The 144,179-nt window shown below is 39.1% G+C and overlaps 1 protein-coding gene across 4 annotated transcripts; it reads right to left on the bottom strand.

The window, feature by feature from the left end:
* Positions 1-34,944: 34,944 nt before the first annotated feature.
* On the bottom strand, positions 34,945-135,754 carry SMAD2 (SMAD family member 2). 4 transcript variants are annotated; one of them, XM_065890031.1, is made up of 11 exons: positions 135,279-135,383; positions 108,049-108,337; positions 72,893-72,982; positions 71,646-71,839; positions 70,724-70,858; positions 68,285-68,359; positions 43,586-43,639; positions 42,200-42,412; positions 39,287-39,424; positions 38,959-39,103; positions 34,945-35,670 (listed from the first exon to the last, which is right to left on the bottom strand). In XM_065890031.1, exons 2-11 carry the CDS (start codon positions 108,282-108,284, stop codon positions 35,547-35,549), a joined length of 1,404 nt encoding a protein of 467 aa, XP_065746103.1. In that variant the 5' UTR covers positions 108,285-108,337; positions 135,279-135,383; the 3' UTR covers positions 34,945-35,546. The 4 variants fall into 4 exon arrangements, with proteins under 4 accessions (XP_065746103.1, XP_065746104.1, XP_065746106.1 ...); XM_065890032.1 differs by lacking the exons at positions 72,893-72,982; positions 135,279-135,383 and adding an exon at positions 135,689-135,754; XM_065890034.1 differs by lacking the exons at positions 39,287-39,424; positions 72,893-72,982; positions 135,279-135,383 and having other exon boundaries at positions 35,547-35,670; positions 108,049-108,284.
* Positions 135,755-144,179: the final 8,425 nt, after the last annotated feature.

Raw genomic sequence — 144,179 nt, 5'->3', positions numbered from 1 at the left:
GAGTACATAGGGGTTCATTAGACTATTCTTTCTACTTTTAATGTATGTTTGAAATGTTCTATACTAAAAGGATTTAAATGAAAACAAGGACGCAACACAGAGCCCAGAAGACCTCTAGCCTTTAGTGGTCAGATGGAGGAGGTAGGAAAACCTGCAAAGGAAACAGAAGTGGCCGGAGGGGCAACGAAGGAGGATGACCAGCAGATCAGGGTCTCTAAACAAGAGAGAGTGGCTGACGAAGGAGTGAGATGGTAACTGGCCTGTTAGGGACTCGGAGGGCAAGGCCGATGAATGTTTAATTGCACCCAATGGATCTGGCAACGTGGAGGTCCTTGGAGATCTCCACAAGGCAGTGCTGAGGGAGCAGGTTCAGTGTCAGAAATCTGCCCGGAGTGAACTGAATGAGCGCGGAAGGGTGTGTAGACTCTTCTTTTGACAAGCTTGACTGTGAATGAGAGCAGAAGGGCAAAGAGCTGAGGGAGGGTTTTCTTCCACAAAGGGAGAGACAATGCATTTAGATCCGAGAGAGAGAAGTGCAAGGGCAGGGCCGTGAACCCCTGGAATTAGGCTCCGAGCAACCCACCATCCACTGTCACAGGAGGGAGGGGGGAAGCTGGTGCAGATGAGGCTGGAAGGCTTGGAGGCCAGTGCCCCTGTGATGGCTGTTCTTCCCTCTTCTTGGGGCAGGACACTTGGTCATCAGATGCCCAGTAGGGGAGGTCATGTAGGAAAGCTGAGGAGACTGAAGCTGGCTTGAAAGAGTCGTGGGGAATGGGAGGGTGAGCTTGTTGAAGACTGTCACCTCCCCGTCACCACTTCGTGAACACATGTTCTGATACTATTTTCAACTCTGCAGCCCTGACTGTTCTTTGATGTTGCAGGAGAGCTCCAGAGGAGGAAGCCGTGAAGTAAGGCATCCCTGCGCTCAAGTTGGAAGTCCCTGAAACACTGAAGAGAGGGGACCCATCTCCCTCAGAGCTGGAGGCCATCTCTGAATAAGAGTCAGGGTCAGAAGGACCCGAGACAAGGACCCAGGAGTGTGTGAAAATGCCTTCATTCTGCAGAGAAGACATTGAACGGTAAAGTACCAATGATGTTAGGCTTGATTCAATAGTTCAGCGATTTGCTTTCTGTTAATTTCACAAATAACCATTTTTACTATATTCTCTTTTTCCGTCAAGTGAGTATTCATATAATATTGGCAGAAGACAAAAAGGTGGCTGATATTTTTTGGTTAACTACTAGTACTTATCTCCCGATTTTTCTTTATTGCTTAAGAAAATTAACCTTAACTTCAATATTTTTCATTACCTCTCCTTTTAAAGGTTTCTCAACCCCTCACCGGCTGTCTGTCCCCAGGCTAACATTGCCCAGAGAAGCACAGGGCTACGATGTTAACAATAAAAATAGCCAGCAGCTTGATCTGCAGAGTATCTGCCGTGTATCTGCCCTGCCCTTTCTAAGCCATGTCTCCAGTCTGCCTAACTGGAGCTTCATACAGGCTCCTGCTCTGTGAGGTTGGCAAGACAGAGTGGTGGTTTTCATTTTTTTTTCCTTTTAATCCCCATTTAACAGACAGAGAAGCTGGGGTTCCTGGAGGAGATGTGATTTGCAAAGACCACCCCGCTTGTTAAAAGTCAGAGTTTCAACTAGAGCCCATCATCTCTGGCTCCCAGGGTTGGGGTCCGAGGGATGAGAGGCTGGGGACTTGCGGTGACAGACAGGACACCAGGATGACAGCTGTCTCCAGGGCACACAGGCGACTCCTTGGGCGCCCTCTCCTGGTGTCCGGTGTATGAACAGGATGTCTTCCCCAAAGACAGCAGCCCTCTCAGGGCAGAAAACTGCAGAAAGCACCTCTGATGCCAGAGAAAACTAGATGCCTGCCAAGCTCGGGCCTCTGCTTAGACAGCTCCAGGCCAGAACAGAACTTGGCTTTTACTGAGCCATGAGCGAAGGGCCAAAGAAAACAATTAAGAAACCCCCACCCCTAGAAGCCAGCCCCCTGCCCCCAGCCCCTCTGCATGGCTCTAGTGACTCACTCCTCCCCAGGGTGCGGCCTTGGAGGAAATGGCCCAGGAGCGCACGGGAGGAGCTCTGTATCGATGGACTTCAGGCAGGTCCTGGTCTCCAGGAAGGAAGAACACCATTGAAATCATCACGGTTGGCAACGGTGCTGCTGCCCAGGGTCTGGGGGCATCTGGTGAATGGTGTGCGGGAAGGATGGTGAGGGAAGGGGTGCAGGCTCGGCTGCAATGGGGAGCGAGCTTCCCAGCCATGTCTGGACAAGGACAGAGCTGGACCCAAAGGGGCCTGTCTGCTGCTACGGGCACAAGCTCGTGGACCATCGACCACCACAGGCCAGGAGTATTTAACCTATCACATCCACAGGTGTGGTACTGTGGAGACAATCGTTAGATTTTGCCCGCCCCAGGCTAACATTTTTAAGGACTGTCATTTTGGACTTCTTACCAAGAGAAAAGTCTGAGGCCTGATTCTCCTCTGTATGAAACACCATCTTTGCTGCAAATAACACACAACGTAATGATGCAAACGAGTAAACAATGAGGACATGCAAACCCATGCTCTCTTATTGCCAGAGCCCACCAAACCTGTCCCAGACCGTCAAAATGTTACCTAAACACACGTTTTGCCTCTCGTTGTTGGCACAGCCAGGAAAGAAGAACAACGGTGCCAGCAGGGCGGGCTCCCTAGAGGCTTCCAGGTGGTCAGTTTCCGGCTTGAGGGATGGGAGTCCAGGGATGGAGCTCTTGGGACGCAGAGCACTGTGGCTGGAACTTAAGGCTCTGTCCACATTTACTGGGGAAGCTGGGGACAGGCTCTCTACAGTGCCCAGCACAGGTCCAGGAATTCGCTCATTTCTCCCTTGGTTCACGCATTCATTCATCTGCCATCCTGCAGGCACGTGCCAATGGCCCTCCTGTGCCCAATACAGAGCCGGGCTCCTGGGCAGATTCAGAGAGTAATGAGACAGTCCTTGCCTTGAGTAACTACACTTGTGGCAACACAATGCAAAACAGGCCACAGAGCTGTGCTGTGGGAACACACGGAGCATCTCCTGCCCCTGGCCTCCAGGCCACTCTGCCAGAATATCTGCTCCCTCACTTCATTCAGGCCTCTGATCAAATTCCTCTGTCCTGGAGGCCTTCCCTGGCCGCACCCCAATCCCTCCCTGTCCCCTGACCCAGCCTTATGTTTCTTCAAGGCGCTTACCTCCTCCTGATCTCACATGTATCGATTGTCTTGCCCAGAATGTCAATTTCATGGAGGCAGAGACCTTGCCCTGCTCTCTTCGGAGTTCTCAGCTCCTATACAGGGCTTGGCACAGACGCTGCGAAGTAAATATTTGCCGAGAGAAGGAAAGGAAGGAGGGAGGGAAACTGCTGTGACTCACCAAACGTGACAGATCTGAGAGGGCTTCCAGGTGGAGGTGGCCAGGACTTACAGTAGGATTTTCCCCAAGTCGAAAAGAGAGGCCCAGGCAACCAGGCAAAGGGAGTGGCACCTACAGAGTTAAGGAGGCTGGAAGGAGGGAAGGCCAGAGAGGTAGTTGGATATAACTCCTGAAGGGCCTTGAGGCCGCAAAGGGGTCAGGGCCTTGACCTTGGGCTGTAGGGAATGGTCCAGAGTAGTTAAACAGAGGACAAGGAAGGGCAGGGTATGCTGTGCTGGAGCCAGGAGAAATGGAGGACAGCTTGACGGCCAGGGACGACTTGACTCGGCAGCTTTCAGACTGTGCCAGCAGAGCAGGGAGGCAAGTTCCGGGGGGCCAGAGGGTCCCTAAGTGCAGCCCGGGTGGGGCCTGGGAGGCTTCATGGAGGACGTGAGCCCTGCGCAGGGCTCTGGAGGCCACACCAGGGCGGCAGGAAGGGGGAAGAGAGGGCAGGGTGCCAGGGCCAGCTCTCAGGGGCTGACAGTGCCCACTCCGCCCACCTCTGCCTCCCCCCACCCCCCCACCCCGTGAATACCAACATGCTCGTCCAAACATTCTGGGTGGACTTAGGCTAATTATCCAGCCAGGAAATGCTTACGTGGACAAGGCCGAGTCTCCCAACAGCCCCCATCCCCGCCTGGGGCAGCCTTGAGTCTCCTCTGTCCACCCTCGTCGCCTGGTGCCAGCCCAAGGCCGGGGACTCGCCCCAGACACCTCTCAGCCCCTCACCCTGCTCTGGACCTCCTTGGCTCCCCCTCTGCACCCCTGCAAACCCCTCCCCCTCCCCCCTGCATCCCTGTCCCACCCTTGGAGGAGGCTTGGGCTTTGGGCCTCTCTGGGATAAGGGGGCCTGGGGGTAAGGGGTGCCGGGGCTGGGTCTCCTCCCGGCTTCTGTCTTTCGTGGGCCCCCTGGGCTCCACTGCCCTCTCCACCCCTCCTTCCCACCCACACACAGGGGAGGAGGGCAAGATGCACCCCACATAGGGGCCCCCTCAGGACCCACCAGCAAGCCCACGCCAGGCCTTGAGGAGGGAGACAAACTGAAAATCAGCACGTCCAGAGATGCCCCCCACCCTGCCTGGGGGTAGGGGAGACACATCATACTTACACAGCACTGCTCGTTATAGCTCTAAAGTCACTTTCTGGTGCAAAAACATAAAAAATGTATTATGTATGACTTGGTATCACGTTTGATATATTTAGGTAATTTTTCAGAAAAGAAAACTAGCAAAACCTCTCTGGGAAAAGAAATCCCCATTTCCCCCAAACTTTCAAGTTATTTTCGTGCCTTCCTGGCTCTGCTCTGGGGAGGGAGAGGTGACGACTCCACACCCACCGGGATCCCACCACCGGGAGAGGCGAGCGTGCAGCTAGCTCTTCCCCGGGTGCCCAGCCCGCCAGGGGTGCCAAATTGATTAACTTCCTCATGGTAGTGAGCTCCCTCATGTTTTCCTTTGCAGTGTCTCGGCTCTAAACGATCGTGACCCAAGGCAATTTACAGTTACTTCCATTTTTTTTTAATGAAGTCTGATTTAATCGTTGGAATGGTTAATGGCCTCGTCTGTCACACATAATAAAACAGAGCCTAATTGCATTTTAAAAAGGCCCTTTTGGTATGAACAGAAGCAACAACTTGATGCCTTGTGAGAGAGGGCTTTGCTGGGTGCTCAGATGGCTTCCCAAGGCCACCAATTTCTCCCTGGGTCGCCATTTCACCCTCCCCAACTGTTCTTTCTCCTCAAGGGATTTCCTAATTCCTCAGCCAGTTAAAACCCTTGGCTGTCCTGCCAGCATCCTCAGGCCGCCCCACCCTCAGGCTCCCAGGGTTTTACACACCCCTGCGTGGTTACAGCCCTCCAGGTCCTCACATGGAAGCAAATTGCCCAACACCCATTTTATACCTGGGAAAACTGAGGCTGGCTTGCCCTACTTGTCCAGTGCCCCAGGGCGGTGAGTCAGTGCCTCTCTGATAGGCACTGTCGCCACCGCCAACCACTGACCCTCCCCACCCAGCCAGACAGCCCACAATGTGCTCCACCCCTGTGGCAGGATAGGGCCCTTGTTAACAGCCCTGTGTCCTGTCCTCTCAGAGTCACTGTGCTTGAGCACTGAATCCAAAACCCAGGGCGAAACTAAGGCAAGGACCAGTGATTCACCCAAGAGCCTAGAGCTTGTTCAAAGGGACCTGAGGTTAAATTTTGGTCATTGAGCAAATAACACACTTGCCTCCTATAAAATACGAAAGTCGGGCCCTTCCTATAGGAGAACCTGGGAAAGCCTACAGAAGCCTGGCCGGGGCCGGCCCCCTTCCCGTGCCCTGACTCTTCTGCTCTCCTCTCCTCCCCAGCCTCTGTCCAGGGCACCGCCTACCCCTGCCCCAGCGCTCCTTGGGCGAGCCCACCCCAGAGCCTTCAGCAAGGTTTACCAGTTGGCCTAGTAGGTGTCACAGGGGAGGCTCAGGTGGCCTAGGTAACACCAGACTGAAGGCCTAGTAGTCCTCGCCCTGGGAGGGAGGGAGATCTAAAACAGAACCATGGCCATGGTGACCATGAGCCATGTGACCTTGAGAGCGGGCTCTCTCTGTGGAACACATCCTAGCATCTCTCCACTTGTCACGTGGGGGCATCTCCATGCCCCTTCCTTCAGGGGGCGCTTTGCTGAGGGCGGATGGGGGTGCCAGGAAGGCCCACAGAGCCCACCTGGAGGGAGGCCAGAGTCCTGTGAAGAAATGCCCGGCCAGGGGGGTGGCTCGGCCCAGCCAAGCTGTGCACCCTGCAAGCTTGGGAAACGGGGCCTGTCTGCACATTCCTGCCCTTCGTCACGCAGCCTCTTTTAAGTGCCAGTGCCTGAGCGGAGGCTGAGAAGCAAAGAGCGTGCGGGCTCTTGGCCAGTGTCTTGGGCTGGAGGGGGGCAGCTGGGAGAGGCATCCAGTCGTAACTGCTGCTTCCTTCCTGAGCTCGGCCGGGAAGGGGGCCCGCAGGACGGGGCCAGAACTCACAGATCGTCTCTGGGGGCAAAGCCCATGGCTGTGCAGGCCCACTTGGCTTCTCTAACAAGGAAAAGGAGGTTGTGGGAATGGGGAGCCTTCTAGCCCCTTGCAGTACGGTACAGGGAGAGGTGGGCTTAGAGTCGAAGGACCAGGTTCCAGCCTGCCCAGCTTCCAAAATGTGTGATTTGATCCCTGTCCTTGTCTGGAATAGACAGCCAGTGATCAGGACCTAGAGGGTGGGGGCAGACCACGTAGGACCATACTCACCCAAACGCGTGGAGAATCTGTAAGAAGCAGAAAGCCTACCCTCCCAAAGGGCAAAATGGGGAGGGAACTTGTGTTCTTATTCTCTCTCTCTCTCCCTCCAGTCAGCTTCAATCTGAAAAGGACAAAACAAAAGCAGGTACCTAGAATAGCTGTGGCAGAGGCTCTGCTGGAAAGAAAAATTCAAATGAGCCCTTGTAGAAAGAAAACTCAGTGGCTCTCGTTGTCAGAAGCTCCACCTGGACACGGGGGCACGTTCTCCCCAGGGATCTGAGAGGAAGCATTTTGTCCTGACTGCCTCTGGCCACCCTCTTGTAACGATCAGGGGAGGACCCTCAGGATGAATCCAGCATCTCCCTCACCTCCCTCCTTGTCCAGCTCAGGCTTCATTCAACACACACTCAATGTCCTGTCCCTTGCTGCCTCTGTCATGCCTCTCTAGCAAAACCCCAATGCTTGTTAAACCAAGAGTCCATCCTCTCTGGACCTGAACTCAGGAAAGGGAATATAGTTGGAGAAAAGCATGCTCTATCAGTCAGCATAGGTTATGCTGCAGTAACAAACAACCCCAGGTCTCAGGGGCACCACTTCAAGGCCAGCAGAGAGGAGGTTCACTGCAAGTCGGTGTGGCTCTGATCGCCAGCAGTATGTGACTCAGACAATCATTCTGTCCTCCCTGAAATTTGCTCTCAGGGACAATGCTTTTCCTTTGTTCTCCTACTTCATTGGTCATTCCTGTCAATCTCCTTACTACTTTCAACTCATCTTTCCAACCCTTAAACTTTGGAGAATCTGGGGATTAATCCTGATACCTCCTTCCTGCCCCCACCCGCTTCCTCAGTGGGCTCATCAGGCACACAGCATTGAGCACCACCTGTGTTCCAATGTCTCCACTTACATCTTTGCCCAATCATTGCCCCTAAATTTCAGATTTGTATATTCAGCTGCCAAATCAACAGCTCCACTTGCACAAGTAAAAGGTGTCCAAAACTAAACTCTTGATTTTAACCCCCAAACCTACTACCACTGACCCCCAGTCTCCCGTCCCAGTTATTGGCAACTCCATTCTTCGAGTCGTTCAAGTCAAAAACCTTGAATATGCCTTGACTCCACAGCCAATTCATCAGCAAACCCTGTTCGCCCCACCTTCAACATACACACAGAATCTGAAAATCTCTCATCATTTCTGCTACCACCCCGATCCAAGACAACCATCCTCTCTCACCTGGACGATTATTGCCAGAGCCCTCTAACTGGGCTCTCTGCTTCTGCCCCTACCCTCTTCCAGGATGGAGTGATTCTTTAAGACTAACTTAAATCAAGGCACTCCTCTTCTCAAAATCCTCCAAGAGCTTCCATTGCAGAGTAAAGTCCAGTGTGCTCACCATGGCCTACGAAGGCCTATGTGACCCGGCCCACAGCTGCTACCCCTATGTCCTCATGTCCCTCCATGCCTGTGTCCCCAAACTCACCAAGCAACTTTCACATCAGGCCTTTGTACTCGCTCTTCCCTCCACCTGGAATGTTCTTCTCCCAGAGACCCACATGGTTTGCTTCCACGGGTCTCTGCTCGAATGTCATTTATCAGAGAGGTCTTCCCTGACCTTCTATATAAAATAGGATCCAATTTCTGACACTTTACATTCCCTTGTCCAGCTTGATTTAGTTTCGTATTGTTTATCGTCATGTGCCCTTTTTGTCTCTCTCCAAAGTAGAATGTAAATACCAAGAGAAGCGATTTTATTTGTTTTGTTCATTGATGTAGCTCCAGCCCCTAGAGCAGTGCCTGGCATGAGGCAGGCATACAATACATATTTGCTGAATGAATGAATGTGTGGCTGAACTAAAGGGGGAGATAGCAGAGCACAGAGGCAGGAAATAACTCACTCCCTTGCAACACAGGGAAAACACTATGTTAGACATGTATTTTGTGAGACATTAAGCTTCTTCACTATTTAGGCTATTTTCAATTGAGTTTCTGTTCTTTTCAGCCAAGAGTATCCTAAATGAATCATTGCCATTTAGGCTGATTGGCTAGGAGCAAAAGTGCACAGGCCCCAGTAGGAGACTCCTGCCAGCTGTCCTTCCACAGCAGCGTGGGGTCAGGGAGCTGCCCCTTGTGATCCAGCTTCCTAGGCCTCTCCCCCAGGTTTATATCTAATGTGGTGGGACAGTGCCTCAGAACATACCACCAAGCTGGCAGTGCACCACAAAACCTATGGCCACACATGCCTCTGGGTCCCTGGGTAAGGAGCTCAGAGAGAGGGAAAAGGTCACTATAGAACTCTGGTACTTCCCCCTGAACACCTAAGAGCAGACCCCTCAGCCCTGCCTATTCTATTGTAGGGACCAGGTTAGTGCCAGCCTCCCCTGGGGAGAGATGGAGGAAGAACCCGGTAGTAACGTGCCATTGTTATGAGCCAAGCATGCTACGTGCAATTTACCTAGAAGGGGGGCTGCCATAGAGTGCTGTTTATCTCCTAACATCTATCCGTCTTTTTTTCCATTGTTAAGCTTCTCTTAAACTCACTCTGATTAGCCTTTCACCCCCATTGCTTCACTAAATCAGCTCCTGTCGCCATTGTCAATGACCTCCAGGATGCCAAACCCAGCAATGACTTCTCAGTCCTCCTCCAACTTGGCCTGTCAGCATCAGCAGTATGTGACAGTCTGACCCTTCCCCAAAACACCACACTCACCTGGTTTTCCTTCTTCCTCTCTGGCTGTTCCCCCTCAGTCTCCTTTGTTGGCTCCTCCTCACTTTCCTATCCTCTTGATATAGGAGTACCCAGAAGCAATTCTGTCTCTGTCCATAACCACTTCCTTGGAGATCTCATCCCATGACTTTATATTTACTCACTGCTATGGATTGATGTCCCCCGCTCCCCACAAATCCACATGTTGAAGCCCTAATCCCCAATGTGATGGTATCTGGAGGTGGGACCTTTGGGAGGTGATTAGGTCATGAGGGTGGAGCCCTCAAGATGGGATTAGTGCTCTTATAAGAAGAGGAGGAGACCAGAGCCCTCTCTCACTCTACCTTTTGAGGATAGAACAAGAAGGTGGCCATCTGCAAGCCAGGGAGAGAGCTCTCACTAGAACCTAATCCTTCTGGCATCTTGGTCTTGGACTTTCCAGCCTCCAGATCTGTGCAAAATAAATTTCTGTTGTTTAAGCCACCAAGATTATGGCATTTAGTTACAGCAGCCCAAGCTGGCTAAGACACCCTCATACTTACCAGTTCCAATGTTCTTTATCCCTTTCTACCTGGTATCATTTCCTTTCAGCCTGAAGAACTTCATTGAGCATCTTTTCTTGTGTGTCTGCTGGAAACAAATTCACTAGGCTTTTGTTTATCTGAAAATGTCTTTATTTCACATTTGGCTTTGATATATATTTTTGCAGGATATAGAATTCTATGTTGACATTTTTTTTTCTTTCAGCACTTCAAAGATTTACTTATTGTCCATTAACTTTTATTCTTCTGAGGAGTCGGCCACCATTCTCACTGTTTTGCCCCTATATGTAAGTTTTTTTCCTCTTGCTGCTTTTAATATTTTTAAATATTTTTTCTTTATCTTTGGTATGCTGCTTTAGCAGTTTAACTATGTGTAATTAGTACTGAATTTCTTTGTATTTATCCTGCTTAGGATTCACTGATATCCCTGGACCTGTGGGTTGCTGTTTTGAGGAGACTTGGAAATTTTTGGCTAATATTTCTTCAGATATTTTTCTCTCCTATTCTCCCTCTTTTCCTTCTGGAATTCCAGTTACATGCAGGCCACAATTTCTGATACAAGTCATTGAGGTTCTATCCATTTTTTCCCAATATCTTTTCCTCTGGGTGCTTCATTTGGATGATGACTTGTCTTCAGGCTCACTGATGCAGTCTTTGGTTGTAACCAATCCTCTGAGTTTTTTAATATAATGTATCCTCCAGTTCTAGGGTTCCCATTTAGTTCTCTTTTAGAGTTTCTATATTCCTCCTGAACTGTCCTATCTTTTTACCAATTAATCCATCATTCCTATTGATTCTTTAAAAGACCTTATCAAATTTATTTTAGAGTTCTTTTCTGCTGATTGCAACATCTGTGTTATCTGTGTCTGCTTCTGTTGACTGATTTTTCTTTGACTATGATCCGCATCTTCCTGTTTCTTTGAATTTTTTTTGTAAGTTTGGACTGTATATAGGATATTATAGATGATTTCTTATAGAAACTCTAGATTCTGTTATCTTCCTCTGAAGGGTACTGTGTGTTGCTCTGACAAACTGTTAAGTATCTGACAGATCATCTTAATCCTGAGGTGGCTTAATTTTAGGTTCTGTTATGGTGAGTCTCTTTCAGTTTTGTCCTTAGTTGTAGGGTGAGTCCCTGAGTCCTGGGATGTGTCTTTACTTATGGAGTGTGGGCTTTCTGGAGTTTCAGTGGGAAGCCTGACACCAAGCCCCTGTACGTTGGAAGCACTGGAGATGCAGTGGGAAGCTGCAACCTCTGCTCAGTTCTATCAGTCTTCCAGTTGCTTTTTTCCTCTGGGCACCTTGGAGTTTTGATCCCCACATGCCTAGTTAAGGAGTTAAGCAAGGATTCAAGAAGAGTTTATACACAGATTATGGGGATGGGCCAAGCCTGGTGCATTTGAGAAGGAACCAGAGGGCCTGGAAGACTAGAGCAGAGTGAATCGGAGGAGAGAAGTGGGAGATAAAGTCGAAGAGGTAGCAGGGCCAGATCTGGAGTACCTACTGGGCCATGCTCCAAGAGTTGGGATTCAAAGAATGATGAGAAAACAGTGGTGGTCTTGAGCACAGGAGTGACATAATCTGATTTACCTTTTTAAAAGATCAAATCCTCTTACTATTTTTCACCTTCCAGATGGAAAAGGTTGAACAAGTTTGATTAATATATTGGGTTGATGAGGGTATGTGGCAAAAGGTACGTTCTCATTCATACCTAGTGGTAGTGTACACTGATAAAAATGCTATAGAAGGTAACTGCAATAAATCAAAATTGCAAATGGAATTAGATTCAGCAAGTCTACCACTGATAATTTATCCTACAGATATACTGTATTTGTGTAAAATGACATAAGTACAATGTTACTCATTGCAACATAGTGTAAAACACTGGCAACAATCTAAATGCCTACCAGCAGTCATCAAATATATTACGGTGTATCCATACAGTGGAGTATTATGCAGTTGTTAAAAAGAAATGAGACTGTTCTTTGCTAATATGGAATAATTTCCAAGAAATAATAAGTGACAAGATTAATTTACAGAGCAGTGGATCTAGTATATTTACATTTAAAATGGGAACTATAGGTGATGATGAACTATACCTTAGGAGGATATAAAAGAAGCTGGTAATACTGACTACCTCTTAGGAAGAAGAAAGAAACTTCAACGTCCACCCTGTTAGACTTTTTCAATTTTATACTATATCAATCTATTTCCTATTCAAAAAGAAAATGAAAATAAGAACACCATTCTGGCTTCTACTGGAAAAGAGCAGAAACTGAGAGACCAGTTGGGAGGTGGGGGGCTGTGTGGTCCTTCACAGAGAACTGGTGGTGCCTGAGCTCAGGTGGCAGTGGGGGAGCTAGCACATCTTCCAGGCCATTGAAGCCCCTTCTTTTCCAGAACCTCTGTGTGTTACTTTGTCTCAGAGGATTTTTCTGAAGAAGAAATCTTCCCGGTAAAATCCCCTCGTCAGGCCCAGAGAAGACAAGGGCCTTGCCCAGACCACATAACTAGGTGGGTGAGTAGATATGAGATCTTAGGTCTTTTGAGTCCCAACCCAGTGCTGACTCAGTTCTAATTACTAGAGTCTTGAAACCAAACCCCACCTGCCTCCTGCCCCGCTCTCAAGCCACCACCTTTTCCGTGCCCCACCTGTGAACCCACAGGTGGCAGCAGCACAGGTTCTGTGGCTTCTGGGGTCTTTTCTCTCTTTAGCCTTCCTTCTTGCCTGATGCCACCTCTGCCTTGGAACTCAGTTATTCTCACCCTCCTACTCTCCCTGAGACCCTCACTACACACACACACATGCACACTCGTGGGGCTAAGCTGTTTCAAGGACCACCACTGCAGTTCCCACCCCAGCACAACCCTTCAGACCTCCGGCTTCTCTCGCATACACCCTCCAGCATCCTCTCCCACCCATCAGGCTCAAAACTTGCCCGTCCTAGGTTCCCGCCCCTTTGAATCCTTTTTCTAACTGACCTAATTAATAACAATTCTACCTGCCATTGGTAACAGTGTGTTTCTTTCATCACTGCCCTGGGTGAGAGGTCTAAGGGGCAGGCATTTCAGGCTGCTTCCATTCAGATCCACTGAGCACAGGGCTAGGGTGTTCCCTACCACACCACCACGACCCCTCCGTGTGCCCAGGATGGGACCCAGGCCCCTAAATCCTGTGCTGGCTTTATGCTCCCCATTCTACTTCTTATTCTAACATTCAAACTGAGGAGTCAATGGATTAATCCTGCACCGGTTCATAAACATTTGCACGTGAGCCAGAGACTCTGGGAGCCACTAATGAGAACAACTAAATATGGAATGACAGCCACTTGGCAGGCAGACTGGGGTATTTTTCTGGGATAGGTCTTCACCTAATTCCAAAGAGACCGGACACAACATCTCTCCATTCTTTTCCTGGAACATTGCTGGGCTTTAGGGGGTCTCTGGCTTTGTCCTCTGGAAGCCTTCCTGTACAGACCCTATGTTGTTCATGTACGGTCAACCCTTTGGCTCCATGACACCACAGAGCAACTATGAAGAAAATAGAGTGGACAGACTTCAGTGTAGGCAAGTAGGAAGCCGCAGACCTCAAAGCGGAAATAACTCCTGTGTGCTCCCAGGGACCTGGCTCTGGGTACTAATGCCAGCTTCCCCTGTTCAGAGCTTTACACAGTGTGCCCACAAAGTGACACAGGCAACTGTACATCAAAAATGCTTTACTGATAATTCAACACACACCGTGCTCAGTGCCATTCCCTGATATGTTTAATGTGCCTACCATTATCAATGCATGGTTCAACGTGCTGTGCAAAATCACAGCCAAACCGGCGCACTAATGCGACGTTCCCATCCAGCCCTCATGATGAGTCTGGGATACATCATCTCACACACCTTTCTCTGGTTTTCACTGAATAAATCTGTGCCTATAGCACACTCAGAAGAGGTAATCTCAAGAGGGCTCAATCGGAAAAAATAAATGAATGAATGAACAAATGAATGAATGAATAACATTACCTACATTTTAAAACTTTATGGCCCCTCTCTAGTTTGTGAAGCACTTTTGCAATCATTGTTTGTTATCCACAGCTTTCCTCTCCTATCAGTTACAGCCCGGGAAGAGAACCTAAGAGTCACAGAGACAGTGCCCTGAAGACATCAAAGAGCATCAAAGACACCAAAGGGCCCTTCGGTCCAAAAAGACTAGAAACCATTGCTTCTTCTACCTCTGTACAAAATCATGTGCTCTCCACCCTGAACCTGGAGGCTGCTCTGATCACTACCTACCCCACCTCCTCAAGGGAGATGGAACCACAGAGCAGGAGAAGGCTCAGCAGAGCAGTGGACATAACTAAGGAGACAGGGTAAGGGGCTGCTACAGGAGGATGGCTCGGAAAACTCAGATTCTGACCCTCCTTCTTTCCCATGGCAAACAGGAATCAAACTACCACAGATGGTGTTGAAGAGGGTAAGCAGAGCCAGGCAGCTTCTGGTTCAAATCCCAAGTCTAAAAGTAAGTGACCTCGGGTGAGTTAGCTGCTTCCTCACTGGGAAAACAAGGACAACCTTGTGTGCTACAATCACCCTTTACATTTGAGTGCACAGCTCTGTAGAGACGCAAATTAGAAGACAGAGTCCCTGCCCTCATGGAGCGCTGGAAATGTGACTATAAAATACAGTAGTCCCCCCTTATCAGCAGGGGATACATTCCAAGAACCCCAGTGGATGCTTGGAACAGCATATAGTACCGAACCCCATGTACACTAAATTTTTTCCTATACAAACACATACCCATGATAAAGTTTAATTTATGAATTAGGTACAGTAAGAGAATTGCTAGCATCACTACTCCTGTGCTTTGGGGCCATTAAGTAAAATAAGTGCTACTTAAACACAAGCCCTGCCATACTGCACCAGTTGATCTGATAATCTAACCCGCTACTAAGTGACTAAACAATGGGATACACTGAATATATAGGATGGAGCTGGACAGTGCCAGATTTCATCAAGCTACTCAGAACAGGTGCAATATAAACTTATGAATTGCTTATTTCCGGAATTTTCCATTTAATATTTTCGGACCACGGCTGACATGGTTAATTGAAACCATAGTAAGCAAAACTGCAGAAAAGGGAGGATCACTGTAACGTAAATATTCTTACATCAGTGGATCTGTCATGTCCCGATGAGAGATGCCCTTTAAAGTAGAGAGAGGCAACTCGGCATCACAGCTAAGAGCTCAGGCTCTGCCTCCAGAGGCCTGGACTCAAATCCCACCCAACCACTCACCGGCTGAGTGGCCTGGGCAAGACACTTACCTGTGTGGGCTTCAGTTTTGCCATCTGTGAAATGGGGATGTTACTAGGAGGGTTGTAAGGATTTCCGTGAGCCTTGCTTTGCTGGAAGTATTTCTGGACTTTAAGAATTGATATCAGAGTTAATTTACGAACAGCAGAGAAAAGCACTGCCATTGCTTCTGTTCCACCTTTATTGCTCAGCAGCCCCCTTACCTGGCAATCAACTGAATAATCTGGGTTGCTTCCACCAATTTGCCCACTGACCTCACCAGAGTAAAGAACTACTAAAGGTGTCGCAGGCAGAGCTCAAGGAAGAATTCTCAGTAAAGTTCGCAACAATGGCATTACAGGAACAAGTCTGTCCTCCAGCATCTTTGTGGGAGTTGGCGGTCTGTGGGAGGGAGAAGCTCTGTGCTGTCATGGAAACAGGCAGTCTCTACACTGCAGGTCAGGCCTGAAGCTTCTCTAGTCACCCCCACCCCCACCCGCCCCTTCCTTTTATTCAGTTCCCTAAAGCATACGGCAGATGTCAGTTGGTGTAAAGGGATGTCAGTTTTCCAGGCCAGAAGCAGGCAGTGTCGGGCGGTGGGGGATGGGAGGGACACACTTCAATCTGGAAACTGAACCAGGAAGAGGTTAAGAAACCCACAGGGGATTTTAAAGTAGACTAGCCAGTCTAGATATGTACTCTTATGAAGAATGGCCCATACCTGGCCCCCCTTCCCAGGGGGCTAAAGAGGACCCAGAACCAGAAAGATAATTAAGCACTCTTGAGTCTGTGCCAGGTCTCCCAGACCTCCAGGTCTAGGTCAGAGCTCAAAAATGGGGCAGTGACTCCAATCTTCTAAGAGCTTTGTTGGATGACATCCAACGTTCAGCCTTGTCTGTCTGTAACTCTCTTTAAATCTTCTGAGGTTCCCCCATACCAAGCACTCCTCTGCCCCTCTCCTTACCTGATGATTTAGTAGTGAGGGAGATGTCATTTTTTCCCACCACATACCTGTTATTTGGGTGGAGTTTTCTTCTTAATTCTCAACCCAAAAGAACAAACTCCCTACTTCCTTTTGCTTCCTGGTCTGAGACGTACTTGGATATGGAGTGGAGTGGAGTTGATACAGAAAACCTTTTAAAGAGGAGACTGGGTATAATTATTTTTACTGAAGTACAGTTGATTTATAATGTTGTGTTAATTTCTGCTGTACAGCAAAGTGACTCAGTTATACACATATACACATTCTTTTCCACTATGGTTTATCACAGGATATTGGATATTGTTCCCTGTGCTGTACAGTAAGACCTTGTTGTCTATCCATCCTATATGTAATAGTTTGCATCTGCTAACCCCAAACTCCCAGTCCATCCCTCCCCCACGGCGCCTCCCCCTTGACAACCACAGTCCGTTCTCTATGTCTGTGAGTCTGATAATTTAAATGCGTGATAGATTTCTACCCCATTTGCCAAAAGCCATCCTAAAGAGGGCTGAGAAAAGTCTGTTACATGCTGGTAATTATATAGTGGAAACAGGTACCCTTGCAGACATGAAGTCAGAGGGCTCCTACCGTCCTGGCTGCCTAGACAGCTCATCTGAGTGCGGTCACTGAGGAGCCACAGCCAGGTACGTGGGGCCCGTGGAATGGCTTCTCATCCTAGGAAGGAGTAACCTGACCCAGGAATTCTAGGAACCAAGCAAATTCAAAATTCTACACATATGAAAATAAACTAAATGGCCACCAATCAAGTCATTTCCCTGTCCTAGACCCTCCTGAACTTTCCCTTTGCCCACTCCTGTACCGCTCGTCCCCTGCACGCTCACCATCCCCACTGTGCCTCTGCTCAGGCTATGTTCTCAAAGGCGAATGCTACCCACCCTCGCCTCGCCATCTTGGCCCACCCTCATTGCTCCCTCTGGGACCCTGCAGCACTTTGCGCCACAGACTGTGCTTTGGATCTGATTCCATACTGCTCTACAGTCAGAATTGGTTACATCCATGACAGCACATCAAGATTCTCCCAGATAGGTGGCGTTTCTCCTACAGCACCCACAGTGCGAGGCACAAAAAAAGACCGGCTGATCAACCAACATATTTGATTTAGAAATGTAAATAAAATAGCCCCATGCCTCCTCAGGCGCAGCCATGGCTGAACGCTCACACTCTTGCACTGTCTTCCAGATTCAGCATCTTCCTCATTCCCTTGATTTGGGGGGTGCCAATCCTGGTTTTCTCATGTCAAAACAACTTCTGTGCCTGTCTAGCTCTCTAAAGACATAGTTACTGACTTAGAGGTTTTTCCGTTGGAATGAGCACCATCGTCCCCCAAGGACTGGAGTGCCATGGGGTGTTCATTAGGACCACACTGCAGCATCTACAGCTTCAACTGAGACCAGTCTAACTCACAGCCCCCAGCCCCGAATGGAGGGTAAGGACTAAGCCAAGTCCACTTGGCTTCCAGGGACAGGATGAGAATCACAAGGCTCATGGCCTCCAGTGTTTTGAAAAAAGCTACCCCTGAAACTCAGAGAAGTGCTTTAGCACCTCCAGTTACCATTTACTTCTATGAGCTGGATTGGGTTGGTCCACAATCCCAAGTCTCCCCCTGCTCCCACCCCAAGCTCACACTCATTTCAGGGCTTGCCAAAACCTGTGATCACAAAAGAGAAAATGAGAGCAGCTGATCAAGATGGGACCCCGAGGAAGGCCAAAAAAAAAAAAAAAGGTGGAGGGAGGAAAGAAGCATACCAAGTATTTCAAGGAAAACAACTTAAAAATTAATGAGTTGTCAGAAAGGGAAGACATCACAAGAGGATCAATCAGGGAAGTTTTTCTGAGCACCTGTCAGTTGATCAAGGAACATTTACTGCAGGCCCGCTGTGCATAAGGCACTGCTGGAAATGTTGAAGTGGATACAAAGATGTAGCATATATAAAAAAGAAATGTTTGGGTAAAACTGATTTTAGCCTCTGACGTCAAGGAGCTTATAATCTAAGTGGCGTTCATTAAATCTAAACCACTCTTCCTGAAAGGCCCCGATACTTATAAACTGGCTGTCGAGGTTTCTTTCATGAGTGCCCGTGTCACTCTCTCCCAGGGCTTCCATATGAGATTTTGTGTATATACCTCTCACGAGCTTCCAAGTGCTGCGGCCAGTTATTGCTATGGGGGGAGGGAATTTTCAATAGCGGTGGTTAGGGAAGACTTTGCAGAGGAGATCAAATTTAAACTGGGTCAAGAAGAATGGATAAATTTGGAAGTGCAGAGTGAAAGCTGGAGAGCTTTCCAAGGCAGAAAGGAGCTCATGGTTTAGCAAGGAAGTTAAGTGTACATAGGCCTAATTATAACATGATAAATGCCCTCCCACCAGTATAGACAAATGACAAAGGAAATGCTCAGAAGGGACAAAGAAGTTTGGAGAGAATAAAGCGAGGTCCTTGGTGGGGGTGATATCTGAACGGGGCTTTGAGGGATGACTAACATTATATCAGGCTGAAGAGAGAAGGACATTCAAGGTACTAGGACCAAAACAGGCAAACACTGAAGCCAGAAAGAGCAAGTCTGGGGTAAGAATGTCTATGTAGAGCCAATATTTAGATAATATTAAAGATTCCATCTTCCTCATCAGTTTTCTTCCAGCAGTCTTTCCAATAAAGCAAGGCCATGATGCTTAATAATGGCAGGACAGAAAAGGCTCTGTACTAGAGTAATAGCATTGTAACTACTCAGCTGTGATGTTTAGAGTCTTTATTTATTATTTTATTATTCTTTGATATCTCTAGGATGAAGATAAGGAGTCTTGAAAGTCGGGTTTTATTGAGAATGAAAAGGGAGTTCTAAATTCTAAGAACTCCATTCACATACCAAAAGCAAACTTGGACAACTGAACGTGGAGATTTACTCTAAGCCATAGATACAGGGAACTTGGGATATGAGGTAAGGAGAGTCGTTTCATTAGGGAGAAAGTAGAAAGACTCCTAGTGTAGGGAGAGAAGGATTCAGAAAGGAAGAGTAGGTTTTAAAGAAGTAAGAACATCTGTGACTTCACTTTCCTTCCTCTCAGGGTCAATACTCGTGTCTGTGTGTGTGTGTGTGTGTGTGTGTGTGTGTGTGTGTGTGTGTGTGTGTGTGTGTGTGTAGGGGGCAGGATGGGGATGGAGGGTGAGACAGAAATTGCATGATGGGTAAATGGACCACTTTCCTAGGCATAGCCTGGGGAAGATTGCGAGCCACTCAGAGAAGTCCTTCTTGTGACTCAGAGGCATATGCAATACGGCTTAGGGGCACTAGCTCATGATTGGTAGAGGGAGCTGACCAGCTAGTCTGAGAAGACTCTGTTGGCTTCCCAAAGCTTGAGCAAGATGCTCAGGACATCCCAACGTTCCCACCTCCCCCTTTTCCAAGAGTCAGCAGATAAAGAGTCCTAAAGTTGGAAAATGAAGGCTGTTGAAAGGGGAGACCTTGAAACCACGGGCAATGGCAGAGTTGTGGTCAGCAGCGGGACATGCCAACATGTGAACAAAAGCCAAGGAGTCACTCACATGCACCAGCAGATTCAGTAAGGACAGTAGCCACTGAACAGAGACAGCAGGATGGAACAGCAGAAGCAAGACTGGCCAAGGACCTGAGCAGTCACTGGAGAACCGCTTCCCCCGTCACACAGAGGTGACTTCTACTCCCCCATCCACTAGAGCCATCTCGGGAAGGAAGACTGGAAGACACTTTGAAAAGCTGAGCATTTATTCCAAAGAGGCAATCTGAAGCCCAACATAAGCTGTTGGAATAAGAGAATGAGTTATCTTTGACTGGCAAGTTTAAGGTCATCTACCTCTTCCCACACCCTCCTGAATAAAGCCAGATGGGGCTGATGAGGAATTTTCAATTAATTATATGAAATAAAGAAAGTGCAACTTACTTTTGCACAGTCTAAGTTGCAATGTGTGGGAGGTGGGAAAATGGAATAGCATTGACGGGGCAAGGTCTGAAAGCTCACAGGGAAATGCGGTCTAAAGCAGGGGTTTGCTGACTGACACTCACTTTGGGCTTTCTAAAAATGCAGCTCTCACTGTTCCTTTCCAGACCTGCTAAATCAGAATCCCTCAGGGGAGGCCAGAGAAGCTGCATTTTAAAAGCTCTCCCTGTGACTACATTTCAGAAAACAGTTATCTAAGCACTGGTACAAGAATTAGCCTTGGACAGGACGTCACTTCCTCCCAGTCTGAGGGAAAAGACAAGTGCAGCACCCAATGGCAAGTGCAGTACCCAATGGCAAGTGCAGTAATTGGAGAAGTGACTTCAGCCAGTAAGGTGGTAGGATAGAAAATCGAGATGGCTGGTACAAACTGGTCTCAACATGCTTGGCTGTGAACAGCAGGACAGAAAGTCGTTATGGGGTTGCAAGGAAGTTTGTTTTCATTTTCCTGTTGTCTTTTAAAGTGGGAGTTACTGAAGACATATAGGCTGCAGGAAGGGGCAAGTGGCCACTGAGAACTGAAAACCTGAGAAGGAATAACTGATTGGACACCTTCTAGAGGAGCCACACAGAACTAGCTGGGCTCAGAGTCCATGGCTTAGTCCTGACACAAGACAACTTTTTCTCTGCCACTGGGCTGAGGAGGGGAGAAAGAGGCACTGGTGGTGAGGAGAATGAAAGTTCTGGAGAGTCACCTAAGGGCTGATAAAGATACATCTCACCGTTGGGCCTCGTAGAACCTGGAGATAAGATCAACTTTCCTTGCAAATTTTAGCTCCCAGTCCACATTTAGCAAAGACAAAAATACCCAAAGGCTTTCTTCAGGGAGGGCTGTGGAAGTGGATTGGAATGGAAGGAAATTCTTTTTTTTTTTTTTTTAACTATATCTATGTATTGTTCAGAAGTTTTGGTTTTCATGAAAAAAATGTTCTTATATATCCATGTAACTTTTTAAAAAAATACCAAAGCACACTATGACATTTTTGGATTGTATGTAAAATGCATAATACTTTTGGATAATATAAGTTGGAAAATAAGAAAAGATAGAACTTCATCTAATAACTGCCTAAACAATTTACCAAAACATGAACAAGGAAATAATCACGAATGGTTTAACGTAACATTACTAACTGATTAACGTGGCATGTTTAATACTATGTATGTCCAATACATTTTCTATGCTCATTATATCCGAACATAATGCTAGCTGATCAATAGAATTCTTTGGTTCCACTGCACACTTTTATTTTAGGACACTTGCAACAGACAGGACAAAGAAATGTTTAGTTTCAAATACACTGATGAAAGTATATAGTCAATTTAAGGCACATTAAAAAAATCATGCATAAAAAATGTCTAAAATGTTTATATTTAATTTCAAACACCAAATTTGTGTGTTGCTCAAAGCAAGTTAAAAAAAAATTGTCCATTATGGCTTGCTGAATGGCTTAATTTTAGAGATTTTTCTTATGATTTGTAATAGCTTTCTCTAACTCAACGTGCTGCTGGAGATACTTCAAACATTTCCTGTTAAAAATACATATACATCCAAAGCAAGGAGGAGAAGAAAAAATTACACCACCTAACACAGTGGTTTTCTCTGGTTGTTGTAATCTGGATAATTTTTTTGCTGGTGCTTTTGTATTTCACAAAAATAATGGGTATATTATAAAGTTAAATATAAAGAGTTTCATCCACTGTGCCGCCCGTAAAAGACCACAGAATATTTTTGTGTATTTACATGAATGTGATAAACAAAAGGAGTTGTGTGACCATTAAAGAGGAATATGGGGAAGGGGAGCTCATTTAAACATATATTCGAGGAGATATATACTCAGTTCTCTGAAAAATGTGGTAAGGAAACATTGGGCACCTAAAAGTTGAAGGCTGAAGTCAATTCCACTTTCCAGGGCTACCAAGCCTAGCCATGTCTCCAAAGAAACGCTCGCTCCCCAACTTCAACAGCAGAGACTCGGACCCTCCAGACAATTTTGATACTTGTAATAAACAGGACACAGATAATTGTGGTGTTTCCTTTTTTAAAATGTGTGTCAGTTACAACATACCGTGATCCATCATTATTATTGGCGAATCTTTCCTAAAGCACTTCAGGCCTCCAGAAAGGTCCAGCATTAGGTACAGCAGGCATACAGCTTCTTTGTACGTAAAAAGTCCCAGAAAGATTCTGGAAGTGGCATTAATGAATGTAAAGTTCATCATTAAGAGAAAATGTTTCTCTGAATCAAAGGCTTCTTTTTACCTCATTTGTGAGGTGGACTCTCCTAGTTCTGTACAAGCCAGGCTCCAAGTTTAGAGGGTGCTAATTCCGGTCATATGATAATGACCAGGGGCAACCGCAAGGAAGAACCTAGAGTAGACAGAAAATACACTGCTTTGGTTTTAACTCACCTTCATGGTGTATGTTAGAAGAGGCTTCTACTTAATGCTCCATGGATTGAAAACACTTGAACCAAATATATCCCAGCTTGGGATGTCCTCAAGCTTCCCCACATTTCCCACTCTTCACTGGCAAACAAGTACAACAGTGAGACAGCACAAAGCGTGGGCACGGCGGATTGACTGCTGTTAGGGCCCCAATTCTTCACCCTCCTGGTACCCTCCTCCTTTGCCATTTCACTGTGTGGTGCCTTTCCACGCTGAGCTTTGCTTGGGGCTTGCTTCTGGGGAATGCAGATCAGTCAGTAGGGAGCGTGCAGACTTGAAAGGGGCTCCTGGGACTGGGCTCGGTTGCTGTTCCCTCCTGCCACCTCATGGAAACATGCCTGGGGCAGCTGCAGGAGGATGAGACACAGAAAAGGGCTGAGTCAAGGCCACCTCCCCAGCGAGCCAGGCAAAACTAGAACTACCCAGAGACGCCCCATCTAAATCACTGACCTAACTCGTAAACTAAATGAATGTTTACAATTGCACACCACTGGGCTTTTATGGTTGTTATGCATTACTTCTGTGGCAACGGTTAACTGCTCCCACAGGTTTTCATTTACTTGACATCTCTCAGTGTGGTATCTCTTGCCGCTTTTCTGAGGCAGGTTTGGTAGCAAAGACCTTCTTTGCTGCCACCACCTCCTGACACTCCCTCAACTGTGGATTCAGTCCTCCAGCGCTGAGCTTCTACTCTGTGTAAAGTGTTCTCATTCAATCCTCATGACCACCCTGAAAAGCAACTTCCTCATTTTGGGGAATTGGAGGAAATGAGGAACTTGAAGCAGCAGACTGTTGAAATTATCTATCTGATGTCACCATAAATTGGCAGAATCAGGGCCCAAACGGAAGACCTCTGATTCTGAGTTCAGCTGTATTTTCCATTACATCAGAAATGATAACCAAGGCTTAAAACTAGCAGAATATGATTCTGTCCAAAGTCATTAAAGACAGAAAAAGTTTGTTTTAAAAAGGCAACTGAGTTTTATTCCATTATCCAAGATAACTGAAGTAGTTGACCATTACAGGGCTCTTTTCTTCAAGCATCCCACCCTTAGCATTTTTGTTGCTTAAATGTCCTTTAAGACATTGCTATTCCCAGTTGAGAAACAGCCAACCAGGAGACTAAATTATATAAATCTTCCATTTCTCAGTTTTATCTAAGATTTTATGTTCAATACCCCTTTTCAGCCAATCACTAATTATGTAAATTGTAAATGTGAAGATTAGTTGTTCCTTGGTGGCAATACTCAATAGAATAAAAGTACACCCACAAAACTAGAAATTAAGAGAGGATACACAAAATATGCACCCATTTTAAAGGTGATTTTCTGAAGGATGTAATAACAAGCCAGATTCTTAGCCATCTCTCCCTTTTGTGATTTTGGCTCTTACAAAACAGAAACAAATCAATTAAATATTCTAAGATAAGGCAGTTTTCTAAGGGTTAATTGCAGGAGGTTATAGGGGTAGGATGGAAATGGGGGAAGCAGAACATAGAGAATTAAGTAACATTTTGCTGAATGAAAATCACACCACATGAGATGTCATATAGACACTGCTAGAAACTTTACTCCAAATTTAGTTTCCCAAGTCTAGCTTGATTTTATTAACATATTTGATTTTATACTTATGTTAATTTAAGCACCTAGATACTGGAATGATAAAAGACAGGAAAACAACTGTTTAGTTAAAAAGTAGTTAAACTTTTAGAGGATAACATTTTGTCAGTGGTCGTTGCTTTAGAATTTAAAAACTGAATTTTACTTTGCATCTTACTTCCTTTATGCATGTAACTTGGAGCAGAAAATTCCCCCTTTAACAACTTCAGAGCAAAGCAAGAAACCACAGTGGTTTGCAGGCCACTAATTCTGTTACAGATGAAAGCATTCAATTATCTCTATAAAATTCAATTCCTTAGAAAATGTGTTTATGATTGACTAAGTACGTTTTTAAAATGTGGTGATACCACATGCTATTATTCAAGATTTTGATTTAAAAGTTGGAACAAAGTAACTTGTGGTTCTTGGGTAAATCACAGACACTAATCTGTTTTTTCAATATAAAAATATTTTCATTATAAAAAGGCAACCTAGAATACTTTTATTCCAGATGTTAGGCTAGGCTTGTGTAAATCTTCATTTTTTCCCACTACAGCCCAAACATACTTAAAAACTGCAATCATTTAAAAGTGGGTCATCAGTTATATTAATATCTTATTTACATGGCATTTATGTTTAAAATAGTGTGATCAAATACTGCCAATAACAAGTTAAAATAGCTTAGAGATAAGATCTCTCATGGAAAAAACCTTAACAAGATCTAAAAACAGAGTTAATTCTAGCTTAAGTTCAAGATGGGTGGTCTCAATGGAATCACTGTTGGGCAGTGGTTAAGGCCTCTCTGATGATTGCTACTTCTCACCATAAGTGTCTACAAATACACAAAATTCTGCATAAAATTTCAGAGGGTTCTCTAGATTAATTATCTCCAGCTGTGAGCAGAAAGTTAAGTTTCACTTAATACACACACACATATATGTACATGTTTCAACTCCCCCCGCCCCAAACCAGCAGTCCATCCTCGGCTGGGGTTATGGCTGGTGTTCTCATGTCCTCTGCCCCAGCCAGCCAGCTCAGTAGCACAATCTCTGTGTAGATTACAAGACCCAAGGTGTAGAGTTATGCATGGTTTTTACCTCCTGGCTATCTAGGTGCTATTATTAGACGTGGACTTCACGGTAGCACCTACCTAGCTTGTGGTTGTCAGTTTTCTGCTCACCATTCATAGCAGCTCAGTAAAGTTGTCCAGCTTTCATGCACGTTCAGATCCACAAGTTCTGTTCCAAGACCTCATTTTGACTGGTCCCCAAAGTCCTCTCCATCTATCCAAATTCAATGCATCCTTGAACACTGTGCTTAAATCGTATCTTGTCCTTCCTCGTCCTGCACCGCACTGTTCAGAAGCGACTTCGCCTTCCTCTGTGATCTTATCCTTCCTGAACTACTTCCTAAACTTTTTCAACAAACTTATTGCTGCACAGCATTAAAGTAGGTACAAAAAGATTGAAGATTATATAAAAACGATGGCAAATCCCTATCTCAAATAAGGTCACGTAGCTTGGACAGTAACACACTCTGTTCTCATGGCTTCCTAAAGATCGTGTTGGCTTATCACAGAACTTGCTACCCATAAGTCTGATTCAATGTTCTTGCCCTCAGTTAGTGTGGTCCGCTTTAAGAATGCAATTACGTCTATGTGCAAACTAGCATCCGATCAATTCTACAAGTATTTTCATATCTATTCATTGCAGCAGAAAACAGCTTTTATGTATGCCTTTGACTTTTGGATCCCTACATTTGCAAACTTAATTTTTAGGTTGGGCTCATCTTGTATTATTTTGATGAAAAGGATGAGTCTGTTAAAAAGAAGCTGGATAACTGCATGGTGCAAATATATTCTTGGGCAGCGGATGAACATGACCTTCGCCCTAGTCCTTGGGCACACCTCACGCTGAGAACGAGGGCACTGGAGTACATCTGTGTGATATTAATAGGCATGCTTCCCACACTAGGACTTTCAATTTCTTTTGAAGCAAGTGGGAAAAAAGGATTTGCCAACTGGAGAGAAAGGCCAAACATACAAATAATACTTCTCTCCTACCCTTCAGCCCCTTGAATATGCACAATTATGGACACTGGGGTTGCTATAAAAAATCTTCCGATGCAGATAACCAGTGTCACTAACACCAGGGTAACAAGCAGGAAAGTTCCCAGGGTGAAGTGACGATGGAAAAGGATCTCTTCTAGTCGTCTGTCAACTGAAGTGATGTTGCAGTTCAATGCTGGAAGGCTCCTTTTAGATTGTTTATAGAGTTGTATGGTGTAGCAATTTAAGTAGGATTTGTTCAAGTAGGTTTCCTACCAACACAAAATTGTTAACGAAATCAAGCTAGGCCCTGGGCTGTTCAATGCCAAGTAGCATAGTGTATTTTAGATTTTGAGGTCCCTTTTGTTGCATCCTAACGTAGGTGTCTTAAATGGTCTAATGAAAGCAGTCTGCTAATGAGAGAAGTATTGATTCATCCTAGGAACTGAGTTCCGGCGAGGCACAAAGAAAGTCTGGTTGATCTAAAAAGTTTGTTTTTCAATTATTTCATGATGATATTAATTATGAGTACACCTTACGTATTATTTTTCAATGAAATCTTTAAAAGAATACCATTTGCTGTTTCTGCTAAGAGTACATTTTGAGGGTAAATGTGAATTTCACTTTCTAGTCCATTTACAGCACAGATCATTATTAGATGTATTACTAGTGTATTAGATCATTACTAGTGTATTAGATCATTATTTGGTACAGGCAAGCTCTGAAGTAAGCTAAAATGCCTAACCTGCTAGCACTACGAGGTGCGTTTTGTGTGTGTATACTAAGCAGTGCGTTATCTGTCTGCCAGGGGAGTGGGATAAGCTTTTTATATAACACCAAACTTAAAAAATAAAAAGATGCACTCAATAGCATAATTCCATTATGTGAAAATACACACAACAAATTTTTTTTGTTTCTGTACAATTTAGAGTGTGGTCAGCAAAATATAATCCCCTCTAAAAAAAATCAGTTTAAGTCAAAATCAACGAAAACGATTAAAAATTAGTCCCATAATAACATGGTAAACAACTCAAATCGCTTTTTTTTTAATGCTAGGAAAAATGTTCACCTTTCAATGGTGACAGTACTATTAACACAGGTAGAGAGCCAACAAGGTAAAAAGTGAAAGCACATACACAGACACACACAAATATATATAAAATTTGACCAGAAATCACAGGACATTTAAGCAACGTTTTCTTAACTTTTTTTTTTTTTTGTACTTTAAATAGACTAAAATATTTGGTGTGGGTGGTGGGAAGGAAATCAGTATTTCACAATTTTAACTTGAAAACCAGCTGAAATAAAGCCTCAGCTCACTGTTTAATTAAAAAAAAAAAGGAAACACATCATATTTTGACAATCATAGGATTAAAGCTTACAAAGAACACATCTACCATCTACATCACAGTGCACAGAGGATGCAGTCTGAGGACTACCACAGGGAAACAATAACAGACTCTGCATCCATCATATTGCATTACAAAATTAATGCCGTCTTAGAAAAATCTCACCTCCCGTGGTCGGTGTTGTAGCTGGTAAGCACCTGAGGGGTAGGAGGCTATCAGAACTTAGGGTGCTGCTCTGTCTGGATCAGGACACCCAATTCCTTCACCTGCCATTGGCTGATGCATTTAATAATCTCAATACAACATTCACTGAGAATAAATATAATAATGCCACATTCTGGCTTCTTGAGCAGGATAGTCTGGGGAATGTAGTAGAGGATAGAGCATCAAAGGCCATATTTTCCCTCAAGAGAGAAGGAATCCACAGCATTACTCAGTTTTCCTTTACTGTGAAAATTTAAATTTAACCCCATAAAGACATGATCTGTACTTACAAATACACACAGGTTCTGAAGAACTTTGCTATCTAGTTGCCTCTTCTGTTTCATTAAACCACCAGTTATCTTCCCTGGATTACTGTTAGTCTCACTACCACGTTGGTGCCATGAGCTATTATTGGTATAAATCTCACATTCCATACACAATAGTAAGTGATTGGAGGACACATATGCTATAGGGCAGCTGAATTTAACCGCAACTATTACAATGTTTAAGGTGAGGGTAAGTCACAAGAACACTTAAGGCTATCAGCTCCTCCTTGGTGTGCCTGGGGACTCCTGGGTTTAGCACTCAAAGTCCTGCATCCAGGGGACTGCCTCAGTCCCAGGCACACCAGGGCAGTTGGTCACCCTAAGAACACTACTCACTCCTCCTTTAGTCTCGCTAGAGAAAGGGTAAGAATTTTCAAGAGTAAATAGGGCTACTTACGAGGGAATTGGCTTAAAAATATTTTTAGGACATTTGCTAATCATTAGTTCCTAGAAATATCTTATTTAACAGTGTCAATTTTAAGAATAGTTGGTAGAACGTAAGCAAATTGTTGAGCAGTGTATAAAAGTTCATCCTTGAAACCTGTTTTCCCACAAATCCTCTATATGTTCTTCTGGTTTTGTCCAGTTATAGAGCATTTTACCGTATCTTTTTGAGATTTTGAGAGCTAAATGAATAATAGTTTTATATTTTTTGATATTATTTTCTTTTTAGGTGAAAACACGCTTCGCCAACTATTTCCTACATTCTTGTTTCATATATTAACATGAAGACTGCCAACTGGGGCTATTTCCCTCAGATTACAAAGGCCTAGAATTATGTTACTTTTAACTGTGCTCTACCAGAAGGTCTGGCCTTGGGAAAAGATGGCCAAAAAAAAAAAAAAAAAATTCTCAGATATGAATGTTTTTATTTTGCCTACAAAATGCTGTGATCTAGCTCAACAACTACACAACTGCTTTCATCTTAATCTTTATAGTTTTTCTTGTTTTGTTGTCTTGTATAGAAATGGTATCACAGTCTCACTATCACTAATAAAAAGATATAAATATTTATGCCTTAAAGGCCAGGGTCAAAACAGCAAAAATGAAGCCTGAGGTAAAGTTGGTCTAAGAAATGACCATTTTGGGTTCTACATTTTGCCAAAAAATAGGGTGTTTTTTAAAAATGTAAAAGCCATGCATGTTACCTACTTGCTATGTATGTGATAATTCTTTCTCTTGATTAAAATTAATGTGTGTATATTAGTTACATAAAACCAACAAATGACTACATTCTTAATGCAGGTACATACATTCATCAGAAAAGGACCCTAATCGTTTTCACCAACTTTTTTTTTTTTGCTGTTTGAACAATGCAAGAACATGAATAAAGAGAGTGACAAACAAGTATTTTCTTAGGAACTTACTGAGAAAGGAAAATCTCTTTGGAAGAAAAAGACTTCAGTAAGACTTCTATTCCTACAGACAAATGCTGAGAACTAACTTTATGTCACAGCACTGTAATCGGTAGGACTGACAGAACCAGAAATATGGCAAAAGTTACCTAGTGACTAACGCTGTAAAACCGCCAAAAGCTTTAAAGCCACAGGGAGAAAGAAGAGTCAAGTGTGAAATGAAAACCGTAATAGTGAAGCACTTTTACAATTCTAAACCCTCACTTTTGTCCTTAAATCAATATATTACGGATTTCACGGTTCAATAAATTAGCATCTTTAATTAGAAAGAGAAAGTAAATCCCTACCCCGCCCCCCCACCCAAAAGAGCAAACTGGAAATTCTATAGAAAGTAAGAGCTTGTTTTTTTTTTTTTAAAAGAGGGTAGAAGAATATAATTTGGGGGGAAATTTGGTTGGAGAAACATCTAAAAGTCCTTTGTGTGGAGTTAATGAATCCTCACTTCAGTCCTAACATCAGTGGTACTATTCTTTCAAAGGGCCCTTACATCTCAATCAATGGTGAAATTTTGGGTCTATTATGGATCTCATGGCAGCAAACCAATTGACACTGAAGTTAACTCAGACTAATACACTCTGGTCAGATCCTCTGTGAATCAGAAATGGCCCAGAGAACTTTGGAAAATCCATTTCTGTTGAGCACAGCTAAGAAAGTCATCTTGAGGCTACCCTTCAATACAGGAAAACTTGACTTGGTAGTGGTGCTTCCCAGGGTATCTTAAGCAGCAGTCTTAAGCCGGGCGAAAGAGCAGGTGTGGCGGACACACAACCTAACATTATTAAAAAAAAAAAAAAGGTAACCTTAAGCAAGTACCTTCCAGAGACCACTCAGAGCTTTTTTTTTTTTTGATGTTCCAGTTATGATTCTTAATTGTCAAGCTGCCTAAAAATGGCATATTAACTGAACTGCCAAATGAGGACCCTGGCAGAATAAAAAATTTACCCTGATGGTCTGTCCATGAAAGGAAAATGTCTGCAAGAAGCTTAAGAATTTTTTTACTGATATGAGATTTAAACAATAGAATCATTGAACACTGTTAAAATGTATGCAAATAACCCCTACTGTTAAGATTTTTCTGTGAGTGTATATATAAATCCATACATACACATTATATAATTTATTTCCTACTAAAAAGATTTAAGGCAGTTATGCTATATATAAAGTCAGCTATAATATCCAAGATAAAACAGTTCCTACTCAAGAAATTATATGAACACATTAGACAAGTTCTCATCATAAAAGCTATCATGAGGCTATCTATATCTAGTATAGCTCACATTTCCTGGTTGAGGTTTCAAACATAGGAATTCCACTCCAAGAGATAATTTGTCCCTCAATCCCCACACACAAAAGGTAGTCTTGAACAGACAAAATATTTATGAAAACTTGAAAAGGAAGATATAAAAGGAATTCAATAGGACTCTGACAACCTCTAGACACCACACACTAACATTATTACTCTTGATTGTACTAAATACAACAACCCAATATGCCCCAAGGTGGAAACAGGGCTAGTATTATGAGGAAATCATTGACTGCAACTACCGGAAAAGTTCATAATCCTGAACATAATTTACAACAGAATCTGACGATGTACGCTATCATCACAAAAACATTTAACTGGATAGAATTTCTGAGCCATTTGTAAGATTTAAGTGACTGACCAATCTCCACAATGTCAACCTTCGTGGTGAAGAAATTAGGACCCTGGGATTGAACAGCACCATCCTTTTTGGTCTTTAGTAAAGTTCAAAGGAGAGAAACATTCCGATGTATGCAGATACAACACGGTTGGCAAGGAAGAGGACAACTAGCAAAACCACTAGGGATACATGTTGTCAAGAGAAGGGAAGGAAGAATAAAATTCAGTTGATGAATATAAAGGACTTAGCAAAATAAAGTTCACGAAGGAAAGAAAATGGGCAATAATGTGTTATGTCTAAACCTCAATGTGTTGCACCAGAGTAAGAGACAAGATCACGGGTTGCTTATGTCCACAGTCTACTTAGTTATCTAAAGAGATACTGGGGAATGGTGGAGGGGTGGCAAACTGTGAAGCTGGAATGTTCAGCTATGAAAGTAAAGACTGTACATAAAGACAGATGCTAAGTACAGTGAGGATTGTCTTGCGTTATATTACTTCCCACCATCAACCAGACCAGGAGGGCACTGATTATTGAGTAAATGCTCAAAGTATTTAGTTATTTAGAAAAAAGAAAGATGTTAAAGGTATATTTGGACAATTTTTGGAAGAGGTAGAGAAACCAACTGGGTATATATACTCTTTTATTTGATTTCAACTAGCAAGAGACTAGACTGATTGTTTTTCAAGTTCAAAATCTTAGTCTTGATGAAACTGACAATAAAGGCACAAATAAAGTGAAATTATCAATAAAATAATTTTAACAAAGGAGGATATCTGGCAATGTTTAAAGGACAGATGAACCAAGCAAAACTAGATATGATGTGAGGTTTAAAAAAAACCCCAGATATTAACAATTTGCAAATATATACTTAGAATACAGAATAAGAGTAAGAATACAGAATAAGAATATATAGCTTTCAAGAAAAATTAGGCAGATTTTCTTCTGGCAAAGTGACAGGTCCTGAGAGAGAAAGTAACCCCACACGACTAAGATGGCTTGAGAGTCAGTACCAAGTCCCAGTTATCTTTTTATTACTTAACATCTATCACACTGGGTAGGTAAAGAACAGGCATCAATAAATGTTTATTGAACGAATGTATATCATAATGTACAATTAGTACACTAACTGGTATAGTTCAAATCTAGTCAGGAAAGTCAAACTTTTTTTTAAGCAGTAAAACTTTTTTAATAAAGAAATCATTCTATTGGAGTTCCTACGTGGAACTCCAACACAGAATAAAAATGAAGCTGCCACTGGCCAGGCCAAAGTCAGTGGGAATGTCACCAGCCTCCAATTCCCTAAACCAGCCCTAAGGTGTATGTAATCCACTGTGAAAACCACCATTCATCTTAGAAATGTGACAGAAAGCATGATCCTTCAGTTCTCATGTTGTTAAACTGAGGAAATTACCAGCACTGTGTAGAAGAAATTCTAAATGATGTTGCTAATCTAAATAAAGACAAAATTCTACAGAGAGGAGATCTTATCACTTAGAAGAATGAAAACAAACCCTATAAAGGGAAAAAACAATCGGCAAAAATTAGGCCACAGTGGCCAAAACAGAATGCAAAACCAGCATCGCATTAAAAAGCAAGGAAGACCACTGAACACACTCATACAAATGTAACCACCACCACCACAAAGTCAACGGCTTGACAGGTCTAACCGCTGAATACATGGGTGCTTCCAAAGAGGTGAGTCCCAGTTTCATACTGTACAGAAGAATGCCACCAGAACTGTAGAGATGTGATCCACTACTGAAATGCTACAGATGGCACTGCTTTGCTTAACATATCAATGCAAGAGCAACTGCCAGGATGTTCTATCACTTTCAACCAGACAAAGAACAGTGTTCCCTAACATCAGTACAAGTCCTCTAGTAAGCAAACACTTCCAAAGGGCAGAGCCTCCACATTTCCAACAGGTCTGACTGTGGTTAATACCTGGGACATTTACTCTATCCACAGGATGGACTGCAGAAGTAATCATTTCGGGCAGCAGGACATCTGGAAGCAAGCAGCCAGTCACTACAATAGTGAAAATCTGCCCAAGGCAGAACTGAAGAAAGGGTTGTTCAATTAAATGGTATTGACCTGGTGTAAACTTTTTACAGGAAGGATTTGAGGAAGAGGAAATATTAGTGAGAATGACACATGAAGCAATCTATCACAAAGTAAGGCCACCTTCAACTATTATAAACTGTAGAACCAATCTGATCCTCAAGTTTGGACCTGTGTAGAGGTTTTTGCATAAAGCATAAACACCTAATAAATTATGAGTTTCCTTTAAAATAAGCCTTTGCATTTGATGCCATTTTCTTTGCCAAGAATGCCTATTTTTCTCTCCACAAGGCTTGCTCCTTTCTCACCGAAATGTTAGCTCAAGCATCACTACCTTTCAGAAGCATTCCCCCTGCTATGCTTTATCACAGTACCCTGTTTTATCTCCTTCATAGACAAATAAGCTAATTAAGCATTATAGAAACTGCTATCTCAGCAAAGGCAAGGGCCTTATCTGTCTTGTTCACCTTTACCCAAAGGCTAAGAAAGTTCCTGGCACACATAACAGGTGAACAATAAATATTTGTTGAATGAATATAAAATTACTATACCAAGTTTACATAAACAAATACATGCATACACAAATATAGAAAAATGGGGACTATCTAATAGAAAACAACCAATGCTGAAAGTATTGAAAATAACACCTGTAGATAAAGGTGAATATGGCTTCAAAAAACAAGTACCAAAGATAATCTGTCTTTAAAAATATGAAAACTTACTAGAAGGGGACCAGGAGTGGTTACTTTCCATTGCTACTGAGATGCAAACAAGAAATGTTTAAACTGCAATGAGTTAACAATAAACATAAGGATTATCTGCTGCAGGGTGGACTTCCAACAGAGTTTCCGACATCTCCTGTCACTGTAGAGCAAAATGCATGGTTGGTTGTAATAGTCACCACATATTCAGGATTAGTTAAGAACAGCTCAGAGTGTAGGTAATTATAAGCTAAAAAACTTGCTAAACTGTTTCTCCCCCAAATTTTAAAATTCAGAATTCATAATTATGTAAAATAACATAGATTGTATAAATTTAATACAACATACCTTAAAAACAGATGGCCTTTACCTGCTGATCATACCTCAGCATTACTTTTCTAGGTATTCTGCTGAAGCAATTACATTTACAAAAGGTCCATTCCATAATACAATCTGGTAACTAAATCAAATGAAACTCAACTCAAAGAGCACTAGGTTTGCTATTGAAATATTTTAAAATACCTTTTTAAAGAGTGTTTATCTCTATAGATTGAATTTTTAAAAAGGATAAATATATTGAAATAATTGTAGCATATCCCTGAAAATAATTATACTGCCACCTGTGCATTTTTTAATGAGGTGTAAAGATAAATCAAAAGACTGCTAGGTTACACAAGTCTATTATCATCTGCTGAAACTGAAATCTGGTGTAAGACAAAGGGACTTACTCCATATGATTTGTTACCGTACCCCAGAATTAACTGGTGCTGGCGGTTATCAGTGCAACCATTATTGGTGATGGATGTCACGCTACACTGTTTTGGTATCAGGACAAAAGTGGAAATGGAGGAGAGGTCTGGAAAAATTTCCATAAGGTTTTAGCAGTAAGTAAACAAACACAAAAAGAATGAATATTTAAGACCCACTGAACACATTAAGGTCAAGGATTTCAAAAGTTAATCCACTTTTCTTCCCCCAAGAGTTTATTTTTGGTAAAAGGCAGAAAAATTAGTTTTTCTACAAGGGAAATCTGCTTCTAAATGATAATTTGAAAATCTTGATATATATTATATATTAAAAAAGACACACAAAAATAACAAAGAAGTGGGAATAACAGATTAGGTACTGTAACTTTATAAAGGCTTGCCTAAATCAAGAAGCAGCACACACACACCTAATTTATGCAAACTAAAAATGTATATGAACAGCACAATACTGTGATACTGGATCACGATACATTACCTGTACACATAACTACTACTGTTATTAATAAACCTTTGGGACACTCAGTTTTATGCCCAGCAAGACATCAGTAAGTCTTTAAAATCTTCTCTTCCTCCTTTATGGGAGGGTATTTCTAGACACTAATTTTCCCATCTAATATTCAAACATAGGAAACCGATTCCACAAGGTGCTTTAATTGATGAGACCTCAAGTGCTGTTTTCTCTTGAATTTTTGGATAGTAAACAGTCCACGGGGACCACACACAAATACTATGACAGAAGAGTTGGTACATTAAGTCTTTTGATGGGACTTGACTGGTGACAAAGCTTTATGACATGCTTGAGCAACGCACTGAAGGGGATCCCATCTGAGTTAATACTTTGTCCAACCACTGTAGAGGTCCATTCAGATGAAGTTCAATCCAGCAAGGAGTGCTTGTTACTGTCTGCCTTCTGTTAAAAGAATGCAAGAAAATAATTATGAAATTAAAAGAATAACATGGCTATGGAAGAATTTAGATAAATCAAAAGGTTGTATCAATATATACTAAAACCTAGATTCTTTTCTGACCGAGTATCAAGTTTGCATATCTATTATTTTGAAAACTGTTTAATCCTCAAAGTACTTATGTGACTTTTTTTCTTTTAAAGAGAAAAAAAAACACTGTTTTCCCCTCAAATTAAAATTAGTAGAGTAAGCTTATATTTACCGTCCAAAATGGGACACCTTTGAGAGAGAATGTAGTCACTATAAATAATCACTGGCAGGGCAAGAGACGTAAACCAGCACTGTCCCAGGCAAACCAGAATATATGAAGTCACCCTACTTATTAATCATCCACAGAATAGAAGATACTCAAATAGCAAATGAAGTCCAAATGGAATAGGATTCATATTTAAATTATAGCAAAACAAAAGAGAATTCTGACCCAAGCTTATCACAGAATGTTAAGAGTTGGGGTTCAACTTTCCCTGACAAAGCCAACAACCAACATCCTTTTTGGCAAAATCATGCAGGCTTTTACTAAGAAACACCTTTAGTACTTTAAACAAAATGAGCTCCCCTCTGGGAATCGCAAATTGTTCAATGACATCCTGTCACTTCCACATACTGATTTTAGTTCTTATTTATTATATACAGTAAGTCAGTAAGTCTGCTTGCTTCTTCGACATGACAGCCCTTCAAACGTGAGAAAAGGCCATTATCAACTCTTCTCCTCCATGTGACACATGCTCAATATAATTTAAAACTGTATTTCAAAGGATGTGGTTTTCTGTAGCAGATGGTGTCAGTGCCCCACTATACCCTTCAGATTTTCAGTGTTCTAGTCTAGCCAATTTCCAATTGTAGGCATCTGCATTTCTGTGCCTGAGAACTTCTCTGCTCCGTCCACATATATAGCAGATCAGAAGTGCCAGGAAATTAACATCCCCAGGAACAGACCTCAAGCAATGACACAGGAATTGGCATTTAAAGGTCCAGTTTCCCTTCCCTCTGGGTGGGATAATTCTGTGTGTTCTTTACTGTTTTCCAAAGTTTTCCTAAGGGAGCAGCTCTAGTGACCCACCCATTAGAGTAGATGGGTTAAGAATGGTACTGGCTGCCTTTCCTCCCTACCTCTTCCCTACTTCCTCCTTCCTGACCAGTGTTCCCTCCATTTCCTGAATAAACTTCTTGCATGCAAACCCTTGTCTCAGGGTCTGAGACACACATTATGTGTTCCCCAACTGTTTATTCGTTTCAGTACTAATTCACTTAACTGAGACATATTTCTCAGTTAACTATGAATTCTTTACACATCTATATTTCCTGCTTACTACATGTCCTGATTTTTACACTAAGCAATCAAGCTGGCAGTAAAGAAACTAAAAGGTAGTTTTAGAAATCCAACCATTAGATCTATCTCCTCCGCACCAGTGTCGTTAAGGATAAAAGGTTCCACAGTTCACAGATATATGGGTATTTGGTTTATTTTGATCTGTAAATGTTAAAGGAAACTACTTCATTATCCAAAGTAGATGTACCTGACTCCATTATCCATGAAAACATACTGTATATTACTGCTTCTCATATAGATTTTAAATTAGCTCTGGGTTAAAGAACAGCAGAGTCCACAGTGAACGAAGGGCAGTATCTCTCTCTACCAATCAAAACTGGTCTTAACAGGAGACCCACAGATATACATGGAATTCTCCCTGACCTATGCAATTCATATCTAATTCCACTGAATTTCTACCATGTTCTTCAACATTATGATCTTTTGAAGAGAAAAAAAAAAATGTCTGACCTAATAAACTGGTTTCAGATGGTACTATCTGAATCTAATTTTAATATCAACTATCAATCTAATTTAATATCAATAAAATCTAATTTTATTAACAATTTGATAATTTTTTTATCAAAGGGAAAAAAAACTCTTCATTTTTTAAAGTTATCACATCTCAAAGGGGAAATGATTAAAACAAAAGACAGCTACAGCAAAGTCAAAAAGTGAATTCTTCTACTAACATAACTTGGACAAAATAGTGACAAGTCTTCATTCTAGGATATACATATATAACACATATATTTATAAAAGTATTCAAACCAGTAGATCTCAAATCTCACCATCACAAAAGTCATACACCTCACAAAACTTAAGACAGGGAATCAAGTTCAAATGAAATGAAATAAATTCTGAAGAAGGGCCCAACCTGCTGAATGAAACAGGAGTACTATCACTACTCTATACGAGTATCTTCTTAAGCAGACATTCAGACAGTGAGCAATGGGAACTGAAGAAAGACTAAGTATTTTACTTATACTTTCACTTTTTAATATGTTGATGAAGTATTCCCTATCTTTGCTGTGGAATCCAATCAACTGTTTAATTTATCAATAGCGTAATCTATCTTACCCCTTGATGACAGATTAGCTTTGGTAAAACTCAATTACATAACTGCTACTTACTATCCTTAGAGAAGAGGTTGAGAGTCAAGCAGAGCTTTCCTCAAGTCCCGTCTCTACCACTTAGAATGTGTCCTTGGGCAAACTATCAAGTCTTTTCTAAGCCTATTTCCAAATAAATATTAGTCTGGACCATTTTTTACCTTAGAAAGATTGCAACCTTACAAAGAAAGGATAAAAACAGCAACAGTAATTCTTAGCCATGTTGAAAGGCGTGAGATACTGCACCTAAAACACAGCACAGTGCCTGGCACCTAACAAGTACTCCCTTCTATTACTGAATGAAGTTCCACATTTTAACCTTATACTGAAGTTGTCTCAACTTATTTGTCCAGCCTTATTCTTCTTTACTTTCTATACTCCAGTCAAACTGAACTGTACTCTACTGCCAGGATCATCACTTTCCACCCCACAAACCTGTGACTACTGAAATCCTAGGCATCTTTCAGAACCCAGACCCTGTGTCATCACTACCTCCCCCAGCCCCAGCGAAACATCTCTCCAAGAACTGACATAACCCTTCCAATATGCCATTTATGGTATTTAACACTCTGCATTCTTTTACAGTACCCGTCCATACATGTTTTAATTCTTTGTTCCATAATGCCAGCACAGGAATTTGCAATAGTTTTGAATCCAGAGGCCTCCAACTTTCTTTTGTTATTTTACATAAAGATCTGCTGACTCTATAAACCTCAAGGAAAATAAATACACATGAATTTCAGAAGATACAAAGAGTGAAAGAAAAAAGAATTACGTTGTGGAAATTTAAGAACCGAATATGTATTTCATACCGGTATTCTGCTCCCCACCCTTTCACAAAGCTCATTCTTATGGTGCACATTCTAGTTAGCTGATACACGGCTTCAAAACCCTGATTAACGGACTGAGCCAGAAGAGCAGCAAATTCCTGGTTGTTGAAGATCTTCAGGTTACAGCCTACGATTGAGAAAAAGATTTAAAAATTATGTAAAAAGAATATTACTATTAGAAAATCATTTTAAAAGGGCTACAGATTTTAGAATATGAGCATGCAAATCATCTCCTGATTCCTAAAAGTAATAGCAAAGAAAAACTCAGCAAGTTGATACAACAGGTTTATTTACATTGTTGTATCCATACCTGGTGGAATTTTACACACTGTTGCAGGGTGCCAGCCGTATCTCTGATTACAATTGGGGCTCTGCACAAAGATTGCACTATCACTTAGGCACTCAGCAAAAACTTCTCCACCTATGTAGTATAAGCGCACTCCTCTTCCTAAAACAAAATATATATGGAATTAGTTTTACAACATTTACTATTTCAGCATGACTTTCAAAGAGTCTTCTCAGAGGACAGTAAAATGACATAAAGTATTTTGATGACTTTTTCCATAGCTATGCTTTTTTGAAATCTAACTTTGAAACATACCACCGTACATTTTTCCAAGTATTTTTTTAAAATGATTTTATTGATTTGTAAAGATAATACGTGCTTATCAAAAATACTTAAACAACGAAGAAAAGTGAATGGATAGCAAAATAAAAGAATTTCATACAAATTACAGTTATTTCTAAATAAATAAAAGAATTCATTTGAAGGAATTAACTAATGTCTGGATTAATATGCCTTCATTATAATAAACAGTATTTCTTTAAAGAGCCCACTATGGTTAAGAAAAAAGGTAATAAAAATTATCAAGAGGTTAGAGTCATCTGCCCCTTTTATAACTTTTATAACTATATATTATGGGGGCAACTAGGTCCCTATTTATATAAGCAGAATTAGATAAGAAAAAATTATACTGGGAGATTTTAATATACCTTTCAGAATTTGACAGATCAAATATATACATAAAATATGAGCGGATCAAATATACATAAAATATTAGCAATACAAGGATTAAAGAAAAAATTGTGAAAAGCAGAATTCTAAGATAGCACTTAAGATTCTCACCCCGGTTTATTTACCTTCTCAATTATTCAATCAAACACTAATCTACATACTGCTTAAAGGGATTTTTCAGATGTAATTAAGTTCTCAAATCAACTGACCATAAGAAACTAAGACTACCTTTCGTGGGCCTGACTTAATCAGGTGACAGCCCTTAAAAGGGACTGGGCTGGCCCTGGTGAAAGTGATTCAAAGTGTGAGCAACAGCAATTCAACACAACAGAGTCTTCGCTGCTGACTGTGAAGATGGAGGGGGCCACGCAGGTGGCCTCTAGTTGCTGATAGCAGCCTCTAGCTTACGGTCTGCAGGAAATGAGGATCTCAGCGCCACAACTTCAAGGAAGTGAACTCTGCAATAATCACCTGTGAGCTTGGAAAAGGACCTCAAGCTTCAGATGAGAACACAGCCCAGCTGACCCTTTGATTTCCCTTTGTGGGACCCTGAGGAGACTCCTAACCCACAAAAACTGTAACACAGTAAATTTGTGTGGTTTTAGGCTGGTAAATGTGTGGTAATATGTTATGCAGCAAAAGAAAATTAATAAAAACCAACAAGCCAGATTTACTACATAAATATGGAACCTGGTGCCCTGTTCTCTTAATGACTACAGAATACTTATATAAAAAATAAAGTTGTTCACTTGACCATTAGGAAAACATTAAGTCCAAAAAGTAGAGATTTTTCAGGCTATAGTTTCTGATCAAAAGCACCCAATAAACTAGAAATCAAAAGTAAAAAAAGATGATCCAATAATTACAGCACTCTAAAATTTTGTACAGAAGTAAATAAGGTAGGATAAACCTTTTGTTAACTTTTTATGCAGAGCCCTAATTAGAACATGGAAAAATCAGAACTGTTTTAGTTAAAAGAGGGCAGATATTCAGAGGCCTTCCTCACCTATAAGATACCTGAGTACCTTAGGAAGATTATATAAAATTTATACATCAAGCAAGATTTGAGAAATTCCACATGGAGCCAACTAACAGACCTCTGAAGTCACTAGCACTTTGCAATATCACATTGACTCTTTAGTGATCAGAATTATTTCTCATAGGAGGTGATGATTAATTAAATGAACAGAAGCAAATTATTATTAAAAGAAGTTACTTTAAGGTGATGAGAACTGTGTTCAGTTATTTTTGTGGCGCTCAAACTATTTTTTACCTCATTGTCAAAAAACTGACGACCCAAAGAGTTGTTGTTTATGTGGATTACATCTATGCAAACTTCCCATATTATGTGTGAAAACTGAGATTCAAAAAAATTAATTCATTTGAAAATCAAAATAATAAACCCACTACATATTAACATAAACAAGTTTGTGAAAAATAACTATTTTGCAAACCAAAGAAAAAATTAGTGAGAAGAGTAGCAATGTTTTATATTTTTGCAAATATCCTTAATGTCTGGCTTAAGAGAAGACAGTAGAATTCTCATCAGAGTCTACGTTTAATTCCTTGCAAAATCGTAAGCCTTGTAAGCCTCTGGAATACTTCACTGTACAGTCAGGAGAGAACAAGAGTGAAAATGGCAAACAGCATCTTTGAAACAGCATCTGTGAAAATTGTTTTTACCTCACCAACTTGCTGAAAGGGTGCCTGGGATTACCACATTTTGAGAGTCTATGAATTATTTTTGAACAAACTCAATGGTCGTGCTTGTTTTAGATATCCTGCATCAGATTACAGTGTGCAGGTCTGACACACGAATTCACTGAAAGGGGGAAAAAACTAGGAGATGTAAACAAACTGAAAAAAAACTTCATGATTTGTTAAAATTACATCCCTAAAATCTGAACATGACGATTTTATGACTGGTAGAGGCTCAACAGAGTAAAGTTATTTTAACACGTATTTATTGAAGGACTTCCCACTATCGAGGGTGCCAAATTAACAGAAGCTCAAGATAGAAGTTTGCAGATAGAAGGATCACCAGGATCTACTAGAAGCTGTGAAGCTGTGCACTTCCACATGACTGCCCTTAAGGTGGGAGAGAGAAGGCAGGCTTCTCTGCACACAATCTCTTGATGTGGTAAACCACATAATGCTCACATTATGAGTATATGGCATTGGTTTTTCACATAAGGAAAACAAACATACCTATATGTCTTCTTGTCATTTCTACTGTAGCATTTCTGTTGACGTTAGAGAGTAAACCTAGGCAGAACCTCTCTGAATTTGATGGATCTGTGAAGCCGTCTACGGTGAGTGAGGGCTGTGATGCATGGAAGGTCTCTCCAACCCTCTGGTTTAATTCGTAATACGCTATTGAACACCAAAATGCAGGTTCTGAGTAAGTAACAGGCTGCAAATCTGGGGCAGAAAAAACAAACACATAAAAGAAACGTGTGTGAATAATTCAAGCCACCTCAAGCCAAGAATAGACTGAATATCATCACCTTTACATGTTCTATGCCAGCCTACACTGGCAACAGCCCAGGAAACAGACTTAACATCTACATCACGAACTCCAGATTTTCAATTTCTCAAATTTCCCCTATCTCATTAAGTCATTCTAATCTTCAAACAGCTTTCTTAGACTTTATGGTGGATCATTTATTCTAACAGTAGTTTTACCCTGCTTGTGTCACAGTCAATTTGCATTATAAAGTTAACTTTGGGTAGGACAGAGTAGAACAAAGCTGAAGCAAAGATTAATGAGTCAAAAGCCACAGGGAAAAAAAAGATGTCATGATAGGATACAAAATACGACATATTTTTGACATTTGTCTATTTTAACATGAGATTCTCACTGAGTTATCCTAGTTACAAAAATAGAAAACCCAAATATACATAAGAAACAGAAAGTAATAAAACATACATACAAAAACAACAGAAAGCATACAGTATGCGAGTGGAAACAGAATATAAATCAAAAGAATCTACATATTTCATGGGAAAATGAGGATCACAAGTATTTAAGTGCTGTAATTTTGATTAAAATGCATCATAAGCAATATCATGGGAAAAAAATGACAATTTTGTAGAACAAATTCCAATGTGTAGAAACTGAAAAGAAATTGTGAAATAGTGAGGTAAAATGAAGACCAAGAATAAACTACAGACCGCATACACACATATATACATATGTATTAGCTATCACATATATATAATCTCCCACACTACATGTACATGTGAGTGATATATGTCTATATATATTTATACACACATCTCATATGAATAATTGCTATTATAAAATACATCAGAAACTAAATATATACATAAAAATCTAGCCATATAAGAACATTTTTCATGAATATGATTTCCATGAATAAAAAGATGATTGACTTCTTATATGTGCCAGGAGAAAGGAGTTTTAGTAATACTGAGGCACATTATCAGCATCATTTTTAGAAAGCACTAAGTTGAACAATCATTTGATTATTCGCTGGGATCTCTTTCTCATATATATGGAAAATAATTACCAGAAAGGACATTTAATTAGAAAGGTATAAAAACAGTAGGGGAAAAGTATTTGCAACTTACCCAAACTATGATTAACAGGGGAAAGAGTAGTAGGAGATAGTTCTGCTGGAGATCCTGAAACAAAAGATTCAATTTTAAAACAGCTGTAAAAGTATTTCCATAAGTTCTAACCAAATAAATAATAAAACTGATTGTATCTGGTTGTAATGGTCACAGATAATACACAGATAATTTACATACCAAGGATTCAAAATATACAACTGCTTAATGGAAGTTTAATTTTGGAAGCTTCAATAGATAAAAGGTACAAAAAAGTCCTGGCTTCAAGCTACCCTCTTCCAAAGGCATCCAATGTTGCCAGTTGTGTACCTTTCCAGAAATATTCTTCAAACCATATAAGCAAATATACTGTGTTCTGTGCCTCCTGCTTTTTATGTACAAATGGTAACACAGTTCTGAACTTTGCTTTTATATTACTTATTCTATCAGAGATGTTGATATGTTTCCCTTTTACTTATGTATCTATTTATCCATCTATCCATCCATTCATCTATTAGCTGCATAACATTACATTATGGAATATTATGATCCCATATTGACGGATATTCAGGTTATCTTCAATCTTTTGCTTTAAGAACCAAGATTCCAATAACTAGTCTTGCACATTATGCATATTCTCAATTGTATCTGAAGGGTAGGCTCTAAAAGAGAAACTGCCAAATCAAAGGGTTGTCCATCTGTAATTTGATAAATTTTGCCAAAATTGTCATCTATAGAGGCTGCACCAGTTTACATTCCCAGCAACAACATAAATAGGGGAGGCTCATGTGCTATTGTTGATAAGTAAGAACAAGGTCTTAACAAGTATAGTTTTAATTTGTATCTCTCTTATAAATGACATTGAGCAGTTGAATACTTGTTTATATTTTATTTCCTTCCTGTGAATAGTCTGTTCTTTTCTTTTGCTCAATTTTCTATTGTGGTGTTGATCACTTTTCTCACTGATTTACAGAAGGCTCTTTATGTTTTAGTGATATTAGTCCTTTCATGGTATGGGATGTAAATATTTGGTCATCTGGCTTATGATTCTTCATCCCAATTTTGACTAAGCAGTATTAAAAAAAACTTTTATGTGATATAATTTACCCATCATTTTGGGGTATGTCACATTTTGATAAACAGTGGTGATACCAGAAATTCTTGGCTTACTCTTAACTTTAAGGAACTACTTCTAGTATTTGCCCATTAAGTATGATGCTGGCTGTGAGGACGAGAGAGAGAAAATTCTTTATTTAGGAATTCTGCATCAATAATCGTACGCAATACTGGTCTGCAGATTTATGTTGCAAGCACAAATGTTACGCTGTCTCATAAAGACAAGCTAGAAGATTTAAGTCTTTTCTATGCTCTGTAACAGTTTATTTAAACTACTTAGCATTGGAATAACACATTCTTTAATATTTCAGTAGAATTCCCATGTGAAATTCTTTGCAGTTAAAAATTTTCTAGGGTTTATTCTAAGACACTTCTCTATTTCTTCTATGAAGGTTGACTGTTCAGACAGCTCTATTTCCTGGAGTCAGTTTCAGTAAATTATATTTATTAGAAAAGTATTCATTTCTTCCAGTTTTAGGTAAACTTGCTAAAATCTACTCAAGAAAATAAGGGAGGAGGGGGCACAAACACATAAAATAAGAAAAAGAAGGAAGAACCACAGACACAAGAAAAACAGTGACTGAGATTACTTCACTCAATTTCATGCAACTAAATTTTAAAACATATTTGTTGTAAACTGTTGTTAAATAATCATATTATAATTGTAGGAAAAATTTTGTTTTCTTATCAGTATTCTCTACATATTTTGAAAATGTTACCCAAAAAAGCATGACTTACAGCCCCCAAGCTTTAAAAATATAGCAATGGCATAGATGTAGAATACGGTCAGATGCCCCCTGTGGACCTCTCCCCTCTCCACACTATAACCATGACCTAAAATACCAGGCAACACAGGTGAAACAGCAATTTCCACATAAACAAATGAATCAAAAATAAAGCACAGGTGATAATGATTTTTGAGAAGACAGAACAGCCTTCCATAACAAAGTTCTTATGTTCTTTTTTTATTCTTCAGTTTGAAAAATCTGTTGGCAAGTCACAACAGGTACAGCTATGAAAGGTCAAAATATATTTAGAACAATGAGCTAAAACTCACTGCTGTTTCCTGAAGCTGAGATAAAATAAACAAAGCCACTATTAGAAATGGAGGAAACTGCCCAATTTTTCATCTTTTAACTGTTTACTCCCTCTATTAAATACTTATAAGAAGTGACTAGTAGAGTCACAGTTCATTAATTTAGACTAAGAGGAGTCCAGTCAGATGTGATACAAGTTAGAACTATATATTATGAAAAGGAAAGTCGATTAAAATCATATATAAAATTTTTAGAAGTTAAATTAAGCTAAAAATTTATTAGCTAACAGAAGTTTTTAGAAACTTTTTTCTTAAACAGAGCCACGTTAAATGATGATTAACCTATTAGTTATTCGTATATACATGCTTCTACTGAAGTCTGGAACTTCCAGTTATGAGAAGTAATGATCTCACTATTTAAAGCTAGTTTCTATTACTTGCGGCTAAAACATCTAGAGAAATCCTTGTGCACATAACCTTGCATACAAGTTCGCAGATATTTGTAGGATACGTTTTTTCAACAAGGAAATGTTAGATCAAAAGGAATGTGAGGTTAAACTTTTATAAGTACCAAAGTACCCTCCCAAAATGTTTAGACCCACCAACTGTTTATGAGCGTTTCTTCATGCCATGTCACTACCTTCTGACATATAACAATTTGAAAGGTTTAAATGGGGCAACTCTGATATTTAAAATTTTTACTTATTTTTATTTTGTTATAAATAGTGCACTCATGTTCTTTATGTCCCTTTTCTATTAACTACTGTCTTTTTCCTCTTTATTTGTAAGTTTTAAGTTTAGAAATCAGTTATTAGGCTTGTCATACATTTATAAACATTTCCCCAAGATTTCTGGTTTGTTTTGGTAGGCCTTTCAAGGTTAAAAAAAAATTGTTATAACATTATTTTTTAGAGTTTTAGGTTCACAGCAAAATTGAGCATAATTTACAAGAGTTCCCATATACCCATGTACACATACATGTATAACCTCACCTGCCATCAGAGTCGCGTGCCACAACGTACATTTATTGTAACTGAGGAACCTACACAGACATCATTATCACTCGAAGCCCTTAATTTACATTAGGGTTTATCCTTGGTTCTGTACTTTCTACAAATTTTGACAAATGTATAATGACATGTATTTACTATTGTAGTTTCATACCAAATAGTTACACTTCCCTAAAAATCTTCTGTGCTTACCTGTTCATCCCTCCCTGCCCTCTAGCCCCTAGCAATCACTGATCTTTTTACTGTCTCTATAGTTGTTTGTGCCTTTTCCGGAACATCACATAGCTGGAATCATACAGTATGTAGCCTTCTCAGATTGGCTTCTTTGACTTGTAATATGCATTTAATGTTCCATGTATTTTCATGCCTTTATTTAGCAGTTTTCATTTTAGCACTGAATAACATTCCATTGTCTGGATATGCCACAGTTTATTTATTCATTCACTTACTGAAGGACATCTTGGTTGCTTCCAAATTTTGGCAATTATGAATAAAGCCACTAAAAACATCCATGTGCAAGTTTCTGTGTGTACATAAATTTTCAACTATTTTAGGTGAATACTAAGGAGCATGACTGCTGATCACATGGTAAGAGTATGTTTAGTTTTGTAAGAGTCTCCCAATCTGTCTTCCAAAGTGGCTGTACCATTCATTTTGCATTCCCATCAGCAATGATCTTGTTGCTCCACATCCTTGCCAGAATTCAGATTTTGATCATTCTAACAGGTGTGTAGTGGTAACATTTTAAATTTTATACATTCAAATTTATCAACCTTTTCTTCTATGGTTTTATATGTTGCACGGTTCTTGCTCAGATTATTTAAAAAATTCTTCAATGCCATGTCCTAGAAATTAGAGTCTCATTTTTTAATTTAAGCATTTTCTCTAAATGGAATTCATTTTGGTATGAGATAAGTTACATGCTTAGTATCTATTTTATAACTTTTTGAGAAATATTAAAATTACTTTGAATTTCTTGAGCAAAATTAACGGCAAAGAAATGTATATTTTACTTTTATAAGTTTCAGTGTGTTAACTAACCATAAGTTACTATCATTCAAATAAGAAAATAAAAATAAGACATTCTTTCAAAAGGCATATATGGAAGGACAGGAAAGTTAAAGGCCTTAAAATCATTTAGTTTTATCTTCTTTGCATTCATATTACAGAGATAATCCCGAAGAACTAAAATTATCTACGATTTTGTTTTTATACCAAAAAAGGCTTAAACATATGCTTTAAAAGAATCTCATTTACTGAATACACAGACCAATCGCATTCACAAACCCTTCAAAAAACTGAGAATCACGATGGATTATTCCTTCAACCATATCCCTACCTAATCACCAAACAAGTCTCACCTCAGCAATATATTGCAAAAGCAGGCATTTCTCCCCATGTCATCTGAAACGAGCCAGAGGAAATCTAGTGCAGTAGTTAAGAACAGAATTTCTAGAATCTGAGATCCCAGGTGCAAATTCCTCTGTCACTTTCTACCTATCTTTCTATGATGTTCATTGCAGTACTGTTTTTTATGAATTACATATAATGTTTAAAGTTTCTTGTTTTACCTGTTTATTTTTTATAATGAACATCCACTTGTTGCATAATTCAAGATGTTGCATTATAATTTTAACCTGTAAAATACTGTTTAACTTTTATTTGACATAGAATGGTAAAAATGTGAGATTAAGCAAAAATAAAAGAAATAGGTAATATGTCAATTCCACTTTAAAAAGACATACTTCCTTCATGTTTCTTTATGTTCTATATATTTCCAAATTTTCTACAAGCATGAATTATGTTCATAATGAGAATACAGTTGCTCTTCTTGTGTTTTTATTAGTACCTTCTATAGGGGTCCCCTTATGGCTAGAATGTAGAAGACTGTTGGAAAAAACCTTGCTCCTACAATAAGAAAATATCAGAAACACTGAAAAAAATTATATTTTTTACCAAAAAGTGACCCCAAAACTGTAGATCCATTTAAGTCTAAGTGAAGTAGTTTAGAGAAGGATGAGCTCTTCCTATTTAAGTAGAGAGTGGTAACCATTTTCATGGCTGGGAGTATCTGCCAAGTTAGGACACAGACACATGTAGGATTGTACTTGCCAAAGGAGAAACCAGCTGAAATTTTAATGGCCACACGCTGGCAACTGGAATCTGAGAAGCCCAACCATAGATACAGTCTTCTTCATTAGCCAATTCTAACCCTCATGTCTTTAGCTGAGTAGTACATGGTAGCACAGGAAGTTTCAGGCAAAGGCTGCAAAGCAGTGAGAGATCCTACAGTCCCACCATACTCATACCTGAAAGACCTGCTGAGGTAGGGGACTGCCCCTCCTTCAAACCTGACGTGATTTGATGTTAAGAATTAAATTATCACCTATTCAACTCAACTCCTAAAATATGGAAGAGATTAGATCCCTAATTTAGCAACCAGAGAAAGAAAAGGGTGAGTCTTTCATAAGAAAAATATTATCTATATTACACTCTAGTATTATTTTATATAAAATATCCAGTATCCAACTGAAAAAACATGAGACATGCAAAGAAGTAGGAAAAACTGACCCATAATCAAGACTTTAAAGTTAACACAAGCAAAACTACATATAAACCAGATATTGGACTTATAAGATAAAGAGTTTAAAATCGAAGTTATGAAAGTGAAAAACAGATTATCTGAAATGAAGTCACTGAACTGGCTTAGAGAAGACCAAAAGTTAGACACACATATACCTTATCACTTGATTTTCAACAAAGAAACCAAGGTAAATCAATGAAGAAAGAAAAGTATCTTCAACTTATGGTGCTAAAACAACTGGACAAATGTCTAAAGGAAAAGAAGAGCAGAAATGGAAAAAAAGGTAGGTAAATACAAAACATTACTTTTCAATTCTTTAAAATAATTTTTTTAAAAACCTCAAAGTCTAAAGCTAAAAATAACATTTGGGGGTTTATACATATTTATAAATAAAATATATGAGAACAGTGGCACAAACGACAGAGGTAGGTGAATGGAATTATAGTGTTGTAAAGTTCCTATATTTCACATGAAGTTGTAAAATATTACAATTTAAGTAACATTCTAAGTAGAAGGGGATATACACTGTAATCACGAGAACACTCACTGAGAAAATAATACTAAGTGATCCTGCTACAAATTCAAGAGAGTAAACAGAGTGGATTCAAATATAAATATATTTGATTAATCTAAAGAAGTCAGAAAATCAGGAACAGAGGAACAAAAACCAGATAGCACAGACAAAAAAGAAATAGAAAAATGGTAACCCAAACCCAATGATTATTAAGAACTACATTAATTATAAAGGAACTAAATACTCCAATTAAAAGACAATGATTGTTGGGCTTCCCTGGTGGTGCAGTGGTTGAGAATCTGCCTGCCAATGCAGGGGATATGGGTTCGAGCCCTAGTCTGGGAAGATCCTACATGCCGCAGACCAACTGGGCCCATGAGCCACAACTACTGAGCATGCGCGTCTGGAGCCTGTGCTCCGCAACAAGAGAGGCCACGACAGTGACAGGCCCGCGCACCGTGATGAAGAGTGGCCCCTGCTTACCACAACTAGAGAAAGCCCTCACACAGAAACGAAGACCCAACACAGCCAAAAATAAATAAATATATTAAAAAAAAAAGAAAAGACAATGATTGTTAGATTAAGTAAGACATAGAAAGGTATCCGCAAGAGACACATTTTAAATTTAAAGATGCAGGTAGACCAAAAGTAAAAGGATGGTAAAAGTAAATATACCATGCCACCTGTGAAATAAGAATATACGGTGATGTTTATATGAGACACATTTTATAACAAGGGTCACTTCATCAGAAGGACAATTTAAATGTGCACCACTTAATAACAGATATTCAAAATACATGAAGCAGGGGCTTCCCTGGTGGCACAGTGGTTGAGAGTCCGCCTGCCAATGCAGGGGACATGGGTTCATGCCCCGGTCCAGGAAGATCCCACATGCCGCGGAGCAGCTAGGCCCGTGAGCTGTGGCCACTGAGCCTACGCGTCCAAAGCCTGTGCTCCGCAACAGGAGAGGCCACAGCAGTGAGAGGCCTGCGTACCGTTAAAAAAAAAAAAAAAAAAAAAAAAATACATGAAGCAAAAACTGACAGGACTAAAAGGAAAAACAGACAAAGTCACAGTTAAGAGATTTTAACACTCCTCTCTGTGACTGGTATAACAAATAGAAAGAAATCAGACAGAGTCAAGATTTAAACAATACCATCAATGATCCTAAGTGACACTTAGAGTAACACTACAATTTAACAACATTTTTAAAAGTATAAATGGAACTCTCATCAAGATAAATAAGCCATGTTGTGGCATAAAATAATTTTTAGTAAATTTCAAAGGACTGAAATCATACATAGTGTATTTGAATCATAATGGAATTAAGTGAGAAATCAATGAACTATATAGAGAACCCCCATACTTCTAAAAGACCAAACTTCTAAATAATCATGGATCAAAGAAGAAATCACAAGAATTCGAAAAAACTCTAATGATAATAATAATTAAATAACAATGAAGGGGGGGGCGCCTTCAAGATGGGGGAGGAGTAAAACATGGGAGATCACCTTCCTCCCCACAAATACATCAAAACTACATATACATGTGGAACAGCTCCCACAGAACACCTACTGAACGCTGGCAGAAGACCTCAGACTTCCCAAAAGGCAAGAAACTCCCCACATACCTGGGTAGGGCAAAAGATAAAAGAAAAAGCAGAGACAAAAGAATAGGGATGGGACCTGCACCTCTGGAAGGGAGGAAAAGTTTCCACACACTAGGAAGCCCCTTCAATGGCGGAGATGGAGGGTAGCGGGGGGGGAAGCTTCGGAGCCACGGAGGAGAGCACAACAACAGGGGTGCAGAGGGCAAAGCAGAGAGATTCCCCCACAAAGAATGGGTGCCGACTGACACTCACCAGCCTGACAGGCTTCCCTGTTCAGCTGCCAGGGCAGGTGAGCGCTGGGAGCTGAGGCTCAGGCTTCGGAGGTCAGATCCCAGGGAGATGACTGGGGCTGGCTGCGTGAACACAGCCTGAAGGGGGCTAGTGCACCACAGCTAGCTGGGAGGGAGTCTGGGAAAAAGTCTGGACCTGCCTAAAAGGCAAGAGAACATTATTGTTTCAGGGTGCGCGAGGAAAGGGGATTCAGAGAAACACCTAAATGAGCTCCAGAGATGGGCCCAAGCCGCAGCTATCAGCACGGACCCCAGAGACGAGGATGAGACACTAACGCTGCTGCTGCAGCCACCAAGAAGCCTGTGTGCGAGCACAGGTCACTGTCCACACCTCCCCACCCGGGAGCCTGTGCAGCCCACCACACCCAGGATCCCGTGATCCAGGGACAACGTCCCTGGGAGAACACATGGTGCACCTCAGGCTGGTGCAACGTCACGCCGGCCTCTGCCACCGCAGGCTCGCCCTTCATTTTGTACCCCTCGCTCCCCCGAGCCTGAGTGAGAAAGAGCCCCCTAATCATCTGCTCCTTTAACCCTGTCCTGTCTGGGCGGGGAACAGATGCCCTCAGGCAACCTACATGCAGAGATGGAGCCAAATCCAAAGCTGAGCCCCTGGGAGCTGTGCGAACAAAGAAAAGAAAGGGAAATCTCTCCCAGCAGCCTCGGGAGCAGCGGATTAAATCTCCACAATCAACTTGATGAACCCTGCATCTCTGGATTACCTGAATAGACAACAAATAATCCCAAAATTGAGGTGATGGACTTTGGGAGCAACTACAGACTTGGGGTTTGCTTCCTGCAACTAATTTGTTTCTGGTTTTATGTTATTCTTAGTTTAGTATTTAGAGTTTATTATCATTGGTAGATTTGTTCATTGATTTGGTTGCTCTCTTCCTTTTTAATTTTTTTTTATATATATATATATATTTTCCTTTTTCTCATTTTGTGAGTATGTGTAAGCTTTGTGTGGTTTTGTCTATATAGCTTTGCTTTTGCCATTTGTCCTAGGGTTCTGGCTGTCCTTTTGTTTTTCTTTTTTAATATAGTTTTTAATGCTTGTTATCATTGGAGAATTTGTTTTTTGGTTTAGTTGCTCTCTGCTTTCTTTTTTTTTTACTTCCTAGTTTTTTTATTTTTAGTAATTTTTTTCTATTTTAATAACTTTATTTTATTTATTTATTTTCCTACTTTCTAATTTTTTCTTCTCTCCCTTTTCTTCTGAGCCGTGTGGCTGACAGGGTCTTGGTACGATGGTTGGGTGTCAAGCCCGAGCCTGTGAGGTGGGAGAGCCAAGTTCAGGACATTGGTCCACCAGAGACCTCCTGGCCCCATGCAGTATCAAACAGGGAAAGCTTTCCCAGAGATCTCCACCTCATCGCTAAGACCGAGCTGCACTCAACAACCAGCAAGCTACAGTGCTGGACACCCTATGCCAAACAACTAGCAAGACAGAAACACAAAACCACCAATTAGCAGAGAAGCTGCCTAAAATGGTAAGTTCACAAACACCCCAAAACACACCACTGGACGTGGCCCTGCCCACCAGAAAGACAAGATCCAGCCTCATCCACCAGAACATGGGCACCAGTCCCCTCTACCAGGAAGAGGTACACAACCCACTGAAACAACCTTACCCACTGGGAGCAGACACCAAAAACAACGGGAACTACGAACCTGCAGCCTGTGAAACGTAGACCCCAAACACAGTAAGTTAAGCAAAATGAGAAGACAGAGAAATACACAGCAGATGAACGAGCAAGGGGAAAACCCACCAGACCAAACAAATGAAGAGGAAACAGGCAGTCTACCTGAAAAAGACTTCAGAGTAATGATAGTAAAGATGATCCAAAATCTTGGAAACAGAATGGAGAAAATACAAGAAATATTTAACAAGGACCTAGAAGACCTAAAGAACACACAAACAATGATGAACAACACAATAAATGAAATTAAAAATTCTCTAGAAGGAATCAATAGCAGAATAACTGAGGCAGAAGAACGGGTAAGTGACCTGGAAGATAAAATAGTGGAAATAACTACCGCAGAGCAGAATAAAGGAAAAAAAATGACAAGAATTGAGGACAATCTGAGAGACCTCTGGGACAACATTAAACACACCAACATTCGAATTACTGGGGTCCCAGAAGAAGATATTAAAAAAGGGACTGAGAAAATATTTGAAGAGATTATAGTTGAAAACTTCCCTAATATGGGAAAGAAAATAGTCCATCAAGTTCAGGAAGCACAAAGGGTCCCAAACAGGATAAATCCAAGGAGGAACATGCCAAGACACATATTAATCAAACTATCAAAAATTAAATACGAAGAAAAAATATTAAAAGCAGCAAGGGAAAAGCAACAATTAACATACAAGGGAATCCCCATAAGGTTACCAGTTGAACTTCCAGCAGAAACTCTGCAAACCAGAAGGGAGTGGCAGGACATATTTAAAGTGATGAAAGAGAAAAACCTACAACCAAGATTACTCTACCCAGCAAGGATCTCATGAAGATCTGATGGAGAAATTAAAACCCTTACAGACAAGCAAAAGCTAAAAGAATTCAGCACCAGCAAACCAGCTATACAACAAATGCTAAAGGAACTTCTCTAGGCAGGAAACACAAGAGAAGGAAAAGACCTACAATAACAAACCTAAAACAATTAAGAAAATGGTAACAGGAACATACATATCAATAGCTACCTTAAACATAAATGGATTAAATGCTGCATCCAAAAGATACAGACTGGCTGAACGGATAATAAAAGAAGACCCATATATATGCTGTCTACAAGAGACCCACTTCAGACCTAGGGACACATACACACTGAAAGTGACAGGATTGAAAAAGATATTCCATGCAAATGGGAATCAAAAGAAAACTGGAGTAGCAAATCTCATATCAGACAAAACAGACTTTGAAATAAAGACTATTACAAGAGACAAGGAAGGACACTACATAATGATCAAGGGATCAATCCAAGAAGAAGATATAACAATTGTAAATATATATGCACCCAACATAGGAGCACCTCAATACATAAGGCAAATGCTAAGAGCCATAAAAGGGGAAACTGAAGGTAACACAATCACAGTAGGGGATTTCAACACCCCACTTTCACCAATGGACTGATCATGCAAAACGAAAATAAATAAGGAAACATGAGCTTTAAATGATACATTAAACAAGATGGACTTAATTGATATTTATAGGACATTCCATCCAAAAACAGCAGATTACACTTTGTTCTCAAGTGCTCATGGAACATTCTCCAGGAGAGACCATATCGAGGGTCACAAATAAATCCTTTGTAAATTTAAGAAAACTGAAATCATATCAAGTGCCTTATCCGACCACAACACTATGAGACTAGATATCAATTACAGGAAAAAATGTGTAATAAATACAAACGCATGGAGGCTAAACAATACACTACTAAATAACCAAGAGATTACTGAAGAAATCAAAAAGGAAACCAAAAAATACCTAGAGACAAATGACAAGGAAAACACAATGATCCAAAACTTATGGGATGCAGTAAAAGCATTTCTAAGAGGGAAGTTTATAGCGATACAAGCCTACCTCAAGAAACAAGAAAAATCTCAAATAAACAATCTAAACTTACACCTAAAGGCACTAGAGAAAGAAGAACTAACAAAATACAAAGTCAGCAAAAGGAAAGAAATCATACAGATCAGATCAGAAATAAATGAAAAAGAAATGAAAGAAACAATAGCAAAGATCAGTAAAACTAAAAGCTGGTTCTTTGAGAAGATAAACAGAATTGATAAACCATTAGCCAGACTCATCAAGAAAAAAAGGGAGAAGACTCAAATCAATAGAATTAGAAATGAAAAAGGAGAAGTAACAACTGACACTGCAGAAATACAAAGGATCATGAGAGATTACTACAAGCAACTATATGCCAATAAAATGGACAACCTGGAAGAAATGGACAAATTCTTAGAAATGCACAACCTTCTGAGACTGAACCAGGAAGAAATAGAAAATATAAACAGACTAATCACAAGCACTGAAACTGGGACTGCGATTAAAAATTTTCAAACGAACAAAAGCCCAGGACCAGACGGCTTCACAGGCAAATTCTATCAAACATTTAGAGAAGAGCTAACACCTATCCTTCTGAAACTCTTCAAAACACAGCAGAGGGAGGAACACTCCCAAACTCATTCTATGAGGCCACCACCATCCTGATACCAAAACCAGACAAACATGCCACAAAAAAAGAAAACTACAGGTCAACATCACTGATGAACACAGATGCAAAAATCCCCAATAAAATACTAGCAAACAGAATCCAACAGCACATTAAAAGGATCACACACCATGATGAAGTGGGGTTTATCCAAGAATGCAAGGATTCTTCAATATACACAAATCAATCAATGTGATAAGCCAAATTAACAACCTGATGGAGAAAAACCTTATGATCATCTCAATAGACGCAGAAAAAGCTTCTGACAATATTCAACACCCATTTATCGTAAAAATCCTCCAGAAAGTAGGCACAGAGGGAACTTACCTCAACATAATAAAGGGCATATATGACAAACCCACAGCCAACATCATTCTCAATGGTGAAAAACTGAAACCATTTCCTCTAAGATCAGAAACAAGACAAGGACGTCCACTCTCGCCACTATTATTCAACATAGTTTTGGAGGTTTTAGCCACAGCAACCAGAGAAGAAAGAGAAATAAAAGGAATCCAAATCGGAAAAGAAGAATTAAAGCTGTCACTGTTTGCCGATGGCATGATACTATACATAGAGAATCCTAAAGCCACCAGAAAGATACTAGAGCTAATCAATGAATTTGGTAAAGTAGCAGGATACAAAATTAATGCACAGAAATCTCTTGCATTCCTATACAGTAATGATGAGAAACCTGAAAGAGAAATTAAGGAAACACTCCCATTTATCATTGCAACAAAATGATTAAAATACCTAGGAATAAACCTACCTAAGGAGACAAAAGACCTGTATGCAGAAAACTATAAGACACTGATGAAAGAAACGAAAGATGATACAAACAGAGAGATATACCATGTTCTTCGATTGGACGAATCAATATTGTGAAAATGACTATACTACCCAAAGCAATCTAGAGATTCAATGCAATCCCTATCAAACTACCAATAGCATTTTTCACAGAACTACAACAAAAAAAATTTCACAATTTGTATGGAAACACCAAAGACCCAGATTAGCCAAAGCAATCTTGAGAAAGAAAAACAGAGCTGGAAGAATCAGGATCCCTATTCAGACTATACTAAAAACGTACAGTAATCAAGACAGTATGATATTGGCACAAAAATAGAAATACAGATCAATAGAAAAGGATAGAAAGCCCAGAGATAAACCCATGCACACATGGTCACCTTATCTTTGATAAAGGAGGTAAGAATATAAGATAAACCCATGCACATATGGTCACTTTATCTTTGATAAAGGAGGTTAAGAATATACAATGGAGAAAAGCCATCCTCTTCAGTAAGTGGTGCTGGGAAAACTGGACAGCTACATGGAAAAGAATGAAATTAGAACACTCCCTAACACCATACACAAAATAAACTCAAAATGGATTAAAGACCTAATAAAGGGCAGACACTATAAAACTCTTAGACGACAACATAGGCAGAACACTCTATGACGTAAATCAAAGCAAGATCCTTTTTGACCCACCTCCTAGAGAAATGGAAATAAAAACAAAAATAAACAAATGGGACCTAATGAAATTTAAAAGCTTTTGCACAGCAAAGGAAACCATAAACAAGATGAAAAGAAAACCCTCAGGATGGGAGAAAATATTTGCAAATGAAGCAACTGACAAAGGATTAATCTCCAAAATACATAGGCAGCACATGCAGCTCAATATCAAAAAAAACTAACAACCCAATCCAAAAATGGGCAGAAGACCTAAAGAGAAATTTCTCCAAAGAAGATATACAGATTGCCAACAAACACATGAAAGGAATCTCAACATCACTTATTATTAGAGAAATGCAAATCAAAACTACAATGAGTTACCACCTCAAACTGATCAGAATAGCTATCATCAAAGAAATCTACAAACAATAAATGCTGGAGAGGGTGTGGAGAAAAGGGAACCCTCTTGCACTGTTGGTGGGAACGTAAAGTGATACAGCCACTACGGAGAACAGTATGGAGGTTCCTCAAAAAACTCAAAATAGGACTACCATACGACAGAGCAATCCCCTTACTGGGCATATACCCTGAGAAAACCATAACTCAAAAAGAGTCATATACCACAATGTTCACTGCAGCTTTATTTACAATAGCCAAGACATGCAACCAACCAAAGTGTCCATCTTAGTGTCAACCTAAGATGAATGGATAAAGAATATGTGGCACATATATACAATGGAATATTACTCAGCCATAAAAAGAAACGAAATTGAGTTATTTGTACCAAGGTGGATGGATCATACAGAGTGGAGTAAGTCAGAAAGAGAAAAACAAATACCGTATGCTAACACATATATATTAAATCTTAAAAAAAAAAAAACGGTTCTGAAGAACCTTGGGGCTAGACAGGAATAAAGATGCAGACACACAGAATGGACTTCAGGACATGGGGAGGGGGAAGGGTAGGCTGGGAGGAAATGAGAGAGTGGCATGGACATATATACACTACCAAATAAAATAGATAGCTATTGGAAAGCAGCCGCATAGCACAGGGAGATCAGCTCATTGCTCTTTGCCCACCAAGAGGGGTGGCATAGGGAGGGTGAGAGGGAGACGCAAGAGAGAGGCCATATGCGGATAGATGTATATGTATAGCTCATTCACTTTGTTATACAGCAGAAACTAACACACCATTATGAAGCAATTATACTCCAATAAAGATGTTGAATAATAATAATGAAAAATAACTTATTAAAACTTTTGGTATGAAGCTAAAGTACGGCTTAGAGGGAAATTTAATTTTAAATGCTTACATTAGAAAAGAATTAATGACCAGTCACTCCCATCAGGAAACTTGCACAATCCTCTTAGATAGCCTCATCCACCAGAGGGCAGACAGCAGAAGCAAGAAGAACTACAGTCCTGCAGCCTGTGGAACAAAAACCACATTCACAGAAAGACAGACAAGATGAAAAGGCAGAGGGCTATGTACCAGATGTAGGAACAAGATAAAACCCCAGAAAAACAACTAAATGAAGTGGAGATAAGCCAGCTTCAAGAAAAAGAATTTAGAATAATGATAGTGAAGATGATGCAGGGCCTCGGAAAAAGAATGGAGGCAAAGATCGAGAAGGTGCAAGAAATGTTTAATAAAGACCTAGAAGAATTAAAGAACAAACAAACAGAGATGAACAATACAATAACTGAAATAACAAACACACTACGAGGAATCAACAGCAGAATAACTGAGGCAGAAGAACAGATAAGTGACCTAGAAGACAGAATGGTGGAATTCACTGCTGCAGAACAGAATAAAGAAAAAAGAATGAAAAGAAATGAAGACAGCCTAAGAGATCTCTGGAACAACATTAAACACAACAACATTCACATTATAGGGGTCCCAGAAGGAGAAGAGAGAGAGAAAGGACCCGAGCAAATATCTGAAGAGATTATAGTCTAAAACTTCCCTAACACGGGAGAGGAAATAGCCACCCAAGTCCAGGAAGCGCAGACAGTCCCATACAGGATAAACCCAAGGAGAAACACACCGAGACACACAGTAATCAAACTGGCAAAAATTAAATACAAAGAAAAATTACTGAAAGCAGCAAGGGAAAAACGACAAATAACATATAAAGGAGCTCCCATAAGGTTAACAGCTGATTGCTCAGCAGAATCTCTACAAGCCAGAAGGGAGTGGCATAACATATTTAAAGTGGTGAAAGGGAAGAACCCACAACCAAGATTACTCTACCTGGCAAGGATCTCATTCAGATTTCATGGAGAAATCAAAAGCTTTACAGACAAGCAAAAGCTAAAAGAATTCAGCACCAAAAAACCAGCTCTACAACAAATGTTTAGGAACTTCTTCTCTAAGTGGGAAACACAAGAGAAGAAAAGGACCTACAAAAACAAACCCAAAACAATTAAGAAAATGGTCATAGGAACATACATATAATTACCTTAAACGTGCATGGATTAAATGCTCCAATCAAAAGGCACAGGCTCGCTGAATGAATACAAAAACAAGACCCACACATATGCTCTCTCTACAAGAGACACTTGTAGAGTGTCTCTACTTCAGACCTAGGGACACATACAGACTGAAAGTGAGGGAATGGAAAAAGATATTCCATGCAAATTGAAATCAAAAGAAAGCTGAAGTAGCAATACTCACATCAGATAAAACAGACCTTAAAATAAAGAATGTTATAGGAGACAAGGAAGGACACGACATAATGATCAAGGGATCAAACCAAGAAGAAGATATAACAATTATAAATATATATGCACCCAACATAGGAGCATATCAATACATAAGGCAAGTGCTAAAAACTATAAAAGATGAAATCGACAGTAACACAATAATTGTGGGGGACTTTAACACCTCACTTACACCAATGGACAGATCATCCAGACAATTAATAAGGAAACACAAGCTTTAAATGACACAATAGACCAGAGAGATTTAATTGATATTTATAGGACATTCCATCTGAAAACAGCAGATTACACTTTCTTCTCAAGTGCAAATGGAACATTCTCCATGATGGATCACATTTTAGGTCACAAATGAAGCCTCAGTAAATTTAAGAAATTGAAATCATATCAAGCATCTTTTCTGACCACAACACTATGAGATTAGAAATCAATTACAGGGAAAAAAAGTTTAAAAAACCACAAGCACATAGAGGCTAAACAATACATTACTAAATAACCAAGAGATCACTGAAGAAATCAAAGAGGAAATCAAAAAATACCTAGAGACAAATGACAATGAAAACATGACGATCCAAAACCTACGGGATGCAGCAAAAGCAGTTCTAAGAGGGAAGTTTACAGGAATACAATCCTACCTAAAGAAACAACAGACATCTCAAATAAACAATCTAACCTAACACCTAAAGGGACTAGAGAAAGAACCACCAAAACCCGAAGTTAGTAGAAGGAAAGAAATCATAAAGATCAGAGGAGAAATAAATGAAATAGAGACAAAGAAAACAATGGCAAAGATCAATAAAACTAAAAGCTGGTTCTTTGAGAAGATAAACATAAACCATTAGCCAGACTCATCAAGAAAAAGAGGGAGAGGACTCAAATCAATAAAATTCGAAATGAAAAAGTTACAACAGACACCGCAGAAATACAAAGCAGCCTAAGAGAATACTACAAGCAACTCTATGCCAATAAAATGGACAACCTGGAAGAAATGGACAAATTCTTAGAAAGGTACAACCTTCCAAGACTGAACAAGGAAGAAACAGAAAATATGAGCAGACCAATCACAAGTAATGAAATTAAAACTGTGATTAAAAATCTTCCAACAAACAAAATGTCAGGACCAGATGGCTTCACAGGTGAATTCTATCAAACATTTAGAGAAGAGCTAACACCAATCCTTCTCAAACTCTTCCAAAAAATTGTAGAGGAAGGAACACTCCCAAACTCATTCTATGTGCCCACCATCACCCTGATATCAAAACCAAACATACTACAAAAAAAAAAAAACTACAGACCAATATCACTGATGAATACAGATGTAGAAATCCACAACCAAAGACTAGCAAACAGAATCCAACAACACATTAAAAGGATCATACACCATGATCAAGTGGGGTTTATCCCAGGAATGCAAGGATTCTTCAATATACACAAATCAATCAATGTGATACACCACATTAACAAATTGAAGGGGAAAAACCATATGATCATCTCAATAGATGCAGGAAAAGCTTTTGACAAAATTCAACACCCATTTATGATAAAAACTCTCCAGAAAGTGGGCATAGAGGGAACCTACCTCAACATAATAAAGGGCATATACGACAAACCCACAGCAAATACCATTCTCAACGGTGAAAAACTGAAAGCATTTCCTCTAAGATCAGGACCACAACACGGATGTGCACTCTCGCCACTACTATTCAACATAGTTTTGGAAGTCCTAGTCATGGCGATCAGAGAAGAAAAAGAAATAAAAGGAATACAAATTGGAAAAGAAGTAATACTGTCACTGTTTGCAGATGACATGATACTACACATAGAGAATCCTAAAGATGCCACCAGAAAGATACTAGAGCTAATCAATGAATTTGGTAAAGTTGCAGGATACAAAATTAATGCACAGAAATTTCTTGCATTCCTATACACTAATGATGAAAAATCTGAAAGAGAAATTAAGGAAACACTCCCATTTACCACTGCAACAAAAAGAATAAAATACCTAGGAATAAACCTACCTAGGGAGACAAAAGACCTGTATGCAGAAAACTATAAGACACTGATGAAAGAAATTAAAGATGATACAAACAGATGGAGAGACATAGCATGTTCTTGGACTGGAAGAATCAATATTGTGAAAATGACTATACTACCCAAAGTAATCTGCAGATTCAACGCAATCCCTATCAAATTACCAATGGAATTTTTCTAGAACTAGAACAAAAAATCTTAAAATTTGTATGGAGACACAAAAGACCCCGAATAACCACAGCAGTCTTGAGGGAAAAAACGGAGCTGGAGGAATCAGACTCCCTGACTTCAGATTATACTACAAAACTACAGTAATCAAGACAATATGGTACTGGCACGAAAACAGAAATATAGATCAATGGAACAGGATAGAAAGCCCAGAGATAAACCCAAACACCTATGGTCAACTAATCTATGACAAAGGAGGCAAGGATATACAACGGAGAAAAGACAGTGTCTTCAATAAGTGGTGCTGGGGACACTGGACAGCTAGTTTCACGTACGTGTAAAAGAACGAAATTTGAACACTCCCTAACACCATACACAAAAATAAACTCAAAATGGATTCGAGACCTAAATATAATACCTGACACTATAAAACTCTTAGAGGAAAACATAGGAAGAACACTCTTTGACATAAATCACAGCAAGATCTTTTTAGATCCATCTCCTAGAGTAATGGAAATAAAAACAAAAGTAAACAAATGGGACCTAATGAAACTTAAATGCTTTTGCACAGCAAAGGAAACTACAAACAAGTCAAAAAGAAAACCCTCAGAATGGGAGAAAATATTTGCAAACGAATCAACAAACAAAGATAAATCTCCAAAATATGTAAACAGCTCATGCAGTTCAATATTAAAGAAACAAACAACTCAACCAGAAATGGGCAGAAGACCTAAATAGACATTTCTCCAAAGAAGACATACTGATGGCGAAGAAGCACATGAAAAGCTGCTCAACATCACTAATTATTAGAGAAATGCAAATCAAAACTACAATGAGGTTTCACCTCACACCAGTCAGAATGGGCATCACCAGAAAATCTCCAAACAATAAAAGCTGGAGAGGGTGTGGAGAAAAGGGAACACTCTTGCACTGTTGGTGGGACTGTAAATGGATACAGGCACTATGGAGAACAGTATGGAGGTTCTTTAAAAAACTAAAAAATTACCATATGACCCAGCAATCCCACTACTGGGCATATACCCAGAGAAAACCATAATTCAAAAAGACACATGCACCCCAATGTTCACTGCATTATTTACAATAGCCAGGACATGGAAGCAACAACCTAAATGCCCATCGACAGACGAATGGATAAAGAAGATGTGGTATATATATACAATGGAATATTACTCAGCCATAAAAGGGAACGAAATTGGGTCATTTGTAGAGACGTGGATGGATCTAGAGACTGTCATATACAGTGAAGTCAGTCAGAAAGAGAAAAACAAATATCGTATATTAACGCATATATGTGGAACCTAGAAAAATGGTACAGATGAACCGGTTTGCAGGGCAGAAATTGAGATACAGATGTAGAGAAGAAACGTATGGACACCAAGGGGTGAAAGTGGCCGGGGGGTGGGAGGGGGTGATGAACTGGGAGATTGGGATTGACATACATACACTAATATGTATAAAATGGATAACTCATAAGACACTGCTGTGTAAAAAAATAAACAAAATTAAATAAATAATGTATAGAGGCTCAGACAAGAAAAAAAAGAATCAATCGAAAAAAATACAAAAGAATCAATGACCTAAATTTAAGCTACAAGGGTCTAAAACGACCAAATTAAATGGGAAGTAAGTAGAAGAAAATTATGCAGAATAGAAATAAAATCAAGCAGTAAAAAGGCAAACACAAGAGAAAAGTTTAAGAAGCCAAAAACTGGTTCTTTAAAAATATTAACTGATAAAGCCCCTGCAAGACTTATCAAGAATAAAAGAGAAAAGTCAAGCTATCAACATTTTAAGTAAAAAATGGGTCATCAAGATTTACTTGATATTGCAGACAAGAGGATAACAGATTAGAAATAACTTTATAGCAATAAAATCTACCATTCAGATGAAATGAACAAAATATCTTATAAGACATAAGTTAGCACACCAACACAAAAAATTGAAAATCTAAATAACTCTCAATTTAAAAAACCCTTCGCTATAAATGATTAGCTTCTCTGGTAGAAGCTATCAAGTGTTTAAGGAAGAATTAATTCCAATCCTATGCAAAGTCTTTCAGAAAATATTAGAAAACCTCATCCAATATATTTTGATCCCAGCATAATTACGATATTGAAACTACAGAAAAACATTACAAGAAAACTAAAGACCAAAAATCTCTCATAAACATAGATGTGAAAATCCTTTTAAGAACATTAGCAAATCAAATCCATAAATATTTTAAAAGTATAATTTATCATAACCAAATAAGGTCAAAATTCGTTTGTTATTAGAAAAATCATTTAGTGGAATTCACTCAAGAAGAGTAAAACTGTATTATCTTCTCAATAGATGCAGTAAAAGTATGGGCAAAATTCCACAGCCACTCATTACAAACACTCAGAACACTAGGAACAGAATGGAAAATCCTCAATCTGATAAAGATAATCTATTAAAAATCTATAATTAACATCTTACTTATTGGGGGAATTATTAAATGTATTCCCATGATCAAGAACAATGCAAAAATATCCGTTCTTAGTATTTCTATTCAATAGTTTACTGTAGGTCTTAGCCAGAACAGAAAAAGAAGAAAGCAGAAAGATTAGAAAGCAAGAAGTAAAACTGTCTTTATTTAAGAGATGGCAAGGTAGTATGTATAGAAAATCTTAGGAATCTACAGAATACTAGATACAAAAAGTGATTTTAGCAAAGTTCAGGAAAAAAGATCAACATACAAAAATCAAATTTTATTCTATATCCTAGGAAAAAACAATTAAAAATAAAATTGAAAGATAAACATTTACAATAGCATGAAAAGGTTAAAACAGTGAAGAATGCATCTAATGACAGAAATACTATATATCTATGCTAAAAACTGTAAAACACTGCACAGATGGCATAGCCAATAAGACCACTACCTTTAAGTTCTCAAACCTGACCCTCCGTTCTTGACAAATAACCTTATTTTCCTATTTTATTTAGAAGATCGTAGTCATGAAGATGAAACTGCTTCTGCTTCTGGATCTCAGTCCCTCAATTTACTTCTAATTTTCATGCAATCAAGTTTCTTCCTTTTTCTTAATGGTTAATTCATCCTTTTATATTTTCTTTAAATATACTCACATAGTATTTACTGTAAGTTAGGAACATTTAACTTCTTTACAAAAATTAACTATTAACAACCCTATGGGTTTGGTACTATAATTATTCCTAATTTACAGATAAGGAAACTGTGCCTCGGTCATCTAGCTAGTATATAGCAGAGGGACAACTCAAACTCAGGTAGTCTAGTTCAGAGTCCAACCATACTATCCTGCCGCTATGCATTTGGTTAGAGAAGCTGTCTCCTAAGTGGGGTATGTGAACCTTGTCTAGGGGTATACAAAATGACTGGCTTGCAAGAAAAAAAAATTAGAACTAAATCAAACTTACATTTCTTGTGATGTTCAGCCTGATACTTAATGTCCACAAACTTTAAAGAATGAAGGCTTGACAGGAAAAATTTTTTAAAAAAAGAAAAAGCAAAGCGAAAAATAACAGGTACTTGTTCATACAGTTCTGTATTCTGCATTATTTGTCCTATGGTTACTTTTTTGTTTGTTTATATTTATTCTTATTTATTTATTTGGGGGGGGGGTGACACAGCTAGATCTTAGTTCCCCGACCAGGGATTGAACCCATGCCTCCTGCAGTAGAAGCGGAGTCCTAACTACTGGACCGCCAGAGAATTCTCCTCTGGTTACCCTTTTAAAAAATATTAACTCCTTCTATTCCAGCAGAGCTTGAAAGATCAATTTAATTATGTCCTTCCCTCAGGGAAGGTATGGACCAGAGTTTAAAAACAGGTTAATTTTGTTCTAAATTGGGACCCTGCATCAGTCAGAAAATTCTTCCCATGGCACTGAGAGAACAATAGATAGCAGGTAGAAGACTGGTATTTAAACCAACTTTTAGCATCTCATGAATCAAATATTCACACTGTTACTGTCATTACACTAAATAATTTTAAATGTGTCATTTTGAAAAAGACAGTAACATTCCCCCCACTGAAACAGAATTAGAAATATTAGGTTACGTTCAAAGCTAGCCCCAAAACATTGAATTCATTTTAGTTGATTCAGCTTATTATCCACATTTAGATTTTGACCATTATCATAACCAATGATTATATTCATCTTATTGTTCTTCCCATGTTTCAGCTATATTATAGAATAGGCATTTGTGCACTAACTGGAATCCTTATGGCCTTTTGTGCCTGGCTTATTTCACCTAATATAATGCTTTCAAGGTTCATCAATGTTGTAGCATGCATCAGTACTTCATTCCTTTATATGGTTGAATAATATTCTAACGTATGGATATAAATCATTTAATTTATCCATTAATCATTTGATAGACAGTTTGGGTTGTTTCCAATTTTGGGCTACTATAAATAATGCTTACATGAACATTTGTTTACAAGTTTAATGTGGACATGTGTTCAATTTTCTTGGGTGAAATTGCTGGGTCTATTGTTATACTATATTTAACTTTGAGGAATAGCAAATCTTTCCAAGGTAACTGAACCATTTTACATTCCCATTAGCAACATATGAAGACTCCAACTTCTCCGATCTTCATTGAGGCTTCCCCCTTTTTTGATTATAGCCGTTCTAGAGGGTGTGAAGTGATATGTCATTATGGTTTTGATTTGCATTTCCCTGATGATTAATGATGTCATTAGGGCATATTTTTATTGGCATTCACTTCTAAGTGTCACAGTAGCAACTGTCCATCAACATGACTGATTTAGGAATACAGTTCTCTGACACACATGCATTTCTTAGGAAGATATATTCGGAAATCCAAATGTCATTTGCCGTAAGATATTTGCATTAAGATGTATAATATGGGGAATTCCCTGGAGGTCCAGTGGTTAGGACTCTGCACTTTCACTGCTGAGGGCAGGGAACTAAGATCCCACAAGCTGCACGGCCAAAAAAAAATTTTTTTTTAAAAACATACGTTATTTCCAATGATCATCATCTACTTTTCTTGGTTATCTACTATTTTGAAAAACTATAAGTATGATTAGCTATAGCAGAAACTTCTTCACTTGGGAGTCTAAATAATGGAAGAATTTAAACGACAGAATTATTGTAAAAGCCAACCACCCCAGCCCCCACCATGTAAAAAATAACTTAGATTATCATAACTGCAGAATGCTTTAGTATAAACTGTGCAGAAAAGCGGATGCTATAATTTGGGAGGTTGTGATATTAAGGTGTCCAATCCTTAAGATATAACCAGGGTGAAATAGATCAAAACATACAATTACAATGACATCACAGCTATTTCACTGGTAACCTGTTAGTTCTGATGGGTTATATACATTTTATTACATAACAACTGTTTTAAAGCTTTGATGTGTGTAATATCTATTACATGTCAATTTTTCTTCACTGTGTTTGAAGCTGATAGCTAAATATTAGAAATTAATTGCATTAGGTCAGGTACAATATACAAGGTATTTTGTGTAAACAATCTACTATAATTCAGAACTCACTAGTAAGTTAAAAGAGCACTGAAAAGCTGACCCCCATCTCTTACTTCCAAGTTCCTCTGAAAGCCTGTTATTGGGCTAATTAATTAGAATCTTTCATCACAAGGACATTTATTCATAGAGTACCTAAAACTTTAAACAGAAGCACAGAATATCAATATTTTAAAAAGAAAAATGAGTGTTCTCCCATTTTTATTTGTTTACTCTAATAAGAGAAAATTCTAACAATTATTCTGCAGAGTAGCATACATTAATCTTTCACTGACTCCTCTCTCCGATGATTCAAATGTGATTATTAAATCAAGATGATTCTTTTTTTTGATATGTCCCAACTTCTCTAAATGTAAGGGTTATGAATAACTCTAGTGAGTTTCCAACAAGGCAAAAATGTGTATCTAATTACTGAGGAATTTTGAAAAATAGTTTTACCTGTATCCATACTTTGGTTCAACTGTTGATCACTTGTTTCTCCATCTTCACTGATATATCCAGGAGGTGGCGTTTCTAAAAAAGTTTAGAACAAATCACGTACAGGTTCAATTTAATTTCATCGCCTTTTCTCCCAGCTACCAAAGATAACCAACGAATCACTCCAAATAATATAGGAATGTTATATAACATCTCTATAAAAAGCAATATTGGATACTGAGGGCTTAAGATTCAGGTTCTGATCCAAACCTTATAGGTGAATCTTAAAACTTACTTGTAATATAATTGAGCCCTCTGTACATATTTTCTTAGCTATTACTTACATATCTGGCTCATTGTCATATGTGTATTTTCTGGGGCAAGAGCCAAAAATATAACTTCAAAGATGCCTCAGTTCTGATCGGTATGTTTCAAAGAGTCTAGTACCCATAATTATGATTATTTTTTAACCTAATGGCCATCATGGATGGGTACTTAAGAGATGATTAAAGGACACACAATACAGGCACACAAGATTTTGGATTACAAAATAATACAGGCTTACATCTTACATTAGGTTCTATAGGGCAAAATATGGTAATATAGTTCAGGAATGGTCTAGCCTGAATTCTACCTAAAAAGTGTATTGCTCCATGATTGCTAACCAGTAAATCTTGAATGCTTGAGGCAGAAAATTAAATTCAAATACAGACTACTACACAGAACTGAGGCAAACTACTTCCTGAAAATACTTAAGATTCTAATGTGTCATTTCCAATATGGTTTATGAACAAACTGTTTATATTCAGGAAGCATCTGAATATCTGAATAAACTTCATGTAAAATAAAAACATTTATACAATTTTACCAATTATAATTTCAAGGAGGAAAAAATAAGTTTAAATGATGTGGGTTAAAGGCTTCCTTCATAAACTTTTTATAATCTCTCTTCAATAAGCTAACTATAAATTTTAACTTAAGTATCAAACTTTTCTTTTTAAGTGTCAGTGCCCCAAAATTTTTAATGTGAGAATAAAATAAATTCCTTCATACACTCGAACAACAAAGAATACAAAAATAAGAATAAATACCATTACGTGCTATTTTAAAAGTTAAAGCAAATTAAAAAAAAGAGCTAAGCTTTGCCAGTTTAACCACTCATGTCTCAAAGGTCTAAAGAGGAAGAAATACTGAACTGATAAATATGTTATCTTTTTTCATTTTTCTGCATTATTAGTTATCTATAAAATAATAAACAACAAAGGTACTAGTGTTTTCGAGGAAATGTTAAAATTTCTTTCGCAATGGAATAAAAAGCAAAGCCCAAGGTTTTGCTGTCAGTTGGAGCTGCGTAAAGCCCCACTGTCCAGAAAAGCAGATAGGCGTAATCCACTTGTGATTTTCTACTTTGTAAAATGCCCAAATCTAAACAAGTAAAGACAACAGGGAAAATAAGCCCAAACATCTCCACAAGTGAAAGCCACTAAACATTCTAACACCCTCCATATAATTAGTGGGTAGGTGTCTTACAAGAGTGTATGCTTACACCTCAGTTTTCTAAGTATTGTTGAATTATACTAATTCCCACATCAGAGACTTAAGTACTCCCTCACCCAAAACACTACCCACACGTAACCACTTCCAGTCAAATTCTTCTCCCTACAAAATGCCCTTTGTTCATCCTCCTTCCCCTCACCCTGGCCTCCACTCTCCACAACAACATCTTTGCCCTGTCCTCCTAACTTTTCAAAATGTTGGTTTCCCAGCTACCCAAAAAACAGCTTTCAATCCCCTTTTGGAATAGAACAGTAATAAAAGAAAAAAGCATTAAAATAATCAGAAAACACTTTCTAACCTTAAAATTAGCTATTTTTAAAAATCCTTCCTTTTCCTTATGTTTTCAAAATTATCTCCAATGAACAAGCATTTGATGACAAAGCAATTTTTTAAATGTAGTTGAAACTCCAAGTTCCTTACATATTTTCAGTTGTATAAAATAAACATAAGAGCGCAATAGATAAATATTACACAAGGAGAAAAAAGACACTAAAAAAATCCTATGTATAGTTAAATGCTCAATCTTTTACCTTTAGTTTGTGCTAGGAAAACAAAAAACAACAAAAAAAGGAAACAGACAAAAAAGGAAGACATTATTAGCTGTTGTCCTAACGAACAGTGAAAACTAAAAGAATAGTTTCCATATCATGGGATATTACTGGACATATAATATAATAGAGCAGAATGTGAGAACCATGCAGTTCATTTATTTATCAGCATTACTGAGTCCCAGATGAAAAACAACTAAAACAGAGGTTTTCTGATTTTCAGCACAACATACGTGTTGCTATGTCTGTAGAACTAAAAATTTAAAAAGCCAAACCATAATTTATTAATACTTGAACATTTATGAACAAAATTTGTATCTATCCCAAATTTTAGGAGATTCTGAGGCAAAAATACCTGGGATATAATTACTCTGTGGCTCAATTCCCGCTGGGAAATTAGTGTTTTCTGGAATGGAGTGGGTATAATCATCCAGAGGTGGTAGTTCTGTTAAGATCTCAGTATGCCGTGGCACTAACACCGGAGGCAAAACTAAAAGAGTAAAAGAAATACAAGTCAATGGCAGAGCAAAGGGGAGGGTGACACCTGTATTAAAAGTTTTCATTAATTTTTGAAGTTTAGGATCCACCTACTTGGCAATATTTGGCTATTGAGAAATTGACCAACCTGATTATGATTTTAACTTGTCATGTAGTCCACAATCTAAATCTCCAAGTCCCAATTTATCTTGTACTTTTGGGGACAAAGTGATCCTGGTAATATTATATTACCACAGAAGTTCATAAATCCTCATCGGAAAGGTTACAGAAAGATTTGTAAAATCAGATTTGGGGTATTTTTTGAAAATATAGCTGTATTCTTTTAGAAAGTTTCAAGTATACAGCTAAGTAAATTGGAAGTGCTGCTATGAGTTTTACCGAACTGCTTAGATGCAAATGATGTCATTAAAGTACATCAAAAAAACAAAGAGCAAAATTACTGAAAACGGGTAGTACAGCAGACAAGTAATAAGACATATCATTCAGTTCTAAGCAGACTGTGTATCTGTGGGATTAGAATTTCCTAGACATGTACTTTGATGTGAAATGCTTGCTATTCCAAGAAACTAAGATATCTTTCTCTCTAAGATATATTTTCCCATAACATGTGTTAAAAAACTTTAAAGTATTTTTAACTACTGCCAAAAAATATACTGAATTTAAGGTAATTTATTAGTTTTATACCAAAATTTCCCTGGGTCAATTAGGTATAAGAGTACCTAATACACTTAAGTTCAACCATTTAATTAAAACAAGGGGAAAAAATCTACTTTTCCTACCTGGTGTCTCAACTCTCTGGTAGTGGTAAGGGTTTACACATACTTCATCCTTTTTAAGATTAAAAGCATATTCGCAGTTTTCAATTGCCTTGAGTTCATGATGACTGTGAAGATCAGGCCAGCGCCATAATCGGCAATATATTACATGCGGCAGTCCTTTCCGATGAGATACCTGAAGACGACCATCAAGAGACCTATTGGGAAGCAAGGGAAAAGAAAGGTGGGAACTTCAAAAAAAAAAATGTTCTCAATTGAGATAAATTAGTACAATAAGAGCATAAAGAAAGGAATGACAGACGTTTAGTTAGTTTTAGTGAGTACAAGGAAGAAAAATGTGTTATCTAATGGATCTCATATAAAAGTAAGCAGCAACACTAGGGTATGTTTCTTATAAATATGCTACATAAATGACTCAAATGTCAATGAACGGGTAACCGCTTGGGGAAAAAGTGATTTTTTTAAAAAAAGTATTATATAGAGCTATACTTGAAAAACTTTTGTCAACAACTTCCATCTTTAGTGAATCAAACTCTTATTTAGGGAGGCTTTTAAGGGCATTATTTCTGTAGGTGACAGAATTGTCAAAAAAAGGAACTAGTGTGAAGAATGATAAATACCAACAATGATGTAAAAGTAACTTACTAAAACTAATGTAACTCATTACCCAGTTGTGGTTGTTTTGAGTACTGAGGTATATTTCTATACAGCTCACACATAAATGCAGATGGTGATGGATATGATGAGATGAAATGGACCAATACCAATATGCTCAAAAAAGAGAATAAGGTGATTTAAAAAAAGATAACATAAAAACGAGTTAGCCTGGCATTAATTGTGATATAAGGGGTTCAGTAAATAAGTATGTACTTATTAGTATACAGATGAGATTTAGATGATAGCAAGAAATTTAGCAAAAAACTGGTTATGTATCTACTTAAAAATTAGGCCAACAACAGATTATAATCTAACCTCACACTAAAATGAGAATATAGTTATCAAAGTTTCTATTCTTTAGGGGATGCAATAATTTTAAAAAGATTCAAAACTAGAATTTCATTGATAAAACATCAGCTGAAACATTTAATATATTTTTAATACTGGCAAGCAGTTATTTTAAATGCCATGCCTTATTTTACATTAAGGAAACATCCAAGGCAAAATTATACTAAGCAACCCACTATAGGTCTTTACAAAACACCCTCCCTCCCACAAGATCTCTAGGATTCGATAGAGGGCAGAATATTCACCTGGTTTGTTCAGAGAAGCTGTAAAGGCCTGTTGTATCCCACTGATCTATCGTATTTGGTGTACTCAGTCCCCAAATTTCAGAGCAAGTGCTGTGCATAAATTGAAAAACAAAAAATTGATGTGAACATGGAAGCATGGTTATTCAAATTACCATGATGTAAAACATGGAAAATGTACAGAATACTTCCTTCACCCAGAAAATATACATTGCTTCACTTTTTCACAGGCATTTAGTGCTGGTTTCTATATTTTCTATATGAAGGAAGCCAATAAAATGGAACATGTGACTCCAGATAAGTTATGATTATGTTTTTAAAATGTGAACACCAATGCTCTCTAGCTTAATGAAATCAATACCTATGCCTTTTCCAATTTCTTCTACTCACAACAAAGGATCCTATGCCATTAGCCTTACTAACAGTGCTTCATTTTATAACCCAGTTTTTTAAAAAAACTTATCTAAAAATGGATGTCAACTAGTATTTTTAATATAGGTAAAATTCCAATTGAAATAGACATATACCCACAGTTAAGATTTCCAGGTTATTTGTTTGAGATACATATATATTCAGTTTTACTGAAAATTATTATTGCTCTCTTATTACTGTAAAGGACACGGAAATGGATTTTGAAGTCATTCTAGTACAGCATACTACCTTAAAAGTTTTAAGAAATTGCTATGAGGACTAAAGATACGTGAAAGGACAAAATTCATAAAAGATAGTATGAATATGACAAAGTTGCTCTATCTAGTTTTTCTCATTAATACACCTGAAAGGCATACACCAGAAAGACCTCAAAATTTTTCTTCCTCATTTCTTTCCAGAACAAGGGCAGCCCAGAGATAAGTCTGCCTATTTTCCCTGCCACCACTTCATCTGTGGGAGAAGAGAAGAAAAGGAGAAAAGAACAGGTGCTTAAAAACAGTCTGGAATGGAACTAATGACAGCCAAAGGGGTCTCAGTTATAACTAAGTCATACTTTTAAAATTAGAGTCAAAAGATAATTTCTGAAACTCTATTCCATTTCTTACATATTACAAAATCATCAAAATTTAAAGGAAGAGAAAGAAATATTTCAAAACAACTTTTGAAAATCAAATTAAACAACTGGTTAAATTCCAGATGTATACTTTGCTAATGAACTAACTCAATCAGCATTTCAAAGGGCACTGGTGAAAAGTGCTGTCTTCCTGTGGCTGGACAACACATCAAGTGGGCTTCAGGGCTTCAGGGCTACAGGGCCTTTTGCACAGTCACTGGGCTGCAGAAACATTTCACGCCATGCTTTGGAGGCTACAGTAAGTATAATACTGGGTGGTTTTTAAAAATACATTTTCAGACACTTTCCAGCAGCTTTCTGAGACATTTTACAGATTCTCTTGGTTTTTAGGCTTCTAACTTCCACTTCTCAGATGACAAAAGTCAGAAAAAAACAAACTGGAGGATAATTCAGACCTTTCCTTTTTTCCCAAAGGTGTACTGACTAAACAACCATCACATAAATGGTCCTTTAATTCAGGTATTTATCAAATATCTACTGGAAACATACAGCACCATGTAGTTTAAAACAATAAAATCAACTAAATTCTAGAGTCTCATGAATCCAAATTTAAACCTCAGAAGGAACAGTATGCATCTTACTCTTCTCTCTTTGAAAATAATTTGAGGAAAATGATTGATAAAAGAGTAGATAATGAGGCTATTCTGCTCTTATGAGACTAAAATGAACATTTCACTCAAGTTAACTCTGGAACTGACATGAGAACCAAAATGTAATAGGTCATGAAGAGCTTAAGTTGTGCTTAATTCAAGCCTTGAAATATATCAGAGAACAATAAGCAGTAGTTGTTAAAAACAGGCAATCGATTTAGAGGCAGAAAGACCTAAATCCCAACTGTAACTCGGCCACTTTCCCACTGCCATCACAAGGTATATTTAAGCCTCAGTTCTACTGATCATTATAATCTCTCTCACACAAATTGGAAAGTTTATTTAAAAATAATAAATTTGCTTCTATCAAGTAAAATATTTCCTTATTTATATATGAAAAATTTTTTTAAAGAATCAATTTATAACAAAATATACAAAGCACCTAGAATAAATGTAATTATAAATGTGTCAAAACTACACCAAGAAACATTTTAATTATTACTAAAGAACACAAAAATCAACTGAGCAAAGAGAAAAACATACATCTTCCTAGACAGGAAGATAACATCATAGCGATATCAGTTCTGTCAAATTTATATATTTGATGCACTCAATAAAAATTTTAAAAAATTGTTTAAGACTCTGATAAAATTACCTGAGATATAATGTATCAAAGTAAACAAGAATGACCAGGAAAACTCTGACAAAGAAGAAACTGGCCATTACCAGATCCTGAAACACATTATAAATCCTCAGTAATGGAAATAGTATGCAATTAACAAAAGAATACACAAACAAAACAGAATAGAGGTTCTGCCAGTAGAGTAGCCTCAATTAGGCAAATCTTCCTTTGGATAAAAATGAGAGCCTCTGAACAAAATATAATAAAATTAACTATTTGAAAATATAATAAAATTAACTATTTGATAACAGTGGAGAGAGACCAAAAACAGATACACACTGAAGGGAAGTCAGACTTTGTAAGGGGGGAACTGCACTGGATGAGAGCTGCATTTGTGTGGCTCTATATCCAAAGGCACCCCACAGTGTAAGCTACCCAGGGCAACTAGACCTTAAGCAGAAAACAGCAGTTTTAAGGACCTGCAGAATCAGAGGGTGGATTTGGGGCTGCTGGAAAGGCTGGAAAGAGAAGAGGGAAATCCCATAATGACAGAAGCCACGAAGGGAAAAAAAAAATCTGAAAAGGGGTATGAACTCTGCCCAGACCCTTAAACTATGCATGTGGGAGAGACTGCAGAGGCCTGCTGAAAACCATTGCTTAAAAGTCTGAAAGAACTAAGCTGAGATTTCAGCTGTTTCTTTTCTCAGAGGCAGTTTGGACTCTGAGGTCACCCAAAACTATCTGTTAGAACAAAAATCAACATTCTTCAGAGAAAGATAAGAGAACTTAGTCTCTAAAATATTTTGTCCTAAATATCCAGTATAAAAATCACAAAATACTAAACATGTGAAGAAATAAGAAAATGTTACCCCCAGTAAAAACAGACCCCCAAGATGAATTAACAGACAAGAATTTTAAAGTAACTATTATGAATATGTTCGTGGACTTAATGAACAGATGGGAATCTCAGCTGAGTAATGGAAAATATAGAAACAAATTAAATGAAAACTCTAGAACTGAAAATTACAAAATCAGAAATTAAAAATTAACCTGATGGTTGGAGAAGACAGGAGAGTTGGTGAATTTGAAGATGGATCAATAGAAGTTATCTAATCAGAACTGAAATAAAACACTGAATAACAAAATAAACAGTCTCAGTAACATGTGCAGTCCCAGAAAGAGGGGAAGCAAGAACAAGAAAAAAATTTTTAATTAATAATGGCTGAAAAATCTTCAACTTCAGTGAAAAATTAAACTTCCAAGAAACTCAGTGAATACCAAGCAGTTTAAATACAAAACAAACCACCAAAAACATATTGGGACTATCACGGTCAAACTCCTAAAAACAAAAGATGAAAAGAAAATCTTTAAGCTGGTGAGAAGCATAAAAACTTGGCACAAAGGACTCCATCCAAACCCCTGCAGTTAAGAGACTTGACCAAACTCTAACATGGCTTCTAGCAACCTAAGGCCTCCTCCCTGGTGTGACCCAGACCCTACTGAGTGAGCTCCTGCCTGGAAAAGCTCAAGGCTGCCAAAAGAATTAACCATTTGTTCCAGCCAATACTGGTCCATAGGCCCCTGACCTCCTTTTCCCAGTGCATCTATTTAAAAAGTTTACAACTGTAAATCCTTCCTGTCTCTTTGAAATGTACACATGACTCCTACAACTCAGGAGTCGAGGACCTGAAAACCATTCCTTTGAAATGCAACCAATCACCAGGAAAAATGGGGTCTCCATCTTCCAGTCTGCCCTCTGAGGGAAGGCAGAAGTCTAACTTCCGATAAATGCCATTTAGCAGACACAGATGGCCTAAATCACACGGACACTGACCAAACCTCGTACCCACTTTTTGGGTAATTTTTCACTTCCCTGACTCTGTTCCAGACCCCACTCATTAACCCCTTGCTACACCCTCATTCTCCCAGTCACCTCTGTGCAAATTGGAAATTGGGCTCAGATCTTACCCCTGCTGGAATGGTTACTGAATAAAATCTGTTTTTACCACTTTTAACCAACAACGTGCAGTTCTGTTTAATTTTGACAGCAGCCAAACCAGAGCAATCTATACATGTAAAGGCATAAAGACGTGAATAGCAATTTCTTATCAGAAACAATGGAAGCCAGAAGATAATGGAAGAGCAGCTTTAAAGAGCTGCAAGGAAAAAACAAACAAACAAACAAAACCCTCATCCTAAAATCTATAATCAACAAAAGTATCCTTCATAAAAGAAGTCAAAACAAAAATGTGTTCAGATAAACAAAAACTGAGAGACTTCTAGCGGACTTTGCACAAAGAAATGCCTAAAGGAAAATTCTTCAGGATAAAGAGAAATGACAACAGATGGAAACTCTAAATGGGGGAAATTTTTTTAAAAACTAGCAAGTATAAGTATGTAAGTAAATATGAAAGACAATATTCTGTTCGTCTCTTAATTTCTACAAAAAGGAGATGACCAACTACAGAAAAAAACTGTAACTCTAAAAGCATGTAGTGTAATTTATGACAATGGCAGCAGAAGCAACAGGAGGTGTTTAAAAACCACTACATTATTGCAAAGCTAAAGATGCATATTGTCGCTGTGAAAGCAACTCCCCCTCACACACACAAAGGGCAAAAGAGAGTAACTAAAGAGCATATAGCAAACTAAAATGAAATACTAAAAAATAAGCCCAAAGGAAAGAAAGGAGAAAAGAACAAAAACAGATAACTGAAAACAGAGTAAAGAGTAAAACAAAGAGTAAGTCCAACCCATCAACAATACTGTTATACATAAATACACCACATACTCCAGTAAGCCGGAGACTTGTCAGAAGGAATACAGGATGCAAAATGTCTACAAAAAAAGATGTACTTTAAATATAATATATGGATGGGCTGAAAATACAAGAGTGGAAATACAAAGTTCATACAAGCAATAAGTTTAATAAAGCATAGTACCAGAAATAAGACTTCAAGTCTAAGAATATTACCAAAGTAAAAAGAGACAGTAAGAGGGACAATTCACCAGGAAACATTAACAATCCTGTAAGCATTTAAAAATACAGTTTCAAAATACATGAAGCAAAAACCGACAGATCTAAAGGAAGAAATGAACAAATCAGCCATCAGAGTAATCTCAGTAACTCTTTGGACAGTCTGTGTGTCTGTGTATCTTGGACAGTCTGTGTATCATAGAAGAGCTGCACAATACTATCAACCGCCTTCTAACTGACATTTGTAGAATCCTCTTCAAGTGCTTATGGAATATTTAAAAGAGAGCAAAACAGTGCCTGACAATCAGCTGGTGGGGGGGGGGGGGCGCCTGGTTCTTTAGAAGAGGCTAGAAAACTGCCTAAATTTTTCTAGAAATGCTAATTTCTTCCCAGAAATGGCTTTCAAATTACATCACTCAAAAAACCAGACCAAACTTAGGACAATTTTCTCTTCCCTTCTAGTCTTTGTGTATGGGGACATGTAGTTCAAGACCTCCCAAGGGAACTCTATCAGTTTTCATCATTATGTATTTAAAAAAGAATGGCATGTAATGAGAAGTCATCCATGGATCCTATGGTATAGTCAGTGTTTTTTGAACAAAGTCAAAGGACAAGATAGGATCTAGCACAATAACAGTGACTCAAAAAATACTTGATAAATGAGTGAACTTTATGGGGAATTCCTTTATATAAAACAGATAAAAGTAGAAAGGTTCCACGCTTACTGTAGGCATTAAACAGAAGCACAGAATAAGAGTGAGACAAGAGTACTACTACCTTTGCCTTCCCTTTAGGCCTGAGGCACCTCAATTTAACACTGGAATCCAAGAGAAACTGATCAATAATTATCTGGAGTCAACAGGCAATGATCTAAGATCAATGAACTATTTCAGACAAATGGTTTGCATTATTATAGGTATCAACTGAACGTTAAATGAATGAATAATCTACAGAGATCTAAACTGAGTTTACTTCTGAGTTACATATTGTGACGTTCTTGGTTAAAAAAAATACGAGAGACCACATGCTGAGGACACTTAATTTTAAAACTCTGAAATCCTATAGATTATGTTCTTTGGCCATAAGTGAATTAAATTAAAAATCAGTGATTGAAAGATACTTAGAAAAGTCCCAAATATTTGGAAATTAACAACATACATCTAAGCAACCCATGGGTTAAAGAAGAAATGACAAAATAAAGTAGAAAATACTTTAGATGATAAGGACTCCACAATATAAAAAATTGGGGAAAGGGGGGCTAAAGGAGAATCTATTGCTTAAATGTTTAAATGTTTATATTAGAAAGAAGAAATATTTTAAATTAATGACAATTTTAGTCAACAATGATATAGTTCTAATTAACACTGTACTGGAGGTCGTAGCCAGTGGCGAGAAAAAGAAAGAATATTAGAAAGGGAAGAAATAAAACTGCTTTTTTACAGCCAAACTCAAAGAAATATAGAGTAGAATGGTGGTTGTCAGGGGTATGGGGGAAATGGGGAGATGTAGGTCAAAAGATGAACTAAAAGTTCTGGGGATCTAACGTACAACATGGTGACTATAATTAACAATACAGGTATACCTCATTTTATTGTGCTTCACAGATATTGTGTATTTGGGTTTGTTTTTTTTTTACAAATTGAAGATTTGCCCTGAGTCAAGCAAAATCTACTGGTGCCATTTTTCCAACAGAATTTGATCACTCCATGCCTCTATGTCACATTTTGGTAATTCTCACAATATTTCAAACTTTTTCATTATATAGTGATCTGTGATCTTTGATGTTACTATTGCAATTGTTTGGGGGAACCATGAATCACACCCATCTAAGATGCTGTATGTGTTCTGACTGCTCCACCTACCAGCCATCTCTGCCCCCACCACCTCCCTATCCCGAGACAAAACAATATTGAAATTAGGCTAATTAATAACCCAATAATGGCCTCTATGTGTTCTAGTGAAAGGAAGATTCGTACATTTCTCACTTTAAATCAAAAGTTAGAAATGATGAAGCTTAACGAAGAATGCTATGTTGAAATCCCAGACAGGCCGAAACCTAGGCCACTTGCACCAAACAGTAAGCCAAATTGTGGATGCAAAAGAAAAGTTCTTGAAGGAAACTAAAAGTGCTACTCCTCACCTCAATACGTAAGGCAAATACTAACAGCCATAAAAGGGGAAATTGACAGTAACACATTCATAGTAGGGGACTTTAACACCCCACTTTCACCCATGGACAGATCATCCAAAATGAAAATAAATAAGGAAACACAAGCTTTAAATGATACATTAAACAAGATGGACTTAATTGATATTTATAGGACACTCCATCCAAAAACAACAGAATACACATTTTTCTCAAGTGCTCATGGAACATTCTCCAGGATAGATCATATCTTGGGTCACAAATCAAGCCTTGGTAAATTTAAGAAAATTGAAATTGTATCAAGTATCTTTTCTGACCACAACGCCATGAGACTAGATATCAATTACAGGAAAAGATCTGTAAAATATACAAACACATGGAGGCTAAACAATACACTACTTAATAATGAAGTGATCACTGAAGAAATCAAAGAGGAAATAAAAAAATACCTAGAAACAAATGACAATGGAGACACAACGACCCAAAACCTATGGGATGCAGCAAAAGCAGTTCTAAGGGGGAAGTTTATAGCAATACAAGCCCACCTTAAGAAGCAGGAAACATCTCGAATAAACAACCTAACCTTGCACCTCAAGCAATTAGAGAAAGAAGAACAAAAAAGCCCCAAAGCTAGCAGAAGGAAAGAAATCATAAAAATCAGATCAGAAATAAATGAAAAAGAAATGAAGGAAACGATAGGAAAGATCAATAAAACTAAAAGCTGGTTCTTTGAGAAGATAAACAAAATAGATAAACCACTAGCCAGACTCATCAAGAAAAAAAGGGAGAAGACTCAAATCAATAGAATTAGAAATGAGAAAGGAGAAATAACAACTGACACTGCAGAAATAAAAAAAATCATGAGAGATTACTACAAGCAACTCTATGCTAATAAAATGGACAATCTGGAAGAAATGGACAAATTCTTAGAAATGCACAACCTGCCAAGACTGAATCAGGAAGAAATAGAAAATATGAACAGACCAATCACAAGCACTGAAATTGAAACTGTGATTAAAAATCTTCCAACAAACAAAAGCCCAGGACCAGATGGCTTCACAGGTGAATTCTATCAAACGTTTAGAGAAGAGCTAACACCTATCCTTCTCAAACTCTTCCAAAATATAGCAGAGGGAGGAACACTCCCAAATTCCTTCTACGAGGCCACCATCACCTTGATACCAAAACCAGACAAGGATGTCACAAAGAAAGAAAACTACAGGTCAATATCACTGATGAACATAGATGCAAAAATCCTCAACAAAATACTAGCAAACAGAATCCAACAGCACATTAAAAGGATCATACACCATGATCAAGTGGGGTTTATTCCAGGAATGCAAGGATTCTTCAATACACACAAATCTATCAATGTGATAAACCATATTAACAAATTGAAGGAGAAAAACCATATGATCATCTCAATAGATGCAGAGAAAGCTTTCGACAAAATTCAACACCCATTTATGATAAAAACCCTCCAGAAAGTAGGCATAGAGGGAACTTTCCTCAACATAATAAAGGCCATATATGACAAGCCCACAGCAAACATCATCCTCAATGGTGAAAAACTGAAAGCATTTCCACTAAGATCAGGAACAAGACAAGGTTGCCCACTCTCACCACTCTTATTCAACATAGTTTTGGAAGTTTTAGCCACAGCAATCAGAGAAGAAAAGGAAATAAAAGGAATCCAAATCAGAAAAGAAGAAGTAAAGCTGTCACTGTTTGCAGATGACATGATACTATACATAGAGAATCCTAAAGATGCTACCAGAAAACTACTAGAGCTAATCAATGAATTTGGTAAAGTAGCAGGATACAAAATTAATGCACAGAAATCTCTGGCATTCCTATATACTAATGATGAAAAATCTGAAAGTGAAATCAAGAAAACACTCCCATTTACCACTGCAACAAAAAGAATAAAATATCTAGGAATAAACCTACCTAAGGATACGAAAGACCTGTATGCAGAAAATTATAAGACACTGATGAAAGAAATTAAAGATGATACAAATAGATGGAGAGATATACCATGTTCTTGGATGGGAAGAATCAACATTGTGAAAATGACTCTACTACCCAAAGCAATCTACAGATTCAATGCAATCCCTATCAAACTACCACTGGCATTTTTCACAGAACTAGAACAAAAAATTTCGCAATTTGTATGGAAACACAAAAGACCCCGAATAGCCAAAGCAATCTTGAGAACGAAAAAAGGAGCTGGAGGAATCAGGCTCCCTGACTTCAGACTATACTACAAAGCAACAGTAATCAAGACAGTATGGTACTGGCACAAAAACAGAAAGATAGATCAGTGGAACAGGATAGAAAGCCCAGAGATAAACCCACGCACATATGGACACCTTATCTTTGATAAAGGAGGCAGGAATGTACAGTGGAGAAAGGACAGCCTCTTCAATAAATGGTGCTGGGAAAACTGGACAGGTACATGTAAAAGTATGAGATTAGATCACTCCCTAACACCATACACAAAAATAAGCTCAAAATGGATTAAAGACCTAAAGGTAAGGCCAGAAATTATCAAACTCTTAGAGGAAAACATAGGAAGAACACTCTATGACATAAATCACAGCAAGATCCTTTCTGACCCACCTCCTAGAGTAATGGAAATAAAAACAAAAATAAACAAATGGGACCTAATGAAACTTCAAAGCTTTTGCACAGCAAAGGAAACCATAATCAAGACCAAAGGACAACCCTCAGAATGGGAGAAAACATTTGCAAATGAAGCAACTGACAAAGGATTAATCTCCAAAATTTACAAGCAGCTCATGCAGCTCAATAACAAAAAAACAAACAACCCCATCCAAAAATGGGCAGAAGACCTAAACAGACATTTCTCCAAAGAAGATATACAGAATGCCAACAAACACATGAAAGAATGCTCAACATCATTAATCATTAGAGAAATGCAAATCAAAAATACAATGAGATATCATCTCACACCAGTCAGAATGGCCATCATCAAAAAATCTAGAAACAATAAATGCTGGAGAGGGTGTGGAGAAAAGGGGACACTCTTGCACTGCTGGTGGGAATGTGAATTGGTTCAGCCACTATGGAGAACAGTATGGAGGTTCCTTAAAAAACTACAAATAGAATTACCATATGACCCAGCAATCCCACTACTGGGCATATACCCTGAGAAAACCAAAATTCAAAAAGAGTCATGTACCAAAATGTTCATTGCAGCTCTATTTACAATAGCCCGGAGATGGAAAGAACCTAAGCGCCCATCATCGGACGAATGGATAAAGAAGATGTGGCACATATACACAATGGAATATTACTCAGCCTTAAAAAGAAATGAAATTGAGATATTTGTAATGAGATGGATAGACCTACAGTCTGTCATACAGAGTGAAGTAAGTCAGAAAGACAAAGACAAATACCGTATGCTAACACATATATATGGAATTTAAGGGGAAAAAATGTCATGAAGAACCTAGGGATAAGACAGGAATAGAGGCGCAGACCTACTGGAGAACGGACTTGAGGATATGGGGAGGGGGAAGGGTGAGTTTTGACAGGGCGAGAGAGAGTCATGGACATATACACACTAACAAACGTAGTAAGGTAGATAGCTAGGGGTAAGCAGCCGCAAGGCACAGGGATATAAGCTTGGGGCTTTGGGACAGCCTGGAGGGGTGGGAGGGGGAGAGTGGGAGGGAGGGAGACGCAAGAGGGAAGATACATGGGAGCACATGTATATGTATAGCTGATTCACTTTGTTATAAATCAGAAACTAACACACCATTGTAAAGCAATTATACCCCAATAAAGATGTTAAAAAAAAATAAAATAAAATAAAAATTAAAAAAAAAAAGTGCTACTCCTGTGAACACAAAAATGATTTAAAAAAAAAAAAAAAGGGCAGAAACACCCTTACTGCTGATAGGAATCACCAGCCACAACACTCCCTTAAGCCAAAGCCTAATCCAAAACAAGGCCCTTTCTTCAACTCTGTGAAGGCTAAAGGAGGTGAGAAAATAGCACAAGAAAAGTCTGAAGCTAGCAGAGGTTCGTTCATGAGGTTTAAGGAAAGAGATGAGTCATCTCTGTAACATCAACGTGCAAGGTGAAGGTGCTGCTGTAAAAGTGACACCAAGGTATCTAGAAGATCTAGCTAAGGTAACTAATGAATGTGGCTACACTAAACAACAGACTTTCAATGTAGGCAAAACAGCCTTATATGGGAAAAAGATGCCATCTAGGACTTCATAGTTAGAGAGAAGTCAATGCCTGGCTTCAAAGCTTTAAAGGATAGGCTGACTCTCCTAATGACTCTCTCATTAGGGACTAATGCAGTTGGTGACTTTAAAGCCAATGCTCATTTACCATTCTAGGGTCCTAGGGTCCTTAAGAATTATGCTAAATCAACTCTGCCTGTGATCTATAAATGGAACAACAAAGCCTGGATGACAAAGCCTGCATTACAACATAGTTTACTGAATAACTTAAGGCCACTGTTGAGACTTACTGCTCAGAAAAAAGATTCCTTTCAAATTTTTACTGCTCACTGACAATGCACCTGGTCACCCAAGAGCAATGATGGAGAGGTACAACAATATTAATGTTGTTATCATGCCTGCTAACACAACATCCATTCTGCAGCCCGTGGATCAAGGGGTAATTTTGGCTTTGAAGTCTCATCATTTGCAAAATACATTTCGTAAGGCTGTAGCTGCCATAGATAGTGATTCCTCTGATGATCTGGGCAAAGTCCACTGAAAACCTTCTGGAAAGAATTCACCATTCTAGCTGCCATTAAGAACATTCACAGGAGTTTGGAAGAATTTGATTCCAACCCTCGTGGATGACTTTGAGGGGTTCAAGACTCCAGTGGAGGAAGTAACTGCAGATGTGGTGGAAACAGCCAGAATTGAAGCCTGAAGACGGGACTGAATTGTTGCCATCTCATAAGACTTTCACAGATAAGGATTTGCTTCTGATGGATGAGCAAACAAAGTGGTTTCCTGAGATGGAATCTACTCCTGGTGAAGATATGGTGAAGGGTGATGAAATGAGACAACAAAGGATTTAGAATATGACATAAACTTAGTTGATAAAGCAGCAGCAGGGTTTGAGAGCAATGACTCCAATTTTGAAAGAAGTTCTACTGTGGGTAAAATGCTACTAAATAGCATTGCATGCTACAGAGAAATTGTTCGTAAAAAGAAGAGTCAATCGATGTGGCAAACTGCAGTGCTGTCCTATTTTAAGAAATTGCCACAGCTGCTCCAAGCTTCAGGACCACCACTCCCATCAGTCAGAAGCCAGGGACATCGAGGCAAGACTCTCCATCAGCAAAAAGACTACCATTCACTAAAGGCTAAGATGATGGCTAGCATTTTTTTTAGCAATAAAGTATTTTTAAATTAAGGTATGTACACTGTTTTTATTTTTTAAGATATAATGCTATTGCACACTTAACAGACTACAGCATAGCATAAACGTAACTTTTTGTATAGACTGGAAAGCTAAAAAATCCTAGTGATTCACTTTATTGAGATATTTGTCCTATTGTGAGGTCTGGAACAAGCCCACAATATCTCCAAGGTATGGCTGTACTGTATCATATATATGAAAGTTAAGAAAGTAGATCTTAAAAGTTACCACCACACACACACGAAAAGGTAATTATGTGAGGGGATGGACATGTTAACTAACTTAATTGTGGTAATCATTCTGTAATATATATGTGTATTAAATCATCACACTGTATACCTTAAACTTATATTTTTCATATGTCAATAATCTCAATAAAGCAGGAATAAAAACCCTTTATCTGAACAATGACATAATTGTTTACACAGAAAGTCTCTGAAGCAACTTCTAGAACTAATTAGTGAATTTAGCAATGTTGTAGGATTTAATGGCAACTTATAAAAATCCATTTTATTTCTATTACAGCAATAAACTATTTGAAAATTAAAAATTTAAATTCCATTTACAATGGTGCCAAAAACATAAAATACTTAGACAAAAGGTTTAATTAATGCAAGATGTGTAAGACCTGTTTACTAACAACTAAAAATCTTGCTGAAAGATATTAAATAAACCTAAGTATATAAAGGAATATATTAGATTAAATGACTCAAGATGTCCATTTTCCCTAATTCCCTAATAATATGTGCTCTATTTTTTCAAATCCATTGCAATCATTATTTCAGCAAGGTATTTTTATAGCAACTGACAAGCTGATCTAATACATATATGGAAATGCAAAAGATCCTGAAAAGCAAAACATCTGGACAAAGAAGAACACACAACATGGACGAATCTCATAAATATTTAGTTGACCAAGAGAAGCTGAACATGAAAGACTAGATACTGAATGATTCCATTTATATAAAGTTCTAGAAGTGGCAAAACAAACTGGAAGTGAAAAAAATTTCAACAGTGGTTGCCTCTCGGGGGAAAGAGGATGAAAGAACTTTCTGGGTGATTGAAATGTTCTGTATCTTGATACACTGTATATGCATTTGTCAGATCTAATCCTACTAAGTATTATGATTTGTGTACTTTACCATTTGAAAATTTTACCTAAAAATACAAACAAGGAAAAAGAAGAACTTCAGACAATGAAATAATAATCAAAATGGAAAGTAGCAACAAAAAAAATTCATGTTTATTTAGTATACGATAAAGTTCCCTAAGAATTGATAAGGAAAGATCTCTAAAATATAAATTAAGTGAAAAAAAATGTACAATATTTTAGTAAGCTACTCTCTGTGTAAAAAAGGACAATTAAAACTTTAAGTATTTGCACATGCATATGGGACACACACACACACACACACACGCACACACACACACACACCATGAACAGGAGTTACTTGAGGTGGGGAGAGGGAGGGAAGGGTAAATTTTTCGATGTTTGTTGTTTTTATGTATGCATGTACACATAAAACATATACAGATTTTTAAACCATGTGAATGTATTGCCTTTTATCAAATTAAACAAATCAAACAAAATAATACTGCCACAGAATAAAATGTAAGTCAAGTTGTCTTGACATTTCTATTAAAAGATATGCTTCTAACCTTAGATAACTAAGAAGTACAGATTGTTATTTCCTATTCTGCGTCATTTCAGCTCACTCTGGGCATCACTAAAGGAGATAATAAAATGCCAGCCTGAGCCCTGTTTATTCTCTTCTAGCAAAATGTCCTCTCTATATAACATGGGCCTTTGGTACCCATTTTCTTCCACATATATTTATGTCAACAGCCCCTTCCTAGCCACCTTTTGACTTAACTACTAATTCTTTTTTAGGTATACCTAGCAAACGAGGTCAATTTTTAAGACCTAGTAGTCCAAGGGATTTTTTTTTTTTTTTTTTTTTTTTTTTGCGGCACGCAGCCCTCTCACTGTTGTGGCCTCTCCTGTTGCGGAGCACAGGCTCTGGACGCGCAGGCTCAGCGGCCTTGGCTCACGGGCCCAGCCGCTCCGCGGCATGTGGGATCTTCCCGGCCTGGGGCACGAACCCATGTCCCCTGCATCGGCAGGCAGACTCTCAACCACTGTGCCACCAGGGAAGCCCAGTCTAGGGGATTTAAATCAGGTGGTTTTAATCATTCCCTCTTCCTTAAAGATTCTTACTAACCAAAGTTTTTATTTATGGGGAAAATAATCCCCATAAGACCTTGAGCTCCCAAAGGTCTTTGTATACCTACCACCTAGCAAGCAAGGTATCTGGTGACTAAATTAATATTTTTATAGCATAAAAACTGGACCAAAACGTTCCTAGGCACACTAAATCATAATACATTAAACAACAGTGGGGAAAATGGATCTCTCAGGTTTTCAGTTTGTTCAGAAGGAGTGGCAAGTTACAACTGCAAGTATGTACAGGTCCTAAAAGATATTAAAAGAAACAAACCCAGGAAAAATGTTAGAGAAATAGCACTGATTGTAACAACTATTTTATAAAAGTCTTTTGCACATTCTTTATTTCAATAAATCTAAAATGCAACATTATCTTGTGTTAAACTTAAAAGGAAAAACTTCAAAATTTATTTATATGATGCATCCCAAAGTGAAAAAATGTGCATCTTAAAACCAATGAAATATGTAATAGCAATCACCTTCATAAATTAGCTGCTACATGTCAGGTACTATGTAAGACTTTAAATATATTATGGACCTTATAATCACCTGCAAGCTGTGCATTATTATCTCACTTTAAATTTGAGGAAACCGAGCCTCAGAGGGATAGTAAAACAATCTCACCAAGGTCAGATTCCTAACAAGTGGCAGGGCCAGGATTCCAGCCCACTCTTGTCCAACAATGCTCTCCACTCCACCAAGAGCTTTCGGAGCTTTTACTTTCTCACCACCTACATCAGCATTTCTGTGACTAAAACCTGGGGATCCCTGGGCACATCAAATATAGTACTCTCAAGGGTCTGTCTGGTTCCTACAATAATATTTTAAGTTACATTTTTATTCTGAGTAAATAGCAGCTTTACATAAATCTTCTAAACACATATTCTGGATAACCTGGTAAGCACTAGTCTTGCTCGGCTGCATCATCTCGGTGTCTGGGTCTGGATCTGGGTTTGACAATCACCTCAGCACCAAAGGTAAGTAGAGAGGTTGACTTAACATGTAAATGATGAGAGCACTCCAAAAAGGCCAAATGATATCAGGATGTGCTAAATAAATTACGTTTCATAGTAGGCTTAGAGAAAAGAGGTAGAGAATTTAGCAACACAGGGCGCACGGTAGTATGCTGGCCTCAAAAGATCCTTAGTCATTCAGCAGCACAATCACAATGGAAACAGAAAATCAATATTAACAAATCATTAACTTGATGTTAGAATTTTCTTGGTTATAGAACTCAGTATAAATCAACCTTTTGATAAGCATAAGTTTACACTAAATTATGTTTCTAAACATTTAAACAGGGCTTCCCTGGTGGCACAGTGGTTAAGAATCCGCCTGCCAACGCAGGGGACATGGGTTCAAGTCCTGGTCCAGGAAGATCCCACGTGCCGTGGAGCAACTAAGCCCATGAGCCACAACTAATGAGCCTGCGCTTTAGAGCCCACGAGCCACAACTATTGAGCCCACGTGCCACAACTACTGAAGCCCGTGCGCCTACCACAACAAGAGAGGCCACCGCAAGAAGAAGCCCGCGCAACGCAACTAAGAGTAGCCCCTGCTCGCCACAACTAGAGAAAGCCCGTGAGCAGCAATGAAGACCCAACGCAACCAAACATAAATAAATAAATTTATAAGCATTTAAACAACATTAAGAGAAGTCCACAAGAAATGTCTATACATTACTTGAACGTGAAACGTATCAACCTGCACAACACCAAGCTGTTGACAAGTAGTAAGGAAGAGAAGGATGGGTCTGAAAACATTAAACTCATACAAATACCTGCTAGGTGAAATCCATATATCCTAAAGAAAGTATTAGACTTTATTAATTACAAAATTAACTACAGTGATAGCACTATCCCATACACATTAGCTCAACATCTCCTAAATTTGACTATCTGACTTTAGGACAGTCTAAAAACTCTTTAGTTTTAAAAAATACCATGCTAATTGGTTAAAAACAAAAATTGGTCTCAGATAAATTCTACCTGCCTGATCAAAATTTGATATTGTTCATCAATGCAATTAACATAGATTATAAATTTATGTTGAAATAAGATGTAATAGACCGTAAGTCATCTACGATGCTGTCCCTGCATCAATTCACAGACAGATGAGCAAGCATGTCCATGTTAGAATATCATGCAAAGTCCAATCCTTTGTATGAAACACAATTTCTTAAAGGCAGATTATCAACTGTGAAACTTTCTTGCTTACATAGATTGAATTTTAAAAATCTGGGAAAAAGAGGCTGGAACAGCTATTAAAATCATCAGGACACTAAACTGCCAAAAAAAAAAAAAAACCTCTATGGCATATAGTATATTAGTTGACCACTGGACTAACCAGACGACTTTGTAGTAAACCTGGAAGAAATCCTTATAGAATTGCCCTGTAATCACTTTTACAATAATTATCAGCAAAACCATTAAAGCTTTTTTTCATCAAAGAATAAACCTTTGAAAACTGGTTAAAATTTAAAATCTAGTGTACAATTTACCAACCATATATATGTATAGGTATTTTATACACACATCTACATTAACATTTTGAACTTTGGTTCAAACAGACATTGTTTGTTAATTAATATACTTTTTGAATTAAGGACGTATATTTATTTGTATACTTGTTATCAGGAGATAGAAGAGAAGTAATGTGAACTAAGCTCAAGAAAATAACACTGCCTTTGAAGGTTCATACCACAGAAGCATATAAGCCATTAAACAAGCTGTACTGTCCCTACAGTATTTGCACAATTTACTGCAGCAGTTAAACCACCAGTGTCAAAAGTAATAAGCCTCATTATGTTTTACTAATTCATTATTTTTCACGAACTTCTTGTCTAAAGAGTATATTTCTTCTACAAATCAAAAGGAGTAGGATCTAGACTGTCACTGGGGAAACCCATATAAGCAATGCTGAACACTGAGTAAAATGAAAGGGTTCAACAAAAGAAACTTCACTTGAGGCTCCAGCTCGATTACTGATGTACTCATGAAACACGGACTGCTACAGAATAATCTGCAACCACCCATTCAAAATATTTTTTTTCTAAAGCATTCCTGTTTTTTTTTTTTTTTTAATGTATTTATTTATTTATTTTTGGCTGCTTTGGGTCTTCGTTGCTGCGTGCGGGCTTCCTCTAGTTGCGGCGAGCGGGAGCTACTCTTCGTTGCAGTGCGCGGGCTTCTCACTGCGGTGGCTTCTCGTGTTGCCGAGCACGGGCTCCAGGCGCGTGGGCCTCAGCAGTTGTGGCACACGGGCTCAGTAGTTGTGGCCCACGGGCCCAGCTGCTCCGTGGCATGTGGGATCCTCCCGGGCCAGGGATCGAACCCGTATCCCCTGCATTGGCAGGCGGATTCTTAACCACTGCGCCACCAGGAAAGCCCCACCCGTTCAACATTATTTCTACTTATAACAGATCAGTCCTTCCATTTTGTATATGACTAGCAAGACTAAAAGTTTATATCACCACAGGAATCAAGAGCTGATAGCTGTAATAAAAAAATAAAGTCTCTGTAAGTATATGTACTACGTGTGTCTGTATACTTCACTTCACACCATTATACAGCTGAGGGATGGACAATGGAAAAAAAGAAAATGCCTACCTCCAGATAGTTTTTTTTTTTTTTTTTTTGGCGGTACGCGGGCCTCTCACTGTTGTGGCCTCTCCCGTTGCGGAGCACAGGCTCCGGACGCATAGGCTCAGCGGCCATGGCTCACGGGCCTAGCCTCTCCGCGGCATGTGGGATCTTCCCGGACCGGGGCACAAACCCGTGTCCCCTGCATCGGCAGGTGGACTCTGAACCACTGAGCCACCAGGGAAGCCCCCTCCAGATAGTTTTTAACCTTCACTCCATCACCAAGAAAGGAGCTTTAGGTACAACCTTGTTCTTAACGAATTAGCAAAGGATACAAGTGAACAATTAAGAAATTTTCATTGGCTACAGAAAACTTAAGCAAATTGCCAACATTTATTTTAAGCATCTGCTATGTACCTGGCACTGTTCAAAGTGCTTCATATGTATTATCTAATTTATACTCATATCAACCCTATAAAGTGAATTAACATGACCATTATTTTCATATAAAGAAAGAAATGTGAGCAGTTAAATAACTCAAAAAGTGGGCTTCCTTGGTGGCGCAGTGGCTGAGAGTCCGCCTGCCGATGCAGGGGACACGGGTGCGTGCCCCGGTCTGGGAAGATCCCACATGCTGCTGAGCGGCTGGGCCCGTGAGCCATGGATGCTGAGCCTGCGCGTCCGGAGCCTGTGCTCAGCAAAAAAAAAAAATAACTCAAAAAGTCACAAAGTTATTGAGGTAACAGCCAGGATTTACATCCACTTCTGGCTGGCTTAAAAGCCTAAATTTTAAAAGGTATACTTCTGCAGAATGATAGTTTAAAATCTGTAGTTTCAAACTTTTATAGGAACATGTATTAACTATGTTTTCTTATTTTCTGTATCCTTGATACTCTGGCATTTGAAGCCTTGATCCTGGAAAGACTACCCCTCCTCCCAGGTCTAGAGGTGGCAAGAGACTCCCTTGAGAGCTCACCTTTGAAACACAAACCAACCGATCCAGAGCTCACACCCCTAACTGTTTTAATCAAACTCTGACACACACCAAGCCAATATTCTTCCTGCCCTAAATCACCCTAGGGCTAGGTACTGGACAACTAGAAACTAGCCCTACAGTCCAGAGACTGGCCAAAATTACTAAAAGTATCTAATCCTAAACTTAACTCAGCATATCTACCCAGCACTATCATTCCTTCCCTGGAAAACTCCAATAAAGGCTCTGAGCCATGCTGTCCTTGCCCCAATATCTATTTATCAATCCATCTTATTTTTTGATGCATTCAAAACTGTCGTAGATACTTCAAATCTAGACCTTAAAGAATGCGTATATTGTTAACTAGAGCTCACTGCTCACTCTTTTTTTGAGGTAATATTTACAGTGTCAAACAAATCTTAATGGTACCATTTTGTTAGTTTTATCAAATACATAAATTGGGTAACCCTCTGTCCTGCCAAGAATTCCCTCCTACTCCTTTCTCAGTTAATCCCTGTAATCCCCTCCCCCACCCGCAAAGGCAATCACTGATGTGTTTTTTTTCCCCCCAAGATAGGCCATTCTGGTGGTTGTGCAGTGTATTTCACTGTTTCACAATCTGCGTTTTCCTGATGACTAACAGTACTGCACACTTCCCATTTGCTCAGTGGCCCTTTCTATATCTTCTTTTGTGATGGAAGTGAGCAATCTTTTGCCCATTTTTAAAATCAGGATATTCCTCTTCTCACTACTGAGTTACAGAAATTCTTTATAAAGTGTGGATACAATCCTCTTGTCAGAAATATATTTTGCAAATATTTTCTTCCACTCCATGACTTGTTTATTCATTTCTTAATGGTTTTTGATGAAATACTTTTTTAATATTGATGAAGTCTATCTTAACAACTTCCTCTTATTGCTTTCCATATCCTTTAAAGAAAAAAACCCTTTGCCTACCTCCGTCACAAATGTCTTCTCCTATACAAGCTTGATAGTCTTAACTTTTAGATGAGAACCATGATCCATTTGGAATTAATTTTTTTGAATGGTTTAAGGTGAGGCCAAGGTTCATTCTTCCAGATGGAGAATCCAGTTCTCCCAGTATTATTTATTGAAGACTTTCCTGTCCCTACTGGATTGCTTTGGCAAATCTGTCAAAAATCAAACAACCACATAAGTATCTATTTTAAGGTTCTGTATTTTATCCCATTTATCTACCTGTTTGTTTTTATGCCAGAAACACAATGTATGATTACTGTGGCTTCACAGAAAGTCTTGAAGTCAGATAATTTAAGTCTTCTAACTTTGCTGATCTTTTTCAAGATTGCTTTGGACATGCTAGGTCCTAAATTTTAGGATAAGTTTGTACATTCTATGAAAAACATATATATTTTTAGGGTTTGATGGAGATTGATTTGATTCAGATTAAACTGGGAGAGAACTAACTTAATACTAGTGAGTGCTCCAATTCGCAAACATGGTATGTCTGTCAATTTATTGTATGGTAGTTCCAACATGAAGGTTGTCTCAGGGTTGGTCTCCATTGGTCTCCTCCTGAGAAAGGGTCACACTTTCTTTGCTCTTCATGCGTTGAGTAACTTAAAGTCTGTATGCTGGACACTGTGAACGTTACACGATGGAGATGCTAGATTCTGTTATATTCCTCTAAGTGTTAACTGTTCTTGTTTTGGCAGGCAATTAACTTGTTCACACTCAAACTCTGTCTTTGAACAATTCCAATTAGTTTTTCACCAGCCTAGTGATTTCAGCAAAGTTTTTAAGGAAAATCTGGGGCTCCCCTTCTGTGGCTCTCTCCATGCCAGAATTCTCCTCTCACTCTTCAGCAACTGTGGTTGTCCTAAACTCTGATCTCTGGTTCTTCAGGACAGAAAAGGCAGGTTTCATATTGAAATTGTAGCTACCCTGCACATTCTGCATGGATAAAAGCTATAAGAACAGAAAATTCACCTCATGTCACCTGCTTCTTCCAAGGGTCAAATCTCCTTCAAATGTCTATTTTGTTTGTTCATTCTCTAGTGCCTTATTTTTTTTCTTTTTATTTTGTGCAGAGTTTATAATTGTTATCTAGGGAGTCTAAGTCTGATAAAAGCGTATCTAGATATATGAGAAGAATTCTCTCCCCATTTGTTTAGTCTTCTTTAATTTTTCTCATTAAGGTTTTGAAATTTCAGTGTACAGATCTTATGTCTTTAAAAAAATGTATTCCTGGGGCTTCCCTGGTGGCGCAGTGATTGAGAGTCCGCCTGCCCATGCAGGGGACACGGGTTCATGCCCCGGTCCGGGAAGATACCACATGCTGCGGAGCGGCTAGGCCCGTGAGCCATGGCCGCTGTCCGGAGCCTGTGCTCCACGACGGGAGAGGCCACAACAGTGAGAGGCCCGCGTACCACAAAAAAAAAAAAAAAAAGTATTCCTAGGTATTTTATTGGTGCTACTATTCATAGAATTGTTTTCTTAATATTACTTCCATTTGTCTGCTGTTAATATTTATGAAAATACAACTGATCTTGTAAGATGAAGCCTTGCTAAATTTACTTGTTTGCTTTAGTGACTGTTTTTGTAGATTCCTTAAGGTTTCTTACATAATCATATCATCTACAAAAAGCAAGAGTTTTGACCCATTCTTTCAGATCTTTATGCCTCTTATATTTCATTTTCCTGCCTCACTGCACTGGCTAGGTCCTCTACTAAAATAATTAATTGAAGAAGACATAAGAATGGACATCCTTGTCCTACTTCTGATCTTAGGGAAAACATATTATTTTGTGAGTAAGTATATTCTTAAGCCGTCAGTTTTTCTTAAATGTCCTTTATCAAACTGAGGAAACGTCTTTACATTTCTCATTAGCTGGGAGTGCTTGTCATGAATGGATGAATTTTTGTTAAATGCTTCTGACCAAGTAAAGTGATCAACATTGTTTTTCTCCTTTGTTAGTGCTGTGCATTACACTGATTAATTTTTGAATATTATAAACTAACCTTGCATTGTTGAGCTAAATCTCACTCATTCATAATGTGCTCTTTGTATACTGCTGGAGTATATGTTTTGTTAACAACTTTTTAAACCTATGTTCATGACAAGTATCAATCTCTAAATTTTCTCCTTTTGGTGCCATCTTTGTCAGGTTTTGCTAGCAGGGTTATACTGACCTCAGAAAATAACTGTTTTTCTGAGTTTCTATGCAATTGATGTTGTTTCTTGCTCAAATGCTTGAATTTACCAGAAAAACCAACTGGACCTGGAGTTTTTTTTGTGGGAAAGATTTTGATTATGAATTCAATTTCTTTAATTGATTATAGGGGCTATCCAAATCTTCCACTTCCTCTTGCACCAGCCAGGGTAACATGTTTTTAAAGAAATTTGACTATTACAAATTATTGACATAAAGTTGTTTAAAATATATCCATAGTATGCTTCTAATGTCTGTAGGATCTAGCATGATAATATCTCTTTCATTTCATACATAGCTAATTTATGGTTATGGGCGCTCTCTTTTTTTTCTCCATCAGCATTATAGGAGTTTATTCAATTTTATTGATCTTTCTAAATAATCAGCTTTTGGATTTATCATCTCTGTTGTCTCTTTTCTAATCATTGATTTTCTGCTCTTATTTTTATTATTCCTTCCTTCTACTTACTTTCCATTTTCTTTGACCTTTTTCATAGTTCCCTAGGTGACGTCTTAGATAACTTTTCTTTTCTAGTATAATTATTTAAAGCTATAAATTTTCCTTTAAGCACTGTTTTAGCTGCATCCCACTTATTTGATATGGTATAACTTGATTATCATTTAGTTTGATATATATTCTAATTTTGCTCATGGTTCTCTTCTAAATGACCCATGGGTCAAAGAATTATGATAACTTCCATTCTTAATATGTCTTGCTGGTATTAATTTCTAATTTTGTTCTACTGTTGGCAGAGAACATACTCTGTTGATTTCAATCTTTTAAAATTTATTGAGATTTGTGCCCTGCAAATAGTCTTTCCTGGTGATGTTACCAAGAGTACTTGAAAAGACTGTTATTATACTGATTTTAAAATTAGGTCTTCTATGCCTTTACTTACTTTTTTGGTCTAATTGAACTCTCCAACTATTACCACAATTTTTTGTCATTTTGACCCATTAATTCTATCCAGTTTCACTCATGTATTCTGAAGCTTTTTTTATTAAGTAGATACACATTTATGGTTATGGCTCCTCAGAGATATCATTTTATAATCTTCTGACCCTCTCGCTTCTGCAAAAGGTCACCTGTCCTTCACATCATCGTTCCCAGGTATATAACATGTCATTGCTCACGGCTGCTTTCAAGACTTTCTCTTTCATGGGTTTGACTATGATGCACCTAGGTGTGGTTTACTTTTCAATTATCCTTATTGAGTTTAATGAGGAATCTGACTCCATTCTTGATATGTGACTGTTAAGAGTTTCAAGTCCCATCATGTCCTCACCCCTCTGCCTCAAATCTGAGCAAGCTGATAAGGAAGCCCTTGGGGCTGGTGAGAATTTTAAACCAGGCAAGTCTGGGCACACACAGGAGTGCAGGAATTATCACCCCAGCCCCATGTCTCCTGTCACTCCTTTCTCAAGTAATTTTTGGACCAGTTTGGGAGCCTGCCCTGCTTTCCCCAGAAAGCCTTATCATATGAACAATAATCTTTTTCATGCCCTTTCAGTACATGTTTGGCTTCATCAGTCTCACATCAAAATCAAACTTGGGGAGGGATCCACCCCACATATAGTTCACACTGATTAAGCACTTACTATATTTCAAGCATAGCACTAAGTCCTTACACATACTGAATCACTTAATCTTCCAATAACCCACAATTTAGGCAGTTACCCCATTTGACAAATGAGATAACGGAAGCACAGAGATGAAGTGACATGTCTAAGGTCATACAGCTAGCAAGTGGCGGGGACAGAGGCTGCATTCTTAATTACCAACACTATTCTGTCTCTTATATAGTTTACTAAAAATAAAAACATAGCAAGACAAAATTAAAACAATAACTTTGGTATAGAATTTCTGATAAGTAAAGCACTATAGAATGTGCTTAATTATAAAAACTAGAGATTTCACTGTAAGAGTTATAATTTCTCAGGAAAAAAAACTCTTTGGACAAGGAAATTAGTAGAGCTACTCCCAAATTAAAATACGGGGAGACACTAAAATTTCCATGGAGTCCAATAAGATAAAACTGATACTCTTCTTCTTTGGTTTGGAACAGCTCTTTTTAGAAGCAGAAGAAAGGACCAAGTGATGACTGAAAAATTTTTTACCTTTCCCTTTAAAGTTATGTTGAAAACACACTTTGAGATCTTGCTAGATGTTTCTACTGCCTTTGAAAATTAACAAAATATCTCCCACACAAATAAAATAGGCCCTATCATTGAAAAGATTTAAATATCAATTCTAAAAATAGTTGCTCAAAATATTTCAAGTCCTGGGCTTCCCTGGTGGCACAGTGGTTGAGAGTCCGCCTGCCGATGCAGGGGACACGGGTTCGTGCCCCGGGCCGGGAAGATCCCAAATGCCGCGGAGCTGCTAGGCCCGTGAGCCATGGCTGCTGAGCCTGCGCGTCCGGAACCTGTGCTCTGCAACGGGAGAGGCCACAACAGTGAGAGGCCCGCGTACCGCAAAAAAAAAAAAAAAAAAAAAAAGCTACATACTTCACACAGATGTATGTAACATTCCTCCATTCTCCCCATATAGTCTACCTGTCCCCAGCACCACTAAATTTGGATTCCCAAGTTTTCAAAAGGAGAATACAGACAGCTTATTAAAAAAGCTGGATTTAGGGCTTCCCTGGTGGCGCAGTGGTTGAGAGTCCGCCTGCCGATGCAGGGGACACGGGTTCGTGCCCCGGTCTGGGAAGATCCCACATGCCGCGGAGCGGCTGGGCCCGTGAGCCATGGCCGCTGAGCCTGCGCGTCCGGAGCCTGTCCTCCGCAACGGGAGAGGCCACAACAGTGAGAGGCCCGCGTAACGCATAAAAAAAAAAAAAAAAAAAAAAAAAAAAAGCTGGATTTGTTGAGTCTTCCCATATCATTACCCTCAAGCAAGCTCCTGTCAAACTGTTTTCCTCCTTTCTGCGTAAAATTTCAGAAAGATCCCATGGCTGTTCTAGTCACACCCAAATAGATTATATATATATAACATAATAAACCTCTTTGCAGAAATTAAAATTTTATTACCCTGATCTAAATCAAAACTTTATTCTCTCATTCAATTTTGCTAATTTCACATCTTCCAGGACTCTCTAGCTGTTACCTCTAAGGGCCCTGTAGGTTCTGGAACATCAAGAAGGGGGGGTTTTAGGGGAAGAGGGAACAGCCTTATAAGGTCAGAAGCCCAAATGCAGCCTCTTCCCTGTAGTTAGTTCCTGTTGCAGAAATTTCTCTGGCTGTTTGGCTTGGGTCACTCTGACTTTCCAAGTTGAGCCTCTTGATCTGTTCAAGACAAGTCAACTTCAACTACCTTAGTAAAGTCCACCTGGCCCATGGGAAAATTCTTGCACCTTTGATGCACCGCACTCTGAACGTGCAGACCATTCCAACAGCGCCCTGCCTTCATTCTACTGATGCAGGAGCAGCTCCAGCTGCTCTCTCACTTTTTAGCCTTTTTCAGGTGACAGTCAGGTACCAGTCTATTTATCTCCTAAACCTCATGTCAAACTGAGAAGTTCCCTGAAGCCCCTCAATTTGGATGAAGAAAGGGGAAATGCCACAGCATACCCTACTCGCTCCCAAGTTTTCACATGGGATCCCTTCCACAAACTCTTGTATTTTATTTACATGGCTCAGAGGTCAGTGATGGGTTAACTGTAGCAAATACTTGTCTCAGCTAATCCTTTCTGCAAGTCCTGCATGAATGGTATAGCACCTCAATTCTCAGTATAGGTTACTTGCAATCAGTTGTCCTCTGATTTCGGGTCTCTGAATAAACACCAGAAGAGTCCCACTTTCAAAAGCTGTTACAATTTTGCTTCCACGTAAGACATAAGCAGGTCATAGCAGGCTAATGTTCCCTATTGCAACAACTAGGGGGGAAAAAGTAACAAAAAATACTTGTTCAAAGACAACGGAGAGCTATTAAAGTAATGAGATCTAAATGAACAAAGACTGAGAGAAGTGAGAACACTTTCTGGTGAACTGACGACTGTCTGTCATTTCCTTCCCTGGGGTCACCTGCAGATTCTAGGTACACACTGAGCATCAGGCTCGGTCTGGGATGAAAAACTCTACTGAAGAAAATAACACAGTCAAACATTTGACAATCACAAGATTCTCCTTCCTCAAAGACATCTGCCTGATTTTAAAAATGCAAGCATCAGGAGGCCCAAGAGCCAAACTCAAGCTATGGAAGAAGAGTAGAAGTGAATCTCCCACAGTGTTTGAGGGTGTGGAGGACAGAGACCTGCCAGGTTTTTAAGCAAAATCCCAGGAGAATCTTATTTGCAGAAAAGGTACGTGCCAGTGTAGACTAAATCAAATGAAAATGGCAACCAAGCCTCAACCCTGCTCAACCCCTGAGAAGATTAAGGTGATCAGCCTATCTACCTGACAGGGGAAAGCATCATTTGCAGCATCTCTAATTCTCTTGTATGCAATATATGGCGTACAATCAAAATTACACAGCACATGAAGAGGCAGGAAAATGTGATGATAATCAACAGAATGAACGGACAATAACAGAAGCAGACCTGAAGGTGATCCAGATTAGAGACGACAGAGACTATAAAATAACTACTATAAATATATTAAAGAAAATTCAGAAAATAGAGGTGAAGAATAGAGATTCAGAATCTATAATATCAAAGGAACATACTAAAAATGAAGAATATAGTATTTTAAATTAAGAACTTATTGGATATGTTTAACAGAAGACTGAACATAGCAGAAAATAGGAGCAGTAAACTCAAACTCAGGTCAATAGAAAATATCCGAACTGAAAGAGGAAAAACACAAATAATCTAAAGAACAGAGTATAAGAGACATGTGGGACACAGTCATTTCAGTCCAATTACCAGGTAAGATTTAACACAAGATTGAAGAATATCCTAAACTGGTGTTTTACTACTATTTTCCATCTTCACAGTCTATGTGTGGTACTGTCAACTTCAGGTCCCTTAGATCAGTGGTCCTCAACCTTTTTGGCACCAGGGACCACTGTGTGGAAGACAATTTTCCTACAGACCGGGGTAGGGGGGTGGGGGAGGTGTTTTCAGGATGATTCAAGCACACTGCGTTTATCGTGCACTTTATTTCTATTATTGTTACATTGTAATATATAATGAAATAATTATACAACTCACCATAATACAGAATCAGTGTGAGCCCTGAGCTTGTTTTCACTTGACACTCACTGATAGGGTTTTGATATGAGTCTGCAAGCAGTTGATTTATTATGGTCTCTGTGCAGCCAGATCTCTCTGCTAATGATAATCTGTATTTGCAGCCGCTCCCCAGCACCGCCTCAGCCCCACCTCAGATCATCAGGCATTAGATTCTCCTAAGGAGCACGCAACCTAGATACCTTACAGGCGCAGTTCACAGTAGGGTTCACACTCCTATGAGAATCTAATGCTGCCGCTGATCTGACAGGGGGCGGAGCTCAGGCGGCAACACGAGCGACGGGGAGCAGCTGTAAATACAGATGAAGCTTCACTCACTCGCCCACCGCTCACCTCCTGCTGTGCGGCCGCGTTCCTAACAGGCCATGGACCAGTACCAGTCCGTGGCCTGGGGGTTGGGGACCCCTGCCTTAGATGGTAGTGGTACATTTACTTGTATTACCAGCGGGGACAACATAGGCCTGGAAATACTCTACTACAAGACAGGCAGGAGAAGGAGCAAACAATATAGTTAAATGTTTTCCCCAATAATAATGATCTTCCTAGAATGTGGTTAGTCACATAGTCTGGGCAAAGTGGAATGGTTCCAGATAAGACTGGAAAGAGACCAAAGATGCTGAGAAAATAAATGATGGTTATAATTTTTTAAATGCTTATTATTTTAGCTAGGTTGATTCTAAGTTGAGAAATGAATTCTTTAAAGCCAATACGTTACGTGAACGGGACAAGAAAAGTGGGGATGACGCTTGTTGCATCGAGCGTTAAATTTAAAATTATATATTAATTAACCTGGGTAATAATCCTATAATTTTATAAAGGAACCTAGGTCCTAGGGCAGTTGGATGTTTTCCCTGATAAGGTAAATGATAAAAATGCCCTACCGAAGAATACAGCATATACACAAAAGGGCTCTGAATACCAGGGTCCTAGAGCATAAGCTCCCTCAAAAAAAAAGAACTGTAAATGTAGGCACCACATAAAGCTTAAGGGTCTTAGCAAAGTGTCTTTCAAATTGTGTTTCACAGGACCATAGTGAAGCGCTCATTACAAGCGCCTTCACAACTTATACACAGAACATATAGAAAGAAAATGACAAGTTGGATGCTGAGGCTGATAATCTCAAAGTTCTAGTTTGCATTTATAAAATGTTTCATTGTTTTGATGAACTGATTTTATAAATAAATGTTATACTAAATTATGATAGCTGTCTGGCAGAAATGTTTACTAAGCAAAGATAGACAATACAATTTTATGTGAGTTCTTTTAGAAAACCTGGAAGGAAAATGAAGACATGGAATATCTGTGAAAATTTCAAACAAATCATATTCATGGCTGTAGTGCTTTATAGCTTACAAACTAAACTTAACATTATTTCAAAGGACCCAAAAATAGTACTGTGAAAGAACTCAGATAGTACCACCCGTGTCACAGATGAAGAAACAGTCAAAAGTATAATCACATGCCTCAGGATTCACATTCATCAGTACTGAAGAAGCTGACTCAAAAACAAGTCATCAAACTTCAGAGTTCTTTCTGTCATAGTATTCCATATATATTATCTCATACACACACACACCCCCACACACAGTCTATTTCTATGTGTGAACGAGGGAGAGAGAATTATTCTCTTCTGAAATAACAAAAAAACACCAATTTAAGAAGAACTGAAGGATACTACGGTTTGGTTTTAAAAGACTTCTCTTTAATTCTTCCTGGGTTTTCCAGAGAAGTAAAAGGGTAGTAATACAAAATCAAAAGTAAAAGTTGACCATCTGCGTAAAGTTTATTTCAATTACTCTGATATTTAAAAATTTAGAAGATGGAAAACAAAATACAAATGTTAGCAACAGTATTAACCAGAAACATATCCTGTAAGGATATATAAGACACTAGTAATACAACTGGGTGAGGAGACGGGTGACAACAGGAGTGGGAGGGACACATTTTTCCACGGTATAATCTGTGTTTGAATTTGGAATCATGTACACATACTACTTTGTTTTAAGGAACATACTTTTTGAAGGAAAAAATATAAATACATTTATTAGAATGTTAAGAAAATGAAAATATAACTGCCCTTTTACAGAAAAATTGACTTAATTTAAAGGGTAAAAAAGCAAAGCCAAGAATAGTCCAAGTATTGCCCAAAAGTTCTTTTTAAACATTTAATTGGGCTTCCCTGCTGGTGCAGTGGTTAAGAATCTGCCTGCTAATGCTAGGGACACAGGTTCGAGCCCTGGTCCGGGAAGATCCCACATGCCACGGAGCAACTAAGCCCGTGAACCACAACAACTGAAGCCCGCATGCCTAGAGCCCGTGCTCCGCAACAAGAGAAGCCACCGCAATAAGAAGCCCACACACTGCGCCGAAGAGCAGCCCCGGCTCGCCACAACTAGAGAAAGCCCGCGCACGGCAACAAAGACCCAACACAGCCAAAAAATAAATAAAAATAAATTTTTAAAAATTATTTAAAAAATAATAAAGTAAAACAAACCATAAAAAAATTTTGATTATGATGACTGCAAAAGTAAAACATACTTTCATAGATAAATATTACGGAAAAATTACAGGACATTTCTTTTTTTAGGTAATCCATAAATAATCACTATTAACAATTTGATGTATTTCTCTCTAAAGTTTCAAGATTAAGTGTTAACATTTTTGGAAGTATTGCTTTATCAAGTTAAGAAAATTCCTATTTCTAATTTGTTAACATGAATACTGAATTTTATAGAAAGCTCTTTCTAGATCCACCAAGATCAAAGTGTTCATAAATATGAATACAGAGTATCTTACATTAATGGATTTCCTGTAGGTGAATCACACTAGCATTCCTGCAATAAACCTTACCTAGTCATGATTTTGTGGTTTTGTTTTTATAATTCAAGCTTTTTCATTTATAATTTTTGCATTTGTTTTTATGAGTAAGATTGATATAAACTTTACTTTTACTATTCATTTTCAATTCTGGTATAAAATGAGTTGGGTTAAGTTTCCTTTATTATTACAGTTAAGGAAACTGTGGGTTAGGATTGGGTTTCTCTAATTCTTTGCTATTATAAACAATGCTGAAATGAACACCAGAAATCTTGGACCATATTCCTGATTATTTCCTTAAGATGAAAGATCAAAATGTAATTACATGGTCAAAGTACCACCTTAGGAAAGCCCTTATAATTTATGTTTAAGAAAATAAATTCTTCATTCCTACACATTTATGTACAATGGATATTATCAAATTGGCATTTCAGACCTCACAGCCACTTGTTTTAAACTTTACAAGCTCTCCATCCCCACTGCTGTTTGGATTTTGCTTTACTGTAGATTAAATGCACTGAAAGTCACTTTTTTTCTTCTGACTGATTCATTACCTAAATATCAATTGCCATTCTGATTTTATGACTGAGTTGTCCTCCATTTGTTAGTCTCAAAAAATTGAGATGGAAAAGCTTCATGAAACTTTATACTATTCAGCTCACTGTAGCTTAATAGGTTAAGATCTACCCATGAATCACTTTGTGTCACCACATTAAACAGTAGGAAGGAAGCAGTGACACATATGGGTAGTAGCTTCTATCCCTTCAGAGACAAAGCAATGAAGGCAGAGTTAATTATGTGAGGGGGATGGGAGGGACATAAAGTCAGGACTATGTTTCTAGCCGCAATTTAGTCCCACTCTAACATTAGAAGATGGGGGTTGGAGGAAAGGAAACTGTTAAGAAGAATCAATGAAACAGGGATTTTTAAACAGAAAACATTTGTCATTTTAAAAAATTAAGTAATTTATGTTTCATGTTCATTAATACATGATGAGTACATCAATACGTTAAGGTATTTTACTGACAACTTATTTGCAATTTTAAGTTAATAAGCGTACAGTAAATCCACCATGAATTACATTTTAAATAATTTTGCTTAAGCTAGGGTTTGGATTCCTCCATAATGGACCCTTTCCATACCCATTCCCCACCTTTTACAGTCTATATAATTAAGAGTTGACTGAATGTTTAAGTACATTTAGTAGTTAAGAGATGACTAATACTCTGACACAATATAACTGTTCTATTATTAAAAACAAACTTTATAAAATATATGGCTCCAGAATATAGTGCAAGAAACTTAAGGTTTTTGATAAACAGCCAATATTAACAAATCTACATTTCTTGAAATATTAAAAAAAAAAGACCACCAAATTAGACAAGCAAGTTTCTAAGCTTCAAGGAACTTTTAAAGAGTAAAAAACAAGATACTGGACAAGCACCACTTCACTTTCATTACTCAGGTAAAAGTGCGGGGAAAAAAATCTTTAAATGATGAAAAAGCCCTAGAATATGAAAAAAAAAATCTCTAAAAACTAGACTGTAAAACGAAGACTGGGGAAAATAAGGAAAAGAAATTCGACTAAAGGGACTTCTACAGTTTAAATAGAAGGTCTATACATTTCAATCATGAGGTGCTTCCTACTGTATCTCCTTAAGAGACAGGACTGCATGACTCTCCTCTCAGCTCTGTTCTGCCAACAACCTCACCACACTGGCACCGGAGCCCTAGATGAAGCTGTGCAAAAGCATGGCCCCCTGTCTTCCTGAATCACACAGCTCCCCTGGATGAGGAGACAACATACTAACTGGTCTCCCTGCCTCCACTCTTGACAGTCTCACAACCATATTTCTCACTTCTTTACCTAAGACTCTTTGACAACTCCCCCATCACCCAATCACACTCGTGTTCAGTGTGAACCCCCCAGCGTCCAGGATGTGGTGCTTCCTCCCTACCACACAGCCTCTGAGTCCTGCCATATCCCACCTCCCACCTGACACTCCCAGGACCCCCATCACCAGTCCTCTCAACACCCCAGGGCCACTCTGGATGAATGGAGCTTCTCCTGACTAAATTCCTCCTTTACCTCCACCCAACTCAGGCACCAATCTTTCTCCAGGAGGAAACTTTCCACAAGCCGCAGAGCAGGGAAGGGTCCCCACTTTGGACACAGCTCCCTAAGCATACATCTTTCAGAACACCTCCTGCACATTATGAAATTATCTTTCTTATTTTTTAAAGTTTACCTCCCTTACTAGGAAGTAAGCAACTCAAGAGCAAAGACTGTATGTTTATAAATGTTTACTGAAGTGAAATACCAGGCACTATACAATAAAAAATGAACACAAAAAACTTGACTTATTCTTAACCAATTCATTAGCAAGTCCTGTCAGTTCAACTTCCAACCAAATCCATCCACTTCTGGTGGCAGCACAGCCTCCATGCCAGCCCAACCTCTGGCATCTCTATTTTGGACTGCTTCAATAGCCTCCTGATTTCCCCGCTTGCAGACCACTATACCACACCAGTCTACTACACACACACATGCACACACACACCACTACACCACTACCCACCCCCAGCTCCAACCACGTGTGTCCGGCAGCCAGAATGATCTTTGTAAAAATATAAATGTAAAAAATTCTTTAAAAATGGATTAAGGGCTTCCCTGGTGGCGCAGTGGTTGAGAGTCCGCCTGCTGATGCAGGGGACACAGGTTCGTGCCCCGATCCGGGAAGATCCCACATGCCGCAGAGCGGCTGGGCCCGTGAGCCATGGCCACTGAGCCTGCAAGTCCGGAGCCTGTGCTCCGCAATGGGAGAGGCCACAACAGTAAGAGGCCCGCGTACCAAGGAAAAAAAAAAAAAGGATTAAAATCTGAAAATCCACTTAAAAATCTTTATTTGCTTTCTATTACATTGACACTAAAATTCAAACTCTCCTACGATGCCCTCTATGATCTGACCCTTTCCAAGTTTTGTACTCATTTTGTATCACTCCATCTCTACTGCAATACAGTAAGTCCTCCAATACAATAAGCTATGTCCTGACTTGGCATCTTTACACGCACTCCTTCCTCTGCCTAGAAGACCTCCCTCAGCTAGCTGCTACTTCTCAAAGCTCAGATTAAGTGTCACAATCCAATCCAAAGCAGTTTTACCCCTCAGTCGTTGTTTTCTTTGTACTCATTACCATCTCCAATTAAATTAATCTGTCCACTTGTTTACTGTGTACATCTATCCCTGAGGAGGGCAGGAACTTTGAGTTTTGTTCATACTGTATCCATCCCATGTGCCTAAAACCAGTGCCTTGTACACAGCAGGCATTCATAAACATTTCTAAAACGAAAGGATATACCAGGAAAAGTGACTCTTATTTGAGAAATACATGAAACAAGTGAGGTAAAAGAAATGGATAATTAACCTACCAAACAAGGGAGGAAACATTCTACTCCTAGTATTTGCAAGCAGATAGGCTGGTGTTATTAGGATCTATTATCAACAAGCATCCAGAGTGTATTTCCCAAAACTCATTAGAAACATGTCAAGTAGAATGGTTTTACGTGCCATATGCTAGCCTATGTGTATGACACTGAAAACAATCATTTTTAGAAAATGCTATAAACTGACACTCCCGCAAACCCTGTAATGTGCGCAACTATAGTAGTACACATTAAAACACTTAAAAACCACTTGCTACTTTATGTTAAAAAACAGTATTTCTGACAGTGGTACTGATCTGTAAATGATTAAATTTACACTAATAAAACTTGAACCTCTTAAGTAATAGGTCCTTCTAATACAAGAGGTAGGTCTTCAAGACAGGTTCTGACCACCTATGACACCTAGGAAGCTGTCTCACATACTGTTCTTTGTTAGAAGTAGTGCTGCAACTCAAGCAAAAACTATATAAAATTCATCACAATGTTAGCAGCCTCTGTTCACTCCTTACTGAAGTTTTGACCAAAGGAGGAGAAAACTGTCAGTCACTACTGCACTAGTGATAGAAAAATCTTTGAATCTTTATTCAAAAGTCATTCAATCACAGAAATTAGGATAACATACAATGAAGCATTTAGGCAATGAAGGTAAATGAAGACAGTGAAGATAAAAATACAATCTAAGTATTTTATTTTGCTTGATTAAACCTTCTCACTGTTCAAGAAAATGCTTTGTAAAATAAACAAGTCTTAACGAGTTAAACAAAATTTATACGACAGGTTAAAAATAGCTGTCATATTTTAATAATCACTATTGACAGGTCACTTGAAAGTAACAAAATTTCAATAATTTCCCTTCAGATTCCTTTAAGCAATTTTCAACAGTATGGCCATCAAATTTCTGATCTAACAACACTTACCTTGGTATGGTAACACATTTAGTATTACAATTTTGAGTGGTGATGGCTTTCTCAAGCTCATCTAATCGTCCTGTTTTCTTTAGCTTCTTCACCAAACTTTTAACTGCTTTCTCACACCACTTTTCTTCCTGTCCATTCTGCTCTCCACCACCTGCTCCTCCAGATCCACCCGCTGATTTCTTCCATCCCAGCAGTCTCTTCACAACTGGTGGAGTGAATGGCAAGATGGACGACATGTTCTTACCAAAGGCAGCGATCCACTCTAAGAAAATATCCTCCTTAATCTAACCTAGAAAAGATATGGAAAGGATAATTTAGAAGCTAACTTTACAATCAACTACTAGTTTCAACATAGTATCAAAAGCAAATTACAGAATGCAATAGAAATTCAAATTATTTCTTTCACAACAGACATTCAGAAGTTATCTTTTTCACCCCTGAAAATGACTTTACTAATTTAAATGAACTGTGGAAACAAATCCTTCTAAAAACAAGACAGTGTTATAAGTGGACAAATATAATAATTTTGCAAGTAAAATCTTTTATCTTTATCAACACTGGACAAGTTTATCACTACCCATACTACTTTATTTTTAACTTAGTATCAATAAAATATCTTCACCAAAAGAAAGTTTTCCTCACTTTTTAGAATTTCAATCTATTCTCAAAACACGTAACAAAAATATTTTTTAAAATTTACAAGCTCAATATCCCCAAAGTTTTAAACTTTCATAACCAAGTATCATAAAGTAAAATGTAAAGTTATAACAAGGGAGAAGGCATGAAGTGTGAAGTAAACAAGAAGAATAAAGACAGGGACTTCCCCAGTGGCGCAGTGGTTAAGAATCCGCCTGCAAATGCAGGGGACACGGGTTCGAGCCCTGGTCTGGGAAGATCCCACATGCCGCGGAGCAACTAAACCCGTGCGCCACAACTACTGAAGCTTGCGCACCTAGAGCCCGTGCTCCGCAACAAGAGAAGCCACCGTACTGAGAAGCCCGTACACCGCAACGAAGACCCAAAGCAACCAAAGAAAAAGCACAGAGTTAAAAAATATAAAAATAAAGAAATAAAGGTAAAGAGAGTCTGTGAAAAAAAGATTTGGTTCACTTTTACCACCCCCTGAGAAGATTTTTAATTAAGCCTCTTTTAAAAAATATTTTCATTTATATCTAAGTAACAACATGCATAGTGAGTAAAGTCAAATATAGCTCCTCTTCTCACACCAAGAGAACCTTTTAACTTTTATTCTTGCTATTTATACCTCAGTAATGGTATCCCTTGAAATAGCAAGTTTAGATATACCTAGCGATTTTTCTACAGAAAATGAGGATTTACACCATGACCACTTGCTTTCCTCCAAGCTTAAAAATAATTATCTCACAGGTAGTTTTGTACCTGATGAGATTAGTAGTTAACTACTACTGTATAACTACTACTGTATAATCATGTTTCCTTTTTTGTATAACTCTTTCCTTTCCCCAGAGCTAATTATGTTAGTTTTTCATTTGCCTAGTTTTCTAAGCACCTACTACAAATTCTTCCCACACTTTCCACCAGCCCAATTAAAATTTAATGTCAATGGCTTTAATCTCAAAGTAAGAGATAAGATAATTTACCACTTGAGGACAGAACTGGAGAGTTCAGATTTGAGAAGAATGGAAAACATTTTGAAACCTAGCTCTGAGAAATACGGTAGAAAATCAACTAGGGTGAAGTGAAATAACAAACTTTATCAGGTATTTGCCAGATTATATATCAGAAAGTATTCCATGAAGGAGTTCCACTTCTAATCAGGAGATACAGAGTCACAATAGACCATCACTTTCACCCTAACAATCAAAACAAGACAGAAAAGCTATAAAATCATGGTTTTTCTGAACCCATCAGAAAGTTTAAGGTACAAAGTAACCTAAGTGAAACTAAAAAGTGTTGAGTCTTGATAGAAGAGGGGCCCACAGATGGTCTCTTTCCTGGTAGAATGGCTAAGGAGGAATAATCCCACCACAGTGAAGGTAAGAAGTCAGCCTAAATTTTAGTACATTTTAACAGTAACATGTAGGCTGACAAGACATATTAGAATTCCAAGGATTCCACAGAGCAAGTCTGCACCACTCAACCGCTCAATCCCACAGGTCTGCACCAAGAGTTGGCCAAAATATGGCAAAGGTTGGAAGACAGGGCAGGAAAGCTAAGAGATACGCTAAGAAGCTTAGGGTCTTCCTCAAATGCCCTGGGGAGGTGGCGGGGGGGGGGGGGGGGGGGGTGGGGGGGGGGAGAGTGGGAGGGGTGGTGGTGAGATGTGAGAGAAATCAATCCAAGAGACTCCAGACATTCAGCTGCCAAGGGCTGAGGTGGGACAAGACAGCTGAGACAGAAACTTCCATGCAGATACTCTGGAAATTGAACTACCAAGGCTGGGGTAGGAAAGGACTGCTGAGAGAAAGCACTGGAAGGTATTACTCGTACCAAGAGATCTCACTAGGCACAAAAGCTTGGGGTAAGACTAGAGAGCAAAAAGAACTCACTCCAGAATGACCAGGAAACCAGCAGCTAGGCTGTAAAGCAGAGAAGTCACCACGGTTCAGAAAGCTGATGGCTCAGATACAAAGCATAAAGAGATAACTGAAATTACACTAAGACAACAAATCTTACAGAAAGTAAAGTCTTAATCCTACTCTCAAGACGCTTGAACTAATCAAAATAAAGTTGCAAATAAGCCCAGAACTAGTTGACTATGCACACATCTTTTTTTTGGTACGCGGGCCTCTCACTGTTGTGGCCTCTCCTGCCGCGGAGCACAGGCTCCCGACGCGCAGGCTCAGCGGCCATGGCGCACGGGCCCAGCCGCTCCGCGGCATGTGGGATCCTCCCTGACTGGGGCATGAACCCGTGTCCCCTGCATTGGCAGGCGGACTCTCAACCACTGCGCCACCAGGGAAGCCCCAATGCACACATCTTGTTGACTTAGCCCCACAAGAAATGATGAGCCATTTTGGGGAAGTAGATAATATATACTTCAACCTGTACTGATTTTACACGAACATTCAGCATTCAATCAAAAATTACAAGACAGAGAGAGTAGCAAACTAAAGTCAAAAGATGAAAGTATTAATATAATCAGATCAGAGAGGGCCTAGATTTGGGGATTATCAGACATACTTTAAAATAACTATGATGAAAACTGATGGAAGAGATAGACAACATGAATAATGAAATGGAGAATTTAATCACAGACATTGAAGCTATAAAAAAAAGATCACAGGGAAACATTAAAAATGAAAAATATGATATCAGAAATTAAAGATTTCTTTAGATGGATTTAAAAACAGACAGAAATAAGCTGTGAATTTGAAGACAGGCCAAATTAAAATGCCCAGATTGAAACATGAAGAGAAAAAAAAAAAAGTGTGGAAAAAATCCCAGAACATCCAAGACCAAATGTCAATTGGGGTTTAAGTGGAGTGTAACTGGGGTCCCAGAAGGAGATGAAAAGAGAGAGTGGGGCAGAAAAAGCTTAAGAAGAGATAATGGCCAAAAACATTTCAAAAATGATGGCAGATATCAACCCACAGATGGAAAGGAAACATACAGTAGTCAATCTGCTGAATATTAAAGATAAAAATAAAGATAATGGCTGAGTGTCAGCTAGGATGGCAGCGAAAACCCAGACGAAAGGGGAATCTGCACTCATTCACAAGTTCTTTTCAAAGGCTCTCAACTGAGTTCTCTTGAAAAAGAATGGCATGGGGCAAGAGAAGGGAGAGAGCTCCTCCCCTTTAAGTGGCACCTAACATGAAGCAAAAGCCTTCATTCAACCAGGAGGGGAGATGCAGGAAAGCCTCCCACACCCAGGGCCCAAGGAAAGTTTCCCTGCCTGAAAGGGAAGAGTAAAGCAAAAGCTGTGTACTATTTGAGAGGGTGGGGGGAGCAGAACCTATCTGCCCACCTCCCACATACAAACAAGCCTTTCACCATGTAACATAACCACAGTCTACCCCTAGAGGAAGACAGGAAACACTGCCACCACCAGTGGCAGACAAACATACCCTCCTGATGCTAAGGAATGAATAGAAAGCAAAGCTATCGATATGACAATGGGCCAGGAGTAAGAAACTGTCTTTGGCCCAAGATCCTGCACTAATACAAAAAGCAAAGGTCTGCTACTACTAGAAGGAAAAATCCTTAACAAAATATTAGCAAATCACACCCAGTAACATATATAGAAAAAGTAATCATCATCACCAAGTGGGGTTTATCCCAAGGAGCAAAACTGGTTTAACAGTTAAAAAAAAAAAAAAAAAAAAAAAAAAAAAAAAAAAATCAAGCACCTCATTTACAGTATACAGGAGAAAAATCCTTATGATTCTCTTAACTGATGCAGGGGGAAAAAAAAAGGCATTTGACAATGTTAATTTAATATCTATCCATGATTAAAACCCCTCAGGGAACTAGAAATAGAAAAGGGGAAGAAGTTCTTCATTCTGGAAAACGACATCTATGAAAAACCTAAAGCTAGCAACATATCTAATGATGAAACATTGAGTCCCTTTCCCTTATAACTGAGGATACGACAAGGATGTCCACTGTCACTACTTCTATTCAATAATGCACTGAATGTTCCAGCCAGCACAATAAGGCAAGAAAGAAATAAAAGGCATAAAGACTGGAAAGAAATAAGTATATTCTCTGGTGATATGACTGTCTTCATTGGAAACTGCACAGAACCTACAAAAACACTAGTAAAGTTAGGAAGTGAATTTAGCAAGGTTTCATGATAGAAGGTCAACATACAAAATTAAGTGTATCTCTACATACAAGCAAAGAACAAATGGAAAATGAAATTTAAAGAAATGCCAGTTATAACTGCAACAACAACAACAAAAAACCTATAGGTCAATCTAAAGAAAGATACTCAAGACCTCTATACTAAGAACTGCAAAATATTGCTAAGGTAAATGAAAGAAGACTGAAATGAAGAGAGACCATGTTCATAGCCTGGAAGACTCAATATTATTTAAATGTCCATTCTTCCCAGTTTGATATATAAATGTAATCCCTGTTGAAATCCCAGCAGGATTTTTTAAAAAGAAACTGATATGCTGATGCTAAAATTCCTATGGAACAAAAGAGATCTAGAATAATAAAACCAATCTTGAAAAAAGAAAAAGGATTTTTGAGGACTTATACCACCTTATTTCAAGACTCACTGAAAAAGCCTTAGTAATCAAGAGTATAGAGTGGGCATAAGAAAAATAAAGATAGTGAAATAGAAGAGCGTCCAGAAATAGACCCATACATATACAGTCAACTCATTTTCTACCAAGGCGCCAAGTCAATCTATTTTCAACAGCTTTTCAAAAATATGGAAAATAGTAAACCTCAAGCACTATATTATACCATCCTCAATAGGAAAGCAAAATCTTAACTCTTAGAGGAAAACACAAAATACTTTTATGTCCTTAAGACATAAAAAGCACTAACCACAAAAGAAATATAAATAACACAAACCTCATCAAAACTTAAAATGCCTGCTTACCAAAAGACACCACTAAAGAACGAGTAAGTCACAGACTAGAGAAAAAATATTTGCTATAAATATTTGAGATAAAGGGCTACCATATAGAATATATAAAGAACTGCAAGTTAAAGAAAAAGTGCACTCCATTTTTTAAAAAATAGGCAAAGGACAAATTACAGATATCGCATGAAAGAGGATACAGGAATGGCCAATAAGCACATTAGGAGGTGTTTAATATCAACAATCTTCAGGAAAATGCAAATTAAAACCACAATGCATTTCGCACCATCTAGAATGGTTCAAAAATATCCTGACACTGTCAAATGTTGGTGAACATGTAGAATATATTAGTTTCCTATTCCTGTTGTAACGAATTATCACAAACTCAGTGCTTTAAACCACCACAGATTTACCAAAATGAGTTTCAATGAATTCAAGAAAGTCAAAGTATACTCAGGACTGTTTCCTTCCAGAGGGTCTGACAGGAGAATTTGCTTCCTTGCCTTTTTCAGCCTTTAGTGGTCTCCCGTATTCCTTGGCTTATGCCCCATTCCTCCACCTTCAAAGCACCTCACTCCAATCTCTGCTTGCGTTGTCATACTGCCTTCTCCATCTCAGGTCAAACCTCCCTCTACCTGCCCTCTTATAAGGACACTTGTGATTACATTTAGGGCTCACCCAGATATTACCCAATAATCTCCCCATCTCAAGATCGTTAACCACATCTGGAAAGTCCCTTTTGCCATATAAATAACATTCACTGGTTCTGGGCACTAGGACCTGGATGTCTTTGGGGACCATTATTCAGCCTGACATATGGAGCAACTGGAAATGCTCATACCCTGTTGATGTGATGTAAAATGAATGGTACAGTGCCTTTGGAAAACTGGCAAGTTCCTAAAAAGTTAAACATACATCTACCCTATATCACAACAATTCCACTCCTAGACATATTCAAGAAAAATGAAAACTTAAGTTCACAAAAAAAGACTTATACAAGAATGTTCATAGTAGCCATAACTCATGATGGCCCCAAACTGGAAAGAGCCCAAACCTCAAGAAAACTGAAAAAAATAAAACAAACAACTGTGGTATATTCATACAACGGAATACTGCTCAGGAACAAAAATGAGTGAGCTACTTACACACTTCACAACATGGATGAATCTCAAAAGTATCATGCTGGTTGGTGCTTTGTGACCACCTAGGGGGGTGGGATAGGGAGGGTGGGAGGGAGGGAGACGCAAGAGGGAGGAGATATGGGGATATATGTATACGTATGGCTGACTCACTTTGTTATACAGCAGAAACTAACACACCATTGTAAAGCAATTATACTCCAATAAAGATGTTAAAAAAAATCATGCTGGGAAAAAGACACTCAAAATATATACTGATTCCACTTATGACTTGCAACAACTGGGGAAACTAATATAGTGACAGAAGTCAAATGACTGTCTCAGGAAAGGGGAGGAACACACAGAGAAATGCTTGGTCTGATGTACAAATACCTTTCTGGGGTGATAAGACTGTTTTCTATCTTATTTTGAGAAGTAATTACATGTGAGCACACAAGTATCAAAACTCACAGAACTGAAAATTTAAAGTTTGGGCATTTATCAATGTAAATTACAATTCAAAAAAATTAAAAAGCATCTAAACAAATACATTAAGAAGTTTCAAACAAGCAAAGTTAAATGGACTTCTTTATTTAAGAACTTATCAGACCTTCAATATGCCAATGCATGCTGTAAGTTTCAGAAGGGAGGACGTGGCAATTGACCAAGGATGTTAAATAAGCCAACAAGTGTCTGCCCACAACTTGGACGTGAGCCTCTGCAAGCACATCTAGGTATATGTTGGGGAACAGGGCCGTGGATGTGGGAGGGATTTTTTTTTTTTATTATTTGAGAACAAACAGTGACAGCCCAAATGACATGCAATCACAAACTTATCTGGGGCGGCAGTGGCAAGGTTGCTGCAACAGAGGTGTACATTTACTTTAAAAAAAAAAAAAAGTTAGTATAATTCTCAAAAAAGGACTTTGAATTCTCAAAAGACCATTCTCAAAAATGGACTTCCAAACTGAAGATACTTAGGCCTTGGTACAGTTTGCTAGAAAATAATGGTCACAACCTAATTAATAATCATATTCATTCCCCTCAAAAGGGGAAAACAATTAACAGGTCCCAACCTCAATTCAGGAAGACTGTTTCAAGGGTCTCCCACAAGAGGTAATATAGCATGCCAAATTTCACAAATTTATTTGGCCATAGTAACCCTTTTATAGGGACATCTCTGGAATTCCACATAACAATGCTGCCCTGGCACCCCTGATAGCCCAACTGTGGTTTAGATGCTAAAAATCTGAAAGGAGCCAAAAAGCAGGATTATGTGACTTTCTTTAGCAATACAGCAGAAATGGTGGGAAAGTGAGGTTTGCCCAGTTAGGGAACTGTAAGATAAGTAAAGAACAGCAACGAGAGCTTGACAGCAGGTAGCACCATTAAGCTGTCTAGAGTGGGAGATGCTATAATAACACACATAAATAAGTATATATAAAAATGCCAAACATTATAGTACACTATAGTAAATACTATAATTTAAAAATTCTATAGTATATGAAACTACAACTTGAAAAAATAAAGCAAACACAAAAAACTACATCAAACACATGTAATAATCCACCAAAGTAGACATTTGCAACTACCAGGCAGCAAAAGGTGTATTTGGCTACCTTTGACCTCTGCTGAATTCCTACTCTGTGTCACAAAGCACGCTCTAGTGGAGCCAGCTATATAAACCTCAATACCATGTGACAGTCTTATCCAAGCACAGAGAACATGCTTATTAATTCAACCTTTGGAAGGGAGAGGTATCACAAAAGCAACACACAGCAGAAGTGCGAATAGAGAAAGAGAGAGAGAGAGAATACCAGGCAGAAAGTTCAGCAGGTTTTCAAGAGACAGGAAACGTTTTAGGAGTTACCCAAAAAAATGTAGGTATTACTAGAACTCAGAGTACAAGGAAGCAACGTGGTAGGAGAGAGGGGAGAGTGAGGCAGCCCAGTTTAGAAAACTGAAGACAAGTTAGTGCTAATGTTAGTATTACTTCAGTGATTTCAGAAACAATTCACATGTTATTGGCCAAGTGGATGTGGACAGTTTAGGGAAAAGGAGCATTCGAGAATAACGGCCACTAACCAATGTAACTGAGCAGTGTGGAATGATGCACTAATCCCTATTCAGAACACAGAAACAGAAGTAAATCTGAAGGCTAAGGTTACAGGGTCAGTATTAATACATGGCCTTACGTAAGTAACTGCGTTCATCACATAACCAGGGTGCAGCAGAAAATACAGCAGAGGCTCAGAAGAGAGGGTAGTCAGGGCAAGAGAGCACGCCCAAGCAAGGCAGAGCTGGTCCTGCGGAGAAGGCTTGGATTCTGAGGGCTCCGCAGGCACTGTTTCAGCCCCACACCGATTTTATCCTTAGAACAAAACTCTTGCTCCGTTACACGAGGGATCCCTGTTCCTTGCCAAAAACTGACAGAACAAGCAAATATAACAAGACTCTATCTAAAAGTGCCTATAACTTTGGTTTAATTAATCCATCCATGAGAATTCAGCCTAGGTAAATGAATAAAAATTAAACTTTTATATATGCAGCAAAAATGAAAGGGATTCCCAGTGTTAGGAAGAATCTGAGTAAACAGTTTCTCTGTTAGATTTCTGTTAGAAATGTTTCTTGTGAGTTAAGATGTATTCTTGGGGATCTGAAAACTTTCCGTAAAATCTTTAAAATTTTTTTTCTTCATGGAAATGAAAACATGAAATGTTTACGCCTATTCTGGGTCATCTGAATAACCTCATGACCTAGTATTGCCACATGATTTCAATGTCCCATGTCTTAGAAGAGCAGTTATGACCACTTTGGAACTATGTGTTCATTTAAAGTTACCAGCCTTAACTTGTCACGTTTTAGTAATCATGGCTGGCTGACTCCTGGCTAATTATCTCTGGAGAATTTTTCAATTATGCAATAAAATAATATTTTTCAGTAATGCTGATAATACACTTTAATTAGCTGAGCATTTTAAATAGCTATGGTATCATATTTAGCCAATAGTTTTGAAATGTAAACAGACTGAGTTTAGGTTTTTTACAAGGTATCGACTTCTCCATGTTCCAAGTTGAAGACAAAATGGAGTAAGAAAATAAGAAAATTAGATTTATGATCAAGTTATCGAGATGTGAGTCATTTACATAATATACAGATTTCCTTCAATAGTCTGGCAGCAAGCTCTCTACTAAAGTTAGAAATGTTGTCCCAACATCTGCAAGAATTGAAAAATAAGTTCAGATTCTAACTCTGTTCCTAATTCCAGCTATAACTGATACTTATACAATGCAAGTTTCAACAGAATAGGAAGACTATCTTTACAGCTAAGTAAGAAAGCTTATCAAGTGATACCTTAGTAAAACTGGGATTCCAAGATTACTCACTGGAAAGTTTCAGTTAAGTAAGAGGTCTGATTATCCTGAACTAGCAAATAAAACCTTCAAATTATTAGTAACTGTAAAATAGTTTTGCAAATAGCATTCTCTACATGTCTTATTAAACTACGGTTCATTTTCTTTGCAGAGTCTTCAACTTACTGTTCTTTGCGTACTGTTTTTATTCTGATATAAACCCTATCACTGAATATGCATTACAAAAAAATCTCCAAATCCTTAGAATGTTTTTTCATTTTCTTACATTGTCTTTTAGTATATACAAATTTATATTTTAATCTAAAATCTTTTATGACACAACTTTGCTTCTTTTTAAAGAAATCCCTTTCTGCACCCAAATACAGCAGGAAATATTGAGTGCTTACTTAATGACACGTTAGTTTAATAGTCTGGTAAGCATTAACTCATTAAATTCTCATAAGAATCCAGTGGGGTGGGTACTATTATTTACCAATGAGGACTCTGAGACACAAAGAGATACCCTGATTTTATAAAGATATTGCTCCCTCTAGATATTCTTGTAGATATTTTAGATTTGCCTTTCACATTTAGGTGCCTAACTTATCAGGAATTTCTTTTTAAGGGTTGAGATGGCGATCTAAATATCTCCTGTAAGGACAGCTTATTTTATCAGCACCATTTATTAAATAGTTTATCTTTCCTTTACTAATTCAAAATGCCACTTCTGTCACATACCAAATCCCTATAAATAAATGTCTGACTGTGGACTTTATATTCTGTTCATTGGTATGCTTGTTCGTATCTACACTACTACTACTACTACTACTACTACTACTACTACTACTACTACTACTACTTTCAAGCAAGTTTTGATACCTACAAGGTGAGCGCTCCCTCATTTTTCAAATTTATGTTAGTTATTTTAATTTGAGCTTGTCAAATTCCACCAAAACCCTATAGCACTTTGGAAGTGCGATGAATTTAGATTCATTTATGATATTGAGTATTCCTATTTATGAAAATGAGATATTTCCATTTATTTTGGACTTAATACCCATCAATAAGTTGTCTAATTTTCTGTACATCTCATTAAATTTGCTTATTCCTCCATCTTGGGTTTTATTGTGGCTGGAACATTAAAAAAATATATTTCAGTCATACAAAAAAAATCAATATATTGAAACACCCTTGGATCTCCCATCCAGCTCTGTCAACTCTCAGCATTTTGCAGTATTTGATCAGATGTAAGAAATAAGACATGATAAATGGATATAGCTGAAGTCCCCTATGAACACCTTTATGATCCCACTCTCCTCCCTCTTGTTTCTCAGGGAGAGTCACTATCTTGACTTTACCCCATGGTCATTAAAGTGTTTTGATACATATGGTATCCATACAATAAAGTTTTGCACATTTTATAAATCTGTGTCAAACTTTTAAACACTGCTCATGTAACTTCGCTTTTTTCACTCGTTATTGTAACTATCCATGCTGATAGTTATAATATAGCATATATTATACATATATAATCCTCAACTCTAATGCATTCATTTAGCTGTCATATACCACTCCATTATATGACTCTATCACAGTTCACTGTCTAGTCTCCTTTTGGTTTCCAATTTTCCACTCTTACAAGCTGCCATGAGTAGTCTGGCATATATCTTCTCATTCGTATATGAGAGCTCTTTAAGGACAGAAACTTCTGAACTTCTTGATCAAAAAAGAAGCTCCACAGCGAGAAATACAATTTCACACTGCAACCTCACACACACACACACACACACACACACTCTCTCTCTCTCTCTCTCTCTCTCTCTCTCTCTCTCTCTAAATTGAGGGTTGTGAACGCTTAATGAATATGAAATCAACTTAGTTGATCCTGAGAAGTATCTTTTTGAAAAGAACAGAAAAGAAAAAAAAAAGAAAAACAGAATACAGTAGAAAACAGAGCGCACTCAATTATTTCAAAAATTTTAATTCAGTCTGTGTCTCATGTAAAACATATTTCCCACCATAGGTCTGTAAAAGAACATATGAAAACCACTGCCTTAGGACAGATACCAAGGAGCTGAAATGCTGCATAGTAGGACATGCACATATACAACTTTACCAAATACTATCAACATGGTTACACTAATTGTCATTCCCACCAAGGAAATATGAGTTCCTATTTTACCCAGTATCACTAACACATTATTTGGTCCCTCAAACTTTTGTCAAAAGGATGGGGTGCAACACAGAGGGCTGTCGATGTTCAGCACTTCCCCAACTACTAAGAAGTTTGAGAATATTTTCATGTTTACTGACTTTTCAGGATCCTATTCCTTTGAATCATTTGTTCACATTCACCATCTTTTTCTTAATTCACAGGAATTATTTATATATTCTGGATAATTTTTGTTAATTACACATGTCACATGTATCTTCACCTAGCAAGTGACTTCTGATGGCCTTTTTTATACTTAAGTAGCTCAAATTTATCAGTATTTTAATCATATGTATATATTTGTACCTTCTTAAAGATCCTTCCATATGCTGTCACCTTTTAAAAGTCAAAGTGTAAAGTTTTGCTTTTCACACTTGTAATTTTTTTGTGTGTATGATGTGAGGTAGGTATTTTCCCCTCAACAGAAATAATCAAGTACACCAGCACCATATACTGAATCTTTTCCCTAGTGATTACAAATGCTATTTGTGTTTCTAGGCTTTTTTTCTTTCCTTCCATTAGTCTATATCTGAGACAAATACCATCATGTCTTAACCATTAAAGCTATACAATATGTCTTGAAATCTGATAAAGTGAATTCTCTTTCACCTGCGATTTTAATTGGAATGACACAATTTATAAATAAGTGGAGGAAAACTGACACGATACTGGCTTCTATTCATAAACACAAGTATATCTTCTTATAATTGAATATTATATGGGTCTTATAATTTTTTCCATTAAGGTCCCACGTGTTTTTATTTTTTCCTAGGTATTTTGTAGTTTGTGTTGCCATTTTAAAGGGTGGCTTTTTAAAATTTAGATTTTGTTTGTTGCTGGCATATAGTAATGCACTGGTTTTTATATACAGTTGACCCTTGAACAATGAGGAGGTTAGAGGTGCTGACCCCCCATGCAGTCAAAACTTCGCATATAACTTTACAGTTAGCCCTCTGTACCACAGTTCTGCATGTGAGGATTCAACCAACCACGCATAGTGTAGTACATAGTTATTGAAAAAAAAAATCCACATAGAAGTGGACTGGCACAGACAGTTCAAACCCATGCAGTTCAAGAGTCAACTGTATTCTTTTTAAAGTCAACTTTATTGAGGCACAGCTTACATACAATAAAATGCACAGATGTTAAACATATAATTCAGTGAGTCCTGGTAAATATATACCTCCATATAACCACCATCCCAGTCAAGATACAGAATATTTTCATCATCTCAAAAAGATTCCTTGGGTCCCTTTTGAGTCAACCTACCCTTCACACCCATGATTTCTAGCAAAGTAATTTTACCTGTTCTGGAAATTCATATCGTTGGAATCATGTCATAGGTACACTTCTATTTTTCAAACCAACACCATTTACTCAAATTAGGCAAGTTCCCCAATTCCTAATTTTCTAAGAATTTTTGTCAAGAATAAGTACTAAATTTTATCATATGCTTTCCTTCACCCACTGAGATTATCATACGGTTTTTCTCTTTTGATGTGTTAATGTAATGAATTTCATTTACAGGTTTTCTAATGTTTAATCATTTTTACATTCCTGAGACAAACCCTAAATAGTCACAGTGTTTTTTTTTGTTTTGAGCAAATACTAACATTTTTACCTAAAATGTTATTGCCATGTTCATTAGTGAGATGTAGCCTACATGTTTCCCTTCTGGTACTACACTTGTCTCGATGGCTGGGAGGGTATCAAAATTACAGTTGCCTAGCAAAATGATTTTTTCTATGACATTTTGTATAACACTGGAATTACTGGTTCTTCCTAAGTTTTATAGAACTTGCCCATCTGGAATTTTCACTTGGGGTTTGGGTTTTCTGTTTGGGGATTTTTATTTAATTTCATTTTGGTGTAATATCTAACTATGAATTTAAATTTTAACATTATAATCTAATCAAGTTTAATCAAGTTTCTTATTCTTAAGCCAATTTTGGTCATTTATTTTGCCAGAAATTTCCATTCTACCTGTTTTCCAATCTGAAAGCAAAAAGCTGCTCAGTGTTCTTAGTTCTGAAATCTCAATTTGGCTGCAGTCCTATCCCTTTTTCATTTCTAACACATTTGTGCCTTCTCTTCCTCCTCTATCAAACTTAGCCTTTTCAACTTAGCACCTTATGTTTAGTTGTTCCAGTTATATCTATTTTTCCCCTATTAATATTTCTCAACTTTATTTCCTTCCTTTTTCTAACTCATTACATTGTATAGCTAAGTTATTTTTCTTTACTAAGTAAACATTCTTAATTCTTTAATACACATTTAAGGTTGTAAGTTTCCTAGATAGGCAAATGAACTTTTGTTGTATCCCAGTTTTCTTTGTTTTTTTGTTTTTTGTTTTGCGGTACGCGGGCCTCTCACTGTTGCAGCCCCTCCCGTTGCGGAGCACAGGCTCCGGATGCACAGGCTCAGCGGCCATGGCTCATGGGCCTAGCCGCTCAGTGGCATGTGGGATCCTCCTGGACCAGGGCACGAACCCGTGTCCCCTGCATCGGCAGGCGGATTCTCAACCACTGCGCCACCCGGGAAGCCCTGTATCCCAGTTTTGATAGTATTTTCATCATCCTAAACATTTTCTGATTTTTATGAGTTGCTCTTAAATTTAGAAGTATGTTTTTTCCAGCATACAACTGTGGCTTTGGGAGCTGTTGTTGCTATCCTCCTGTTATGTTTCTAACTTAACTGCACTAGGGTCCAAGGACATGATTTTTAAGGTACAAATTCTTAGGAATTTGTCAACATTTGCTCTGAGGTCTAGTACATAACCAAGTTTTGTAAAATTCCATGTGTACCAGAAAAGAATATAATTGTAATTGTTGCATGCTTGCTAACTGCACATTTCCAGTGCTGTAAGACCTTATTTTTTACCTATCTCTTCTTAAATTACTGTGAGGTATGTTAAAATCTCCTACAATGATTATTACACATTTGTTGACTCACCCTTGTAATTCTGCTAATGTTACCGTATAGACTGCTATAGACTGTCCCTACCACACCTGCCCTGCCCCCAAATTCACATGTTGAAACCTAATTCCAATGTGATCATATCTGGGGGTGGGGCCTTTGGGAAGTGATTAGGTCATGAGAGTGGAGCCCTCATGAATGGGATTAATGCCCTTATAAAAGAGACCCCAGGGAATTCCCTTGCCCCCTTCTGCCATATGAGGTTACAGCAAAAAGACAGCTGTCTATGAAGTAGGAAGTGAGCCCTCACCAGACACCAAATCTGCTGGCACCTTGCACTTGGAATTCCCAGCCTCCAGAATTGTGAGAAATAGATTTCTGTTGTTTATAAGGCACCTGGAAGGAAGGTCTATGGAAGGTCTATGGAATTCTGTTACAGAAGCCCAAATGGAGTTTATGCCTAGTACATCTTTTTGCATCTTTTCCCTTTACTTTAAAACTGTGCCATCATAGTTTCAAGTGTATCTACTAATAAAAAGCATTTACTTAATTTTTAATTTTTCATTCTCCATTAACCAGCAAGCTTAATCTGAAATTATATATTGGTTTATGGAGCTATTTAAGCTTATTTTCTATCATCTTATTTTGTTTTCTAATTCCTAAGCAATTTCTTTGCTTCTTTTTTCTCCTTTCCTGCCTTCTAGTTGAATGATCACATATTCTTTATTTCCACCGCCTCATCCCCACTGATTTGGAGTTATACATTCTATTCCAATTCTTTCAGAGGGTTATCCTTAAAAATTTTTAATGGAAAACTTTAATCAGTGGGTTGCAAGTGAAGACAGCAAACAAAAAACAAACTCAAAAAAAAAAAAAACTCAACACACAATAAAGGAATTTAAAAAGAAAAAAGAAAAGACCATTTCATGAGGATAGGGAGAAGAGTAAGAAGAAAACAAGCAAAATGTTGATAACTGGAAAATGGATGGGTGAGTAATAACTGTGAACAGATCAGAGACTACTTACTAACTCTAGGCTACCTCTGGAGAAACATCCTGATTTACACAGCAGAATTCTCAAAAGGCTAAGTAGCAGACACCACCAGTCACAGCAGGAACTGAGGGCCAGAAGGAGGAAGGAGATAAAATAGGCAGGACTGGGTGAGGGATATTTGAGAAGCAATCAGATACTTAGATCCACTTCCCCACTCTATGCCACTGGGTAACTGCTCCTCTCCTCTCCAGAAGACTAAACGTTTATTCTTGGCAGAGAGTAAAACAGTCTACCTGTACTAGGAGATGGCCTGGGTCCCGTTAGGAGAAGAGAGGGAGTAAATTAACATAAGCACGCTAAAAGCAGACACTCCCAACCCCCTCCTCCACTGAGTTCTGGCTCCCGAGATACTAGCAGCCAGACCTTTACCCATTTAGTCAGATCAAGACTCCTCTCTGGGTTACCTGACCAACCCAGGAGGAAAAACATACAGATACTAATATTGAGAGTTTACCAACAAACGGTCCACTCAGATCACTCTACAGTGAAACTGAAAGAAGACCCACATGCTTAGTTTCCAATCGGCTTTTTAGACCTCACCTTCTTAATCAAGAATTACTTGGTTTATCTGAGAAAAAATACAAGCAAAAACAGAAAAATGCAACTTTCAAGAAGTTTGAGACTATACAGAGAAAGAAAACATCGTCAAAATCATCACTATACCCAGAGAAACAAGAGAGGATATAGCAACCCTGAAGCAAGAGCAGCATGTTCTACAAAGGAAACATACTTTACAAAGGGAACATTCAAAGTGTAAAAGAAGAGCTCTTGGATGACTTGATAGCAGAAACGGGGGGGGGGGGGGGGGGGGGGTACAATAGAAGTGTGGGAAGATACAGTATAGGAAATCTCCCAGAAAACAGAACAAGAAGATGGAAAATAGTGGAGAAAAATGAAGAAAATTAGAGGACCAGTTCAGGAGGCCAAATGTCCAAACAGAACTTCCAGAAAGACATCAGAGATGATTGGGGAGGGGGGAGGGGGGATTATCGGTCAAAGAAATCAAGAAATATCCCCTGAACTGAAAGATGGGAGCTTCCAGATTGAAAAGGCCCATCAAGACCCCAGGACAATGGATGAAACACATCCACATCAAGGTTGGTGGCTATGTAACTTCTGAATGCTAAGAAGAGCCAAAAGTCTCCAGGGATAAATTTTTTGAAAGGTCATACAGAAAAGAATCAGAATGGATTTGATTTTCGCAACAGTAACACTAAGTGAAGTCAACAGAGCAACGCCCTCATGATTCTGAAAAACTATTATTTTTAACCTAGAATTCTATTACCCACCCAGGATCGAATAAAGGTATTTTCAGACATGTAACATCTCCAAATATTTTCCACACACACTCTCTCTCAAAGGAAGTCCTGAAGGATATGTTTCATCAAAAGAAAGGAGAGCAAAAGAATAGGAGATCTAACAAAGGACAAAGGCTAAGGAACCCCATAAAATGACAGTGAACCCCATAAAATGACAGTGAAGGGGGATCCAAGGACAACTGCTGTGTACTAGGTGTAGGCAACCAGTGCAGATTGGAGCAGGTTCAAAAACATGTAGCAAAAGTAGTATCAGGGGACTTGCCTGGTGGCACAGTGATTAAGAATCTGCCTGCCAATGCAAGGGACACAGGTTCAATCCCTGGTCTAGGAAGATCCCACATGCCGCAGAGCAACTAAGCCCGTGTTCCACAACTACTGAGCCTGCACTCTAGAGCCCACAAGCCACAACTAATGAGCCCACATGCTGCAACTACTGAAGCCCGTGCGCCTAGAGCCCGTGTTCCGTAACGAGAAGTCCGCGCACCGCGACGAAGAGTAGGCCCCGCTCGCCGCAACTAGAGAAAGCCCACTAACAGCAACGAAGACTCAACGCAGCCAAAGATAAATAAGTTAATTAATTTTTTTTAAAAAAAGAGTAATATCAGGCTTCTCTCTAAAGTGGACAAACATCGTAAAAGTCAATGGAAGCATGACTTTCACTGATGAGACCCACTATGATCATGGTAAATGTTGAGAGTAAATGTGACAGTAAAGAACCACCTGGTATGTTTTAACCAAGGTCGAGATTTCTGATGCTACAGATTATAATGCAAAGGAAAAAAAACCCGGCCTGATAAGAGGAATTCTCATGCATTCAGACTTGTTTATATATATATATGGAATTTCTTTAAGCCAGAGCCATTCAACAGAAATAGAATGCAAACCACACATGTGATTGTAAATTTTCTATTAGCTACATTAAAAAAGTAAAAATAGTTAAAAGTAATAATTTTATTAATATACCCTACTATATCTCTAAAATATTATTTCAATGTGTAATCAGTATTAAAAATGGAGATATATTACACTCTATTTTTAATTAATTATTAAAAATCTAGTGTGTATTTTACAAATGCAGCCCATCTCAATTTGGACTAGCTACAGTTCAAGTGTTCAAGAGCCACATGTGGCTAGTGGCTAACTATTGAACAGAGCAGCTCCAGAAGGATATGGAACTGGGTAGCAGGAGTTAAGAGATCTGGAATATTTACTATTTTGTCCCTTTTGAATTTTGCACCATGTGCTCTTACTACCTATTCAAAAAATGAATAAAGTACATTCCCTAAAATAAATAATACAAATGTAGATATCCTCTGACCTACTTCTAGAAATCTATCCTATGTATGTGTATAATGATGTATAAACAAAGTTATTTATTACAGCACTATTTTTAATACCACAAGACTGGAAATAAATGTCCATCAACAGAGGACTGATGAAATGTATTATAGACACCCATACAGAAGAATACTGTGCAAGCAAAAGAAAAAGTTAAAAAGTACTCATTATGTACTGACATGGAATAATCTACAAGATGCATTATTAAGCAAAATACAGAACCAGTTTTTGTACTAAAAGGTAATATATGCACAAAGTTGCTCACATATGCATAAAATCTCTGGAGCAATACAAGAAAACCTAGTAATGCTACTTGCCTTTGGAAAGGCAACTGGGTGGCAGGGACAGGCTGGCAAAGAGACTTTTCACTGTATATCCTTTTGCATCTTTTGAATTTTGAATTTTGAATCTGAATACAATAATGTATTACCTATTTAAAAGACCCACTATGCTACATCTAGCTAGTGTCTGCTTTTTATTTACCCTGCTTGGCCTTCATGTGATATTTAAGTCCCTCTACAAAAACACTACAAACTAGTGTTTTTCTAGTTTTTCCATAGAGAAGCTTGAGGCTTGTTTTTCTCAGAGGCCACAGAAGTTTCAATGATATCAGAACAGAGATATAGATAGATATATATATTTTAGTATACAGTTCCTAGAATTTTATCTCCTTTCCCCAAATGGCATTACAACCCCAGCCCCAGCTACTGAATTATTTATCTAATAAATGCCCCAAGGCCAGCTTTTCCTTGACACTAACTGATTTTCTAAATTTCTGGTACCTGGGGACTTTTCTCTCCCTCTCACCCCTCCCTCTCTAGATCAGCTATATATATATAAAACCAAAAATGTTTTACATTTTATCCAACATTTGTAGCAGGAGGAATGGGCCTAATCTATGTCTCTTTGTGTGATTTTTTAGAAATCTAGATAAAGAGAGTATAGTCAATGATGCAAACACTGAAGAAAGTAGTATGATAATGGAGAAAAGACTGCTAAACTTGGCAGTTCAGAATCCAGTGATGACTTCTAAAAGGGCAGCAGGAAGGCAAATATGAAAAAGAGTGGCAAAAAACACTTCACAAGGTTCAAGTTTAGAACAAAGGAAGTCATTAACTATAGAAAGTAAATGTAGATTTCAAATATCTTCAAATTGCAAATACAAAACATTCTCCAAATACCTATATAAATATTTATTTCAAAAGAAAATCAAGTTAGATATTTCAACATAAAATACTTGAAATGTGATGGTGCTGCCTCATAACGAACACCTAAGTTCCTGCTGAAATAGTATAAAATCACTATTAGATTTTTGGCAATCCACATTCAAACATGTATCACACATTTACTAATGACCTGGATTTTTACAATTGTTTTAGTCAAAGAAACCAGGACAATAGAAAGCATTAAAAAAAAAAAAAAAGTAAAAACTAGTTTTAAGAACAACAACCCAAAAAAACCCAGATTTCTCAATTCTCACTGTAACTATGCTTTTTTTCCAAAGTTGTACGCTAGTAAGGAAAGACACTGCCAACTGGAAACCTAAGTTGGCCCCATGGAGAGCGATGGGTAATGTGCCTTTTAAAAGCAAAGAGAAAACATTCATGTGTTCAGTTTTATGGACTGTTAAAACGTAATGTTAGAGCTTGAATTTAACCCTAAAAGCAGGTCATTACTTCAGTGAAAGTCCCCATTATATGGGGACTGCTGTGTAAAGAGACTCTATCTGTTCTTTACTTGAGTTACATTCCTTTCACCTTTAATGAGTTGTGTGGAATCCATAGGTCTATATTCAGCTTGTAAACATAAAACTACATACTAGTTTATCATCCCTGGACTGTGAAAAAGGATCCAACTATTAAGAGACTACACAAGCCCAGACTCAAATCAGCACAAATATTCAGTACTCCAATCTCCCTTCAAACTCCCAGAGTCTGTATTGACCTTCTGCTGAAGCAACAAATTACACCCACATCAACTGGGTACAAGTCCTCAGGGTGTAAAAGTGCAATTAAAGCAAACGCTAGAGTAGCACTGCCCAACACAACTTTATATTAAATTAAAATTAATTAAAATTAAATTCAACATTCACTTCCTCAGTCACAGAAGCCATATTTCAAGTGCTAAATAGCCACATGTGGCTGGTGTCTACTATACTGAATGGTGTGGGTCTACAGAAAGTTTCTTCTCAACGATCTATTACTCCTCTAGAGCTTCAAAGGCTTCCTGGGGGCCAAAGAATGAGAGGAAAACTGAGCAGGCAGGGCTTCAGCAACTGTCACTTCCCTTACATTTTGAGATTCTGCATAATGCTGTTGCTGTTGCTGGTAGGAGCCTTCTCTCTGGTTGCTGTTGTGTGCATAAAGGTATGTGTGTGCATTAGGTTTGAAAACTAGTTTAGAGCAAATATGGCCAACGCACAAACCTCAGGCCAAAGCGGAACCCTCCTGATACTTAAAACATTTTATAAAGAAAAGTTTAACTGGCAGGCTTACATGAACTACAGCCTAACCACCTGTCCACAAAGTAAAAGGTTGGTCTAAACATGAAAAATTTGCATTCACTGCCATAGATAGAGCACCTCTAGTCAACAAAAAAGTTTCCATAGTTCATTCAAATCAAGGAAGAAAGCCCATGGGCCCAGCTTCCGTTAAACCATTCATCAGGAGTTTATTCTGTGAACTTTGAAAACCAGATTCACCTCCCCACATTTTATAATGAAGGATGATTAAGACGGAGCATTTCCTTAATATTTACAAGTCCATAACCAATATCCCGTTATAGAATTTTTGGAAAAGCTGAAGTAGCATATGCAAATGTACTTTATCTTCAACCGGCAAACTACAAGATCACAGATTTACTATGCTACTTCCTCAGATCGAGTTTCTGAACTGAAAGACTCAAGGTAGTAAATCTGATGAACTTCCAGTGGCTCCTCCCAGTTATTCTTCAGCCATTAAACCTGAAGCTATGCCCTCCCGCCGAAAGAGAAGGGAGGTCACAGTAGGGCACTACAGGTTTTCAGATGCAAACTGGACATGTGTACCGAACAGATCAAAACTAAAGTCTGCACTCACTTTCCACTGTTCTAGTCTTGAGGCCAAAGTAATTCTGAGATTTTGAAAATTACAGAACTATCTGGAAGAATTTGTGACAAGTTGACAGTAAACTCACAAATTTTAATGAGAATGAATCACTTCAGGACTTATTTTCTTAAAAGCACAAACTTAAAGATCTAAATTACCAGGCATCTGTCCTGTCAGTGTGGCTCACTTATATCTAAGAGGAACGCGTACACACTCTAGAATGTAAGGCACATATGTGAGCCACAATTACCTTAACTACCTTAATATTTCTGGCTAACTAGCCAAACCAGAGGCAGGGTCTAAATCCATCTGGCTTGGCAAAATTACATTCTCCCTACATGAAATTACTGAAATTGAAGCTCAGAGCTATCCTTGAGATGTCTACCTATAATCAGCATTGAAATATGTCCTAATTGAACACATCACAATTATATCAACCTGGAGTAATGATCAAAATTGATCAGAGAGGGCTTCCCTGGTGGGGCAATGGTTAAGAATCCACCTGCCAATATAGGGGACACGGTGAAGTTCAAGCCCTGGTCTGGGAAGATCCCACATGCCGCGGAGCAACTAAGCCCGTGTGCCACAACTACTGAGCCTGCGCTCTAGAGCCTGCGAGCCACAACTACTGAGCCCACATGCTGCCAACTACTGAAGCCCGCGCGCCTAGAGCCAGTGCTCCGCAACAAGAGAAGCCACCACAATGAGAAGCCCGCACACCGCAACGAAGAGTAGCCCCTGCTCGCTGCAACTAGAGAAAGCCCATGCGCAGCAAAGAAGACCCAACACAGCCAAAAATAAATAAAATGGAATAAATTTTAAAAAATGATCAGAGATAAGCAATAAGCCTCAAACTGTGCATTTTTAAACAAAAAAGGCTGGATAACTTTTGTACTACTGGTTTAAAAACAAAAGACCCTTTTCTTTTTTCCAAATAGCTAAGGCTATAAATTACAAGGTCACCAATTAATATTTGATGGAGTAGATGGTTTAGAAAGTAACCCTGAGATAGGAAAGAGGAGGATCCAAAAAAATTACCAAGGCTAATATTGGAAAGAAGTCACATAAAAGAAGCATGAAGCCCCCAACAGACAGACCAGCCAACTGTCCACACTTGTTCAGTCCTAGAAATCTCTAGCATACTTTATCCTAAAACCTGAGTGAAAAGTTGTACACGACACCCCTGCAGACTGACAAAAAAATGACTTACTCGGAAGAAAAGGTGTGGCCTGGGGTGCAACACCATTTAGATCACCTTTCTTTACTACTGGCCTAGCATGAAAGATTTTTCAGTCTGGAATCATGGCACTCTGAATGGCAAAACAAATGAAAAGCACCTTGGTCAGAGCAGGTACTTTGGATCTGTCATAAGTCATTAGAACCATGTTCTACCCCTTTAAGAACATTTGTTAATCATCCCAAATGACAATCTAAAGTATATTATGTAGATTACCGCTCTCTTTAAATAGATTTTCCCAAATATGATTTAATCTAATCGATGAACTTTCATTACTATGTTTTCAGGTCTGGTCCTGCACTGAATGGTTCCAGACATGCTAGTTAGGCTCTGAGTATTCGTTTTTGTGTCTTGTAGATTATCTCCATTATCCTCACCAGACTGTTATCTGTTTTTTCTTAAAATAGACAGTAGGCTAACAGTTCCCCATCCTCCTACCCCACCCCTCACTAGGCTCCCCTCAACCTCCCACATGACCCACAATCTACTTGTCTCTAATCTACTATGGGTTTAGAAGCAAGATAACTTTGCTTGTTAGAAACATTTGAAATAAATGCCAACAGGTTCTAATTCAGGGTCACAATCGCTCTCCTATGACTAGAACTGAAAGGTATGGACTTGGACAATTTGCCTACCTTAGGCCTTTTCGCTAAGTGTCTGTTTCTCAAATGTATTTTATAATAGATCAAGGAGAAGAGTGTAGGAAAATCATCTGAATTAGAAAACAAGTGAAAGCTACAACCAGAAGAGAACAAAGATCTTCTGAGAAGACCCTTAGTCTGAGGCACTGTGCTTAGGTACCTTCATCACAATCATTTACTCTTTGTATGTAATAACCTTAAGAGGAAGGTATTATTACCTCCATTTTCAATCAGAAAACCAAGGCTCAGGAGTTAAGTAATTTGCCCAATACAGTGACTGAGAAACTGACTATACGCCTAGGTCTCTCTGACGCCAAAACCCAGGGCCTTTCCATTACACAAGATTGCAGCCCAATCCTTTTTCTCGGTTTAGCTAATTGTTTTTATACTTTATTTCTGATACTTTCATTAGAACCTGACCGATTCAGGTTTGCTTTCTTTCCCTAACCAGTTTCAATAAAAGGCAATGGATAATCAAACTAAGGCCAAATTAGGCTTAGCTCTACAAGTGTTCACCTGCTCAGCAACAAATATATTTCTGAAAGACTAGTCATATCTTCAATTTGTAGAGATTGTGCAAAATGGTGACAAGTTCCCCCAACCCCAAAAAATACACTACCTATTCCCGGTGACAATATGAGTTAACACATGACACCTTCCCTAGTGCTGTCCTCTACACTCAAAAGAAAGCCGTGCAAGCATACGATAGGAATTGGCTCCGTCCTGAATTTGTACATTAACATGATCTTCCTACTCTAAACACTGGAGGACAGGACAAGGAGATATGAAGATTTTCCACTTTTCTAATCCCATTAAGGAACAGGGATACACTTGTTCCCTGTTACTTCACTGCCTAGTTCAGGGCCTGACACACAGCAAAAGGCTGTTTTACTGTTTAATAAATGAATAAATGTTACCTGTTCAATAAATACAAGTTAGTTGTTGAATAAATGCATAACCTCTCCTGAACTGGTTTTGAAATCTTTTTATTTCACATTTTCTGACATACCTTTACAATATAATACTTACAATCTTTCCTCTTACAGATAAAAATGGCTCCTCTACTCCCATCAGAAGACATGCCCCCCGCCATCCTCTAAAAATGACTCTTGTCCCAAGAATAAGAATGAGACTCCATCTGCCAGACTGCACTAAATATGACTTTTATATGCATTACAAAAACACCTGTATAAAAAAGCTGCTACAAAACGAGAAGTCCTAAAGTACAAAACCAACAAAATCAAAACCAAACAAGAATAAGGAGTGCTTTCACACCTTTAGAAAAGCCAAAGCTGAAAATATTTGCAAAATGTAAAAATTCAACAGGTCTTTGATCAGCAGGTTACGTAACTAAACTATTTTTCACTCACAGATTTTCCCCCAGTGTGAAGTAACAAAATTTTAGCAACATGTTTGTAATATTTACAATATGAAAATGAAAAGGGGACCTTTTGCCATCTTGAAGTAGAAAGAACCTTTGTTCTTACTAAAGAGAATTTCTGCTGAAATATACAAAACTATCCCCAAATTCCTACTTAAGAGTTAAAGCACACACCAAGCCTGACAAGCCACAAACAACAGGAAATTACTCTGCACAGTTTCTTACAAGATTCTTATTTCATGAACCTTACAGATTGTGTGTGTAGAGATCTGACCATTTATGACTAGGCACAGGTTAACTTACAACCTTGAAAAACCAAACTTTGTTGAACTCCTATAATGTGAAATCACTGTACAAGGTATAGATACAAAGTATAAAAACCAAGTTCTAACAGCAATTTCTTACTAAAACAAGTCCAGAAATGGATGCTACCAATCACATTACATTAATTAAAACAGACCAATGAACTACTTTAAACTCAATTTTAACATTAAGATTAAACATTAAGATTATCTAAGGGTAATCACCTTAGATATGCCCATAGACTTGAACTATTCTTACTTACTACCACAGCTAATTTTATGGCAAAAAAAAAAAAACACTAAGGAACTTTAAAAATAAAATCAGTGTTACTTCCTGAATTTAATATAAATGTTTTCTAAATGACCTTTTGGTGGAGAAAATTCTATCAATACCCTGTATGGTTTTTTAAGGCAAATGAAAAAAAAATCCTCCAACCATGATACATTTATGAAATCCATTTTACATTATTTCTCCCATCTCTGTGTATATTTGCTTCACTTATTTATTCACATCAAAACTTATCAAATTTAATTTAATTATTTACCTTACACATGTATGTGAGAAAAACTTTTTTTTAAAGGGTATCAAAACTAGAAAATTAGCTAATGTATTTTCAGAATAATAGAAAATGTATTATCTTATTAGTCTCAAGGAAAGCACCCTTACAATCAGTGGTGAAGGTTCAATTCACATGAAATCAGAAGAAAAGGAACTAATCATTCAGAATTCTGGAAATTAATTCAAATTTCAGGGACCATTTTTGGAAAAATGGAGTTTGCATGATCTCTTGTTTATTTATTACTTGCGTCGTTTTAAAAGTTTAAAACACCAAAATTTAGGATACTCCAAACTGTAACAAACATGCCAGGACTTAGATGGAAAATGCTACTTCATTTTCGTTTTACCTGGAAATTTTTTTCTTTTTAAATAAAGGTTTAGTTGACAACAAACCGGTAGTATTTAGCTTTTAAAGGGTCAGGAGGAAGAAATAACAAAACTAACCTAAGTACTGTCTTTCTTTTGTTTAGGATCAAAAGGAAACCATAACCACAAAACGGTTAAGTAAGTAAAAGACAAAAGTACTCAACCCAAGGGCAGTATCCCCCAGGAGAGAACAAAACAAAGTTGCAGATTTGAAAACCAAGTTTGAAATACGTGAAATCAATCAGCGTGCTCTCTAAAGGCGTGTGATAAAAACAAACAGGCTCCGCTCACAGAGCAACTTTCACAAGCGAGTAGAGAAGGATCTGGACAGAGTATCAGCCGTGTGCGTGTTTGTGTGAGAGCACACACAAGCGATTCTGAACCCCGAGACCAGAATGGTTAACAAAGGTTACAGCACCAAAAAAAAAAAAAAAAAAAAAAAGTGGAAGCAAAGTATCGCACGCTCCTAACTCGGCTTCCCAACAACTCCCGAAACCAGAGCTCCGTCCCTCCGGGCTTTGCAAATCACAACCACAAACTACCGAGTGTGTTCGCGGCGCAGGGGACGGGCCACAGCCGGCCCCCGCCCCGGGCGGCGGGCGGGCGGCAGCTCCGAGCGCCAACCCCTTCCCTCCAGCTGCCGACCCCGTCCCTCCGGCTGCCCCGCCCTGCGCTCCCGCACCCCGAGGGCCCGGCGCCCCGCGGCCCCGACCTCGCCACACCCCAGCCCCCGGCCCCCGAGGCCAGGTGACGCGGCGAGCCTCACCGACCCGAGCCCCACACTGACACACCCCAGCCCCGTGGGCCCGCCGGGCGCCGCGGCGTTACCTGCACCGAGGCTCCGGGTCCCGCCCCGTCAGAGCCGGGGGTCCGGGACCTTTTGTTCCTTCCTCTTCCGAATGGGATGAGGGGCTGGGAGGGGAAAGGGGAATGGGCGATTGGAGGCAGGACTGAAATCACTCTCCCGGCCCCCCGGACACCCGCCCCGCCCCCCAGCCGGAGCCCGGCAGTCGACCCCGGCGCGCGAGGAGGGGGCGCGGGCCCGGACGCCGCCCGCGGGAAGGAGGGGGTGGGGACGCGCGTCCCGCCACCGCCCCTCCTCCCCTCGGGCGCGCGCCCGCCTCGCCCCCACCCCGGGCGGCCGGGACGGCCGAGTCCTCCCCCGCTGCGCCCGCCGGCCCACCTCCGCTTCCGCCCTGCGCCCTCCGCTGCCGGCCGCAGCGGCGCGGCGCACCCACCTCCGGGCGGCTCGCTCGGCGCTCGCTGGCTGCTGGCTGGGAGCTGCTCCTCCACCGCCGCGGCCGAGCGGTAGACCCGCCTCCCACCCCGGGCCGCGAGCCCCGCCGATTCGCCGGCGCAGCCCCGGGGCTGGCACCCTGCCGCCCGCTGATTGGCGCCCCCGGCCGCCCGTTAGGGCGCGAGGCACGCCGGCCGAGCGCAGCGCTCGGCGCGTACGGAAGAACGGAGGAGGGAAAGAAGGAGGCCGAGCGCCCGGGAAAGGCCGGGGCGCGAGCGGGGCTCAGAGAGTCGCGAGCCACTACCTCCCCACCTCCTTTCCCTTCGGCCGCCCCGCCCTCCCGGCCGGACCGGCGGCGCTTGCAGCCAATCAGCGCACGGGGTGCTCGGGGTGTGAGCCGCGCGTCGGGGGCCTCGAATCGGAAGGGAGACGTCGCTCGCTGATTGGTCCCGCCTCCCCCGTAGAGCGTGAGGCGAGGCGTGGCCGGCGGGGCGGTGGAGGAGTAGGCAGGGTGTGATGCCCGCGGTTTCGGTTGGCTTAGTCTCCTGCGCGGTCCCACGAGAGGCTCTCGGAAGGGGAGGGGAAGGCGCGTAACCTGCTGCGCTAACGACCACCCGTCCCTCACTACCTCGGCCCTGACCTCCCTCCCGGTCTCTCGCCAGCGCCACTGGGTGGGGCCTGTCGGGGGCCGCCTGGCCCACCTTCAGTAGTCAAGCCGGGAGTGGATACGTGCTCATCCCCGGGGAAGCCCAGAGGACGGGACGAGCCACGGGCAGAAGAGGGTTCTGCAGAAGCTCGGGTACCGGACCCACTCTGGGCGCGCCCTTCTGCGAATGAGTGGGCGGGGCCCTCGTGGTGGTAAACGGGGGCGGGGTCCGAGATGTAAATAAGCCCAGGGCTGAGATCTTTTCTGGGATGTAGGGCCAGGGAAGGGGGATGCCAGCTATTTTTCTTTAACCGGAACCGTCGTTCTGTCTTCGTTAAAAATGGTGCTAGTAATGCATGCTCTGAATGGTCTTGTGAAGTCTAGAACATAAGTGCCTGGCACGATGCCCCTCAATTGCTGAGTTATCTTCCCTTCCCCTTCATTTCTGCACTGTTCAGGGGCTGTTAGGCCCCATCCTCGCTCATCTGCACGACGAGCCGCTAAGCCACTGGCTTCGCAAAGCTAGTGGAGTCATAACCCCAATCGGGTAACTTTGTCACTTTTACCTTACAGACACCCGAGCCTCTGCCGAAATACTGAACCCAACCAGTCACATCAAGCATTTATTAAGCACCTACTGTGTTAGGCAGAGAGCACCGTAGAACTGAAGGTGAAAAGAAACTTAGATCTCACTTAGGTAGTTGGTGGCAGAGACAAGACTAGAACACGGTTTTCTTGGTTCTCTGAATGGCACTCACTCTCATGTACTCCTTGCTTCGTGGATTTAACCTGCGACTCAAGTAAAGGGGCACTAGCAATGCAAATCAGTAAGCAGGAAGTACCAAGTGACCACTTCAAACAGAAAGACTTCTTGAAATACATTTTCTTCCGAAGTGAAGGCTTCCCTGAGGAGGGTACCTTCAGTTGAATGTGGAGAGATATTTGGTCATCCTCTGAGTCTTACAGGTTTTCCAAAAATCCTTTAAAAATCTCCTGCATTTCCTCCATCTCTCTCCTCAAACATGGAAGTACTTTTCTCATCGAAAGTTTGTGATGAAGAGCATGCTCCAAATATGTGACCTTTGGCAAGTGAAACTCACCTGCGATGATAGCTACTTAAATATAGTTGAGTGATGATTAAATAAAGTAAGAATTATGAAAGTGACTAGCACAGGGCTAAGTTAAAAGAAAACCAATAATCATTATCCTTTCTTCCCTTCTGTTGCCTGCAACACATATGCTAAGATGAACCCATTCAGCAGAAATTCTACCTTCAAAAGTTTACCCCCAGGGTGGTGTCTCCCATTTTCAGTTTAGAGGCAGCTCCACTCACCCCTTTTTAAAAACAGCTTGCGAAGGGGATCTAGGAAGCCAATTGGTGGAGCTGTTCCACATCCTAATACTTCTCTTTCCGCTTCCCAGAGCCACCAGGGAGGGTGTTCTAGGGCAAAGGCTATTCGATTTAGAAGTAGGAGGGCTGTTTATGGTTTTTGGTCCTTCTCCCTACTAACACAAGCCAACAGTTTTTATATGAAATGGCCTATAAAAAGCTGCCCTGGGTCACACAAGTATTTTCTCCTATGTGACCAGGGTGTGCATTTGGGTGTCTATGTGGGTGAGTAGAAATAGAAACAGAAGCAGATCTGGCTGGAATTCCAGAAGGATCTGCTCCCAGTACAGGAGTTAGGTACTTTGAGGGGCACATTAATTCAATGGATAATATGCTTGAGGTCTAAGACCATCTCTCCAAAGTGTCAGACTTTGGATCCCTAACTCTTTCATTTAGGAAGCCTTCCAGGATTTGTAGGATTGAGGAAAGGGGAGGAGGGGCAATCTGGCTACCAATGCAGTCCCCAAAAGGCTTAGAAAAGGAGCATCCCTTCTCAGCTAGAAATGCATCTAAGCCAAAGTGGGTCAAGATAGAAACTGAAGGCAGATGGAGCAGGGATTGCCGTGGCAACAATCAACTTGGAAATCCACTAGGGTATCTCAAGACCTATCAGTAGGTCCCTATTGTATAAATTATATTGAGTAAGTCTTATGTTTATATGGATAGACACTTTGTTTAACCTTTTGTTGTGCATGATACTGAAAAATCAAATCAAAATCAATTCAGAATCTATTTAAAAGTAGTAAAATGTACTGGAAAGACATATAAGGAAAATGGTAATGGTGGTTGCTTCTAGAAAGAGAACCTTGAAGTCATGAGTGGAAAACTTAAATTTTATCATTAATTCTTCTGTAGAGTTTTAAAGAAGATATATATGTGTATTTATACACACACATATACACACACATATATATGTACATATATATATATATCCATGTATTGATTTTTCAAAAGCTAGAACTCATATTCAAAAGCTAGAACTCTGCTAAATTTGTAAAGCTTTTCCTGGTTACTCCAGCCCAAAGGGTATCACTCACCTATAAATTTTCTCTCATGGTCAGAATGATTTACATACCATGACTTTGCTTTGAGTAATGTCTTGATCTGTTAGTTTAGTCTTGAGCGGGTTTTTAACTTCTCATGTGAGTGTTTTGTCTCACCATTTAGATTGCAGATTCCTGAAGGACAAGGACGGCAAGCATCTTGCTCTCAGTTGTTTCCCCACAACCTAAGATAAAAAATACCACGTAATTGAAGAAGTGTGAAATACAGCATTTGTATGGCAGAAAAAGGCTGTATGTGTGTCAAAGGTCTGCAAGCATTCTACGTAGCTTTGCCCCATCCTTCCAGTTTGTAGTTACCCTCAGTACAACTATTGAGTATCATGTCAACATCCAATCTCTATATATGCTCATCCTCGTGGAACTAAGTTGCAGTGAGTATTACTACATCTTAAAGAAGGAGCCAGTTATTTGCAACTGATTAAATGAGATAACCTAAGTACAAAATGTAAAGAACAAATGTGTGGGGTTACTTTTGTTGTAAATGAAGAAATCCAACACAGCTGGATTTTTATCTCAATACAATGAAATTTGATATTTTAAATGAACTTATGTTGAAGATGTATCCACCTGCCTCCACACACACACACACACACACACACACATACACACACAGAGTCCTCATTCACGTGGTAATTTTTTTTTTTTTTTTTTTTTTTTTTTGCGGTACGTGGGCCTCTCCTGCTGTGGAGCACAGGCTCCGGATGCGCAGGCTCAGCGGCCATGGCTCACGGGCCCAGCCACTCTGCTGCATGTGGGATCTTCCCGGACCGGGACACGAACCCGTTTCCCCAGCATCGGCAGGCGGACTCTCAACCACTGCGCCACCAGGGAAGCCCCACGTGGTAATTTTTATTAAGATAAAAAATATTTAATATCTGATGGGAAATGCTGGAGACAAGAATATAGCATATACAAGAAAAAAATTAATTTCAGCAAATATTTATCAGGTATCTGTTATGTGCCTATCATAAAAGCATTGGTTTTTCATGGTGGAAAGTCCTCATTCCATGGCCAAAATCACTCAAGAAAATAAAACGTACAAATAGGTTTTTTAGTTTAAAGGTAATGACATTGGGAGAGAAGCTGGCTCTGGTTGAGAGAAAAACATTTGGAGAAAACAAATTATATTTCTCATCGTTCTCCAGGCATCTGATAATTAATATTATATTTCTTGTCTGTACATTTAAAAGCATAAAGAATTGCTGGATAATTTATCATTGGATAGTTAATCCAATGGTTGTTCAAATTCTACTTGGAAAATTATGCAGTGCAATGAGCACTCCCATAAAGGCATTTAAATGGTATCTGAGATCTCCATATTTTGGAAAAAACTGAACAGGGGCCAATGTCTAAACCCTGGAAGAACAATGGACAAATTATTCAAAGTTCTATTGTGAGAGGGATAACTTGGTAGTCAGATGTCAACAATAGGGCCTTATGCCTTGATTATAATTGTCTGTGTGTGACAATATTGACTGAGCCAGGCGGCTGCTAGGCAGGATAAGTGTATGAAGGTATAATACTCTTAGAAAATTTCAACCTTATTAGCATAATTGCTCTGATGAAGACTGAAGAGCTTATTTAACATAACTGACTAGAGTAGACAATAGATGCATAATCAGCGTCCTAATGATTGAATTAATGAGCCCCAATTGTTTGTCCTTACTGTAAGGAGTCCTCAGCTATGAAAAAGACATTTTGCTGAAAGAGTCTGACAATTGTGTTAGCTGATGAGTGGCCAGAATGTAATTAATGATGGGAGAGAGACAATTACTACTGGGTTCTAAAGACTGCAATGGTGGCTTTCAAGGGGTGAATTACATAGCTACATAGAAGTTTCATATCAGCTCCTCCTTGCCTTCATACAGTAATGGAGCCCGATCAATGCTCTTATTTTGCAGCTAAAGAAACCGAGGCCCAGGCTTTTCCAGAGACCCGTGACCACTTTGTGTCAGGGGTTATACACATAGTGTCTTACCTTTCCTGCTCTGATACTGCCCACTGACTCTTTGACCTGTCCCTGATCTACAGCCTCACCTATGCCTTTGCTACTCTCTTCAATCTCCCTTTTACCTTCTATGCATATGTCCTGACCAACTATTTCACAGTTAAAATGGGGCAAATTTCCTCTCTCTACCTAAACCCCAACACTAGACAAATATGTCTATCTCCACATCTATTCTCCCAGCCACTTCCTGTGGAAGACCTGCTCCTCCTTCTGGAAAAGGCTTTTTCGTCTACCTATTCTCTGTTCCCTTGACCACCCAGTCTAGATTAGAACCGCCCGCTCCACACACGCATTCCAGTCACACTATCATATCACCTTTTAAAATTTTTCTTTAAAACCCTTTATCATTATCTAGAGTTATCATGTCCACTATTTCTGTACTGTGACTTATTATTTGCCACTTCTCCCTGCTGAATGTAAGCTCTTTAAGAGCAGGAAACATGTCTGTTTTGTTCACCAGAATATTCCTACTGAAGCATGTCTATTTTGTTCACCATATTATCCCTACTTCAAGCATACCTGGAGGCACTCAATACATATTTTTGAATGGATCGATAATTTTCCCTCAAGCTCAAAGCATGTGAAAAATAAACTCATCATCTTCCGTTTTCCTTTCTGGGTGTGTTTTAGCCCAGTTCCCTAGAAAACAGACCCTGATGCAAGGATGCTGATCCTTTCTTTAGGAGATATTATCCCAGGGCAGGAACAGGGAACAGGCAAGGAAGGATGGAGAGCTATGCACAGGGATGCATTACTGTGCTGAGCACTGCTTCATGGAAAGACTTGAGGAGATACAGCCAATCTCTTGACAGGTGCAACCACTTGGCCAGACAGACAATAAGGAGGACTCATGCCTTGGAACAATTCAAGGAAGAGAGGAATTTTATCTTTGTCTCCTGTCTCTTTGTCATTGGTCAAAGCTTGTCCCACAGGGAGCTAACTTTCCCATACTTCCCAGTTGTGTTATCCATATTCTTTGATAGTCACTCAGAAAGCAGGTCCCTGCCCTGGAGTTCAGAAGTGGTGGGAAGAGACTGTTGGTATGTGGCTGGTCATCCTTGGGCTGTCAAACCACAAGGGACTTAACTAAGTCGCTCATGGTGGCAGCTGAGACAGGAGCAAGAGGCCCAAAAAGCCTGAGAAGACACATAAACGGGGCCTAATGTAGAGTACTTGTTACCACAACAATGGTAGGAACAGGTCTGTTTGATTCGCTGCATTGTATCAGCACCTCCCACAATAAGTGATGATTAAATGTTGGTTGAAGGAATGCATGCGTAAATGGCATCACCATCTCTTGATTTATTTAAGCCAAAATCTTGGAGTCATCCGTGATCTTCCTTCTTAATTCCTATATTGAGGACAAAAATTCCTCTACCTCCTTAATATATCTCAGATCTAATGCCTCTTGTTCAAGCTCACTGCCTTGATTCAGAACTTTAGCATCTTTCATTGTAATGCTTGCTATAGCTCCTTAATTGGTCTTCCCGTCTCTGGTATTCCTCTCCTCCAATTCTTTCTCTTTCCTGGCAGAATTTTCTAAAAATTATAGTGTGTTTTCTTTTCTTTTTTTTTTGTGGTATGCGGGCCTCTCACTATTGTGGCCTCTCCCGTTGCAGAGCACAGGCTCCGGACGCGCAGACTCAGCGGCCATGGCTCATGGGCCCAGCCGCTCCACAGAATGTGGGATCTTCCCGGACCGGGGCACGAACCCGTGTCCCCTGCATCGGCAGGCGGACTCTCAACCACTGCGCCACCAGGGAAGCCCTATAGTGTGTTTTCTGAATGCAAATCTGATTATGTCACTATGTTGATTAAACTGATAGTTTGTTTAAAAGGATCAAATCAAGACTCTTTAGCGTAACCCAAAAGATCCTTCACAATCTGTCCTAGGCTAGTCTCTTTAGCTTTACACCTCACCACTCCCCCCCTTGTCCTTATATCCCAGCCAGACTGAAATCCTGGCGTTTTTGCCAATACACCACGCTCTCCCATTCCTCAGTGCCTACGCTGTGCTCTTTGTTCTGCCTGGAATACATTTGTGCCTGAGGAACCTCTACTCATACTTCAAAACACTGTTTCCAGGTAGCTGCCTTCATCCACTGATCAATCCATCCCCCACCCACTCACCCATGCAAGATTCATTGTAACTTTCAAGTTTCTTCCTTGCAAGCAGCAGAAGAAACTGACATTGCTGGCTTAAGGAGAAAGGCAATTTGTGAAAGGATATTGGGTGGCTGACAAAATTGCTGGGAAGTCTGCAGAAACAGGCTCAGACAGTAAGCAAGAACAAGGAAGTCTGGGCAGCAGCTAGGATCACAACCAACATCACAGCACAACACATTGAAGGAGGTGACCACCACCATTCAAAACAGGATACCTCAGCTTATACTTCCAGTTCAGTAGCACTGGACACAGGTACCATCCACCATTGGCACTCCCAGCGCTTTTGCTCCTGGAAACCAGATGTCACTGCAGTGCCTGTTATTGCCCCCAGAATGGATTCTCCACCAAACCTACTTTGTTTTACTAGGGCTCCCTCTTTGAAGCCTGTGGCGGATCCATTAGGTTTACTAAGCTTAACATACGTTCCTTGCTCTTATTGCAGGCAGGTCTGGGAAAGTAAGGAGCTGACATTTTTTGAGACCTATATTGTAAATGGGATCTGCTTCACTCCAATAATCATTAGATTACCCCCCAGAAAGGAAAGGAGGTCAGATTTTGGGAAACCCTAAATGACAAATGTTCTCAAATTCGCTCAACAAATAAATTGGCATCTGCCCGTACTGGATTCTCTTTGAGGCACTAAGGATACAAAATTGACTGAGGTGCCTATACCCACTGGGATGTATAGTCAAAAAGACAAAAAATAACAAGTGTTGGCAAAGATGTAGATAAATTGATGGGAGGAATGTAAAATAGTGGACTTTGGAAAACAGTCTGGCAGTTCCTCAAAAGATTAAACAGAGTAACTATATGACCCAACAATTCCACTCCTAGGTGTATACCCAAGGGAAATGGCATCATATACTCACTTAAAAACGTACACAATTGTTCATAGCAGCGTTATTCATAAGAGCCAAAAAGTGGAAACAAATCAAAGGCCTGTCAGCTGATGAATGGACAAAGTGTGGCATACCCATGCAATAGAATATTATTTGGCCATGAAAAGTAATGAACCACATGGATGAACCTTGAAAGCATTATGCTAAGTGAAAGAAGCCAGTCACAAAGGGTCACATACTGTATGATTCCATCTATATGAAACATCCAGCATAGGCAAATCTGAAAGGATAGAGAGTAGATTAGTGGTTGGCTAAGTCTGAGAGCAGAGGTGGATAGGATAGGGACTAACTGCTAATGGGTACAGAGTTTCTTGCTGGA

This window comes from Phocoena phocoena, chromosome 13, assembly GCF_963924675.1.
Source record: "Phocoena phocoena chromosome 13, mPhoPho1.1, whole genome shotgun sequence".
Classification (NCBI taxonomy): domain Eukaryota; kingdom Metazoa; phylum Chordata; class Mammalia; order Artiodactyla; family Phocoenidae; genus Phocoena; species Phocoena phocoena.
This window is presented reverse-complemented; position numbering and strand designations above follow the sequence as displayed.

Bases quoted from the DNA above. Each gene is read 5' to 3' on its own strand.
- SMAD2 (XM_065890031.1), bottom strand. From the start codon at position 108,284: ATGTCGTCCATCTTGCCATTCACTCCACCAGTTGTGAAGAGACTGCTG. The intron at 70,859-71,645 runs GTAGGAAAAGTA...TTACTCTTTTAG, and splicing joins CCAGAGAGTTGAGACACCAG to TTTTGCCTCCGGTGTTAGTG. The intron at 42,413-43,585 runs GTAAGTTGCAAA...TTTCTGCCCCAG, and splicing joins CCCTGTTAATCATAGTTTGG to ATTTGCAGCCTGTTACTTAC.